At 38.9% G+C, this 118,455-nt stretch overlaps 8 protein-coding genes, 1 long non-coding RNA gene, 7 other non-coding genes and 2 pseudogenes across 21 annotated transcripts; 4 read left to right on the top strand and 14 right to left on the bottom strand.

Moving 5' to 3' along the window:
* Positions 1-8,039: 8,039 nt before the first annotated feature.
* On the bottom strand, positions 8,040-9,297 carry LOC122998545 (annotated as a pseudogene).
* A 19,537-nt stretch (positions 9,298-28,834) lies between these two features.
* LOC122998390 lies at positions 28,835-31,670 on the bottom strand (annotated as a pseudogene).
* Positions 30,405-30,482, bottom strand: LOC122999115. The gene has a single exon (XR_006407636.1). It is a non-coding gene; the product is annotated as a small nucleolar RNA SNORD50 (small nucleolar RNA).
* On the bottom strand, positions 30,997-31,073 carry LOC122999117. The gene has a single exon (XR_006407638.1). It is a non-coding gene; the product is annotated as a small nucleolar RNA SNORD50 (small nucleolar RNA).
* Positions 31,671-35,738: 4,068 nt separating the features above from the next.
* rpl13a (ribosomal protein L13a) lies at positions 35,739-39,784 on the bottom strand. Its single transcript, XM_044374734.1, has 7 exons — positions 39,680-39,784; positions 38,344-38,416; positions 38,012-38,077; positions 37,470-37,571; positions 36,722-36,807; positions 36,445-36,504; positions 35,739-35,987 (listed from the first exon to the last, which is right to left on the bottom strand). The coding sequence occupies exons 1-7, from the start codon at positions 39,767-39,769 to the stop codon at positions 35,778-35,780; spliced, it is 687 nt and encodes a 228-aa protein (XP_044230669.1). The 5' UTR covers positions 39,770-39,784; the 3' UTR covers positions 35,739-35,777.
* On the bottom strand, positions 36,217-36,293 carry LOC122999114. Its single transcript, XR_006407635.1, has one exon. It is a non-coding gene; the product is annotated as a small nucleolar RNA SNORD50 (small nucleolar RNA).
* LOC122999116 lies at positions 36,911-36,987 on the bottom strand. The gene has a single exon (XR_006407637.1). It is a non-coding gene; the product is annotated as a small nucleolar RNA SNORD50 (small nucleolar RNA).
* Positions 37,668-37,748, bottom strand: LOC122999110. Its single transcript, XR_006407632.1, has one exon. It is a non-coding gene; the product is annotated as a small nucleolar RNA Z195/SNORD33/SNORD32 family (small nucleolar RNA).
* LOC122999109 lies at positions 38,145-38,226 on the bottom strand. The gene has a single exon (XR_006407631.1). It is a non-coding gene; the product is annotated as a small nucleolar RNA Z195/SNORD33/SNORD32 family (small nucleolar RNA).
* On the bottom strand, positions 38,986-39,061 carry LOC122999112. The gene has a single exon (XR_006407634.1). It is a non-coding gene; the product is annotated as a small nucleolar RNA SNORD50 (small nucleolar RNA).
* Positions 39,785-41,371: 1,587 nt separating the features above from the next.
* Positions 41,372-42,701, bottom strand: atp5if1b (ATP synthase inhibitory factor subunit 1b). Its single transcript, XM_044374733.1, has 3 exons — positions 42,568-42,701; positions 41,802-41,914; positions 41,372-41,689 (listed from the first exon to the last, which is right to left on the bottom strand). Exons 1-3 carry the CDS (start codon positions 42,634-42,636, stop codon positions 41,548-41,550), a joined length of 324 nt encoding a protein of 107 aa, XP_044230668.1. The 5' UTR covers positions 42,637-42,701; the 3' UTR covers positions 41,372-41,547.
* Positions 42,702-43,758: 1,057 nt separating this feature from the next.
* On the bottom strand, positions 43,759-49,373 carry zmpste24 (zinc metallopeptidase, STE24 homolog). Its single transcript, XM_044374018.1, has 9 exons — positions 48,932-49,373; positions 47,590-47,736; positions 47,103-47,306; positions 46,864-47,016; positions 46,607-46,748; positions 46,301-46,476; positions 45,611-45,715; positions 45,306-45,449; positions 43,759-45,183 (listed from the first exon to the last, which is right to left on the bottom strand). Exons 1-9 carry the CDS (start codon positions 49,037-49,039, stop codon positions 44,959-44,961), a joined length of 1,404 nt encoding a protein of 467 aa, XP_044229953.1. The 5' UTR covers positions 49,040-49,373; the 3' UTR covers positions 43,759-44,958.
* Positions 49,374-51,147: 1,774 nt separating this feature from the next.
* Positions 51,148-67,724, bottom strand: rlf (RLF zinc finger). 2 transcript variants are annotated; one of them, XM_044374017.1, is made up of 9 exons: positions 67,340-67,409; positions 67,202-67,265; positions 64,763-64,917; positions 62,382-62,463; positions 61,259-61,394; positions 60,943-61,145; positions 57,446-57,582; positions 57,091-57,232; positions 51,148-56,453 (listed from the first exon to the last, which is right to left on the bottom strand). In XM_044374017.1, exons 3-9 carry the CDS (start codon positions 64,909-64,911, stop codon positions 51,660-51,662), a joined length of 5,643 nt encoding a protein of 1,880 aa, XP_044229952.1. In that variant the 5' UTR covers positions 64,912-64,917; positions 67,202-67,265; positions 67,340-67,409; the 3' UTR covers positions 51,148-51,659. The 2 variants fall into 2 exon arrangements, with proteins under 2 accessions (XP_044229952.1, XP_044229951.1); XM_044374016.1 differs by lacking the exon at positions 67,202-67,265 and having other exon boundaries at positions 67,340-67,724.
* A 4,281-nt stretch (positions 67,725-72,005) lies between these two features.
* znf593 (zinc finger protein 593) lies at positions 72,006-73,877 on the top strand. Its single transcript, XM_044374703.1, has 4 exons — positions 72,006-72,112; positions 72,424-72,639; positions 73,267-73,329; positions 73,475-73,877. Exons 2-4 carry the CDS (start codon positions 72,440-72,442, stop codon positions 73,599-73,601), a joined length of 390 nt encoding a protein of 129 aa, XP_044230638.1. The 5' UTR covers positions 72,006-72,112; positions 72,424-72,439; the 3' UTR covers positions 73,602-73,877.
* Positions 73,878-75,383: 1,506 nt separating this feature from the next.
* On the top strand, positions 75,384-82,437 carry selenon (selenoprotein N). Its single transcript, XM_044374702.1, has 12 exons — positions 75,384-76,371; positions 77,235-77,352; positions 77,472-77,602; positions 77,788-78,000; positions 78,079-78,203; positions 78,890-79,027; positions 79,117-79,198; positions 79,826-80,014; positions 80,103-80,208; positions 80,374-80,486; positions 80,577-80,678; positions 80,840-82,437. The coding sequence occupies exons 1-12, from the start codon at positions 76,207-76,209 to the stop codon at positions 81,005-81,007; spliced, it is 1,650 nt and encodes a 549-aa protein (XP_044230637.1). The 5' UTR covers positions 75,384-76,206; the 3' UTR covers positions 81,008-82,437.
* A 65-nt stretch (positions 82,438-82,502) lies between these two features.
* si:ch211-15d5.11 (nuclear receptor coactivator 7) lies at positions 82,503-96,262 on the bottom strand. 3 transcript variants are annotated; one of them, XM_044374699.1, is made up of 16 exons: positions 96,121-96,262; positions 95,211-95,431; positions 92,435-92,631; positions 92,097-92,176; positions 90,668-90,814; positions 90,010-90,177; positions 88,300-88,431; positions 88,018-88,202; positions 87,564-87,922; positions 87,306-87,462; positions 86,468-86,663; positions 86,149-86,265; positions 84,302-84,454; positions 84,112-84,207; positions 83,730-83,803; positions 82,503-83,606 (listed from the first exon to the last, which is right to left on the bottom strand). In XM_044374699.1, exons 2-16 carry the CDS (start codon positions 95,309-95,311, stop codon positions 83,471-83,473), a joined length of 2,298 nt encoding a protein of 765 aa, XP_044230634.1. In that variant the 5' UTR covers positions 95,312-95,431; positions 96,121-96,262; the 3' UTR covers positions 82,503-83,470. The 3 variants fall into 3 exon arrangements, with proteins under 3 accessions (XP_044230634.1, XP_044230636.1, XP_044230635.1); XM_044374701.1 differs by having other exon boundaries at positions 90,010-90,174; positions 96,121-96,261; XM_044374700.1 differs by lacking the exon at positions 96,121-96,262 and adding an exon at positions 95,978-96,055.
* On the top strand, positions 86,647-88,088 carry LOC122998090. The gene is made up of 3 exons (XR_006407333.1): positions 86,647-86,735; positions 87,394-87,459; positions 88,003-88,088. It is a non-coding gene; the product is annotated as an uncharacterized LOC122998090 (long non-coding RNA).
* Positions 96,263-98,006: 1,744 nt separating the features above from the next.
* On the top strand, positions 98,007-105,672 carry mtfr1l (mitochondrial fission regulator 1-like). Of its 3 annotated transcripts, none has more exons than XM_044375176.1 (8): positions 98,007-98,299; positions 99,827-99,986; positions 100,127-100,213; positions 100,311-100,420; positions 100,952-101,163; positions 101,760-102,144; positions 103,092-103,253; positions 103,497-105,672. In XM_044375176.1, the coding sequence occupies exons 2-7, from the start codon at positions 99,972-99,974 to the stop codon at positions 103,207-103,209; spliced, it is 927 nt and encodes a 308-aa protein (XP_044231111.1). In that variant the 5' UTR covers positions 98,007-98,299; positions 99,827-99,971; the 3' UTR covers positions 103,210-103,253; positions 103,497-105,672. The 3 variants fall into 3 exon arrangements, with proteins under 3 accessions (XP_044231111.1, XP_044231108.1, XP_044231110.1); XM_044375173.1 differs by having other exon boundaries at positions 98,012-98,299; positions 100,106-100,213; XM_044375175.1 differs by having other exon boundaries at positions 98,012-98,333; positions 100,106-100,213.
* Positions 105,673-118,455: the final 12,783 nt, after the last annotated feature.

Raw genomic sequence — 118,455 nt, 5'->3', positions numbered from 1 at the left:
AAGGGAAGAGAAAGAAATGAATCAAGACATAGCCTCTTTTTTGTCGTCATTTGACGAATTTCATGTTTGTTTGAACAGGTTTATTTCCAAGCAACATTTGGTGGTGTTTGTTGAACATCTCTGATTCATCTTCTCATCATGAAAACTAAAGGATGCTTTTAGCGCAGGTTCAAGTCAGGAGACATTTTATAAACCTGCTTTTGTACCAATTGTGCTGTATGAGTATTTTTTTGTATATTATTGTTATGGTGTCATTTGTTTGGTTTTTGTGTCTATGTTTTTGTTTCTTTCTTTACTTTTTTTGCAGGATTTCCTGTTCTCCGTGCTTAAGGATGTTTAAACTACCATAATTCAGTCAGAGACACTGAAGAATAAACTATTTACTACAATTGGTTCTACAGATTTGGTGGAAAAGGCTCTTGCACTCTGAGGAAACTAAAATCCCAGCAGCATCAACAAGGATTCCGCTGGGAGAAGTAATCCCCTCTAACACATGATGATAACAGAATCAGAGAGAGCTGTAAATGAACATGAACACTGGAGCTTAACGCGACGACAATACCCAAGCTCCATTCACTCAAGGAGAAGGTTTGGGTGTTAGAGCGAGTTGTTACAGCAAGCATTTGTTCAATTTATTCATTTCATTTTGTCATACAACAAAAGGACTTACACGACACAACTTAATAATAATAGTTAGCAATAGTGAGAAGTGACAAATAATAATACACTTGCATGAATGTGATTGGATGTTACTGGTCAGGTGCCAAACAAATTATGCATTTTGTATTTGTCCCAATCATAAATGGGCTCAAAGCAAAAGTCTTTTTTTAAAAAATGAGCTAAAATTGACTGAACTTTTCTTCTCATCACCACCTGTTTCTTGTTCTCTCTTTGTTATTTATAACGAGTGCTGTCCACTTGCAGTCGTAGTAGACTAATGATATTTCTCCTTTAGCTCTTTCCTGGTCAGAGAGAAAGATAAATAAATCCCTCCAGCACAGATAAGTACATTATAAGTTGTTGTCAGTAAGACTTTGTTTTGATTATCCTCTGTGGGTTTGTTTAGGTCACAAAACTCACCAATTAATGAGTTACTGTATCTCTCAGTGCATGTGAGTTCATGTTTACAGCTCTTGGTTTGTTTGCAGAGAGTCTGCTGTGTGTGTGTGTGTGTGTGTGTGTGTGCCGTGCGCGCTCATGCGTGTGCTCACTTGTGTGTGAAGTTCCAGTTTTTAAGGAAACCATTATTTAAAATAACAACATCATCCCTCACCTGTAACAGCTGATGAACCATGACTGACACAAGAAACAAGGGACCAAGAACAAAAGTAAAAATGTAAATAAAACCATATATATCTGGTGTTTTTACATATGGTGATATAGGTCACATAAACAGCAACACAGCTATAGACGCCTGTGGTTCACAGATACTACTACTACTCCAAATTAGTAGTAGTATCTGGCTACTCCAAATTTATTTTACACTCAAAAAAAGATAAAGGCTTTTTGTGTCAAAGCGAAGTCTGTAAAAGGTTGTGTTTGCTCACATAAAAAAGAGGAACATCATAGATTGATTTGTCTCACCAAGACAAAAATGGGAATTACAAACCAAAAAAAAAGAAAATACACTGTGGCAAATTGATGAATCTGCTGCTGTAATTACTACAGTGATCCAACAAAAACAAGGCTCCAAAAATGGTTCAAAATGGGTTTAAATAAACATAATAAGAACACTGCTGGATAAATTGCTGGAGGCTCCGTGAGCTGGGATTTGCTCTCTTATTGCTTGTACACGCAGTCACTGGAAAATGTCCTATGGGTGTTGGAAAGCTTGGCTAAACATTCTCAAGTGTTTTTTTATCCACTCAGGTACCTTCGTAGAAAGTTTTGTTCAGGGGGTCCTGATGCTTTGGGAGGCATAGAGAATAAGAAAGAGCAAATAACTGCAACTTTAAACTGTGTACAATTTGAGACTTTGGTGTCCCCCAGTGGTGGTGTCAAAAAAGGCACTGTGGCAGGCATCGATGCACACCCATACCCCTACACCCCCATCTCCGCCAACCCCACCATTCATCCATCCCCAGGACGCTAAGATAAAGAGGATGAAAGCAGCACACAGACTGCACCATTTTTTTTCTCACCAGGATTGACTAATTTTCTTCCAAACTTTTTAATCACACTTTTTATTTTACACTTAGTGGTTTTAAATGCTAATGAACTGCTCAGTAATAGAGATGACAGTGTGTAAAATGTTTATGCAGAAAATGCAGCTTAAAGGGGACATATTATGCACATTACCAAATCTATATTTATAGTCTGGGGCTCTACTGGAATATTTTTACATGATTTACAGTTCAGAAAAACCCCTTACTTATCTTATGCTGGCCATTTATGCAGCCCCTCAGTTCAGCCTCTGTCTGAAACAGGCTGCTTTAGCTCCTGTCTCTTTAAGACCCCTCCCAACCCCAAGTTTTGGACTTTTGACTATGTTTAACATATACATCTGACATCATAACTGTATAAACATAACAGAAAATCACAAAAAGCCTGATATGTGCCCTTTAAGTTGGTATTTAGATCAAAGCAGCCCTGCATTAAAACAATGCAGGGTCTGTGTTATTGGTGACTTGAACTGGTGAGACATGAAACACAATCCAGGATGTCCAGTTTGAGTTACAGATCTATGAATTTGAAGGCTTATCGGATGCTAAAACACTTCACATTATCTTATAATATATTTTGCATTTACATTTTGTCATTTGGCAGCTTTCATCCAAAGCAACTTACAAGCGAAGCAAGACAATCAAGCGTTAGAGGACAGTGACTACGGAAGAGCTGTGGTACAAACTCTAAAGTAGATAGACAGGATTGTCCAACTGTGAGTTGTTATCACGGCAACAACTATTTTATCTTTTGTCACGTAATCAACCAGGAATATGTTTTTTGCTTGTATTTCATTGGCCACCACTGCGGCTTGCCAGATGACTTCAGCAAAAGTTGAGCATGGTTCAACTTTTTTTTTTGCTGCGTTTTGTTTCCTGGAGCCCTCTGTGTAGTCAGCTGTGACACCAGACTGGCCTCGAATGAATTTTTCATGCAGGGTAAATGTCTGCCTGAACACAGCCATAGTTTAGTGCTTCAAGGCCACATTAACCTTAGTTTCATCAAACTTTCAGTCTCTAGAATAACTCAAAGCTCATTTGTGACTGGACACACTGGATCTGATGTATCATAAGCCTCTCATTTTAACACATATTCAGATATATTATAGGATGAAAAGAGTTAATTAACAATTTTGAATCACAGTTTCACTGAGTAGGCTAATACATGTACAGACAGAAAGCATATTATATATTTAACTCAAATTCAATTTTCTATTCCCCCTTTCTCAAAAGCAAAAGTGCAAAATGGCCATCTGCTGAGTGTGTTCATTAAGATCATGATTGTGTTCATTAAAACTTCTCATTTTTTAATTCTTTTGACTTGTAGAAGTGAAAATAATGAAAATATTCAACACTTACAGTTTTAATCAAGGCAACACACAGTATAATATTTAATACTATTTAAATGTACTGTTCATTAAGTGGTCATTTAATTAACAAACTATTTGGAATATCACAGAGTTAAACATTTTCTGTGTAATTATAGCAGTCAAGTACAGTTCAGTTACCTGGCTTAAAACTCAGCAGACATCACTTACAACCCAGTGACCTTAACTGGTTCAGAGCCATTTACAGCACTGGAATACAAAATGACTATGTTTATATAAATGCAATGAAAATGTCATGGTTCTGCAAAGTCAGTAATGATATATAGAGCAGCTCCAAAATAGGAGCCCTATAGCTCAAATCTTCTCACCTTAAAAATCCCATTTTGCAGCTGGTCTGGAGCTTTTGATTATATCACATGATCTTCATCAGCAGATAAAGTTTGCCTTGTGTCATGGAATTGAAGATGTTCAAATGTCCATTTTTCTAAGTACTTAAGGGACTTCTCATCCGTGTTTTCGCTTAGAAGCTGAGTTTCAAATATTCAGTCTTGACCTTGAAAACAGCAGCTGAAAAAAACAGACAAAGCTCAGACAATCTGAATGACTGATATCTTGTTGATTGAGCCTGTCACACATGACACACGTGTAACCGGGTGTCATTAAAGCCTCCATTCACTCATTCTCCATACATGCTGCTTAGAAAATGTCTGCGCTGGAAATTAAGTCTTGCACTGACAATGGAAAGCTGGAAAAAACTGGCGAAAAACATATCTTTAATCTCAAGCTCCTGCAATATTTCAACGGCAGTCTGCTGCCTGTTGCTTCCCGTTGTGTCTCCTCTTTCATGGTGCAGAAACACCATCCTTTCATATGCTGGGAACATGATTTGCATTTTTAAGACATGCTCATTTCATGATATGTCATGAGCCTGCAGGCAGCCAGGAGCTTTGCAAAGAGGAAGACTTTCAGCCAAGCAAGCTAATTGGATGGAGAGGAAGTCATTTTTGAAAATTCCCATCAAGCTCATATTTTTTCTTTATCTATAAGTCGCAACTGGTTGCAATGCTAACTAATGTACCTGATAGATAGTGAGGCATTATTTCTGCCCATTTTTTACTTTTTTGTGTGTAATACAATTACAGCAGCAGGAAAAACTTTTATTTACTTTGTTTTACTTTTCCTATTACCACATATTTATCTTTTTTTACTTTATTTTATTGGATTTACTGTTACATTTCAAGAAGAGAGGGTATGTATAGGGATGGGGTGTTTAAATGTGGGTAAAATTCAACCTCTTGGTGACTTTTTCCTCTGGCAGCATTGATACAGAAAGCTGTATTTTTTTTTTTCTCGGTATTGTTTTCAACCATCATTTGAATTGTCAGATAGGATATGAGAACACATTTCCTGCAGATGTGTTCTTGTAAGACAAGCTGCTACGCAGGAGGTAGAATGTAACTGTAAAGTGATTCACGGTGGGTGTCCATGTGTCTCTAATATACAGTGCAAGCTGCTCTGTATATCATTTGGCAGACCCGGGTATAAAGTAATCTGTGAAAATAAATGACGGTAAGGTCACAGCTCATGTGTTTCAGGGACATCTCAGTTTAGCAATTCTTTTTTTTTTTTAAATAATATTTTCATGTCAAGTCTATGTGATAAACACAAGGATTCTCAGTCTTCTGCTTACATGCCCAGACTATTGCTTTTCTTACTGTATTTAAAGTACTGCCATTAATGTGTGCTTGTAAATGTTATTAGGTATGATTATTGCTACATGTATAGATTTTTTTGGCCTCTTGGGAGCAGCGTAACAAGCTGTAAACATAACAATGACATATTCTCCCATAATTAAGTTGCAGTGTCAGATGTGTCAAGCAAACTGTTGTGTATTTACAGCAGATACAGAAGAATAAAACCCTTTTAGCTGTTTTGGAAGTCCAACAACTCTTGAGTGAAATATGTGTTTCTTTAGCTGCTAAATGCTCTTCTTTCTCTATCAGTTAGCTGCTATCCTCTTCATAGTACACAGTAGAGGTCTTCATGGGTCCACTCAGTTCTGAGAAACCAAGATTTTTGGATTTTGATTCACAGAAATTAAATAGGTTGGAACATTGTCTTTTGTCTATCCATCACCCAGTTGGCTATGGAGCGTTTTATTGTTGGTACAGGAGGTGGACTTTCAATTATATATATAATTATTTAATTATTTATATATTGTCTTTGAAGCATATAAACAAATTATTTTAGTTTCTATGACTTTACATAAGTTTTTAGGGCATTGTTATTATTATTATATTACTGCTCTTTCCCACCATGGCTACTTGTTAATTTATCGAATTAATTGATAGTGCATCATGCTGCTGTCACACCCTGCCTGGACTTTGTGTGTTTTTGTGGGAGCAGGGCAGGGCAGGGCTAATGAGGCTAACACAGGGCAGGTGTGGGGAAAACAGAGCAGGGCAGGGCTAATGAGTCCAACTGCAGAGCAGGTGTTGAGGAGTACATGAGCACACAGGGGAAACACAGAACAACAGAAAACACAATACTCTAAATACAACCCACACCAAACCATCCAAGAACCACCATGAACCTAAATCCAAGTACACAACACGCCAGGCTAAACAACAAAAGGCAGTCCAAACCCACCACCCAAATATAACAAGAAAAACCAGAATGACCAGTAGGACTAAACAGAAGTGCAAACCAGGAAACCCCAAAGAACACAAAAACACAAAGAGACCAAAAAACAGACAAAGTCCAGGTAGGGTGTGACAGCTGCTGCTGTTGTTAGGGTTAGGGTGTTCTGTTCAGGTTGATGCATTTTGGATCAGATCTATTATGCTCGAGTCTATGTGGGTCAGGTAAGCTACATATAAGTGGATAATGGAACAGCATTTCAATGAAACAACGTAAAACTAGGGGGCACAATCATGAAATCAAAAGAATTAAATATAAATTTTTCCATTTTAGTTTCTGATTTTTTTTCTTAAAGGAGAACACAGGACAAGTGAATTACAGAGCAGATATGAATGTTGTAGTAAACCAAAAAAGGTTTCAGTTGGACTTTAAATCTGTTATCAATATAAAAGTGTGATGATCTTGGCGTACAGTTTCTTACGGGGAAACAAAAGGGGAGAATTTTATGTTAAGGGATAAGAGGTGATGACGAGAGGAGCTGTTGTGATCGCTTGTAGAAACTGTATTCCTTTACTAAAAATGTATTCACCTACAACAGCCTCTTTTGCAGGATTGTACTTGTGCCTCTGGACCCCAAACCTGCAAAAAAATAAATAAATAAATTGTTGGATACATCCCCATGTACCCACTCAAAGTCTGTGCTAGAGATGCACCCACTTTCAATAAATCAATATTCAAAGTGTACTTTTACAAAAAATGATGAGATTTTGTTGCCTTTGTTTGTATGAAAGTGATTCAATTCACACATTTATAGTAGTTTTCTTTACATGCACTCAAAGCCTTGGTTTTTCCCTTTCTTGTAAACTGCTGTTTAATCTCATGCCCAGGCTTGTCTTGCTTCCGGGTATGCTGTTTGTGGTTCAAAACTATCAAAGCTTTTTTTCTTGTTAACACCAGCTGTAGTTTCAGCACCCGCATCTCTATCATTTAAGCCGATGTAGATGACATCCAACATCCTGCCAAGCGAGTGTGTTATTGACAGTGATTTATTGTATTTTGGGGCGAGTCGTTTCTCTACCGAAAGAAACAGATAATCTAGCTCACTGTCACTGCTGCTTTTCAAAACAAATCACATACAGAAGCAAGAAGGAATGAGGAAGACAGTGAGAGACAGAGAGAGAAAGACGGGCACACAGACAAGCGAGAGTGGTGGTAATGAGAATGTCAGAGACAGGAAAGCAATTTGAGATGTTCGCATTACAGACCACAGATGTCACGATTAATGATCTAAATTTGTTTCTTTGTTTCTTTCACCTCATTGTGCCTCTCTCTTAACGCCTCTCTCATCTTGTCTACAGCTCAAATAGTTTCATAAAAACATTTCACCACAAGAGCACCACAACGCATTAGTTCGTCCACCCAACCAGTCCACTCAGATATCTTCTTCTTTCAGCTGGTCCTGTTAGGGGTCACCACAACAAATCATCCGTTTCCATCTCTTCCTGTCCTCTGCATCTTCCTCTGTCATGCCAACACCTGCATGACTTCTCTCACCCTATCCATGAACTTCCTGTTTGGCCTTCCTCTTTTCCTCTTGCCTGACAGCTCCATCTTCAGCATCCTTCTCCCAATATAATCAGCATCTCTCCTCTGCACAAAAAAAACATCTCAATGTTGCCTCTCTCACTTGTCTCCAAACCACCCAACCTGAGCTGTCCCTCTAACATGCTCATTCCTAATCCTGTCCTTCCTCATCACTCCCAACGAAAATCTCAGCATTCTGCTACTTCCAGCTCCGCCTCCTGTGTTTTCGTCAATGCCACCTCCTCCAAACCATACAACACAGCTGGTCTCATTACCCTCTTGTAAACCTTCCCTATTGCTCTTGTTGGTACCCTTCTGTTGCAGATCACTCTTGACACTCTTCTCCACCCTGCCTGTACTCTCTTCTTCTCCTCTCTTCCACACTCTCCGTTACTTTGACCAGTTTGACCAAGTATTTAAACACATCCACCTTCACCACCTCTACTCGTTGTATCCTCACCATTCCGCTGTCCTCCCTCCCATTCAAGCACATGTATTCCGTCTTGCTCCTAATAACTTTCATTCCTCTTCCCTCCAGGGCATACCCCCACCTCTCCAGGCTCTCCTCAACCTGCTCCCTACTCTCACTACAGATCTCAATGTCATCCATAAACATCATAATCCTCGAAGACTCCTGCCTGATCTCGTCCGTCAACCTGTCCGTCACCATTGCAAACAAGAAAGGGCTCCAAGCCGATCCTTGATGTAATCCCACCTCCACCTTGAACCCCTCCATCACTCCAACTGCACACAGCTGTGACTCTAGCCCCATACATATCCCTACACACTCTTACATACTTCCCTGCCACTCCCTACTTCCCCATAGAATACCACACCTCCTCTCTCGGCACCCTGTAATATGCTTTCTCCAGATCCACAAAGACACAATGCAACTCCTTCTGACCATCTCTACACTTCTCCATCAACATTCTCAAAGCAAACATCACATCTGTAGTGCTCTTTCCTGGCATGGAACCACACTGCCGCTCACTCATCATCACCTCTCCTCTTAACCTAGCTTCCACTACTCATTTCCCATCCTCTCATGCTGCGACTGATCAACTTTATACCTCTGTAGTTACTACAGCTCTGCACATCACCCTTATTCTTGAAAATCAGTACCAGTACATTTCTCCACTCCTCAGAACTCCACTGCCATCTCTCCTAAACATCTTCATGTCTCCACAGGTATGTCCTCTGGACCAACTGCCTTTCTACTCTTCATCCTCTTCATAGCAGCCCTCACTTCCTCCTTGCTAATCCACCACACTTCCTGGTTCAATATCGTCACACCATCCAACCTTCTCTATCTCATTTTCTTCATTCATCAGCCCCTCAAAGTACTCCTTCCACCTTCTCAACATGCTTCCCTCGCTAGTCAGCACATTTCCATCTCTATCCTTCATTATCTTAACCTGCAGTACATCCTTCCCAGCTCAGTCCCTCTGTCTAGCCAATTGGTACAAGTCCTTTTCTCCTTCCTTAGTGTCCATCCTCTCATACAATTCATCATACACCTTTTCCTCAGCAATCACCACCTCTCTTTTCTCCTGCTTTTCCTTACTCCTGTCTACTTTCTTCATCTCTTTGGCTATCTCTCTTTTTCTTCTCCACCCTCTTCCTCCATATACTTTCCTGTACTTCCACCAGCAAGTCTCCTCATCTCCCTTCCTCTGTTACAAACCCAGTATCTTCCTAGCTGTCCCCCCACCACTTCTGCAGTAGTTACCCAGCCATCCGCCAACACTTCACTACCACCCAGCGCCTGTCTTAGCTCCTCCCTGAACTCCACACAACAGTCTTGCTTCTTCAACTTCCACCATTTGATCCTTGGCTCTGCTTTCACTCTCTTCCTCTTCTTGAGCTCCAAGGTCATCCTACAGACCACCATCCAATGCTGCCACCACATTGCAGTCTCCAATCGCTTTCAGATTGCACTCCTGCGTAAGACACAGTTCATTTGTGTTCACCATCCCCCACTCTTATATGTCACCCTATGCTCCTCCCTCTTCTTGAAATATGTTCACCACAGCCATTTCCATCCTTCTCGCAAAATCCACCACCGTCTGTCCTCCATATTCCTCTCCTTGACACCATACCTGCCCATCACCTCCTCATCTCCTCGGTTTCCTTCACCAAGATGCCCATTGAAGTCTGCTTCAATCACCACTCTCTCCTCCTTGAGTATACTCTCCACCACTTCATCCAACTCACTCCAGAGTTCTTCTTTCTCCTCCATTTCACACCCATCTTTGCGGTAACAATATTCATCACTCACACCTTCAATTTCCAGCTTCATACTCTTTGTCTGCCAAAGTCAATTTTTTCTCCCTTTAATGCCTTTGAAAACCAAGGATTTCTCTCAAACTCCCTTAAATCCACAAACCAATACTGTAATTATAGTTGGATACTGCACTTAAAGGTTGAGGGTTCAGTTTACCCCCAATTCCCTCTTACTCTTCTGGTTATGCAAGAAGCTTTGGTTTTATTTGTTCAGGTTTGGAGATATCCATCTCTGAGATTTCTGCCACCAACCAAATAACAGTGTTAACAACTTTCAAAGGGACTATTTCTAAATAAGTAGTTCCAATAGAAAACTGTTCACAGTGAGTAATATGGATCATCCAGAGTAAGAGAGATTTTAATTCTAGAAAAAAATTATGCTGCAGCATTTTTTAAGTGTCATTTTCTAATGCTACAAGCATTCATCCACTTCCATTGCATTGGGATGGAGGCAAAAAAGGATATCTCAACCATGAATAAAAGACATAACTGTCTGCCAGATAAAGCTAGAGGTAAGTGACAAAATATGTCTTTTTGTTTATGTGTTTTTGTTTTATCTTCTTTTAATTTAGATTAACTGGTCCTTTAAAATTATCTTCTGTTCTGAAAAGCTGTAACCACATTTAAACTTAAGGCTGTATTCTACATTATTCTTTACAGGTAAAGTAGTACCCATATATGAGTTTCTAGGCCTCATAAACAGCTACACAAATGAATGCTTTACTGTTACTGTCCATTTTTCCTAACTTCAGTAGCTTTAATACATGAAGGCTTGTAAAGACACATCCCCCCAGCGTAAACACACTCAGTAATAATCTATTCGCTAGACTAAAAAAACTCTTTAACTCTATACTATAGCTTTCCAGCCACACTAAAGTCAAAACTTTGAAACAAACATCAATGGATTTTCAGCAATATCCTAAAATGAATGAGATACCACTGTATGAACTAACCAACATTCATTTCTATCATCTACAATGTCTCTCCAGTCCAGAGGCAAAAACCAGCATTCAAAAAAGCCAAACATGGAAACACAAAATCACTTTTCTCCTCCTCTTCCCTAACTACAATTTTCTGGTTGAAAAAGACTGTTGTTATTTTTCTTACCATGAGGGATCTCTCCTCTTTAAATTGACAATGGATTACAGCTTTAAATGGAGCTTGTCTCCTCCAAATACTGTAAAGTAACAAAGCCAAACTGGGTTTATTACATTCATTTTCTTTAATAAGACAATTGTAAGTTGAACTTTTAAGCACTGTGTAGGAACAAACAAGTTATGTAATATTTTCTGCAGAAAATAATGGTTCACTTGTGTGCAGTGTGTCTGGTTTGAAGCTGTCACTCATCAGTGCTCTTGTGCATGTATGGGGCAGATATAGGGAGAGAGAGAGACAAGAGGGTGAAATAAAACCATAAAAGACAGTGTGATTATCTGCACCTGCTGTCTTCTTCTTGTTTGTTTATGCCCAAACCCACCAGAGAGGAACAATAGGTCTATTCAAGGCCCGCCGTGCATTCCTCACCTTGCAGCTGATGATTAAAGTTTCCTCTGATGCCCACAGCAACCTTCTTTCTGTCTTTACCTCCCTCTTCCACACACAATATCACCTCAGATTTATCTCCCACTTCTTCTTCTTTCACCTGAGCATTCGATGTCTTCGGGGGCCTTTGACACACAACTGAAGAAAAAGGAAAGATAAACATCAGTAGTTCCTGTGGATGAAGCAAGAAAGGCTACGACCTGAAGTTCAGTTTGAAGTTACAGTTTCAGGCAAAGGAGGTTATTCGATGTCATGCCGCCAAAAATTCTCCAACTGACAGAGAGGATTTTCAGGGGGAGATTCACTCATGCGAAGGCTGCTTCTGCTGCTGGTTATTCGTGGAAAGTTTATTCAAGTTGAGTTGTGTAACTTATATCACTGAACTCTGGGAGTGTGTAGTGCTGGTCAGCATTTTACACCTTGCAGAGCAATGAATGCTTCAGAAGCAAAAATAAAGAGCAGGACAGAGCCGCTAATGCTATCCTTCAAACTCTGTAGCCATCTCCCACACAGTGGCGGCTCCAGTCCTGAACAGGGCTTTTTCTGATGTAATTTGTAACCCCTCAAAATAATGTAATATTTTCTTAATGATGGCCTCCTTGGCCTTAGAATTGACACTATGTTAGTGATGTAGGTATAGCTAGTTAGAATCAGAATCAGATTTATTCTCTAAGTCGCAAGTACAAGGAATTCAGTTCATGTTTCTTGCTTTTTCAACAGAAAAAGCAAGAAACATGAACATTAAACAATGAACATAAACACAAACATAACAGTGTAAGAAAGGGACAGTAATTTACATTTCTGTGAAGTGGGGGTGCACTATGTGCATGCATACTGACATGATAAAAACTACGTGTGTGCAAAAAAGCAGAATATAAATAGAAGTATAAAGGCTATGTGCATGCATATTGACATGATAAAAAACTGTGTGTGCAAAAAAGCAGAATATAAATAGAAGTGTATTTCTACATGCATGCATAAAGACATGATAAAAAAAACTGTGTGTGCAAAAATGCGGAATACAAATAGAAGTATAAAGGCTATGTGTATGCATATTGACATGCTAAAAACTACGTGTGTGCAAAAAAAAGCAGAATAGAAATAGAAATATGAATACCAGTGATAGAAATATCAATCTGAGTGTAAATAAACTATGTGTGTGTATTAACAGGATATATATATATATACATATATATATATATATATATATATATATATATAATTAAATGCCAGACATGCTAATATTTGCAGCTCATGTTAGAGCAACAAACGCTTCAATCCATTCCTTACACTTTTGCTATTGTGCTTTTGGTTTTAGAGAGGCGATAAAAAAGGCACCATGCTCCAAACTCTCTAAATCCTGAGTATCATTCTGTAGAGACCCATTGACCCAACTTCAATATGTGGAGAAATCCAAAGGTTGAAGGTGACGATCTGCCTGTTTTGAGGAGGGGTGTAGCACACTCAGTTGCACCTGATTTAGGTGTAGGAAAAAACCCTGACAAGCCTGTTGAAGTTTGTTTGTCTGCATGATCTCAGCTATATTATTCAATGACTCAGCCTGCTGATGTGTTTGTGTTGTGCTCAGCTGGCACTGTAGGTCGTACTTTTCAACGCTGCACAAACCGTGATGTTTTCTTTGTTTCTGACCTCAGGCGTCGTTGGCCTACAGGGAGCTTCAGGCAGGCATACTGTTCCTGTTTTGTGCTTGTTAGAGTACAGTATAGGAGTCTCTGAGGAGATCCATATAGACTAGACTGGCAGCACTGTTATAATGACATAATACATGAGAAAAGAGGGATGGACAAAGCATGTATATTTGAATCGTGAGACTTGGAAAAAATGAAACTTAATTGTACATTTCTGTGCATAAATATCCTGCTGCGTTTGTCTGTATGTTTGTGAGAAAGACATTGAACGATATCAGCATACAAATGTGTACTCCTACCTTATATTCACAGATGCAAGCACATCCTCTGCCTATACATCTTTTTCTCACCTGGGCTTTCACTTTTCAGTGGGTTTCCCCAGATTATAAAGACTCCCAAGACATTTCAAGTCATTGTGCTCTCACAGATTCTCCTCAGGTTCTCCTCACACAGTGACTGACATTTAAAAGGGACTAAGTACAGAGCAGAGAGCGGCTGTAAGCTGTGAGAGGAAATGGAAAAGACACAGGGAATTTTAAGTATCTGACAGGTAACAAGTCACACATTGACACAAATCGGATTATTTGCAGCTATCAACCTCTTAAAAAAAACGCACTGCCTCTTCATTTCTGTCTGTCTGTCACCCACAATCTATGTTTAAATAACTGCCAAACTCACAGTCCCCTTGTGGTAATTGGATCCAATGTGGGCAAGGACCAATGAGGTGGTCACACAGATGGTTTTTCACAGACTTAATGATGCATTTCAGATTCCTCCTAATTGGCTACTGGAGGTATATACCATAGGACACCAATGAGTCGAGGAGAGGGGGCTTAGCCCTAGTCGACCACTTTGAACCTTGAACATCCCAGATGGAGTCACTTGAAGGTTTACTGTGACATTAAGCTTTAAAAGGCCCACAAGTTCCCTCTGGCTTTACATACCCTAATGAGAAGGATTTAACAGCAGTGGGACACCCTGATCAGGAGAGACTGTTGTCCTGTTTCATGTGGCAGTTAAAATAAAACAGCTCTGTCTTTGTTCTTGTTCTCTTAACAGGATGTACAACATCTAGGTTCATATGTGTCCATGGCTCAAAGAGAAGTTGCCAGGCGTCCACCTTTAAACATACTGTACTTTTAGTCTGATAGCTAATTCCACCTCCGAGGGAAATAAGTTCTTTCTTTTTCTCTTTCCTGCCCTTTATATCTCCTCCTCGCTCTCTTTCTCTGCCAGCTCCCCCTGCTCTGAGGGAAAACTCCAGAGAAATGAAGGAGGACAGGGGCCAGAGGAGAAAGGTTTCTGGGAAGAAGTGATTTATTCCCAGGCATTTCCAGTGAACATCATGAATAAATTCAGAGTTAGGTAAGCATTGTTTCTTCTTGTCCCTGTGGAGGGAAGAAGGAGGTTGTGACTGTTCATGGTTTGTGCATGTTTTATTCTCAGAGCTTCTCAGAGAGATAACTCCGCAGTATTTTTACAGTATATCTGCCATGAAAAGTATATTGTGCACTGGACATTACTGTTTCATTTTGATTTCTGTAATGATGACAAGGCCTGCTGTAGAAAGAGGTAGGGTGTGCCGTTGATCCGAATCTGTCCCACATTAATCTCTCAGAGTGGTCATATTGAATTCAATGTGGAAGTCAAAGGAGCAAGGGACTACTATGCCAAGATATCTAAGGTTAGAACTCACTTACCTGAAAGGAAATACTGAGGATGGTTTCTTTGGGGCAGCTGTTTTGACAGGCAGACTATTTCCCAAACTGATCTAGTTTAGCCAAAATGGAAGGAACTGAAGATATAAGATTACTAATAAACAAGAGAGGGTCATATAATGCCACTTTATACAATGAATCACTTCGAGTTATGCCTTTATATCAACAGCTCTGTTACAGGGGCAGCCCTGTCTTGTCCCTCTCTGAAGAGGGAAATGGCCGGATTGAACATTATTTGTGTGAATACATGCAAAAGGAGCCCAAGAAATTAAATTTGGGCCAGTCAAATGCTTTTTCTGCATCTAAGATCTACAATTGTGGGTGTACCGTGTTGAAGGTCAATGTAAATTACGTTAAAAAGGTTACAAGTGTTGAAGAAAGAGTGCTTTCCTTGAATAAATCCAATTTGATCAGAGGATACAATGGGTGGAAACACTTTTTCTTGATATTAAGCAAAGGCCTTTTTCCTAGAATCTTCTAATCTCAATTGAGAGGAGAGATTAAGATTCTGAGAATAACTAGTCTTTGTCTTTCTTTGGGTAGGAGATATATAATTTAATTAATATATAATTAAATATATATATAATTTATTTCTTTGTTATACTAAGTTACTCCATTTCTTGAATTGCTGTTCAAAATGACTAATATTATCACACCTTTAAAAGCTATCCAGGAAATGTGAAGATGTGGATGCATTTTAGGTTGTGAAAACTAACAGCATTGACTTGTTCACTAAAAGGTTCAGTTTGTGAAAATACAAATGGTCAAAGTTTAGCATGGTGATAATGGAACAGGAGTAAACACTCACACTTTACAAGATCCAAAGAGGGTCAAACCACACAAACAAATGACTGTTTCCATTTGAATTGTATTTTATAATGGAGCAAAAATATGGTCAGTAAATAGCACCAGTGGGTAGACTTTTTAAATCAAACCATTATAGATTCACTCTTTCTTTTGTGAGGTTGAACTGAACGTCACTTCACTGACCTCAGCTCAGTTCAAATTAAATTGAATTCTTTATTGACCCACTGGGCAAACAATTTTTGGCAAACACGAACATGGAAAACAATGTGCTCTCACCACTCACAGTAAAAGGGGTTATTTGAGGTCATGGCAATAATGAAAACAGCTTAATTTGCAACTTTTAATTTTAACATTAAAAAAACTGCCCCTTCAAGTGAACAGGAGCTAAATAAAACCGAGTCAAAAGGAGGTTATTGACATCAAGAACCTCTGGCTTCCCTGAGGAAGAGACTTTTGTGTTCTTAGTATTTGTACAGTGACAACTGAATCTCATGAAGTTGATGTGGTCATTTTTAATCTTTGAACTTCACTGGCTTCCCAGTTGCCCATATGCTCAGATAGATCACAGCAGACTAAAAATTATATGTCAATTGAACACAATATATGACACAAAACAACTGTAAACAAGACTAATGCAGACCTACTTTAGCCCCAATTCAACTTTTGACGGACCACAAAGCAACAACATCCGACACTGCAGTTGCCAATCAAATACTGTATGTGCAGGCATATTCCTGGTAGATTACTTTGTGAATGCTGTAATTATTGTATTGCAATTTACCTCGCAATCATAGCGATGAAAGATAAAATGATTCACACAGTAATAACTTTCAAGAGTTGTAAAATTCCGCCTTACCATATTATAAACCGTGAAGCAACACACTCCCAGCCTCTTGTGTTGTTTTAATGCAGGACTGTTTTTGGTCTGAACGCCTGCTTACAGCCATGCTAGCAGCTCTGTGAGGCTGTACTTATGCAGAGCAGTGCTGTGGACTAAATACTGATGTCAGCATAACATGCTCACAAACCGTGAAGATAAGCAGAAATGATGTTTACCATGTTTACCATCTTAGTTTAGCATGTTAGCATGCTAACATTTGCGAATTAGCATTAAACACAAAGTACAGCTGAGGTTGATGAGAATTGTTTTGCAGGTATTTGGTCATGAACAAAAGTATTGGACAAATTTAAGTTTTGACTTCTTGATGTAGAGGAATTGATCTCCAGAGTTGTTACAAATCATCCTGAGGGGAACATGACTGTACATGTCTGTACCAAATTTCATGGTGATCCATCCAAAAGTTCTTGAGACATTTCACCCAAACCCACAAATGTCAACCTCATGGTGGCACAAGAGTTAAAGTCAGGGGATCACCAAAGTCATTAGGATAAATGCTATGGGAACAGTGCCTGTACCAAGTTTCCTGACAATACATCAAGTAGTTACTGAAATATATCAGTCTGGACCAAAGTGTACAGTCTGAGAAATTTGGACAAGCACAGTGAGGACCAGAGAACATCTTTACTCTCACAAAATCCACTGAACATTGTCTCTTGATGGTAAACGTGGAAGCAAACTATTAGACAGTTTGATGTGGTGAGGTAATTGGCTTCCTCAATAATTCACTCACTTTTCCTCAATCACAGTAGTCCCAGTTACTTCAGAATTAACACTTCAAATGTGTCTTTGTCTTTGCTTCCCTCTCTCATACACTATCTTTCTGTATGACTCTCCTTGTGACAAGAAAAAGGACAATATTTCTGATTTCTGACAACAGTACTGCTCTATAAATATAGAATACTGGGTTTTAATGAGGTATGAAGTTACCCAAGAACAATTTAGACAGCCCCATCAAAAGATGAAGGGGAAAAGCAAAGTGGGCACAAAGAGAGAGAAATAACGTATTACGTTTGTTTGCTTTTTTGTTTTTATATGAAACAATTCACTTTTCAGTATACATACCCGTCAGAGCTCATGGGTGGTCAAAGCAGTATCTTATCATGGCATAATATTACAGCTTACAGAGTCTAAACATAACCTTATGAAGTTTAAGTTTTAAAACAATTTTTCTTCCACAAAATCCCTATTAGCAGCACTCACTGCCCGCTACATGTATAGTGCATATTGGTTTTGAGAGTTCAGGATGGCCTGCTGTGCAGCATCCCTTAGGCTGTTCAGGGTTCAGTGTCTTGCTTCAGAGTGTTTCAGCTGTGATGGTGTTTACTGTTGATGTAACACCACCCACAGAGTAGACCTTGCTGTTGGTGATGGGATTCAAGAGTTTTTAGTACTTTTGCAATGCTCTGTCAAATTTTAAATGATCATTAAAAACCGAAAAACTTTGACAAAAAAAACCACTACTGGCTCCATCAAGGCCAATGCAGAGCAGGATACTGTATGTAGTAGAGAGCAAAAGGATGAAGTTCTGCCAAAACCAGCTGGTGCACACTACAATGCATTTCTAGGTATTAAATGTACTTACTTACTACTGAGGCATACTTTGTCAAAAGGTTTGTAAAAAAAAAAAAAAAAGCTTTATTAATGGTAATTAAATCATTCACTAATGCTTTATAGATTAGTAAGAACAACTTTTGTTTCCTCATAAGGAGGACTCAGACGTTTCATAGCAACTGATTTACACATTACGAAAGTGTTAACAAGCTAAGATGTTTCGTAAGTTTTATTGGTGCAATCGGATTTAGTAAATCACTAGTTTGAAACTAGCCAGTAGTTTGTAAGAACTTAGGAAGGACCTCACACACATACTTAGTAATGGATTTACGATCAGTGTAACTGTGTAGCCCTGTCCTGATCTCTAAATCACTAGTAAATGATTTATTAACCATTATTAAAATTATTAGTATTAACCTATTATCCTTATAATATATAATATTATAAAGTGTGCCTTATCTGAAAGTGGTACCAAATTGACTTGCTATGTTATAAATCATCTTATTCAACTTATATTTTCAGGCACTTGTTGTTTTACAGTAGCAGTCATGTACACTAGCACTGAGTCAGAGAATTGTTCATTAAAGGACAGCCTGCAGTGCTCTTTCTGTTTCTGTTCAAATTTTAACCCACCAGCACTCTGAAGACACAAACAACATTTCAGCCCCTACTGGATCTTCCTAAGGTCAACGTAAAAGCCCACGCTGTCCTTTGCTTTAATAGTACATGATGAAAAGAGAAGTCATCTTATATAGGCTCTGTCAATTGCTTTATGAAGCTGTAACACAGAAATAACACCTCAGTGCCAAATAGTACATTGCTGTAGGCCTTTTCTCAAAGTTAAGTCATCACATAGAAGTAAAAGTGAGTAAAAGAAAAGGGAAACAATAAGAAAAAAAACTGAATAGGATGAAGAAAAAGTACAAAGAGAACTGAACTGAAGGGAAATGTAGTAGATCTTCAGGGCTGCTGTGAGACAAGCCATGTGCTTATTGGAGAATTGATTAATGGAGGCAACAAGAACATGGAAAAAGCAGAGAGTCCCCTGTGACTACACTGCAGTACACACTGGTGATAGAGACACTTCTTATTCACTCACACAGCCATCAATGACTGTCAAGGAGAAGCTTAAATATGACTGTACACCGTGTTACAGGAGAGAAAATCAATACTCAATGTACAACTGAGTGAGTTTCATTACAGCTTATCATGATCAATTTACGATTCTGGGTGTGCCTCTGCTCCTCCGCTCTTTCTTATCGGTTCTTATGGATATCATGGTCCTACTTGTTAAAAATGAGGAAAAATATGCTGGAAAGTGTACTTTCAAAATATTTTCTCCTGCTTGCAGTGGGTGATCAGGATACACGGCTGTTCTTAGACACACCTGCTTGAAAGCGTCATTTGAAATGTTCATCACTGTGTGGGTTTCTGTATGCAATCATCTCTCTATGTCTCTGACAAGCTTTATCCAGTGAACAGAAATAAAACTAAGTTTGTCTGCGGCTTGAAGTCAGTTAAACTCCTCTCATTAAACTGCAAAAGCCCTGCAAAAGCTCTTGCTGCTTTATTTGGTTTGAAAATGAAATGTGCCTCTTCTCCTCTGGTGCCTCAGCATCTAATCTAATTAAAGCCCCATACAAGTTTTGAATACAGATGCATTCGCAGCCTGCGATACCTTAAATAGTTAGATTACCTTGGCAATCAGTCTTCCTGTTATACTTGTACAGCCTCCTGGCCCCAGTATAAGCTATTAGAATATATGTGAGCTGCATACAGTATTTTCAACACCTGCACACAGTGTTGCAAATAATTTAGCAACGATCTGCTGCCAGGATCCATAACACACTTGGGATGTTATGCAAATTGCATGCTTCAAATGGTGTTGAGCTTTTTAGGGATTGAACTTTCAGGTCCACAGTTTTCATACGGACGGTATAGATTGAAGTCAACACAGAAATATCTGAAGCCCCCAGCCAACCAGTCGACACAGATTTGCGCCGCTTTACATAGCCGAGAAGGGAACAGATGGGTGGAAGTTATGAAGAAGACCATTATATTTAAGCATTTTCTGTGGCTTATCATGATCTCGGTGAAGAGTGAGTGGGGGATTTTTTTACACTCCAGCATGCTCTCTCAGCGGTGGGTAACCAGCGCACTCAGGGGGATTCTTTCCTTGAAAGATTCCTTTTGAGCAATTCCATATCTCGCTCATAGCATTTTATTCCCAGGTGTGCGCATGTATGTTAAGTAGTTGGGGAGTAGGAGGAGATGGGTGCATATTTGTGCTTGTTGTTTATCCCACAAATCTCTCAAGAATGTTTATACAAGGAAAATATACATTACCTGAAAATGTTGTACATGCCAGATTCCTACAAATACAGCATACTGTTAAAATGAAGACTGTTGAACGATGCAATGTTCAGACAGAACATGCTCCAAAAAGAAAGACAAAACAGAGCAGAAGGCTAGATGGACATAGTGTAATGTCCCCATTAGCTGAGTGTTCTGAGCACACCAAGGACACTTTTTGTGCCAGAATATTCTACCCTGTCCTTGATAACATGCTGAGTGAGCCAAATAGATGATTCTCAAAACCAATTTGTGAAATAATGATGGCTATCCAAGCCTTAAATCCTGGAAGTGCTACATTTTGCCAAGAGGAGGCTCTATTTTCATTTGCCTCCTCTTATGAATACAACATAAGACCTCAGACATGAGGTACACCAAATGAAAAGAATCCAAGAGTGGAAAGTGAAATCTGGCATACCCTCTAGCATAGTACATCTCACCACGATCATTGAACCATTTATAGAAGTATTCCATGAGCTCTTCAGAATACGCAAAATTGCCATTGCCATACCTGTGAGTACTGCTGCCTGTGAATGCAGCTTTTCCACACACAGGCTGGGTAAGACCTACTTGGGATCTACGATGGATGATGATAGACTGAATAATCTGGGTTGCTCAGTGTGGAGTCTAGACATGCAAAGTCCCTGGACTTAGATGATTTTGTGAATCGCTTTGCTACAAACCACAATAATCGCAGAATACAGCTGTTGTAAGCTGAATGTGTGACACAATCATGTCATATTTACTGTATATGTTGCAGACAGGTGGATTCAAAAGGGTATATTATTGCCTTTTAGCATCAGTTTGAGAAAGGGGGATCCAAAAGAAAATACATTATTTACCCTGTAATAAGTATAATGTTGGCTTTATAGAGTTTTTGCAGTTACATAATTTGTGTTCTTACAATGAATAATAAGTGAAGTTTACTTTTTCAGTGCTAACTCAGAGTGCCAGGTCAGAGGGTTTTTCAAACAGACCTCAATAAAAGTTGAGACCCACTTGTGCTTACGTCAATGGAAAAGATGATTCAAAATTTGAATTCAGTATGTACACACAGAGGTTTCTATTGTCAGTCTTTTAAGGGCTATTGTGATTTACTTTCAAATGTTTCTGCAGCTTTTTGAGACGTGACTTTTATTCTGAACCAAGAATTCTTGGTTTTATGTACATATATGTTGATTATATTTATTGGTTACATCTTATGTAATCAGACTTTGATTTTTTTTTAAAAAAACAAAACAAAACTCTGTATCAGTCTGTGTCTCTGTATCCCTGGTGATACAGTAATGGAGAATGAGTTCATAGTGCTGCTGAGCATCATAAGCTGAACTGAACATCTGCTCTCAGAACATTAGTAATACTCTGTAGCTTGGGACTCTTGTACTTTGTACCTATAATATAAGCTTCTTTGTTACCTTATCTTCAGGAATAAGAAAAAATATTGGATACACTGAATATTATTTGATCTATTCAATCACTGCCTGACTTACAAATGATGTAGAGTTATGTGTTGTAGGTCCCTAAAGAAAATAAGGGGTTATTTTCTGGTCAGATGCATATGATAGTGATTTCTGTGCCACTCCAAAATGACCACTGGTCTGATCCTGCTCATCCCATTGAAAATTGCCTGGCTCCACCACTGTGCAGGAATTGTACTCTCTGACTTTCTTTGACTTGTCTGTGTGAAAGTTACTTAAACAGTGGCTGTTTTTCAGTGAGTAAGGACATATTTGTTTGAAATGTGGCTCTGACATCAGCCTCATTCTGCAGGCTGTACTCAATAACTGTCTCATTACAGGTAATTTCACACAAGCAAAACTTCTCCAAAACAGTTTATAACAATATAAATAAACAATTAAATAACAATTTATAATTCTACAGATTGCAGACCAGAGTTCAAATTTGATTCATTAGAGATGGAATTGCTCTAGATGAGCTCGATCAGTTGGGGTGGTGTGTGTATGTGTATGCGTGTGTCCTCAGAGGTGGATGGTTGCATCTGAAGCCGTAATGGCACCCATGCTGTGCTGCTGAGAGGTCTGCTATGCAGTAGGAAAGACGCACACCTAAGTATTCGTTCAAATGCCAGTTTTAAAGGCCCGTTGCTGATAGAGACTGAAAAGGCAGCATAAAAGCCTTCCAGATGCCTCTGGCAAAAGCATTAACTCTACATGAAATGCATTTGTTTCACATAGCTCCGGGGTAAATGCCTTCTGATTTGAAGATCAACCTCACTGTTTTACAGCATATACCAGGATATTATTTGTAGGAAACCTATTGAAAATGTCAGATCTTTTAGATGTAATATCATGCATATTGTCCCTGTGTTTTCTATTATATACAGTACGCTGTGAATGCGCAACCGAGAATCAATACACAGCAATTGTTTATTGTTCTTTTAGAGACTAATACTGAAAATAGCTTCTGTCTGTCAACTTTGATAATCCTTCACTGTTACTGCTCTTTATCCTCTTGTGCAAAGTCAGGTTGCATAATCAATGAAGCTGCAGAGCAACTTGTAAGCGTGAAAAAAATCAATGATGCCAAAGATGAGGGAAGAATGCAGAAACTCAGACCTCTTTCTCCTTTTTAGCTAGTAATGATATTGTCGAACTGACAAAAGAATTCCTTGCATTTTCATTTCTTCTCCTCTCATTAATTTTTGTGACTTGCCTTGTCTCGCCTCTTTTTAACAACCCAGAATTGGAACTGCCTCACTGAGAGTGTGTGGGAGTGACAACGAGGTCGACCTTTTTGTACAGCAATAGTGATTTGATATGATCCGGTGTTGGAAGAAGCTTTGGGTCTCTACAAAGTGACCTTAAACAGACATTTTTGTGCTTTCCCCTCTAAACACGTCTTTTTTTCCTCACACATTTATGCAGAGATGGTTAAAGCTGCCCTTGTGGCTCCTTGCAATCTATAATCTTTCCGAGAGTAAAACCACTATTGAATGTAAGGTCAAGCAATTGATCTATTCAAGAAGATTATGTGTGCATTATTAATCATGTACCTCAAAGGTCAAATCTGAGGTTAAAATATCAAGAAAAAGTAAAAACCTCTTTGCATATTGCTGCTCTACTCCTGATGATTTGTAGCTTTGTAGGACATGTTTCATGGGCATTTTTTTTCTAAAATGTGAGGTTCTTAAGTTGAAAATAAAATTTTCATTGTCAGATAGCTTACATTTGAAAAATACAATTTTTTTACTTAACAGTGACGGTGGCAGTCATCTCAAGAAAAAATGCATTGCATGCACAAAAGCCACAACGAACAAGGCAGCTACACGAGTATCACATGGATTTCAATATTGGGTAGCAGAAACAAATAGGAATGACAGTCAACATTATGACTTTACAATATGAGGCAGTTTAATAAATGTCCTTTATGCAGATGCAATACTCAAAAAGCAGAAAAACTGCCTTTAAAATGATAATATTTAAGGGTGAAGAAGAATACTGGGTGCAAGTTGATAGTAGTAGATAAACAGCACAAACTAAAGACTTCAGAAATGACCAGTGAATTTGATCGATAGCTCAACAAAAGATCTTTCATTGCAAACTTCATAAAGCTGTTTTTTATTGGTGGAAGAGACAGTCCCATTAAATGGTAAACAGCATAAAACCTGCAGACCAGAACAATGGAGCAAATGTAATATAGAGTAATACATTACATTTCCAGTTTTTTCACAACTATGATGGGTTTGCATCCAAAGAAAGCCAAAATATGCCCTCAAGCTGGTGGAGGAAGCAATCTTACAGGAGTCAGTCAGTCTGATCACAGTTACATATATACATATAAATAGTAAATATATATATACAGTTTATATACCCACAGATATATGCAAAATAAATGTAATATACAAGTTGTAGTCCAAAAGAAATTAAGGTAGTAGTGGGCGTGTAAAGGTAATAATGTGCATAAGAAGACCAAAAATAACTGAATATTTCAATGTACATTACACAGATGTGGTGCAATATATAGAAGAGGTGCTCTGGGCTCTGCATATACACACCTCATCCCCCCGATGCTCGGCAAATGGGTACCAATGATGTTCTGGGCGGTGTTAATCACCTGCTGCAGAGCCTTCCAGTCCTGGGCTGTGCACATCCCATGCCAGTCCTCTGTAAAAGTTGACAAGAACTTGGCAGGACTTGGGAATTTTGTCTTCTTTAGTCTCCTTAAGAAGTACAGCCATTGCTGAGCCTTCTTTACCAGGGTGGATATATGTGATGTCCATGACAGGTCCTCTGGGATGCTGATTCCCAGGAATCTGAAATTGCTCACCCGCTCCACCTCAGCTCCACTGATGTAGACAGGGATGAGTGTCTTTACCTCCTTTTTCCTGAAATCAATGATTAGCTCCTTGGTTTAGCAGCTTGTTGTTGCAGCTCATGCTTGAAGCTATATGGTGAAATATTCCAACACAAGAATCCATGTTTTGTGCATCATTTGATACACATTTCCCTAAAATTCAGCTTGACATCATCAGTATCTTTGGAAACTTGGGATCTCAACAAGAATTTAAAATTCAGTTCTGAAGGTTTCATCAACGTGTGACTGCACAGCACAAGTTTACAGCACAATAACTGACCTATCAGAGGATAAAAGTGGTCCGAAAAATGGAAATTTAACTTGTTAAATGACGCTGTCCCACTTTAGTCTTGGTGATGCTATTTTCAGGATCACCTATACTCATTCTGACTTTTTGGTTATAAAATTTAAAGAGTTACCTTTCAAATGAGACCAGGGTCTGTGATCAAAAGGGTTGAAGAACAGTTACCTTTTTATTGTGGGTACATTATTTTGGGGCTTTTTCACAAAAATGGGGGTGCCTGGTAAGAGGTTAAACATCCACAATTCCATGATAGCCGGGTAAACTTCATGTTATCATAATGCAATTCGATCAAAAGCTCCAGACCAGGTACTAAGTTGCAACCACCTTTAGCAAAGTGATCACCAGAGACATCGCCCAGTTTGCCCCCAGAGATCATATTAGGTCCATTACCACATCCATATTGATATGTGCACTCTTTACATGAGACATGGCAGCATTCACTAAATCCATGTTTGAATATTTTAAGCACATTGCAAGCAAAGGTCACACAGTCGCAACAACATCAGCCTGCAGACACGAGTACATCTAATCATTACTGCAAACACTCATTGCTTCATGGAAAGCTTAGTTCACTAACATGCAGCAAATTGATTAGTTGATGCATATACCTGTAACTGGTATTGATTGATTGTCATTCAGTAATCTATTTTAGATTTGATGTGTTAAAAAAAAGAGAAACAGATTATGTTTATTGCATTGTCTTAGACAAACTGTGTAATTAGGGATTTGTTTTCCCATTATGCATGTCTGTTTTACAAGAGTAAGTTAGTACTCAGTCTACTTAAGGGTTTATCTTGCTCAAGGACACTTTGGTGAGCATGCACGTCAGCCGTCACAGTGGATAATAACGCAACCTCTCACAAAGTCTTTCTTGACGTTGAGTTATGAGCTTATGTGAACGTGTTTATTGTGCATTTGCATCAGAGGTGCTTCATTATAATGAAGTCGATTAAGGTTTCTTTGATTAGTTGCTCGCTCTTTCCGGATCCCAATTTCTGAATCCAATTTGTGACTCTGCCCGCCTGATAGCAGTCTCTCACAGACGCTCTGCCTCTCTTGTCTGAATTTTACAGCTGCTCTACTCTGTAAATGGAAATAACAACTTCAGCATGACTGAATGAATCGAGTTGTGGTGCTGTCATTCTAAATCATTTCAATTACACTCGGCGGTCACTGAATGTAAACAAGGCACGGACCTGCCCTACTCCATCTCTTGGTTATGAAAATGCATCATGGTGCTGCACACCCAGTGCATACATCAGGTTTCCTGAAAGGTACTTATGACCTGCCATCAACAGCTTTGTGTGTGGATTGAAAAATGTGTGTATATTGTAGCGATAAGCAAGATGTATGCCTATATTTGTGGCTTATAGGGGGTGGTTATTTCTCTGATTTGTGAGGAGGTTAAGTCTGTGAACATCACAACAAAGGAAATATAAGACTCTGCATGTCTTTTCTTCTGTCTGTTTGTCGCTTCATCATCGTCATGTAAGGCTAAAGATGAGAAAATGAGAAAAGGTTCTACCTCAGTGGCCTATGAGAACAATCCTGTCTCTTTCTGTGTAGGAAAGCAGAGCAGGGCATTCAATGTACATCAATAGCATGGATAAATTGTATAGATTTTCAGAGCACAATTCTGAGGAGAAGAATGAAAACAAATCACTTGAGTGTAGTGGCCGGTCGGTCTCTGGACAAATAATAATAATTTATGGATGCCAGCACTTTGCTTCTCAGTCAGGTCTGTTTTTTAGATTTTTCCCAGCGGTATTATACGTTTGACCAAACTCTAGCTCTGTCTCTTTCTCTAGCTCTTTATCTTTTTCTTTCTCCAAGCCAGCCTTTGAGATTTAGAATAAATTTGTCCCCATTCAAGGGTGACATGGACAGAGGCTGGAAAAAAAACTTTATACTAACTGTTCAAAGAAAGAGTTAGCTTGTCTGTTCTGTATAGACTCACAAACCAAAAAATATAGAAAGTTTTCATCAGGAATTAATTAGATAGCCTATGTTATACAAACTGTGCACCCTGAAGTGCCCCTGTGCTTTAATCTGATTTTAAAGCTATCTTTGGTACAATGATGACTCAACAGCATAAGCTTGAAACAGACTCAGTAGAAATGAGACATTACCGAAACATCAAATAACAGCTTAAGAAATCTAATCAACTCATTCTGGCATGTAGGAAAGCCTTTTATCGTTCTCATTACTCACACACTGTGCATCTTGAATGCACACTGTGATGAAACATCAGCTACATCAGATGACTGTAGTATAATCTTTCAGGTGTGTCACGCCAACAAAACTAGCCAAAATAAAGTTTAGTGTGGTTACATAATAATAGAAGTGAGGCTTTAAACCCGCATTAACTGATTTTTGGCCACTTGGGGGCAGCAGAAACAAATTGTCAACACAACATTGACATTGATCCATGACATTGACACATAACCTTTTAAGCTGATATGTTGAACTTGAACTGCTTCTTTGCACATCCACCAGTTACAGACAATATCATTCATTTGGAGTTGTTTTTCTGTCCATCCGATGAATATAGGTCCAATATTCACTCTCTTTTAGCTCTTTTTTTGGTGTCTATCAACTTCTGAGGGAAACATCTGGCTATTTAGCCACTAAATGCTCCACTATGTTCACCAGTTAGTTGCTTACTGTGTCCGTTAGCTGTTTGATGCTGAGCAGGTAGTGTACAGTGGGTTTTTAGAGATTTTTAGAGCGGTGAGAGTGAACCAAAACAGTAAAGTTGTGGTGGACAGCTAAACAATGAGCTGAAAGTCGATATAAAGCTCTGTAAAGCTGAGGGAAGGAGCAGAGTCAGGTGATAATTCTCTGTAGGTTCATCACTACGAGCAACACCTCTGACATTACAGTGTCAGTTGATACATCATTATAAAAAATAACATTTATAGCTGCTTTAATGTGGAATGAAAATGAGCATTTATTTTCAAAATTAGTATATACGTAATTCATGGTGTTTATTATTTGATAAAGCTGTGATATCCAAAAAAAATCTAAACTTTATTTGTTTTGCAGTCAAAAAGCCTCTTACAGTACTGTTTTATAGGGGTGTGAACATTTGGTTCCCACTGACTATGTCGGTACCGATCATTTCATTGGTGCAATGTATTATATACGCTTTTAAACAGTTTATCCTAATATGATAAAAAACTATTTTATCTTCTTTTGAAAAATGGAGAATTGTGCACAATAACTGCAGTATCATAGTTTATGTTTCCTGAAAAAAACGCATGAATTCAAATGTCAGCACGACTTTAAATCTAATCCATTTACAAAAGACCACGTTATATATCTCCCACACAGATGAGCACCCCCTTCCTGCTACTGAACACCAAACAACAGCCACACAGAGGAATAAGAGGAGGAGGATGTCTATAATTGTTGAAGCCCATAATAAGCCAGGCCTGCAGGAGCAGTTTCAGACAATCATGGTCTTTTCAATCTGTCTCAGATGGTGTGATTAGAGAGCGATCTTCTGCAGGCAGCATCATCCAAAAATCTCATTTTTGAAGCAGTTAAAGTGATTTCCCCATCTGTTTGCTGGAGACACAACATCCCTTCTTAATACAGGTAGAGAGGCAGCAGATTAGCCCCCCGCCTGATCCTCAGTGGGCCCACTTTTAGGGGAGCATGTGTGTTTATAGTACATCTATGAGACAGAGACAAACATAGAAAGTATAGGATGTCTTGCCAGCTTTTGGTAATACAAGAAATCCTACATACACCATATGCTTTAATCAAGAAGATAACCAAATCCCATACACACACAACTAATCACTTTAAAACATCACAAGATGCTTGGAGGAGGTGCTAAGGCAGGTGCATGAAGAGGTTGTTGTTAAAAGACATCTTCAACATTCGTCTCAGTATCAGAATCCAACAAACAGCAGCTACATGGTGGGTCTGAAGCTGTCATGCTTGTGTAAATTATATATAAAAAAAATCTTCCCTACACATGGTCCTTAATGCTGAAATGAGATTAGAAATTCCATACAACAAATACAATGCCCATACGCGTGCAACTAATCACTGTAACACATCACAAGGTGCTTGGAGGAAGTGTTGAGGCGGGTACATGAAGAGGTTTTTAAAGGACATCTCCAGCATTTGTCTCAGTATCAGAATCCAACAAACAGCAGGTACATCGTGGGTCTGAAGCTGTCATGCTCTGGTAAATTATAAAAAAAATCTTCCCCACACATGGTCTATAACGCTGAAATAAGATTAGAAAGAAGGCAAGAAGGGAATGAGGAGGCGACCTCAGAATACAGACCAACTTAAAAAGAAGTCAAAGCTAATTTGCACAAGATCCTGTGAGAAGGGTTTATATGAGTCAGCAGATATGCGGAAAACTGCAAAGTGATCTCAACAAGGGTTTACACAATAAAAAACAGATTAAGTTCTATGTTATATTTTCTTTAACATTGGAGCACAGACAGTAAAGCACTTATTGTTGTACAGTAAGTTAAGATCAGTCTGAGGTGATCACGAGATGATTAAAAGGCTAAGAAAAAAAAACCTGAAAAAAAATTGATTGCCCTCTTATATTTTGACTTTTCAACCAATTTTCCTGCTTATTTCTCATGAAATACTAGATTCTTTTCCCTCTTCAGGTCTAGAAAATCATTCAAATAAAACAATGTGAGAAAGACGGAAAGAAAGAAAAAACAAACAAACAAACAAACAAAACCCCACTGAGGTCACAAAAATTGTAATTGATTGTAAAAAAAAAAAAAGAAAAGAAAAAAAAGTCAATACACTTTCTATAAACCTTTATGTATCTTTACTGGCCAGAGGATACCAACTCAGATGAGGACTCCATATTGTTTGAGAACATCTGTATTTTGTAATCTTGTTCTCAATGTGCTTTTCTGCCTGCTTGGTCACCGTCTTTTTCTTGGAGTAGTGAAGCTTAGCCTTCCCCTCTCTCTTCTTCTCAAGGGTGGCTGTGATAGCCTGGTACTTCCAGCCGACCTCGTGTGCCAGACACCCAAGGAGAGCGAACTGAAGGGAAAACAAAATCAAAGTCAGAATGTTTATCATTCAAGTGCAAGCAAATGTAAGACTGAATGGTGTTCAAAAGGTCTTTATAACGAAGAAAACTTCCAATGTACCTTGTCAGAGCTCTCAAAATGTAGTAATTTAGGTCTAAAACCACCTTGGATGTGATTTTATAAAATATATAATTTAAGAATCTTTGTTTTAAGCTTCAACTTAAGGCATAACATGTCCCTGACTCAACTCAGTAGTCAGATCTGTAAAAGCTTGTTTCATCAATAGATGATCAGCTTCGGGATAAAAGAGCTCATCACTGCTGAATAAGAACTGTTGCAGGTAAATTGAAGCATTCTGATTTGAGTTCATTTGAGTTTGCAAACTTCACTGCAATGTCAACATTACAATTCAAGTCAGTAGACGTGTGACACTAAAACCTCATCTAGCCATTAGCACTAAATATATTAGGATGTTCACCTTGTGAGTGGCCTTCAGATGCACAATCTTAAGAGCAGCTGGAACCATGCATTTCCTTTGTAGAAAAATGAAAATGATTGGAAGATTGTCATCATAGACAGCAGAGTTAAAGCCACATGTAGAGGCCATACAGAATGTGGATATAATATGACCCCTGGTTGCTAAACGTCAGTCACCTTGTCGTGGCGTGGGGGGACGAACACCTTCAGCCTCTCCAGAGCAGCCTGGCCTCTCTTGGTTTTGTTGGGCAGCATTCCTGGTTAGATGAGGATTCTTGTAAGTACAATATATATTCAAATAACCACCATCAGCTGTATCAAATGTTCATTTGACCAAGCACAAGCATACATCTTTGACTCAACTCAGTAGTCAGATCCATAAAGTTTGTCTCATCAATGGATGATCAGCTTCGGGATGAAAGAGGTCATCATTGTCAAGCAAGGAACAACTTGTGCTGGGTCAAATGAAAAAGGCAAAGTTCATCCTCTTGTGCAGGACAGCCAGGTATTACACTGTAGAGGGGCACGTGATACAGAATCCATTTATCAAATATTTAAAATGCAGGTATTGGCAAAAAGATTTTAGTATTTAATGCTGATGTCTCAGATGGTAGTGCATGTAATGTCTTCCTTCTCATGGTTATTTAAACCAGTTCTCCTTCCTTGGACCACTTTTTGTAGGGACTGACCACTGCATACTGGGAACACCAAACAAGACCTGACCCAGTCGTCTAGCCATTACAATGTGGCCCTTGTCAAAGTTGCTCAGATCCTTATGCTTGCCCATTTTTCCAGCTTCCAACAGATCAACTTCAAGAACCGACTGTTAACTTGCTGCCTAATATATCCCACCCCTTGACAGGTGCCACTGTAACCAGATAATCAATGTTATTCACTTCACCTGTCAGTGGTTTTAATTTTGTGGCTGATCAGTGCATATTCAGAAAGATCTCACTACATATACATGCACAAAATATTCTAGTTTTTGTCCTTATTCCAAAAAAGACAATATTCCTTCTAAGCTGTTTACATGGCTAATGAAAATGAACATTCCACTAATATTCCCGATTACATGCAGAGGGTTTTCAGGGTTTTCCTCTGCTCCAGTGGGAACAGGAATCAGAAGATCTCCGCAGGCTGTGACATAAACCAGTGAGGTGAAAAACATGGTTGAGCTCCTGATATTTATAAGTGGTATTGATATGACTGATATTATAAATTTATAGTTACAGGCACATCCAGTACCTAGGTTGTCCCATTATGTTTTCTACACTGCTGAGTGTTTTTAGTGTATCACACCAAGTTGTCACCATCAGTCCATGGCTGCATGTCAGGATAATGACCAATCCCCTCCATCACCGTCATGGAGAAGGTGTGCTCTGTTTTTCCAGCCCACCCTGAACAGCTCTCCACTCTCCACTCTCTTCTCATTCCTCTCCTCTGTCTGCCTTCCTGCTCCAGTATATGTCATTTTGCCTGTGCAGGGGTAAACAGGCAAAAGGGCAGTGTGTTGCAAAGTGCAGTAAAATAACCTCAAATGAGATGCAGATTCTGAATGTGCTGTATACATGTCAAAAGAATGCTCCTAAAACCAGAATAATAACGGTATATCCCACGTCTTAATCGGACAATGCTGCTTTGGGAATAAGGCCTAATTCAGAATATCCAAACAAAATATGCTGTTTACATGACCTGTATCAAATTCGGAATATTGTCATATTCAGAATAATAGTGGAATATTAGTGTGCATGTAAGCGTAGTCAGTCTGTTGAGGTCACAGGATGATTAAAAGGATAAAAAGCACTGAAAACACATTTCTCTTCCACCAAATTGATTACCTTTTCTTGTATTTTCTGATTTTCTTGTGAAATATTGGACTCTTTTTCCTTTTTAGGTCTAGAATAGAGAAAAGAGAAAGAAAAATCACTCTGAGATCACAGGCCAGAAAGGTTGGGAGCATAGACTGCATAAAAATAGCCACTGTGAAATCACTCATTGGCTTGTGGATTCTTGTTTTGAAGCCTTGAGTTTCGCATTTTGACCGTCGGAATCTTGGTTTTTTGGAGCCAGAAGTTATGAGAAGTGACCATATTTGGACGAGAGTGTGGCACTGCGGAGGAGCTCCCCAGGTTCAAACTCAAGCAGCAAGCTCTGGGTCTGAAAAGTGAAGCCAATGCGGAAGTGCCTTAAACCTGCATTCTTTTTAATGGCCAGCAGGGGGCAACTCCACTGGCTCCAAAAAGAAGTCCGTCTGTATAGAAGTCCTACATCTCACTTGATTTATTACCTTAGTAAACACTTTCCTTTTCCTTTGCTACCATGGCGTTGCGTGACCCTGCAGTTGGACCCTGGGGAGCTCCTCCCCAGCTCCACGCTCTCATCCAAATATGGTCACTTCTCATCACAAAACAAGATGGCGACGGTCAAAATGCTAAAATCCAGGCTTGAAAACGGGATCCCACAAATCAATGGGTGACGTCATGGTGGCTACGTCCATTATTTTTATACAGTCTATGGCCCAACTACAGCACCTCATGCACTGCTGTGGTAGCAACTTGTCAATCACAAGGTAGCCACACCCTAAAGCATACCCACTTTATTGTCTATTTTAGTCTAAATGGAGCCATGATTTACAAAATGAATGCTGTATTGAAGACTTGAAACTAGTGATCGAGACCATAAGCCCATTAAAAAAGTGATAATTGAGGTAATTAATCAAGTGAGAAGTAGGGTCATTTTCCCATAGACTTCTATACAAACGGACTTCTTTTTGGAAACAGTGGAGTTGCCCCCTGATGGCCATTAGAAAGAATGCAGGTTTAAGACAGTTCCACATTGGCTTCACTTTTCAGACTGGGAGCTACCCACTTGGTTGGGAACCACTGCCCTACACAATTCATGTTTATCCCCTACGCAGTCAATTCAGTGCTTACATTTAAACATATGTTTTATTGTATGCTGCCACAGGGGACAATGCATTTTACCTTGTCAACCATCTCTCACCAGCTCCTTTAAATCCATTTAAAGTAAAAGTCAGATTTTTTTCTACACTGGATCACTGATGATTAATGAAATGAGAACAAGGTTTAAAAAATAAATTAAATCTCACCACTGTTGAAAAGAGGGATTGACTTGGTTGGTAATAACCTCAGAGCCTGTCCTATCTTAAGTACAGCAAACTCAACAAAAGGGCACTGAAGGCAGCCCAGTCCTTCCCAGGAGAGTCGGTCGCTTCAGTACAAAGGTGCAGTGAAGTTGCTGTGATTATTTCGAGCTGCCCAGGATATATTCTACCTCAAAAAGTCCAATAACAAAGTCCTGAACAGTATGATTACTGCCTGAACACTTTGGTGAGAAGCTTAGAAAGTCCATTTCAGCAGTGTTTTATATGTCATTATTCAACTAATTTTCCATCAAATTCAATCTGAATATTCAAAGACTGACATTAATACTGTTGGACTGTCCAGACATTTATTCTGAAACATTTCTGCAAGTTCTTGCAATGTTCTTGCAATGTTGTGCCATATTTAATGGTAAGTATTACACACTAGTACACACTTTAGTACAATACTGACAACTGTAAGACAGGAAGAAAGGAAGAGATTGTTCTTTTTATACCCGTGATAGCCTTTTTTATCTCGACTCTGGTGATCAAACTGAGACATTCAATTAATTTGAAAGCTATTTTTCCCTTTTTTGGTACAGAACACTGGTTTGCTTATCAACAGTTAACTTCTGTTAACTTTATTCTTAATTGATACCTTTAATAATGAGACCTAAATGTTGTTTTGATGATTATTTTGTAGAGAATTTCTACAAATGATCCCACATGAAGTATGACACTGCTCTCTGCTGGTATGAAGGTTGAACTGCAGTAGGGGAAAAACTCACATTTGAAGTTCAACACTGCACCTCGTTTTGATTAATTAATGAGTTCAACAAATAATTAAATTAAGTTGTGTTAAGTTGATATTAGTGAATACCACAGTGGTGCAGTGATAATCTTATCAACTGTCTAGTCATCTTTGATCTGTAAAATAAAGATGTTGAATAAAATACTGCAGCAACTATAGTATTTACTATAGTGGTCAAATAACATTGAAAAAATCCAATCTATTCTCGTCTTTCACTATTGCTGTGGCAGATGGTGACAAATGGAACACTGAAAGGCGCAGATGGCAAATATGAAGAGAAAAAAGATGAAAGAACGTAAATGTGTAAAATGATTTTAAAGCTGTAGTTAATAGTGCCCTTGGTTCCTTCTTCATTCTTTTAAATCCTCTATATACTGCATAACATATTTGTTAGTCCATGTGTGATATCAAACTTCAATTATTCACCTGAGCAAGTGTCACATTTCCAAAATGTTTGGTCTTGAGGCTTGGAATGACTATCTCCATATATTACAGGAGCTTAGAGGCTTTAGAATTCATTGTACTGTTGATATTCATTTAATTTTAAAGAAGAAATATTAAATCCCTTCATGCATGACTAAATTATGTCCTTTGTTCCTCATTTTCTCCTTCTGTAAAGTTACAGAAATGTCTCTAGCTTATATAAACCTGTTATTTCTGTGATCCAGGCAAATTAAGGAGATTCTATTCAGCAGTTTATGCAAATTCACATTTGTCCTTCTGCAGTAGAAATAGCATGTCGCATTTTTCCCCACACACACACACACACACAAGTTACAGAAGGAAAAGCTGTGTGACCAAAGTGCTCCTAGGTCTCAAATGTAATTGTATACATTAGTGCACCTTAACTCAAGAAAACATCAATGTGGTCAGTCATACGTACTTAGCAATTGCATGGTTAAATTTGATTTGAAGTAATAAGCTAGGCTTATGAGAGTCCCCAAGTAGCCTATGATGGTGGTTTGTGAAGTCAATTGTTTGCAGTCCATATTTTGCAGACAGCACCCTGGAGTGCACATCACAGCTGCTGCAAGTGTACTGTCTACGTAACCCCACACTGCAAGATCTGATTTACAGGATATTCATATTGTCAATGTAACTACTGGCATTTCTAAGTAAATAGCTCACTTTATTTAAACCAAAGTGCAATTTCCCAGTAACAAAGAAAGTAAGTCAATACACTTTCTATAAACATTTATGTTTCTTTATTGGCCAGAGGACACCAGCTCAGACAAGGACTCCATATTGTTTGAGAACGTCTGTGTATTTTGCAATCTTGCTCTCGACGTTCTTCTCTGCCTGCTTGGTCAGCTTGGTCACTGTCTTTTTCTTGGAGTAGCGGAGCTTAGCCTTTTCTTTTCTCTTCTCCTCAAGGGTGGCTGTGATAGCCTGGTACTTCCAGCCGACCTCGTGTGCCAGACGCCCAAGGAGAGCGAACTGAAGGGGAAACAAAGTCAGAATGTTTAACAATCAAGTACAAGCAAATGTAAGACTGAACGGTGTTCAAAAGGTCTTTATAATGAAGCAAAATTTGAATGTACTGTATCAGATCTCTCAAAATGTAGTAATTTAGGTCTAAAACCACCTTGGATGTGATTTTATAAAATACATAATTTAAGAATCTTTGTTTTAAGCTTCAACTTGAGGCACAACATGTCCCTGACTCAACTCAGTAGTCAGATCCGTAAAGGTTGTTTCATCAATAGATGATCAGCTTCGGGATAAAAGAGCTCATCACTGCTGAGTAAGAACTGTTGCAGGTAAATTGAAGCATTCTGATTTGAGTTCATTTGAGTTTGCAAACTTCACTGCAATGTCAACATTACAATTCAAGTCAGTAGACGTGACATTAAAACCTCATCTAGCCATTAGCACTAAATATTAGGAGGCTCACCTTGCGAGTGGGCTTCAGACGCACAATCTTAAGAGCAGCTGGGACGACCATGCGCTTCCTCTGTAGAACAAAAGAAACCAATTAGATTCCGAAGAAAACAACCAGTCCAAATCATGGCAGGACCGCATGTCTCAGGTAGTATTTCTTTTCAGTGTCAATATTCAAACAAGGTAGGTAAGGATTGGAAAATGCTCATCATCGACAGCAGTTAAAGCCTAATGTAGAGGCCATACAGAATATGGAAATAATACGGCCCTGGTTGCTAAACGTCAGTCACCTTGTCGTAGGGTGGGGGGATACCGTCGAACACCTTCAGCCTCTCCAGAGCAGCCTGGCCTCTCTTGGTTTTGTGGGGCAGCATTCCTGGTTAGATGAGGATTCTTGTAAGTTCGATATATATTCAAATAACCACCATCAGCTGTATCAAATGTTCATTTGACCAAGCACAAGCATACATCCTTGACTCAACTCAGTAGTCAGATCCGTAAAGTTTGTCTCATCAATGGATGATCAGCTTCGGGATAAAAGAGCTCATCACTGTCAAGCAAGGAACAACTTGTGCTGGGTCAAATGAAAAAAGGCAACAGGAATATAAACATCCCACTTAAGATGTCAACTTTTTCAATACAACAGAGGAATCATGCACATTAACCATTTACACATTTTGAACTTTGTTTAGGTCTTATGATTCAGTTTGAGAACCACTACTAGAACAGAGCACCTCAGCAACATTTAAGTAAACACTTAACACAAGTATTGTACGCCTCAGTTGAGGTCAATCAGATCAATGCTTTACATGCAGCTTACACTTATGAAGAGCTGAACCGAGTTCAGCAAATTATACTCTAGAACAATCTAGACTACTTAAGTGACAGTCAACTTCTCAACTACGGTGAGGCTCTACATCAACTGAATTCACTGTAAAGTAATGCATTGTTCATTTGAGCTCAGGGGATAATCTTGCGGTATCCTCGGTGTAAGGACATCTTGTTTTGTGCATGTGTAGAATTGTGCTAAATTCTCACCTCTGACCGTCCTCCAGAAGATCCTGCTGGGAGCTCTGAAATGGTACGGTCCACGAGAGGGGTTGGTGTTCATCCTCTTGCGCAGGAAAGCCAGGTACTTCACTGTAGAAGGGGCACATGATACAGAAACCATTTTAAGTGAAGTTGCAAATACTTAAAAACGCAGGTATTGGCAAAAAGATTTTAGTATGTAATGCTGATGTCTCAGATGGTAGTGCATGTAAGGTATTCTCATGGTCATTTAAACTCGAATACTAGGGTTGAAGCATCACTGACAACAAGCACATCACAAAAGGAAAATGGAAATAAATTCAAGATCCTCATACCCACCCACACAGGTGTTTTCACTTATCCTGGCTAATCAGACCTCTGCTCAGATACAAGTCAGGCAGAACTATGCTGGAGTTACATGTCAAATGTCATGAACCAATAATTATGAATGTATAATTTCTCTTACCCAAATAGGTGCAAAATAAGTGAAAACACCTGTGTGGATGAACTAATGGGGTACAGGGGCTTTAAGATGGACAGATTCTACTCACGCTTGTTGCGGTAGAAGTTGCCGGAAATGTTGATGCCCTCACATCTCACCACCACCACTTTGTGTCCTTAAAACAAAAAAAACAGCAATTTAGCAATAGAAACAAAAAAAGTTATATTAGCAATAGTCAGTATCCCGTCTCAGATGGTAGTGCATGTGAGTTTTCTCATGGTCGTTAAACTCAATCAAGGCAGATAATTAATCATCATGGACAGTTTGAAGCAATACTACTGCTTCACACTCTAAAATGTGCTGTTTGGTAGCTATAGACAGCGTTGGCATGGCCTCAGCACATTCACATTTACACAAACCATTCCTTAATTTAAAACATACCCAGCAAAACTTGTTTGGCCACGATGGCAGCGAGCCGGCCAAGAAGATGGCCCCTGCCATCAAGCAGCAGAACCTGCAGGATTAAGAAGAAAAAGGAATATTGTTAATATATTTGACCAGAAATCAGGATAATGTCGGCTTTCCTGAAAGGAACAGTAATGTTGATAAACTTAAGACTGGTGCTTCAAATTTTGGTCAGTAACTGGCACCTTTTGATGTGGCTATGTCAAGTCTTAAGGTGAAATTGCATGGGCTAACAGTTATATATTTCAAGCTTTCACTGTTACTGAAAAAGGCTTACTGAAAACTTTGAGAAATGCAATGCTGCCTCTATGAACCTGTTAAATTATGATGTCAATGCATGCTCACACGTTAACTTTACTTACAACTAAGTTACATATAAAAAGGTGGGTGGCCATATATGCACAATAGAGGTGTATAAAAAACACGTTTTTAATGTATAATCATCTTAAATTATCGTGGGTTTGTCTGTTACCCAAAATGTACACATGACCGGGCCTCGACTTTGTGCTATCTAGCGCCAGAAGCTCCCAAAATGGAGGCATGTCCAACAGAGAATGAGATTTTACAATTTAAGAATCTTTGTCTTAAGCTTCAGCTTGCGCAACACGTTCTTGACTCAACTCAGTAGTCAGATCCGTAAAGGTTGTTTCATCAATAGATGATCAGCTTCGGGATAAAGTGCTCATCACTGCTGAGCAAGAACTGTTGCAGCTATACTGAAGCATTCTGGTTTGACTTCATGTTTGCAAACTTTACAATATAAACATTACAATTCAAGTGTGACCTTAAAACTTCATCGAGTCTGCCACTGACACTAAAAATTAAAGTATAGGCTCATGGTAACAAGCACATGGCAACTTACCGGTTTTGTTATAGCGTTAGCTATCAACGTCAAAGCATGCGGACACGTTAACTGAGTTTACGACTACATATAAAACGCTGCGTGGCCATTTAAGTATGACACGTCTGTCTAAAAGATATGTAGTAAATATATACGCATCCAACAAATTATCGTAGGTTTGTCTCCTATACATAATGTACCCATGATCGAGAATCAAGTGCAAGTTAGCTAGCTAGCTCGCTAACGCCGCTGCCTTATTAGAGAAGCTGCCATGATGAAGGCATGTCCACTGAGCTACGGCTAGCTGTATCTAAAAAGCATTAAAAATTAGTCCAAACGCAAAGACAAAGCAAAACAACGACCATACGAAGTAACCTTTTAGTAACCCACAGCAGGTTAACGACAAAACACTGATTTTTAGTCCACCAAAACGCATCAAAAACACATAATGACTCCGCAGCAGCTACACACCTTATTGAACCGGTCCGCCATGATGTGCGAAAAGAAAGATACACGGGGCTGCCCGTGGTAAAAGGCAGGGGCAGGCGGAAATGACGACATTAATGTCTCTTTCTCGCTGGATGTGAAATGTTCAAAAATGCTCCATCGCCACCAGTGGGAGAAGGGAATTAAATGTGATTGTTCTTACATTTCTAATACATTTTCCAACAAGTAAATAATTTTAGGGAGATTTTCTTCTCGTTTACAACGACGTCAAACCAGCGTCCTCTACAAGCAGTCCATAAGTTCATGGATCCGTGTCCCGCTCTTCAGCAGATCATTATGCACTCTGTTGTGAGATTTAAACTTGGAGCTTTCTGTTAAAGCATTGTTTTCCTTACCAATATTGAGTTAATATCAATATAATTATTACATATTTTCTACTGAATGCACCATTCTGCCATATAACGTTAGCTGCTTATAAGACAGTTTTCATTTCATTTATTTTGACTCAAGACAATGATCACATATGGAGCACAAACAATATACAATGATAAAATAATGGCTCAAGTACAACAAATGCTACTTAAACAAAGGAAGGACATTCTTCAAAAAGGCATATAATATTAATTTACAAATAATATTTGGCTTATCTTATTGTAATTATGAAATTAATTCAAACATTGATGGGCAGTTTAAATTAAATAACACTTTGGCAAGTACCTTTCTCTAATTCATTGTGCTTACATTCTTAGATTCAAACAAAATGGGGGGGGGGATTAATAGAAGTATCACCTTTCTGTCAATGTCAACAAAAACCAAAAACATATAAACTCTGTAAAAGTAGAATTTATGACAGAGCTGTTGTATTGGACTGCATTAGATTGCATAGGTGTTCTTAATAGGGTGCTCAGTGAATGTATATTATGGTTAACATACCTTCATAAAATGCCATTCTTTATATAGGTTCATGTCTTTAAGCTGATACTGCACATTTGAGTTGTAATTTTGCATGGAAGTCTACTGCATGTGACCTTTATTTATGTTTATGGGTGAACTTGTGAACGCGATTTATTTTTAGCAATCAGTTGTGTTGTTTGGACAGCCAAGTTCCCTCTCAGATCATATTTTCACCTTTTCATATAAAAAAAATGTAGAGCTGCCTGCCACTAAGAAGTATTTGCTTTATCAATTAATCTGTCAATTATTTTCAAAATTGATCAATTGTTTTGTTTATGAAATGTCAGAAAAAAAGTGAAAAATGTCCATCAGAAGTTCCAAGAGTCCAAGAGGTGATGTCTTCAAATTGCACCAACAGTTCAAAACCCAAAGATATTAATTTGGCACAGGTAAATGAAACAAAACAAAACACACAAACAAACAAACAAACAAAACAGCTGCAAATCCTCATATTGGGAACTGAGATGTTTGATATTTTTCATTGATAAGTGACTTGGATAATTAATCAATTATCAAATTGTTGGAGATAAATTTTCTGTCAGTCGAGTATTGTCCCAGAACCTACAGATAAAGCTACCACATAACATTTATTTAAACATCAGAAGATGTGTTGATTTTGCCATATGAAGCATTAAAGATAAGTTGTTTTTTTTTCCACATTTGCCTTTTGCCTGCAATTTAAAGCACACTGTACTGTAACTGTACACAAACAGTTGAATGAAAAAGTACAACTTATGTAACAGTATGCCATGAAAACAACAATCATTTCATGAACAGTTTAATTACTTTCAAGCTTTTACAGAACAATCATCCACACACCCATGACTGGCCTGGTGACACAGTGCATGCAGCAATCTGAGTGATTACTAATGTGTTTGGCTGTGACGGTGAGAAAACTGGAACTCTTTTTTTTTTTTTTTTTTTTGGGAAGGTTTCACTCAGTCGTCATGCTTCAGCTTCCTGATCTTCCCCTTGTGGCGATCGATCTCACGCTGCAGGCGTTCAATCTCCTTCTTGTGGTGGTCAATTTCCTCCTGGTGGTGTTGCTTCAACGCAGCCAGCTGCTCCTGCTCCTTACGTCTTACATGCAGATGGATAGATAGGGGTGATGGAGACATGGTAGAGGAAAATTATAAATAGAACTAATACTTTGAATCCACAATTAAGTGCTGTAAAAGAAAGTTATACATACTTGAAGTACATTTCCTCCTCAGCAGCCTGCTTTTTCCCCATGGATCCACCTGCCTCTCGGATGGACCCTCCACCTCCACCACCTTTTCCTGCGCCTTTACCCAGCTCACCCAACTAAGATGGGGCGGGGGGAAAGTCCAAAAGGTAAAATGTCTAGTATATACATTCAGCCACAAATAAGCACCTTGTTAGGGCTTCACTCTTAAGGCTTTTCTTCAAGAGACATTTGCTTAAAGTTACAAATTCAAAAGGTAATTTCTCTCTTCTGTTATCAAGACTTGGTCATGTGATATTAAGGCTGCAAAATGTAGATGATGGAAGAGAAAACCAACCTACTCTGAAGGTTAAGATTGTGTTTATTACACAAAAGAGGGGCTTCTTTGTTTGCCAGGTTATAATAGAGGTATTTGGAACAAACTAGAAACTGATTGTGTAACAACAAAGCGACCACAACAAACCTCGGAGGGCAAACCAATTCATATAGCTGAAATATTTTCTGAGTTAAGTGGTTTGGCAGGTGACTGTTGAAATTATCACCTCTGCTAATTTATCCTGGACATTGTTGTAAATCCGCTCGCCCTAAAGATGCATCATTTCTCCGACCTATAATCACGCCAGTAACACTTGTTTACCTCTCTGTCATACAGGCTTTCAGTTACCCAAAATAATTGGGCAGTTTCCTCTGAAATTATTCACACAAAAACAGCATGGCGGTTAGAATAAACGGCGTTTTGACCGGTACATGGGCCCACAGGACAGATTTTTACCTGATCAGACGACATTCTCAGCTGTGAGGTGACAAAACTCCTGATGTTAGGCCTCAAAAATCTCGCCATGTTTGGTACCCATATACACAAACAGCACTGACAGCGAGACTTGCCCTTGTCCTCGAAAATATGCCACAGGACGGCGCCATTACGAGCCTGACGGGGGTGACTACATCATTCATGGACTACACCAGCATCATTTTGGTCTAAAGAGGAACGTGATTAAATTTCAGTACATGTAATGATACGTTATTGCATCATGTTGCTAAATACGATGTTATATGTCTAACATGTAATTAAATAGACTGTAAGTCAAAAACACAATTTCACCTTTCCCGTAATGGTATGGTCTCAAACTGGACAGCGTGATGATACCGCACGTTGTCTACGTGCTGTTGCTGCCATGGTTACCTCACGTTGACATCAGACGTTCAGATTTTGATTTATAAACACCAACATTGTAATTACCGAAATATATTTAATGAAATTCCCTGAGGTCAAATTATTTGCCCTTTTATAATGTCTGTACTTATTTTTAACTTATTTGAATATTTGTCTCTCATTGCATTGCATTGATTTGTCTGAACCAATAACTTCCTGCTTCCTCTTTTTGTCTAAATGACTGTTCAAATAATTTTTATGGACCAGGCTGTTTAAATTTTATTCTTATAATTTTTTTTCAAGTTTTGTTTTAGGGCCATCAACTAAATAATATAAAGTCGTGTGAAGAAACATCCTAAAAGGCAACAAATAAGATTTTTTAAAATCTTTATATATATATATATATATATATATATATATATATATATATATATATGTGTGTGTGTGTGTGTGTGTGTGTGTGTGTGTGCATGTTACAATTGAATCCACATATTATAAAGCATTATGAGGATTATAAATTGCATGTTCAAGTCCATAGATGTAAACCATATTTCTATGGCTGTAAAGTCTTTTGCAACAAGGAGAACAAATGCATCCATGCATAGTATGTGTCATCCATTAATAATAATAATGAATACATGTAATACCTTTTATTGCATTACTGCTGGCATTAACCTAAAACTCATCACAATGTTTCACTGAAAGTCATCACATTAAGATCTAAATAAAGCATGAAACTTTGTCATGCTTAGAAATTCAACTTATTTAATAAGTATATTTAAAAAATTAAAAACACCACAATATGAGGAATGCTTTGAAGGATTTTATTCAACGCTGCAAAGAAAGTATATGCTCCCCTCTTTGAACAAACCAAACACTGGCTTATGTGGTGAAAGGAACCTCACAGACCCCCTCCTTCCAAGTCCCCTATATATATATACTTTGCTTGCCAGGAAACTCTGGGCTCATTCCAGCCCAAAATCAAGAGAAGAAACTAAGATAAACACCATATCAACTTAAAATTTCAAACCACATTCAACATTTTTCACAATTCACTTCATACGCCATTACTCTACTCGTCAAAGTTACATATGTACAGGTACAGTTGGACCCTTCTCAGCAAGCAAGTGCATTAGAAGTAGTAAAACAAGATGCCCCCCGGTGCGTGTAAAAAATGAAAATCACAAGTCTAACCTAATTTCAAATGAAAATTTCTGCACTGCTCTCTTCATAATGGTGTCAATGTTCAGAATAAAGACAAAGATAATTTGAGGCACTCACATTTTGTCACTGTGATAAAGCATCTACATAGTTCCTCTTTGCTGTACACTCTTGACCTTGTCTGGACATATTGCTAAATAAGCAACGGTTGCACTTGAGGAACATACCATATTCTGGCCTGTGTGCCTGCAGAAAGCATTGTCATGAATAAGGGTGATCCGCCCAACTTCTTCCTCTTTTTTGACATTTACAACCAAAAATTTTAAAGTAGTTCATAAGCTGTTCTTTAAAAAAAATACTCTTATGCTCTTAGTAGTTGGATGTTTTCTTTGCAATTTTCCTTTTAAGAATCACACAGAAGAACAAAGTTACACTTAAATTGTGCAGAAATTAAATAATTTCAAAAACTAAACTATCAGGCCAATCTGCAAAATGTGACCTGTGCGCTGACAATAGCTTTTGTTAAACACACATTGCCCAGATGGATTGCTCTCAGCAAATGCATAATTAGGTGTCTCTACTTAAAGAAACAGCAGAAAATTTAATTCAGGAAAGATTTTTTTAGGCTGCCTTGTGCTGATATGTTTTGGTTTTGTGTAAAACAAAGTTTCAAAGGGAACAAAACAGAAAGTATGGCATGTAAAGAAATTACTAAAAGAAGATAAAACAAGATGGGGGGGGGGGGGGGGCAGATGGGTAGAAAAAGACCGGGGTGCATCACAGGTCCAAGAGCGGTCTGCGGAGGCCCTTTGGAGGAGGCAGTGGTCGTCGCTCCCCCTTCCAGCCCCGTCAGTCCTGCTTGATGCTGCCCAGTGCTCTGAGGCGCTCCAGGAGGGGAGGGTGTGAATAGTGCCACATGGAGAACAACCAGTCAGCCACTGGGAAGCCCAGGTTGTCCTTATTGAGCTTGATGAGAGCAGAGTAGAGCTCTGAGGCTTTGCCCATGCCGCGTGCAAAGGCATCTGCCTGGAACTCAAACCTGCGACTCAGGACTGTCAGACAGAAGGACAGGAGCTGCAAAGACAAAATAAAACATAAAAGTCTACATTTATTCTGTAAATTATGATGGAGTGAAATGAGGGAAATAGTAAAACCTCAAAAACACTGATACAATGCTAATGGAATCCCATAGTCACCTCATTGTAAGGGGAAAAGATGAACTGGAAGATAATCATCAAGCCTATTAATGTAGGTTGGCTGTCATTGAAGCCAAAAGCTACAAACAGCTCCTTGCGTCCAATCAGAACAGCAAACAGGGAGAAGCACAAAAAGGAATTCATCTGCAGAGAGAACAGAGTCAGCGGATGTTATTTGCATGTGAGCAAAACATCTCAATGTCTGCATGTGATCAGTTGTAATCAGGCCAACTTGTTGCTTTGTTTTAAAGGAAAAGTCAGTTAGACTGTCAGGAAAATAATTCTCAATGGATTGAATTCATCACCTGACTGATGACGATATTCTTGACAGTATGGCCAAGCTTCCAGTGGCCCAGCTCATGACCCAGGACTGCAAGGATCTCGGGGTTGTTGCATCCTTGTTTCTTGTTCTATGAAAGTATTGAAGAGAACAACACTGTTGGATTACGCAGTAAGACAACACAAAACCAATCATATAATAGAGTCATAGGGATCCCTACAATCACTACAAGGTGGTTTTGACAGAAAAATTGATTGGTGACCAAAAGTATCCTCCAAACTCTCTGGCCAGTTGTTCTAGTGATCCTCAAGATAAACAGTTTATTTATTTATTTATATATTTATATATATATATGCATTTAATACTATTGCAATTTCAGATTCTGACACATTAAATGACTTTAAATTCTAGGACTTTTAACTTATAAAATCACTTTCAAGGCATTATTTCAGGTTGAATTCAAGCAGAAAAAATGTGCAAAATTTGGGGGAAAGTATGGTCAACAAAATTAGATGTTACAGAGGCCAACACCAAATGCATTTGGGTGTAGTAGAATCAAGGAAAACCTTTAATTCGTAAAACTTACAGTGTTTGTTTCTTATGGCCACAAACTTTGAAACCTGTTCAATGTCAGTGGGGAACCCTGGTTTACAGTATATCAGTACGATGAGAACTTTTCTGATTAAAGTTTGAATAAATTTTGTGGTTTTGTGACCTTGGGCTTGGCTTTTGGTTCACTGGGCGTCTCGTCACTCTCTGGCTGCTCAGGCTGTGGCTCTCCAGCCTTATTGAGAGGGGAATAGTCTTCCAGCAGTGTGTCGAACAGCACAATGCGTTTGTTCTTGAAGAACCCATAGAAGTACGCGTTGCTGTGCGATGAACGCTTGGAACCTGGAAACACGGAAAACTTTTTTTTAAAAATAGTAATAATAATGACACCTAAAACAGAAACATGAAACAACAATGAAAAAGGCATGTAGCTCAAGGAAAGAGTAGACTTTATTTGTGATTATTACTTTACCTTCAACTACATAAACTTTAGTGAGGGGGAAACTTATACTTCTGGCCATTGCCTCAATATCTGTCTTGAGTTCCCCTTCTGGTAAAGGAGTGAATTTGTCAAACAGGGGAGCAATGTAATCGGCGTAGATGGTCACAAGTACCTGAGAAGAGGGAGATGCATCATGAGCGACTGGAAGTACCAAACAACTAACCACAGCATGATTATTGAGCGACCAACAGATCTATTAAAGCTGGCAAGGTGAATGCAGCACTCACTAGAGAAACAGCCAGGGTAAAGAGCCAGGCATAGATGAAGAAGTAGTCTCCACCGATCTTGATGATGTACAAGAGCAGTGAGGTCACAGGCAACAGGATACACTGGGTCACAGCAAACTTCTTTACAGCATCTTTGAGGAAGAACCCCAACGTCTAAGAGGAAGACCAGACATGAATATAAAGAAAGAAGACAAACAGAATTGAGAAAGCACAGAGTGAGCGCCGGTCAGCCTGTGTACCTGCTGATTAAAGCCATGCTTCTCCTCAATGACAAACGTGTTGTACAAACTCCAGGGAAGTCCAGTAAAGGCACTGAACAGGGTGGCAAGCGTGAGAAACACGAGGGATTGTGTGATCTCGTACTCTGGCCCGAATCCAAAGCGAGCTGTCAAAGAGCCGGCGACGCCCCACAGAAATGGAATTCCACCAAGGAGCAGGATCAGCTACGAGGTGTAAAAGAAGTGGTTTTCAGAATTAACATTTAAAATATGTAGCATAAAAACAAGAATGACACTGACACTTAGCAACATTAACAATACCCCTTTTACACAAGAAAACGAGGTCCTTCTTATTCTATATCCATTAAACACAATGTAAGACAAGTTCAGCCTTGACCCTCTAATTGGACAACCCACTTACATCATTACACCCTCAATAACTAGACTGATGGTAAAAGGGGTGTAAGGAGAAAGTTTTCTATGTGTGTCAGTCTAGTGAGTATCTTACCGTTCCTTCACTTTCAGAATAGAGTCCAGACCAAAAGCTGAAGTTGCTTTTATCCAGCTGATAAAGACGTGACTTCTCAAATGTTTCAGAATCCATGATCTTCCCCAGCTCTTGTGGCACATTTGTTATCGATCTGTATATCCTCCGCTGCAGAGAGGAAAAAGATCAGCACAAATGTTAAATCTAAATTCATTTATCACAGATAATAATGGACATCTAAGAGATTATTCACTTGAGTCAAACACTATCAGATATTAGTCAAATAAAATCAATAAACTACCTCACAAATCTAGATCTATGTCAATCCTTTTCAGGATTTAGCTCTTAATTCTAACTTTGCAAGATCTGACCATCACATAAAACCACATGTATGTTGTTACTTAACTTCCTTTCAATATCTTAATTTGTTTTCGGGCTTTTAATAGATATAAAAGCAACTTTGGAAATGTACTTAATTTAACAAAATGCTCCAAAACATTTACAGTGACTTTCGTTCTTTCTCTTTACTGAAACATCCTCTCTGTTTGTCCCACCACTACATTTATATCACACTCATTTAAACTTTTCACTCATTATTTATACCACATTTATTCCAGCATTATTTGCACTACCAATACTACAACACTGTATGTACAATAGCAACAAACTTGACTTGATTACGGATAGTTTGTTGTCTTGCCCATTTATACTTGTACGTCTAAATTTGCTCATATTTGTTTAATTGATCTGTATTTTGTACCCTCCAGTGAATGTGATGGCTCTGTGCCTAAATACACCAAAAACTACTGAGAATTAGATTCCTCCAATGTGTCAACATACTCGACCAATAAATTAGATTTTGATACTGATTTTTGACTATTCTGCATTTTGTGGTGTCTCAATTCCTGTTTCTAGAGGAAATGCACCCAACTTAAAAACAAAGAAGCCATTTGTACAGTGCAGAAAGTACAAATCTGTATATTTGTTTCTACTATTTATAATTTATTAGAAGGTGCAACATACATGTCTGCCAACTTCAAACTCTGATTTAATATAAACTGATGTGAAAATTAACCAAACATAGGCTATTCCTCAAAAAACTCAATACACATTTATAACAATATTAAATATGTTCAAGGTCATAAGTCAACTGTTATATAAATACTTTCATTCTACATGTATAGAGAACAAATACGCTACATGTCATGTCTTGCAAAAACCTATAAATTGCACAAAAATCACACGTTTTAGGTAGCCTATCTTTAGCTTCTTACACGGATTCGTTTTCGTATTTTCCTCGAATATAACACATTTAAAAAGTATACATTTTGAGTTTGATGCTCGCTAATAATGGTTAACTTACCTGTCTGTAAGCAAGGTATGCCTCCCATAAATATACTGTCCACGAAAATCCCAGCACAGCATAAAATATCTGCTTTTCCACCGGGAGCTCAAATATAGTCTCAATCATCTCTGCTGTGTTTTTGGAGCAGATTTGACTAGCTCGACAGTATCGGAAATGTTAACGTTAACTAGCCTGACTGGTAGATTTTGGGCTAGCAGCGAGCTAACTAACTTAGCCTCCGCTCTACACACACACAAAAACAAACAGACACGTTAAAGTTGAATAAAGGGAGAAACTCTCCCGGCGTTAAATCAACAGGTACCGACTAAAAATGCGAACTCGGAAATCTTTACATCCAGTTTCCATTCCTAAGTCAAGGCTTCTACAGCTAATATCTTTCCATTCATGTGAGCGAGCCTGTCGGTAAAGTGTGGCGACTAATTCTGCCCCCACTGAAACAACCACTGTAACAATGGTTCCGCGTCTCAGGTATTTTAATTGTGAGGAACTCATTGAAGTCGTTTAAAACAAATACATTGACACGCTTTAATACGAACTTTTATGAGCAAATGCCCTCGCAGGTATATTGTAAATTTCAGTCACATATGACATTGCTGACTTTGACTTTTGTTTTATTGAAACAAACGTGAGAAGAATTGATTCAACTCTAAGTGTTCGACTTATAAAATCAGGTCAAATAAATTCAACAAGAGCAGCGTCAACACTGATATTTACTCGCAATGCACGTATTGGTGACGGTCGTACAATGTTCCTCAATGAATGAGCCACCAAGTAAACATCTGGTTGGTGTTTTGGTGAGAACAGATGCAGAAGTAGAGAAGGTAGTAGGTGAAAAAGTCTCCTCATCATCCTCGGAAAGATGATTCAGTTTTGAGAGGCAGTGGAAGCTCTTCATAACCACAAACAATAATATAGCAAAATATATTTTTCCAACGAAATTTAAGGCCTGTAAGGGGCGCTAAGACACCCACTTTTGTGGAGAAATTGTACCATATGGCATACCTGTCAAACATCTGTATGGTGACCTAAAGTTCACACGTTTCTTATCTATGTCTGTGGCTTAGCGTTTTTCTCATGAGAAGGGAAAAAAAGTGTCGCAGCCACAATAAACACCCTAATAACACCTGTTCCTCCAACTTTCAGTGCTCTGTTCAGTATTTCTACATGGCGTTTATCTAATGAACAACACATTTGTTTAAGAATATGCCATATAAGCACAAAATTAGATGAAATATTGTTTCAAAACTATATATTGACACAGTGGTCCTCTTCAAATAGTTGATACCATGTTTAAATAGTATATACTGCTTGGGGCAGGCTAGCCTTGACTTAAGAGTTAACATGTAGAGTGCAAAACATTTTTTTTGGATAACACACAGCATATGACTTCCCGAGTAATTTGTACACTCCAGGAATACAAACCAAATAAATCAATGATCATCACTCGAAAGGTGTTTTTAAAGTCATAAGGACAGAAATTATTTTTTTTATATACTTAACCAGTTTTCGATAACGGTACCTCATTGTTGTGTGCCTGAGAGCGTGAATAACATATTCCTGTGAGAGGAATTATATATTAAAGACACCATAGTAATAATATAATATAATAAAATATAAGCTGCCCCTCCGTTCATCACATCAAAAAGCATAGGTATTACACTTTTAATTGAAAAAGCAAAAAAAAAGCTAGATAGTGTGCACATACTGCCCTAGTTGGATACAGGTGCATTACAAAACAGAAACAAAGGAAAATGAGAGGATGTCTGTGCACAGAAATTTGCAAACTCCTGAGTTTTTATTAATGTAATGTTTTGACCTGCAAGGTCACACTCATTGCATTAATAAAAATTGAGGGGCTTGCAAGTTTCAGTATGTGGTCAGCCTCTCCCTTTCCTCTTTTAATAGAGTCTTCCCAGCATTACATTTGGTGCCATGCCATTGGTCCAGAGGCCCATTATTCCAAAACCCCAATATTTCAAAAAACTTCCCTTTGGACCAAAAGCCCATTAGTCCGACAGCCTGTTATCCTGAAAACAAGAGCCCGGAATAATGGGCCTTTGGACCAATGGGCAGTCCCCTTACATTCTGCATCAATATCCTGTTTCTAGAGGAAATACACCCAACTTGCTGCAGCAAACTGCTCCAAAGATACCATTTACTTGTGACTTTACCAAACTTGGTGAGAAAAGAAGTCAATTACACAATTCAGGAAGTAAAGAGCTTTACATTCATTTCCACATTTATTTTATTAGAAAGTGTTACATACATGTCTGCCAACCTCTGTCCACTGCATCCCAACACTGATGTAATATAAACTGAGGTGAAAAATATCCACACATATTCCTTAAGGAAATGTTTTTCAGTCACATTTTCACACAAGTGAAAAGGACTGGCAATACGCTACTGACCACTTCTAACAATCTGAAAATCTGTACATATATCTCAGAGAACTACAGTATATACACTTGTGATCATGAGTTAACATAATAGGTGTTATCTGAATGTTTTCGTAACATGTCTAAAAACAGTCATCATGGATCTGATGTGCACTGTTTAAGCTTGTTTTTATCTTAATGCTAATTTCTAGAAGTCTTCAGTTTGGCAACTTAAAAAACAAACAAAAACATAATACTATCATTTTGAGTGAAAGAAAATACTGGTACACAGTTTGTGAAAATAGAAATTAATTAGCCATAGCCATGTTAAAAAAGGTACTCTGTTAAACTTAACTTCCAAGAAGCAGTTTGCTGCTGTTGGTGTCTGATGGGAAGAGGTCAGGCAGGGTGGTGCACACAGGTCTCCCCAGGACCACTACAGGTCTGAGGTACTGAAGCTGCTTAATGGCCAGGTCCCCACACCCAGCCAGGGCTTTGTCCAGGATGGACTTCAAGTTTTGGACTGATGTGAAGTCCCTAGTCATAGCATGGGGCTTCAGCAGTGGGGAATGAGTGCGTCTGCTGCGAGTGTGAGAGATTCCCAGCTGGTTGTTCTCCTTGACTGAACAACTGCGTCTGAATGAGTCTCGTCGTTTCACTGACAATGCGTTTTTGTCTTTAGGTGTGGTCTCTTGGATGAATTTCAGGAATGAGGATTCAAAGCCCATGGGCTTATATGTGCCGATGTCAAAAGGGCGTGGAGAAGGGCTACAAGACTGAGTGTCTTTCAAGTTTGACGGCTGTTCAGACAGTTCGTTTTTCCGTTTTAGCGGCTGCCGAACAGGAGGAGTGGGCAACAGAGCGGACTTGTTCAACATTTTACCATCTTTGTTGCTTGATGCGTCTTGGAAGCCCTCCTCAGGAGTAAAGCGCAGTGAGCATGGTGGTGAGAGGTCAACAGTGACAGTACGAAGGAGAGGTTTGATTTTATCCAAGCTGAACTTCTCCTCCTGTTTGTGACTGTTCTGTGTTGTTGCAGCTGAGTCTTCGGTGTGCCCACCGGTGCTTGGTTCACCGTACAGCACATCATCTGCACCAACAAGGACACCATTTCTCTCAACAGGAGGCGGTTCCTTCTCCTCCTCCTCCTCCTCAGGGAATCCCAGTGGATCATGATGATCCTCATCTTGTGTGTCTGCCTTGATGGAGTGCAGGCTCATGGGTGCAGGCTGCCCCCCTTTGTTTTCTGGTTCTGCCTGATACTCCATTTTGCGAACCCCATTAGGGCTACTCACTCCTGTAACAGTTGGCCTGGCTGACGTCCTCTGAATCAGTTCCTCCAGCTGCTCGGCATTCAAAACAAGCTTATCTTCATTCTTCACGATATCGTCTCGACGCATACGGTGAACCTTCAGGTAGTGACGGTGCAAGCTCCGTATGTATGTGACAACAGAGTCACAGTTCTGAACCATGCATGGGTAGGCCACACGCAGACAACGGTCTTGGCACATTTGTAAAGCTTCTTCATGAGATCTGAAGACATAGCGGTTGAAAGAATTTCTTTTCTCCTTTTTGACTCTTGGTACCTTCTTCTCCTCCTCACCAACCTGCTCACCCACTTCCTCTGACTGGGCGGTCACTTCAGGCTTGGGACTCGATATTACAGCCTGTGTGTTGGGTGAACCAGGTTCTTCTTTTTGAGGACTCTGTGGAGTGACTATAAGCTTCTTTTGGCATCCAGTAATCGACTTTTTGTGAGTGCTCTGCAGACGTACCACCAGTGAGTCATAGTACTCACAGTGACTATAAAGTGTATGTTTTTTAAGTGCATCATCATGGCTGAACACTCTTGTACAGCCCTCATACTTGCACCTTATTAGCTCTGGTGGCTGGGAGTGATAGTCACGAGTGTGACGAACCAGGCTGCTTTTAAGGTGGTAGGAGGCACCACAGTTGGCAAAGTGACATTTGTATTGAGGTGGTGGTTGAGAGTGACAGTCACGGGTGTGACGTACCAGGCTGCTTTTAAGGTGGTAGGAGGAGACACAGTTGGCAAAGTGACATTTGTATTGGGGTTGAGGTTCATCTGAGTTTGAGAGAGGCCTTTTCTTGGCAGGCTCTTTCTTCACTTCTGGACTGTGATGCACATCAAAATCTTTTTCCAACAAAAGCTGAGAGCGATTGTAATGGTGTATTAACTGCAGGTGGCGCACAAGGCCTCCCTGGGTGGAAAAAGCTGCATCACAGTTTTTTGCTACACAATGAAAGGGTTTACTAAATTTATCCAAAATATAGCAGAGATTGCTTTTGGCCACCAAACGTCTTGTAGTTCTGACCTGTTGTGTGGTCCCAACCTCACTTTCTCCCTTCTGCTCATTGTCTTCCTCTCTACTGTCTTCCTCTCTACTGTCTTCCTCTCTACTGTCTTCCTCTCTACTCTCTGCTTCGTCCTCTCCTTCCTCTTCAGATGGAGACTGATTGTCAAAGTTTTGTCCAGTTTCACTTATCGTGGTTACTTTTTTTTTCTCCTGTTGGCGATGCAACCGTGGGATGTCCATCTTCCTCACTTTTAGAGCATGGTTTGTCAAGTGCTGAGATGTATGCTTTGCGGGGTTAGTGGCTTTGCTTCCCTCATACCGCACAGATGCATAGCTTATTTTGTTCACCAAAGTCTCACTCAGGTTATGTACCTGGATATAGTGGGCCTTCAACACATGTTTTTCTCTGTGACTCTTGGAACAAAGCTGGCACACATAGGGCTTAAAAGATGTGTTTTTCAAAGAGGTCAACCTTTTGGCCTGTTCGACCGTACGGCCATGTTTGGTGTTATAGTGGCGCAGTAAGCTATAACTCTGTGCAGTCCTGAAGCCACAACCTTTCACCTCACAGGTGTACGGCTTAGCAGTGGCTAATGATTCAACACTGCCTTCTTTTTCATCAGTTGCAGATGCTTGCTCAGATTTTACCGGCGTCTTTTCCTCGGGTGGAGGAGATCTTTTTGGAAGTGATACAACAGGTGGTTTTGCTGTGATTGTCTGATGAAGGGACATTTGTGCTGCATTTGATTCTGACTGAGGGGGGTCATTTGGCACACTGTGAGGGGATGAGGAATTGAGGTCCAGTTTACTGAGACCAATAAGAATTTCTTTCAGAGTGTCATTTTTTGCTTGAAGGCTTGAAGAGTTTGCTTCATTGTTTTTGGGATGAGTGGCTGTTTTTCTTTCTTTCCCAGTCTCCACAGGTTGAAATGGAGTCGAGGGTTCATTTTTTCCCTTTTGCTCAGGCTCTGGCTCCGGCTCCATTTCAGTCTTTATGCCTTTGGACTTTGAGCCTCGCTCCTTATCATGTTTGTGTTCTTTGTTCTCCAGTTTAAGGTGTTCTGGATGGGCACATTTCAGATGTCTTTGGACGTCTCTGGCTCTGGAGAAAGTCATGCCACACTTCTCAAAACCACAGGTGAACTTACTCCCATCGAAACACACGGCCACCAAGGTCATTGTTCCTTTGGGCTCCTTGTTGTCAGATGCTTGCAAAGAGGAGGCACAACTTACTGAGGAAGAGTTTAGGACATCACCATTTACAATCTCTTCTGAATCACTTGACTTATTAAGGCGTGCTTCAGAAACAGTCTTAAGAAATTTCCGCTTTGCCTTCCTCTGAGCCTCAAAGTCGTCTTCAGAGAAGGTAATATTATGTGTGGATAAATGCTCTAGAAATTCCTTTTTGGATAAATAGTATTTTGTACATTCAGGACTAGAGCAGGTAAAAGCTGCATCTCTGAAATGCTGTGCCTCATGGTGATAGATTTGTCCCAAGTCGGAGTACGTGACGTAACAGCCTGTAAGCTCACACTGGTAGTTGAGCTGATAGCCATGGGTCTGTTTGTGCGTAACAAGTTCATTGGAAGATCTAAATTTGGCGCCACAACCGATGACCACACATGTGTATGGGTGATCACCATAGTGAACTCTTCTATGTTTGCGGTGATGGTAAGCTGAGACAAAATGGCGTCTACAAAAGACACACTTCTCTCGCTTGTCTCTCATCTGATGAAAATGTTTCACATTCTCATCACCTTTATGCTCTGACTTTAAGTGAACGTATAAGTACTTGGAATGTTTAAAAGTCCTGGTACATCCAGTTCCTGGACAGGGATACTCATCTCTGTTCTGCAGTTTGAAGTGTTGCTCGATGTAATCGAATGTTACATGCTCGTCATCCTCCACTTGCTTCTCTTTGACAGTTTTAGCTTGCTGCACAATGTGGTGCAGCACATCTGGATCATGTGTGGATTTGTAATACAGCATTAAGGAGGGGTCAATGGTGATTTCACCTGGTTCAATGTCATCATCCTCATCCATCTGTTTCTGCATATCTTCGTTCTTTATGTTATTTTTGTTAAGTTGTGTTTCACTCAAAATGTGTTGTTTCATGTGAGGAACGAGTTCCTTCCGGCTCTTGAACTTCTCCAAGCAAACAGGGCAGGGGTTGCTGTTGTCCTCTGCATGTCTTTTGGAGTGGTGGACGATTTGGGTGTCAGTGACTGACTTCTTACAAATCAAACAGCAGAACTTGTGTTTCTTTGTATCTGATTCTTCTTGAACTTCTGTTGAGTTAGAAGGCTTCTTCTCATCCTGCTGTTCATCACCATCAAGACTACCATTTAAACTCTGTTGGTGCTCAGATTCTACTTTCACTGCGTTTTCCTGTGACTCATGTTCTTTATCTCTCTCTTGTTTGACTACCACCTCTTCTTCTTCCCCTTCTGACTCTGGCGTTAACCCTAGAAGGGAGATGCAGTGATACTTGAGAGTTTTCCAGTCCCAGAATTCCGGGTCAAAAGGCCAATATGATTTCAGTGCCAGTAGCAACTCGCAGCGTAGTGAGTTGGGAATAACTTCATTTTCCTGATCATACTTCTGGTCTGGGCGCAAGTACAGCTCCTCAAGGCAGCTAAAGCTCTCCTGGCTGGGGCCAAGCAGGAATTCTGTGAGTAGGCAGGCACGCAAAACTTCAAGGTCATCTGGAAGAAGGCAGGACACTGTCTTACAGACAGAGATCCTTGTTTCTGAGTCATCCTGCTTTGGAAGTTGGAGGGCTTTGACGCAAAGTTCTACTGACGCAGCTATCCCCAGTTCCTGCGCCTGAAAAGATAGAAATACATTATTACCAGTAAGCACTGCCCCAAACAGTAGGTAAATGTCATTGTAATTCCAATGGAAAATGATTTAATTTAGTAAAATACAAATTACCCAAAGTAGCAAATTTGCTCCTTTAAATCTGAACACAATAGATCACTATGGCAATAATGTTTAAATTGACCAGAAAATGGCCTGTGACAATTAATTGTGTTCACACTTTGTGTTAAACTTCAAATTAAATGAGCTTTCAATTATGTCAAAATAATTAAAAAAAGTTTTGTGAGACATGAAAGGGGGTAACATCAGTTCTCTTATGAAACAACTACACAGAACGAGGACTGTGGATTTTGTCTGTCATCTCTTACATTGAAATTACTTTAAACGAGAATCTCTTTTTGGCCAGTAAGAACAATTACAGCCAACAAAAACTCTTTCAAATGTACATATGGGCATGTAAATATAGTTTTATAGACTTGGAAAAAATGTGTACATATCCTTTAAAGTTCCTGCTTAGCTCCCAAATTTAGTTCCTGTGGCTCCTTAGTACCAATAACTATTTGGCTGAAGAGTTTCATTATATAACCAATGAACCAATTCCAATTTACCTACAAAAATGGACAGTATGGCTGTTCAGGCTTACCTCTGTCTGAATAACACGGACCAGGTAAAGCAAATGGTGGACCGTTTTGGCAATGGCACCCAACTGAAGGCATCGTTCAAGAAGAGACATCAACGAGGGGCCGATCCTCCTCTGAAGCTTACTCCACAGGAGAGTCAGCTCCCTTTGGGTTTAAAAAATAAATAAATAAAAGACAAGAAAATTAAGTGATTTCCTCTTTCTGAAAACCACAAACACATATTTGATTGAATGACCACAAACAACTTATCTGATCTAAGATTTGCAGTCTAGAAATCTAGTCTGATTTTCAAAAGATCGTTAAAATTTACATTTGACTGCAGTCATATATGCAGTGCATCCAACAGGAACGACTCACCAGGAGCAGTAAAGGCTCTGCTGCTGAAGCTGCTGTGTCAGGAACGTTGTGCACAAGATGAAGCCTGTATTCTCCTCCCCTTCTGTCTCCAGGTTACATGTGATCTCCAGCACATCCTTACAATCAAGTCTGGATATCTATTCAGGAAGTAAATACAACGTTGACTGCTTAGGATTTTATGGCACAGAGTGTGAGCCAGCATTTCTCAGCAAATATCATATAACCATAGCCACGTTTCAACTGCAGGAACTTTACTCAAGGACTAAGAACCTTTTGAGGAACTCAATTCCTCTACCTGTTTCCACCAGGGGAAACAGGGTCTAAATGAAGTTTCAGGGAGATTGTTTTACCGCCAAAAAGTCCCTGCTTGGGGGTGTTGTACTTTCTAAATGTACAGGAACTTTGGGGGCGGGGTTTGCAGGGATGACTGTTACAGATTGTCAAACACAGACACTGCAGCTGCTTTAACTTGTGTGCAGATTCATTCATAAAACAAGGAAGTGCTCCAGTATTGATTTAGGACAAGGGGAGAACATTTCTCTGTTTTTTAAGATTAAAATAATTTTGAGTTAGCAAAAGAGAGAGAGCAGCAGTGGTGAAGCAATCTAAAGAGTGAATGAGAGAAATGAAACGTTATTTTCTGATTGTTTCATGGGTTACATTCCAAAGCACAAATAAATAACCATCAAACACTCAGCTGATGATTTACTGTGGAGACAGATGCTCTTAGTTTCAATTTAATTTTCCTCCTCTGCCTTTCTCCTTTTCGTTCATTCATTCATTACATCCAACTGCAACAGTAAATACAAATAACAGGACAAATCTGTGTTTTTTCCTCATGCATGAATACGGCATCTCAAGCGCTGCTGTCATTTTTCAATTTGTCATGGGTCTAACGCATGATCTACCTGGTTCCTCAAATGCGGTGGAAAAGCAAAAAGGATTGCACAACAGGGACTTTTAGTTCCAAGTTCAGTCCTCAGATTAGTTCCTCTGGTTCAAAAGTTCCTGGAACATTTGGTCGTCGTAGGGCTCATGATGTCACCAGTTTGATTACCGATTACTGACACCACATGTCACACTCTACTGTTAACTCTTTAATGAAAGCCAACATCAGCAGCAAAATAATTAAAAACCAAAGCACCAAAATATCTCGAATATAATGTGTAACTATATGACACAAATCAAAAAGGAAAATTTTGTATCTCCAGAATTTTTGATTAGACGCCAATGCCAGGATAATGTGGCAAAATACAGTACAGATGACAATAGCTCAAGTATTTGTCAACATTACTCCGGATTCTTCATATTAAGAGTCAAGCTGTTGTACCTTGGTACATGCTAATGAGTCCCAAAACACAGTACAAGTATTTCAGATGGGGCTTGGGAAGTTTAGGAGATTTTGAGATTAGTTTGTTCTACTAGCCGGACTCAGCAAATTAATACAAATGTTGTAAACAAGTATTAAAATCAATACACAAATTTAAAATACAAGATATAATATTTAACTCTTTATACCCAAATATATTGGTTTGTTATATATCACATGAAGTATTTACAAGCGTATTACTTGCACATACAGGCTATAAATGTTTAATTTGAACCAGCAGACCTCAAACCCCTTTATCCTGAATTCATCACTTTGACCTCTTCAATTTTGCCTTTTTCAGCCCAAAGCCGTAACAAAAGAAAGATGAGATGTGTGAGCAAGGCAAGAGGAGAGCAACCAAGATACAGAGTGTATTTTAATCGTTACATTACATCAAGGCCATCAGTGCAACAAATGCATGTAAACTGATGTGAATGAATATGCTTCCCTTTTATGCTCAACATAGATGCATGTTATGCCTTTGTTTTGCTTTTCTATGATGTAAACTTATGAAGAACTAAGAAAACAGCCTTATTTTAGCTGAATAACAATTTATGTTGGAGGGTTTTATGACCCTGAGAGGGTAGGTTCTTCTTAGCCCACAGCAGTGATTCAGCTCTGAAAGCATGATCATTTAAAACTGGACAACCTAACAAGAGAAGGTGGGGGAATGGAGACAGGCAGCACTACTACATAGGCAGGACCAAACAATTAGCTACACAAGAAGCAGTGGTTTAAAAAGAAAAAACAAAATCACTGTCTTTATGCTCAAAAAAGCCAGGTGTGAAAGGACATTACAGACACCATAACTGCATCATGTGTGTCCATGTGACATGGTGCAAATCCAAACTGCTGAGTAAAGACAGCTTATATATAATATATATATATATATATATATATATATCCATCCACCCACACAATATTAAAAATAGGCCAGAAAAATACAAAAATTCTCTATTTTGCATAAGTTGAAGGTTTTCTGAGTCTTCAAACTGAATGCCAGTAAGCTCAATCTGCAAGTGAATTTGGGGTTCTATTTTTGGAGAAGGTGCAGAAAAACATTTATAAATAGGCACCTTTGTTATATTCATTGTAAAAAGGATTGACGTGCTAATGTAACCCCATTTTTAATCATCATTAATTTCAATTATATATTGCCTGGACAGAGAGAATCGCTGATTGTGTTCAAGTCAGTATGCTGAGAATAGAGCTGGTTTTATCTGGACTAAGGGTCAGTTTTTGTCAATCAGAACCGGTTTGTACGCTGTGTTGTCAGATATTAAAAGTGTCTATTGCTGTTTTGAAAGGCCATACTAAAAGGCAAAGTGAAAAGCGGACTGTCACAGAGAGGTGGGAGGTGCGATGTTGTTTAAATGTGGGGATAACAGCGTATATCTTCTTCATAGATTTGCTCCCGATTGCTCACATAAAAAGTCACAGAAATATTTGTGTCAAGAATAAAAAGAAAAAAAAAAAGAGAGACCTAGAGAGAGAAGTTGAAATTCTGGCTCCTTTCTCATGTCCACACAACTGACAAACCATGATGCAAAGAGGGTGTGAATGTTAAATTGTCGGTTTCAGAGTGTTACAGAAATCGCCCTTCAAAGCTCCTCTAATTCGGTGTCAGAAAGGTGTGAGGGTAGGATGTTTCTGAAGCTATTCAATCACCTGACAAAAACTCCTGACAGAGTATACTGGCCCCTTCAGACTGATGGCTCAGGGAGATTACAGCCTACCGTCACCCCTCACTACATCCTGTCAGTACCATCTGTCTCCTACTATAGCAACAGGGTGTTTTAAAGTGTATAAAGACTGTAGTCATCCTTTTTCTGTAGTAAAGTCCTTGAACATCACAATTATTTCAGTGAAAACAAAATTTAACACTTTGAATTTTTCTTTTAGAAAATCCTGCAAGTTAGTTCAGGAAGTCTGCACTTCTATGCTCTCCTTCACAGTTGTTAACAACAAGTCCTAAACAGTGCCACGGAAATCAGGCCAACTACCTGTGAGATGATGTTATGTAACATTTCATCCCAGTTTGAATGTACTGAAAGGGGATCGTGTCTACAGCTTAAGATCTACTGAAAGTGTTCCCACCCTTATTCACAAACACAAAGTGTTATAATACCTCCATGATGGCTTCTTCATTGGGCAGCAGGTGACAAAGCAGGGTGACATACACTTGACGAAAGGTAGCTTGGTTGGAGACGAAACTGCATTCAGTGCAAGCTTTGGCCAACACCACTGCTTTGGCCAATTCGCCCATCTTCTCCAGGTGCTTCACTCGCATCTCCATGAAGCCCTCGCCCTCCAAGCTGATGTATGCATCAACTATAGACAGGATTCAAACACAATCTCATTAGCAAACAACCATGACACAGCCAATGTGACAGCAAACATTCAAGTTGAACAGCCTATATCAGCTACTGTGGCTAGGTTCCAACCTTCTTCTTTGTTGGTGGGCTGGCCGGTGAGGAGGGAGGTGAGGACTGGGTTGCTCCATGCTCCCCCTTCTCCTGTGATCTGGAGTAAAGCTTGGAGGTCTGTGCTCCCATACTGTAGCAGGGTATCATGGGCAATCTGCAAAGAACACACAAAAAATATCTAAATTCAAAACACCGGTCAGCACTTTCTTAAAAACATTTACAACAAACAACCAAATAACTTAAGCTTAATTAAAGCATTGATGAAAAGTACTTAATATTACTATTTAAATTACTTTAATTTGTGGGCCACATTTAACAATATATTTTCTCAACACAAAGCATGTCTTTTGAACATCACTGTTCATGTCTGTAATTGAAACATGATGATAGTTGTGCTCAAGGTGCCCATTTTTAAAATGACTTTTCTTTTGCTGCCAACTCCTGCTGATAAAAATTATAACAGTTTCATGCTTGAACAACATCAAACAATTAAATTCTAGTGAAAATCCAGGTGAATATGAACACATTGTGCTTTACATGTCACAGTGACACAGCTGGGCCCAACTGACAGCAAAGGAATGATTGAACTTTTTTTTTCTTAACCAATATAAAGTTACACAGCAACTGCACTGTGGAAATAAGTTCCCATGACTCTTATCTCACTTTTCTCTCAGTTTGGGCATGTTTGGACAGACATTTCAGGGTCTACCATTAACCCTTCAGTGAAAATGTGGTTCAAGTCTTAACTGTACAGTCATACTATTATTATTATTATTATATTATATTTTAATATTAATTCATATATTTGTATCATTTCAAGGTACACAATTGACAGCAGATGATAAGTTCTGGTGATAGTAATCTGGCAACAAGAATTTTAGCACAGTGTTCGTTCTGTGTACTAAATGATACCATGCTTTAGACTCAGCAAGGTGCAAAAAGAACAACAGTGCAATCTAAACCAGCTAGGTACATAGTTTCTCAGGCGTCTATCAATAGGCTTTTGAAAACAGCCCGAAAAACAAATAATTCATTCAGTGTCTTTTTTGGGGATTTTTTTTTGTTGTTGCCTTAATTCATCAACACCTTATTTTCTCTGTCATTCAACCATGACACAGTGTTTTGAAACATGGTCCTCTACCTGAACGGAGTGGTGGAATTGAAGCCAGGCTTCATATGGGATTTCATTTTCAGGTACTGACAGCAACAGTTCAAAACAGCTCCTGCAAGAGAGAAAAAAAAAACAAAAAAAACAAGAGAACGCTGAAATTCATCAATTATGATAACTCAGGACTGTTATGTTACCTAAAATCCAATGTATGACATTAGGGTTTGTGCTATACTAAACTTATTGTGGCTCTGCATTAATGTTTCAGAAGAGTCAAGAGTGGAGGAATTATTTTCTTGTGTAAATAGACAAGACAGTGTCATCACAGGGACAATATACAGGATAGTTAATCATTTAAGACTCAAGAGAAGTTTAATGCTCATAACATTTGATTATTAAAGGCCACAGGCCCTCTATTTTATTTTTAGGGAAGTTTTAACACTATTATACCTTTTGACCTCACTAATGATGTCATTTAGGGAGAAGCTTTACTGGAAGTGACATTGGGGAGGAGCTTATAAGAAAATCTTGGAAATAATGGTGGGAAATTCCAGGATTTTGTAAAATGAGGAGGAACCCTAGAAAATCAGGTAAGATACGTTCCACAGTGGGAGCAGCTGAACTGGATATATCAGATGGTGTTTTTGGTCTTACATTCAGGTTTTTGCTCAAAGGACCAAGCCTCAGTTTACTTGTATTGCACCTGATTCACAGTAAATCTTATTTCATTGAACTCTGCCAGTTTCAGTGTATTTCTCTGAGTTGTTGTGGGACACCTGAAGATTCACTGGCCCACTGAAAGGATTTTACCACGACATCATCCTTAAATCTTCATACATTTAAGTTCAAAAAGGCTTATTTGAAAAAAGATTGAACAGTTTTGAGATAGGCGATACCACAACAAAGATCATTCTTGTAAGAATTTCTGACAACCTCTGTCCCCCCCACGTAAGATTAGCTCAAAACTTTGCTGATGGACAGTGTGTGATTGGAGCTGTCGTGTGTGTGGGCTAAGACTAGCAATTAACAGAAACAAAACGGACACAATGAATCTCTAACCGACTTAATTTAAGTCTGTTCTGTAAATTCCTTCAGACAGGCTGTCATTTATGGTCTACTCTGTTAATGCACTTGAAAGTACGACAAGAATCAGATCTAACTCAAAGTAACAACCAATCACTGTCAGTCAGCGTGTGCTTGTGTCTTTTGTGTGGGTTCATTCAGTTAGTAGAGTTGGCGTTGTTCCACCTAGCAGTTTTAAGATGTAATTAACTATGAGTGCCTGGTCTGACAACCCAAATGATGGAGAAATCGCAGCTGGGGCCAACGGAGGAGGAAGAACTGATTAGGTCATCTGGACAATTTTGGCTTTAGTCAACATGATCCAGAACACATTGGAGTCTAATGTAAATAATGTCTGAAAAACATTAATGTTATGGCTTTGAAAGGAAACATAAGCAACGTGTGCCAACAATGAATTGTGATACTGATTTCAGGTGATGTCGCCCGTCCACTCTACTATACTTTTTAAACATTTTTAACCAAAATCTGTGGCCAACAAAAACTCTTAAAATCAGAGATGATGACACTATTCGTAATGTGAAAGGCAATATCTTAAATCTAGTTTTTTATTTTACTTTAGTATTTCGAGTTCAAGCCTTACAGCAACTGAACACAACCTGATTCTTGTCGAAGCAATCAGCAGATTGTGGAAAGGGTTTAAAGGATGATGTTACTTGCTGTCTGTCCAACCTCTTAAATCTTGTGATCAAACAACTAGACAGATACAGATAAACAATACAGATAAAAAATGAAGCATAATTAGGAAACTGCATGGCTTAATCCTTAATCCTCAAATTTATTCAGAAACCCAATTTGGTGGATAGTTTTGGAGAAACCCCATATTTCCAAATTTTTTAAATCAGAGGAAAAGACAAATGACAACCCTATTTGTGTCTTTCCCCAGTCATGAATAGGAAGGATGCAAGGTGATGTCTGAAGGAAAGAAATGTCGAACTGTAAGTTTGCTCTACAACACATATGAAATGAATTCTGTCCCAAGTAAATGCCTATTAGGCCTTGCAGACCATATTATGCGAAACAGAAATTGTAAGCCTATATTTCCAGACAATTAAGAACTTAATAAATAACAAAAGCAGATGAGCTTTTCATCTCAAATCTATGTAGCATCTCACAAAAGAGCTCCACAACACAAACTGCAAGGAGTCAATTCAAGACATACTCACTTAATTGCAAACTCAAACATATGCATGGACCACAGACAAGGTCTCATTTTTACTTTGTTTTTTTTTTTCTGTGACAGACGCTTGCACTTGTGTGTACAGGTAGTGAGAATGACTCAGAGAGAACATACAAACTACATATTTTTTATTGGAATATTTGTTAGTACTCACAAAGCTAGTCTTTTCAAAACAAGGGCAACTCTGTCGGACTCTGCTGTGAGGTGGGATCGGGCCGCAGCAAAGCAGTTTATGGACAGGCAGTAGACCTCCAGAAGAGGCAGACCATGATCCATGGAGTTCCTGCTCCCAGCATAGTGCATCAGCGCCTGTACACACATACACACACACACACACACCACAAAAACAAACAAAAAGAAAAAGCAGTTATAGAAACAGACTTAAAATACTTTGAGATCAGATGAGAGAGATGAAATGAGATTTGTTTGGATGATCGGGGGCTTTCAACCTGGGGGAGATACTAGTCTATACTTGATTGATCCCAGCTGACACTCTCATCTGTTGTGAAGAGTTCCTGATTGGGCCTGCGGGGACTTAATTGTACAGCATATGTCACTCTGTACCTTCAATAGGGAGCAAAGATGCACTACAAAAACAAAAAAAAAAGACTTGAGGGACAAATATACTATGACATATTTTGATGATAACGCCTTTTAACACCTCTATTTTTAATATCTGACTAGTAAAAGGGTGCTTTTCAAATATATTCCTGTAATGAATGAGATCCCTCAAAACATGACATTAGATTATTCTCATAAAATAAAAAACAAACTGAAAATAAGACTATTCTGTATCTAATTTCCTTGACTTTTAAAGAAAGCACATTGCCGTTTACAGTAAATATTGTCTTAACTTTCAACTGTCTATCCTCAGACATACAGGAGTCAACATCAGTTTGTCAAAAATATGTCACCTATATCTAGCTGGCTATTAGTCACATTAATTCATCATAGCACTATCAACATCCCAAGAGTCTCATTTACCAGACAGCAGGAACTTTTCTGGTTGGTGCCAGTGTCTACAGCGGCGCTAAATTAATTCCCCTCAGTCTAAATATACGGTACTCTCTCAAAAGGGAGCTAAGAATAAGGTCTCAACCCTGGAGACCCATATCAGTGTACTAATTACATCTAGATTACTTCCGACTGAAACAGAAAGTCAACACCAAAACAAATTTTTGTTTAATATCAACCCCAAAAAATATGAAGTTTACCCATTTTTTTTCCAAGTCAGCCCTGAATCAGTAGTTACATGCTCATATACACAATGAAAAAGTTATTAGCCGCTGTAATCATCCCTCCTCTCTATACTTACTGTAAAGAGATCCCTTCTGAGCGTGACTCCAATGTAAAAGATGGAACAAACAAAAGCCACAGCCCTCATTTCATTTAAAAATGTATGATGATAACTTTGGAAGGAAGAGGAAGAAGAACATACCGTTTTTAAAACTGAGTCTTTTTTTAAAAAGTGAATGTAAACTTTAAAAGCTGCCACCATCAAGATACAGTATCATGATCATGTGATTAGTCGATAGAAAATTAATTGCTAACTATTTTCATGATCAATTATTCATTTTGAGTCTTTATTCTTTTTTTAGAAAAAATGCTGACATTCACTGGTTACAGCTTCTTAATTATGAGTATTTTCTGGTTTCCTCTGTCTTCTGTAATAGTTAACTGAATATCTTTATGTTGTGTATATCATCTCTGCGACTGTTGATCAGGACAAAACAAGACATTTCAGTTTGCATCTTGGGCCTTTTGGACACAGTGATCGACAGTTTTCTGACATTTTATAGGCCAAACAACGAATCGATTAATCGAGGAAATAACTGTCAGATCAATAAAATCATCCTTAGTTGCAGCCCTATATCAGAGTGAGCTGACTTCTGAATTACTCTTCTGTGATCCAACTTTGGCTGGTAACCAAGTTTTACTAGAAGCTCCTCTGTGATTGACTCAAGCGGCAAAAATGAAAATGAAAGTGATATCTGATCTGTGGGTTTTCTTTTTTAAAACCAGGCACTCTGGAAAGTGGACACCACGGTAATATCTCCTTCTGTCCCCCCGATGCAAGCACTATACGTTTGTTTACATTGTTTCTTACTCCCAAATTAAATGATAGGGGGACCATAAAAACAACAAAAGTGCTTGATGAGACTGCGAGCAAAGCTAAAGAATACATTTGAGCAATACAAGATATGTGCAACGTCTGAAAATGACCAGAAAGGCTTTTCACTGTCACTACACCCACCCACCCCCCCTCCCAAAATAGCAAGAAAATGTGTATCAACACACCGCCCCGCCCCATACACTTGCATTATGTTCTGCATGATTTACAAACTGTGGCAGTATCATGGCTATGCAAAAACCTTACAAAAATTTCCTGATTTGCATGCATGTCTCAAAATAAGACGAAGCTAACGACGATCTTTCTGTAACAACTTGAAGCAGCAAAAAATATCACCCAGCTGCCAATGTATAAACACAAGTTGTCATTACTGCAACGGCTGCGAAAAAAGGTGTTTTCACGTAAAAATTATACGTGGACGTGAATGTGAGTAAAAATACACACTGTGGCATATCCACCCACCCTAAACTTGTCCAGGTAGGTGGGAAGCTAGCGGGCCAGCAACCGTCGCAGATTAGCTTGCAGGCTGCGAGAAAAACAATCCTGGGTGAGCTAACAGTGGAGGCTAACGGTAGCTTCGATGTTGCATGTACACATTACCTGACAGAAGTTGTCGCAGTACTCCGTGGAGGATGCTATGGATATTTCTTGTTGCCTGAGGACGTCCTCGAAGGCTCTTAATGTGGCCAGCAGGGTTTCCATTGCAACCAGGGTGTCCTCGACCGTGTCCAGGGCCCGGTCGCTCCATTCGTGCTCTGGTTCGACATTACTCTCCGCCATCTTCGCTCTCCGCCACGGCGCGTATGCAGTGCAGTCTGACGCCGCCTTCAAGTGCTGTCGGAATATTTAAACATGTCAGAGGAACTTCACCTGAATAACTCGAAAACAGAGAGGGCAACTTATAGATGTGATGTCAGCATTTGTCGGTATTATGTTGCTAGGTTGTTGTTGTTGGTGTGACTAGCTGTTATGTTAACAAACCCTTTTTTTTTCTTTTTTTTTTTATTTAAAGCCTTGGCCCGTAAGTTAGTGTGAACTAGGGCGGCAAGTAACGATTATTTTCTCGATTAAGTGATAAATTGTTTGGTCCAGAAAATGGTGAAAAATGTCGATCACTGTTTCCCAAAGCCCAAGATGCGACCTAAAATGTCTTGTTTTTTCCCGACCGTTTGAGAAGCTGGAATCAGAGAGGTTGGACTTCCTTTTCTCAAAAATGACTCAAAACGTTTATTAGATTATCAAAATAGTTGTAGATTCATTTAATTTTATAGTTGGCAACTAATTGATTAATTGATTGAATAGTCTTATGTGTGAAAGGTGCAACAAAAATGTTGCAGAATATGTCTTGCCAATACAGTGGCATTTGTTAGTAGCATTAGAAAATCTATATTTCTTATATACAGTGGGGTCTAAAAGTCTGAGACCACATTGGAAATCTTTCACCTAAACCTGGCAATAATCAGAAAGTCTGAGGATTCAGAAACATTTAAACACACATGAAGTAATGACATGTGAAATGAAGAAGAAATATTTAAGATTCTACACTATTTCTTGGTCAGTAATCAAATTTATGCAAATTTGTGGCATTGACAAACTTAACTCCTTTGTACAGAAGGTCAGATTTCCTTGAGTTGTGTCCCTTCCATTGAAGCATGTGTTCAGATGACACCCAGGTGGATATGATCTACTCACTAGAGGCTTGTTCAATTAACTCAACTTGCAGGCAGTGTTCACCTGTTATAACTATGGCTGTGCTTCAAGTTTACAGTAGATCATTGCTAACTAAGTAGCATTGTCATAGTGGGAAACATGGTATCAGTACTAAGTGAAAGTGTCAGAAGTCAAATTGTTATTCTGAGGAAAGACGGGCTTTCTCAATGTAAAATCATGGCTAAACTAAAAGTTTCTAAGAGAGCAGTGCATGGAACTTTAAAACACTTTGCAGAATCTGAATCAGTTGTAACCAAAGCACGATCAGGCAGACCAAAAGTAACCGCACCATCAGAAGATAAATATATCAAGCTTAGTTTCCTGATAGATAGAAAAGCAACTTCATCACAGATACAGAATTTGCTAAATAAAGAATGCAAGACTCCAATCAACAAAAGTACTGTCAAAAGGAGGCTGTGTTGTAGTGGTCTCAGAGGACGAGTAGCAGTTTCTAAACCATTTCTCAGGAGAGGAAATAAGGCCAAATGCTTGGGGTGCGCAAAGAAATACCAGCATTTCACACTGGATGACTGCAAAAAAGTCCTATTTACTGATGAATCCAAGCTTGAGATTGATGGCAGTAACAGAAGGGTGTATGCCAGGAGATGAACAGGAAAGAGATTGATACTGCAGTGTATCAAACTGACAGTGAAACATGGTAGTGGGCATATTCAAGTCTAGGGGTGTTTTGCTTACTCTGGAGTTGGAAACCTGCACCAAAGTGACGACACCCTGACCAAGGAGAAGTACCACTCCATTCTTCAGAGACATGCTGTACCCTCTGGATTGCATTTTTGTGGAGAGGGATACTGCAGCAGGATAATGACCTCAAACACAACTCAAAGTTTTGCAAGAACTACTTAAAGACCAAAGAAGACCAAGAAGTCCTGACTGTCATAGACTTTCCTCCACAGTCGCCTGACGTCAACCCCATTGAACATTTATGGGGGCACTTGAATCATTAATTGACTGACTGTTGCAGCTCTAGCACCAAGTCTTATGTGTGAAAGGTGCAACAAACATGTTTGAAAATATTATACATATTATTTTAGTTTAAAATACAAATTGTGCGATACATTTCATTCGTTCCTGTATATTTGAACATTCGGTATATGTACATAACCACCCATTATATGTATATAAAGTAACTTGTCACTTGTCAACCGTCCAATATTTATGTCAGCAATCTGTGCACTCTTCACACCTTTGCACTTCTGTATCCTGTTTACATTTCACAGAAGTGGTTTCACCTGTATATCAACATTTCTTTTGTATCTTTCGGAAGATTGTTGTGTGTAAGTACATTGAGAGCCTCTAAACCGGAGTGAAATTCCTTGTATGCATAAACATACTTGGCCCGTAAAGATGATTCTGATATGTCTTTCCAATAACGGTGGCATTTGAAAGTAGTATTAGAAAATCTACAGTATATTTTATACATATGTATATATCCCTATGTTGTTGGGGAATTCACACTACTGGGGCTTATCATTACTGCATGGCTTCTTAACACAGTGGCGCCTAATGCCTAAATTTGCAAGTATTATTTTGATAGTTTATTGTTATTGGTGTTACTTGCTGTTATGTTAATAAATTGTATTTTGAATTTAATGCAAGCCTTGGCCCGTAAATTACTGTGAACTAGGGCTGCAACTAATGATTATTTTCATTATCAATGAATCTGTCGATTATTTTCTCGATTAATTAATTAGTTGTCTGGTCTTTAAAATGTAAGAAAATGGTGAAAAATGTCGATCACGGTTTCCCAAAGCTCAAGGTGATGTCCTCAAATATCTTGTTTTGTTCTGACCAACACTCCATGACCCAAAGATACTCAGATTACTGTCATAGAAGACTAAAGAAACCTGAAAATATTCACATTTAAGAAACTGGAATTAGAGGATTTGGTCATTTTCTTGTTAAAAAATGACTCAGAACGACTGATCAATTATAAAAATAGCTGGCAATTCATGTAATAGTTGGCAACTAATCAATTAATTGACTAATCACCGCAGCTCTAGTGTGAACATCAATTAAGTGTCTCATCATATGTACATATATACAGCTTATAAAAAAGACAACCATAAATACACTTCTGTTATGGTTTTCATTTTCTTATTATTTCTGACCAAAACACCTCAATGACATTGAAATTGGGAAATTATGCAGAGTATGGAAGGTAACATGTCATGTACTTGATCACCTGATTATGCCACCTAAAAATGAATTTGCAGAAAGGAATCTTAATTGTCTTTTTTGTCTTTAGCAGCATTTAAAATCCTACTTAAGTGAAAGTATTACCAATTAAATATACTTAAAGTACTAAAGTAAAAGTAAAATTGGGCTGCATGTTAAATACATTTAACAGTCAATGCATTAACAGCATTTTATTGTTTTGAGTTGGAGCTAGTTTGAACTGAGTTTGAAGGATCACAAAATAAATCTGAGGGGTCATGAGATGATAGATTGGGTAGGAAAGAAGAAAAAACATAGTTCTGCATAAATTTGGATTATTTTTTTCAACTTTTCTTTAATCTTTGAGTTTTTGTGAAATATTGGAAAGTTTAACCTCTTTGGGCCCGAAACAGCTACTTCATTTGAAACTATGTGAGGGGAAATTTAGAGGGGAAATGTCTCTGGTGGAACTGCTAACAACTGGGACATCTGAAGCATGACAAGTAGACATAACTACACTGTCATTTCCTGTAAGGGGCCAAAAGCCAAAGCATTTAGCAACCACTGGTTTAATCTTAAACAACACAGAGTAATTTATAAGATGATCATTATTTTATTTTGTTTTTTTAATCTCGATAGTAACTAAAACTGTAAAATAAATGTAGTGGAGTAAAAAGTACAATATTTCCCTTTGAAATGTGGTGGAGAGAACGTATAAAGTAATACTCAAGTATTACTCAAGTAAAATACAAGTACTGTACCTTAAAACTTGAGTAAATGTACTTAGTTACATTATGTAAGGTTACATACAGTTGTGCAGAAAGGCCTGTTTTAGCAAGAGCTTTGTTTCTCCTGCCATACTTTAAATAAGTAACCTCCTCTTAAATTACAAGAAGTCCAGTCTTTGGTGTGCAAAGTGTCAGCCCATGTCTTTGTCTCTGTTGTGTGATCCCTGTGATTAAGTGTCCCTGTAATCCTTACTTGTTTGTGTTTGTATGCACCTACTGTGGTAAAGAATTTCCTCCTTGAGGACAAATGAACTAGATCTATATCTGCTCCACCACTGGTCTCGAGTACTGTTCAACATGAAGGAAAACTTATAATGTGAAATGTGCCATAAAGGTTTGTAATTGAATTTTGCACAATAAAAAATAAGTAAATGTAACTAAATACAACTAATTAAAACAACAAAGCAAACTTAATTCAGTCCACATGTTCAAACAAACACTCTCTGAAAACACCTTTTTTTCTCATACATTATGTCTGAGTGAGCGTTTGATGAATTAAAATGTTACTTTTTGTATGTTTTGATTTCATTTTTAGCATTAATGATAATTATCAAACACTATAATGATTACAACATGCATGTTGTAGTCTTTTTTTGCCCCGTATAGTAGTGTTTGGTGCCCTCTACAGGTGAGCAGGTACATTTGTTTTATTTTCTTGACCCGGAAATAGATTCGTCCCTGTCGGCCACACGTGTGAAAGGTAAGCAAATCTAAACCGGACAAACGAAGGGTTTTAAAAGCAAATCTGCTGCTTAAGTTATTGAGCTTAGACATTTGGTTCATCATCATCATTTTGTTTAGCCCGTTAGATCAGAGCTGGTGGCACAAAACAGCCTAAACGTCAAGCTGACATCTGGAGTCTGTTCTTCACTTGCTAAACACTCAAGTAGAAAGTTATTTATCGCTGCTTATCGACAGTTCCGATCATCAATAAAAAGCAGAACCCAGTTTGCTTCTGATATTTACCTACATACAACTTTACCACACGTGTATTTGTGTTGATCCTCGCAGTCCAGCCGGCTCCATCATGGGAAAGTCCAAACAAACAGGAAACCACAAGAGCGACAAGAAGAAGAACATAGCGAAGACATGGAAGACAAAGCGCAGGACTAAAGACCTGGACCAGATTCACTCAGACATGAAGCCTGAAACAGCAGCCAAACTGCTGCACCAGGAGGTGGACTACGATGTCACAGGATGTGCACAACACTACTGCTTACACTGCGCGTAAGTACATCACTGTTTGTCCCGATGGAGCTCATGGACAAGATGAATAGACTCAAGTGACTCAATTCAGGCTTTCCATGCGTATCAAACCATTGCATTAAGTGTTATCTGTGAAAGAGGCAACAACAAATTGACTTACCAATAAAAGTGGTGGCATTTGAAAGTAGTAGAGCTGCAGTGATTAGTCAATTACTCAGTTAGTTGCCAACTATTTTGATAATCGGTTAATCGTTTTGAATCATGTTTTTGAGAAGAAAATTTCCAAATTCTCTGATTCCAGCTTCTCAAATGTGAATATTTTCTGGTTTCTTTAATTCTCTATGACAGTAAACTGAATAACTTTTGGGTTGTGGACAAAACTAGACATTTGAGAATTTGGGAAATGATGATCGACATTTTTCACCATTTTATAGACCAGACAACTGATTGATTAATCAAGAAAATGATTGACAGATTAATCGATGATGAAAATAAGTGTTAGCTGCAGCCCTAGAGAGCAGCATTAGAAAATCTAGACGACTTGAATTGACTGCTCGTGTATAGTTTTGTAAAGTCTCCCTATGTTGTTGGTGAATTTATTGATTTACTGTATAGCTTCTTGACACAGTGGCTCTTCATGTCTTGCAGGAGGTATTTTGTGGATATGAAATCCTTAAAAGAGCACTTCAAGACTAAAGTGCATAAAAAACGGTAAGGCACCAGCGTCTCAAACTATGTCACTCTATCTGCATTTGTATGTTTTGACTTAAAAAAAAAACAACTCATCGCTCCCATTTCTTCTTGCTCAAATTCTGTCTGTGTGAGTTTAAGAGCTTACCTCTCTTTCTCCATCCAGGTTGAAACAGCTGAGAGAAGAGCCCTACACCCAGGCAGAGGCAGAGAGAGCAGCAGGTATGGGCTCCTACATCCCTCCTAAAAAAGTTGAAGTGAAGACACAGTCTGTTGAAGAGGACATGGACTGAGAACTGCCCACTTTCACCTTTTGGACTGAATTTGCAGAAGCATTAATAAACATCTATAATGCTTCTGTTATCTCTTGCTGCCACAAATGCATGGTTAAATGTTTTATTTGTGACACATAACATTTGTTTTTGCAACCACCTGTTATATAATCTGTTATCACCAGATTCAGGAAAGCTTTACCTTATACTGGGTAATGTAACGCAACATGTACCTATGTAAATATTGAGTGTTTGCGCAGCTGTGTGGAATGCTAATAAACTATATAAAAGAGTGGATTCAGTCAGATTGTATTCATACCAGGCAACAGTATGGTTAAATCTGAGTTTCCCATTCTGAGGTTGGGACCCAGCAAGAGTTCCCGAGACAATAAAGTAAAAAGTAGAATAAAGTAATTATTTTATTTCAAACTCCTCTCCGATTTTTTTTTTTTTTGTTCTTGTGAAATACTGAATACTTTTACCCAGCCTGATGATAAAAATCGACTCATTTACGATTTAGTTTTTTACTTCTTTTGAAGTGGGGAAATTGTTGGATGTAGATGGTATTTCAGTCGTCTGGAAAAAGCGTTACCACTTTGGGCCTCTTAAAAATGTAAAATGGAAAAAATCTGAGAAAGAAAAATCCACTGTTTGGATGAACTGCATAAAACTCCTACGCACACTAAGGTCATAACCTGAGTGGTCACACTTAGACCTGGATTCATTTTAAGGAGTCACAAAGCACAAGGAAAAGTTTAGTTTGAGGCTTGGGTACATGACTCATTGTTGCTCATAACCAAATTCATGGAGATGTTGATACAAAGATTTCTCTCACATAAAACATACCTGCAACATTGTCAGTCTGAATCTAACTGGGGACTTTTATTGCACATCAGTCCCCGGTTTTTTCGTTTTTGCCCATTTTTTTACTTGTCTCTCAAGTGAACTATTCAATGAAAAATAAACAATAGAACGGATAATATTATTGTCAGATTTTTGTGATTTTAAGTAGTCTAACCATAAGTTTATTACATGGCCTCACCACTGCATTTCGTTATTGCAGTATCTGTACTCTGTGCAATGACAATAAAGTTTAATCTAATCTAATATTAAGGATGTAAAATCCTAAAGAGCAGTCCAGCAGTTACAAAGTCTTCACTGCACTTAGAGAGTAGAGTTGAAGTTGCAAAAAATGTAATAATACACCCCTTTGGCAGGCAAATTGAAGCTTGTAAGCAGACATTCCTGGGTTAAAATGACAACCCTGCCCCTTTAACTGTAACAGCAGTGCCAGCGCCAACTGTCTGCCAAGTTAGAAAAAATGTACAAGAGAACTTCCGGTCTTCAATTTCTAAATAAAGCACTTAATGGTAAAATGGCTTCATAGGTTTAGGCACATTTGTGACCTCAGTATTCATTCAGTCACGTTTTTTTTGTCTGTCATCCATTATTGGGTTTTATCTTGATACCACAGATATCTGCTGTTTGCCCCAGAACGAAATATTGGTTTTAAACTTTTTTTTTGGATCCGAAAAAATGTTTTTGTTTTTTTATGGCAGAAAGTACATCACCAAATGATGACTTTATCTTTCAAGGGGCAACTCTCTGCTGATAAAGAGGTAAATGTAAAAATATTTTGGTATTTCCCTTAATGTTGTTGGGAACGTTATTTGGCCAAATCACATAAAAAGCCTCTTTCACACATATTTCCCAGTAAATCACTGGGATAACCTTTCAGGCACTACTAGTGCTTTTCACTATTCACACTTGCAGCTACATTCAGGAACATTTCCGTCGTGTGCCTTTTCACACATGCCATGGTAATGCTGGTACAAATGGGGCAAAGGACCGTCCATCAAATGGCAGAAATGCAACAATTATAGATGCCAACCGCCATAAAACTAAACAGAAGATGCACGTTGTACGCCGCAGAAGACGTCTTATTATTTTCAGGAACATGGCGGACGAGGAGCAGTTTTTGTCCACTGCAAATGTTCTCGTAATGTATTTTTAAAAGGAGCTTGTTTGCAAACAAAATAACTTCTGTCGCTTGTTGGTTATCAAATCTTGCGCAAAAGCACCGACAACAAGCAACAAGTCAACCGTTAACAAGTCGCGGATTCAAATACGTCATCAGCAGAGTCTTGTGATTGGTTCGCCCGCTCTGCGTGAAAACGTCTTTCGTCAGACGGACGTAAGCCTTTATGTGATTGTCCTTGCAATGCATTCACAACACAGCCGTACCGGCATTTTCCCTGAAATATTACTAGACGAACAGCAGCGCTTTAATTTTGAGCCCACAAACGCCGCATATCCGGTTTCGTCCTGTCTTTTATCCGGTCGCTTGACGCATCTTAACCGCATCCATATGGTTGTACATTAGATGTGGGAAATAAGAAATCTGTGCTGCTAGCTAGCCACCGTTTAAATACGATCCAGCTGCTGCCAGCGAGCGTCAACGGCCGGAAAAGAGGCGCGATCCCCGGTGTACAGGATAACAGAAGTGTCGGTGGATTCTTGACACTTTAAGAAGGAAGTTTACACCGCAGGAGTACTGCTGGTAGCCGTTTTTGGACGCTATCCGACGGTCATGTCTTCGTGTAAATAGCCGTGGTGGAGGTCGAGGATGGCCGCGGACGTGGATAAAACAACCCCCGAGAATGGACACCAGACCCCGGGCTCTGGATCCTGGATCACCAGAGGGATGTGGACGCTGCTCATGGTCACTGCTGTCCCTCTTCTCGCGTTTGGGATCAAGTATTACCAAGATGCCCAGCTCCTCAAACGTCATGTGAGTTCAATATTTGTAATAATACTGACACACGTCTCATCATTTAGGAGAAATCAGCTTGGGCTGTTTTTAATTTGACAATGTTTAAAGAAATTACATTTCGTTTAATTGTAACTTGTCTAATTGTCTAATATAATTATACTCAGTTTACGGTGTGTGTATTATTTAAGATGCTTGTCAAATGCAAATAAAGCACTAATTAAGTAACGATCTCTAGTTGTGATTGTAAAGAGTTTGCAGTGATCTTTTAGCACATCGTGACCTTACGTACAGTATTACTGTGATATCATATTTGATCACTAATCTCTCTGAAAGGTGCGCTTACAGTAAATATTTGTCAGACAGCAGTCGCCCTAAAACACCACATCTGCAGTTTTTCCACCCCTTGGTGTTTTATTAGGTGGGGGTGGGTCTTTGTCCCAGCTGGTAAAACTCAACCTCTTGTTAAAATCCACTGTTGTTTGGCTTCAGAGGGTCTCCAAGTTTTTTTTTGTATCTCCCTGCCCCCTTTTCCCTCCATTGTACAAGAGCTGCTAGGCACGCATCTGTCTCATAAAGGGTCTGACTGAAACACATGCTCGGAATCTGTCGCCTCTGGGCTGATCTTTATCCAGACGGAGCTGCTGCTGAGGTCGAATGAATGACCAGACACCAGGGACACAATACTGGTTATGTTAATACATCAAAACATATTTTATGTCTTAAGGTCAAAGTATTGTGCATCTACAACAGTGTTTTTGTCATCTACCACATCCTGGTGTGTCGTAAGACGTCTCAGTGTCCCCGTTTTGATTTGATGCGGCACATGACATTGAAAATCACTGAAGTATGTGAAATGACAATAATACACGTTTCTCCATTAGGAAGAGAGTGTTCGAACTCTGGGTGCCGAGGGACTCTTTCTCTTCTCCTCCTTAGACACCAACCATGACCTCTATCTAAGTCCGGAGGAGTTTAAACCTATTGCAGAGAAACTCACAGGTACATCACACATCATTCTCTTCTTGTATGTGCATTTTTTCCCTGCTGTCTCTGCCGTTTATTCATTACCTTCTACACTGACTGTGTACGTGTACTGTGTGTCTACGGCTTCCTCACAGGGATTACACCCCCGGCAGATTTTGAAGAGGAAGTGATCCATGACCCTAATGGAGAAACTTTGACCTTGGAGGCCAAAATGCAGCCCCTGCTGCTTGACTCCATGACAAAAAGCAAGGATGGCTTCCTTGGGGTAAGACAACACCTAGAGATGAGTGTATTTAAGTAAATTATTATTGCGTTTCATTCAAAAGGTGTAATTGATTACATTGTACCAGACTTTTTTTTTTTGAAGAGGAAATCCCTTGACTTTTGAAGAAGTGTGTGTGAGTTGGTGACACTGATCGTATGTTCATTCCAGCTCTTGTTTTCTTGCAGGTTTCTCACAGCTCTCTGGCTGGCCTGCGCTCATGGAAGAGCCCGGCAGTGCCTTCCTCTTCCTTCTCTGCCAGCCAGTTCAGGGTCTTCTTGCCCCCAAAGAACAAGGTGGAAGTGGGAGACACATGGTGGGTGATTCCCAGCGAGCTCAACATCTTCACTGGGTACCTGCCCAATAATCGTTATCACCCTCCCACACCAAAGGGCAAAGAGGTATTTTTAAAAATTCATCACTTTTTAGTCTGTAATTAGGCTGTGACTGCATTAATGACTGTTCTTGTCCTGCTGCAGGTTCTCATCCACTCTTTGCTGAGTATGTTTCACCCCCGGCCCTTCATCAAATCACGCTTTGCTCCTCAGGGCGCAGTCGCCTGCATTCGTGCCAGCAATGACTTTTATTATGACATCGTTTTCAGGTGAGATGACGTATGAGACTATAGCAGTGCATTTTCAGATTCTGTATACTTTGCATTAGTGCTGACTAATGTCCAGAACATACCCTGAACTTTTAGATTAATGTCCTTCCTGGCAGGCAGCCATTGGTTTCATTTTAAAATCAGCATGTAGAGTCTAAATTACCCTAAGGGAGTATTTAGATTTTTAAGGGGGTCAAAAGTACATCATTTTTGCATGGTAATGCATTTGCAAGCAGTACCTGTTTTGAAAATTATTCTTTGGTTATATAGAAATTTGCTTACAACACGTCTTCTCACAGTTTCCTTTAAGAGTTTTAACAACAATCCACACTCACAACTGTATTTCCTTGTAATAATAATGTAACTTGAACAAAAAATGGAATATCTAAAGCAAACAAGTTTCACTTCACAGGAATTTGGTTTACTTTACTAGAATAAGGAGACGACTGTCAGGAAGGTTGAGAATAAAATCACAACTTATGGTTTGCTTTGGAAATTGCTCAGCAGTGATGTCAAGTCTACACAATTTGTAATTAATTGCCTAAAACACAAAACCATTCGTACAGTCCTTTAAATGGCTTCACTGCTTTCCTGTTACATGCTTTTAAACTCAACACAACTTTTATATGTAGCATTTAAAACACAATAAAATTGACCTAAAGTGCTTATTCTGTTCACTTCCGCAGGATTCATGCAGAGTTCCAGCTCAACGATGTTCCAGACTTTCCCTTCTGGTTCACACCAGGGCAAATGACCGGCAACATAGTTCTCTCTAAAGATGCTTCTCATGTCCGTCACTTCCACCTCTATGTCCCCAATGACAGGTAAAGCCCCTGAACACACTGTCACGTGCGTTCACACAGTCCCCTCTCAGTACTGTAGTTCCAGTGTGACATGATCTGCTGTGTCCCAGGTCTCTAAATGTGGACATGGAGTGGCTGTACGGAGCTAGCGAGAGCAGCAACATGGAGGTGGACATCGGATACCTGCCACAGGTGCAGCTGCAGTGATGCATTTATATTTTACTTGGTAGAAGGGAAAGGATAGTGACTGTAAATGTCATTTTTATTTATTTATTATTTATTATAACATTTAGTATTGCATCTTGTGTTCCACACAGTGAAAACTCTTATCTCATAACCACATGATTGTCCTTGTGATAATTTTTCAAAGTAACATTAAACTAATTCAGTCAAATTTACATCCAATTAGTTTTGTTGTTTTAGGATTTTTGTTTTTTTACTGTTACTGTTCTCATTGTTGCATGGCCCCAACTTGACCTGATTTAGTCAATAAGCATGTGAAGTAACATCAGTTTTAGGTAATTTTCCCTTTGAAGTGGGAATTTTAAAACTGTGGGTAAATTTGAACTTTAGGAAAAAAAGATGTTTATTTTTTCATTTCCATGTTGTCATCAAACTATATTAAACTCTTGCTAATCCCCTGTTTTTACCTCAGTTGGTCCTTTACATATTAAAATATATTTGCCTAAAATGGTTAAAATGTGACCAGTTACTACGTTGCAGAAATAAGTTAAAGATAATAATATGAAAGTAAAAGCAAAGAGTATGTGATACTTTCTTTATTGTCTTGTATTTAAAAAGTTGTTCCTGTGTTCACAGTTAGAGCTGCAGTCCACGGGCCCATCCACTCCCTCCATCATCACTGACGAGAAAGGCAACATCATCGACAGTCGAACCGGCAGCGCTGAGCCGATCCAGTTTGTCTTTGAGGACATCCACTGGACCTCAGAGATCAGTCAGGAAGAGGCCACTCGCCGTTTGGAGGTCACCCTCTACCCGTTCAAGAAGGTAAAAACACCCTTGTCATCATTGTTTCCCCTGAATTGGACATGAAGCGGTGATTGTTTCAATGTTTTCACGTTGTGCTTCTTCACAGGTGTCCTACCTGCCCTTTTCTGAGGCCTTTGAGCGAGCTGAAGCGGATAAAAAATTGGTGCATTCCATTCTGCTTTGGGGAGCATTAGACGACCAGTCCTGCTGAGGTGAAGTCATTAACATGTAGCTGATTTCACAGTGTTATACACTGCTACTGACATGTCTATTTAAAACCATTTAGTCCTTGAAATAAACCTTTCTGAATTAGAAACTCTGGTGTATTTATTACACTTAAATTTCTACATCTCTGTCTCCTCTGCACACCTCCGCAGGTTCGGGGCGAACTCTCCGGGAGACAGTCCTGGAAAGTTCGCCCGTCCTGGCCCTGCTCAACCAGAGCTTCATCAGCAGCTGGTCTCTGGTCAAAGAACTGGAAGACATGCAGGTGAGCGGCCATGACCATACAACAGCTGACTGAATAAATGGTTTGTTGTCATTCTGCTGTAACTGACACACAGTTTCCTCACTTAACCAGGCTGACGAGCAGAACCCTGCGTTGAGTCAAAAGGCTCGCTTACATCTGGAGAAGTACAACTTCCCTGTGGAGATGATGGTTGCACTGCCTAATGGAACTATTGTAAATAGCTTGCTCTTTTATTATCCTACAACTTCAACAAATCACATGGAAGGAACTCATGTTGATACCAGTATCAAGTCAAGAAATTCAAGTTTTAAATGTATTAAAAGCTTAAAATTGTTCCCCACTTTGTTTCTTTTATCTCTTCTATGTATCTTTAGGTCCATCACATCAATGCAAACTTCTTCCTGGACCAGACGGCCATGAAACCAGAGGAAGAAGGAGCAACTTTCAGCTTCTCTGGGGGATTTGAGGACCCCTCCACTTCCACTTATATCAGTTTCCTGAAAGAGGGGTTGGAAAAAGCCAAGCAGTACCTGGCACAGTAAAGTGTGTATGTGTGTGTGTGTGTGTGTGAGTGACAGAGCCTTGGAGACTAAATCTAAGTGGAGGAAATGATCATCATTCCTCTGGGTAATGAACCAAGATAATGAAAACCCTCCAACAATTAGAGAGAAGCTTTCTCATCTGTGTTGGCAGCTGACAAATCTTTCTTGCCTTCTCTCCTCTTTTCTTACTATTTATTTGGGCGTGGTCAGAAATGAAGTTTTATACTTTGATTTGAAATATACCCGTATTTGTATTGTGACTAACAGCACATATTAATGACCTACAGGGAAATATTGCTTCTCAAACCTGTAAATGTAGTATATTTTAATGAAATACAAAAGGCCTTGCACACTGAGCAGTTAGAAATATTTAAACCCATTTAGATCTGCTTTCTCTGCTTGTAGCTGCTGATTAAAGCCCATACCTTTCCTACTGCATCATAACACACTGAAACATTTAATATTTCTTCTTTTGTATCATGGTTTTGCATGTGCAATATTTAAAGACTGAATAGTAGAAGTGTTTCTCTCCCTGCTTTTTGAGTTTTTTTTCACCCAGAGACAGGGCTGGTGCAGATGTTGCCTCCAGTTGTATTTCAGCAGTTTGTGAAGGTTTTGCCTGAAAGCTCTCTCTGAGCTGGGCATCGCCTGATGTTTATAGCTGAGGCTGCTGGAGGGAACACCCTTTCTCTGTCTCTGGGGGACAAAAGCAGCAGGAAAAACTAAACTGGACTGTGGTACATAAAATGATGAACTTGTTGTATTTTCAGTTTGAAACCAAATGTTTAAAATGTTTAGCAGTTTTTCTGTTTTGGTGGATGATGTGACCACACCAAAGAACATTGTTTTCGTTATATATACAGTAGTTGGCTTGTAGTCCTAGAGCAGCTGTCGCCAATAAATCCAACAAGTTGCCTGCCACTTGGTTCGTATTTATGTAACTCAGTGGAACCAAATGGTCATAATCTTTGCAAAATTGTTAGCTTCTTGAACGGAAAGGCACACGATACCATGTACTGTTGTTATCCTGCCTGAGGCTCAAGTTTCATGTCTTTACCCAGACAGGAAGAGCTATTTAAGAAAAAAGATGACAATCTGGACCTACTGTTAGCTATTATTCCTCTTTTTACTACACATTAAGTCAGTTTTCATCTTTTCCAAATGTACAGAAAGAAACGATTTCCCCTTCAGGTCCTTGTCTCTGTTTTTTAGTGTGAAACAGAAAAACCCAGAAATCAAGAAAACTCATTTGAATTAGTAGCTGTGCAGTTTGATAAATGAGAATTAATATGAAGTCAGACTTACAAGGTCTTGTCCCTGTGAAATATCTGTCTGCTTGGATCCTTTGAGGGGAAAAACCCTGTTATTCTGTAACATACTGGTGCCATTTTTTTTCACAAGGTGAAATAAAAGTTGTTTTTTTTTACAAATTGAATTGTGCTTTTTTTTTGCAACACACCGTACAGCGTAATACTCTATACAAACATTTTCAGCGTTTACATGTTCACATTGTGCTGATTTTTATTAACTAATCTACAGTACTGTACAACATAGTATACTGGTTTATCAGAGGCTTGTCAGAGCACATTACAGATACATTTGAATGACAAAATTGCATTAATTCAAAGTTAATTCTTGAGCTTTTCCTTTCATGATCAGAAACCACAGTGATGTATGAGTCAGCATTTCAAATGAAAAGACGTCTGAATAGTGATGACGCTCTAAGATCGTACAGATGTACTTCAAGTGAGAAGCTTTTGCCAAAGTGGAGTCCCAAGTGTTCTTATATGATTCATTTTAGTATTAATTTATGCCGTCTATGACACTCACTGATGAAAACCTTTAAAAATGAACAGAGTGTGAGAAGAGGGAGTCTCATATTTGCAGTGCAGGCACAGTTTGTTCTTCAATAGAGAGATCTATTCATAAGAAGAATGACGTGCGTTTCTCTACAAACTTCCAGCATTAACTGAACACAGTTCTATGACAGCGGGGACATGCATTACTTATGAAGATGTGTACCATCATGTTCACATGATAAATGATGAGATATCGCAGCGTCACTATTGTTGATTCACATTAAAGAGCAAAGTGCAAAGTCTCTGAGACTTGTAACCCATTCCATCCAAACATGAGGATTCAAAGAATCCAGTTTGTTAACAGTTCAGCTTGACTCAAGTTTAGCAGTTTAGTCGCCAAACCCACAGAAATGAGTCAACCGTGAAACAGTCCAACATTAGAACCCACACTGGGACTGCAAGCAGTCCAAGATCAGCTTTGTGCGGTTCATTTAAGTTCATTAGAATCCACAGCACTTAATCACATGGATAAATCCAACAGTTTGTGGTTGATTTTTGACATTTAAGCCGCATGTATTTTGCTTAGAGATAAATGCTGTCTTGATAAAGCTGATCAGCAGCGACAAGGTGAGTCAAAGAGAAACTTGGAGGTCTTCCAGTCTCCTCAGCTGAATGTCCACACCTCCAGCTCCATGACTCGGAAGTCATCAGTTTCCGAGAGGCAGCAGTTATTGAAAGTGTAGCAGGGGCTGCTGCGGCCCAGATACAAATTCTCATCCAGCCACAGACCAAAGTGACCACTGGGGGGAAAAGAAAGAAAGAAAAACAGCCTATTTTCCTCAACTTGGTTTGACTGAAACATTTTTTTACATAACATACAAGTATAAATTGTATGCGAGAAGAAGTGGAGAGGAAAACGTTACCTGCCGCCACCAATGGCAAATGAGTCCAAGTCTCCTTTAATGAAAAAGGAGTTCTCTCCAGTCCACCTGAAGCTCTGCAGAGAGAGATGGCACAACAGTGTTTTAAATCTCAAATTCACAATCAGAAACTTCATTTTTAGTGCCATCACTTCAGGATTTTCTTCAGTAAAGGTCAAAATATCTGTTTTAACAGGGATCACATGCAACTTTTGCATCCTTGAGTGATTAAATTTGTGCAATTCATGGAATTTATTTATGACTTTATTGAATTTTGACCTTATAGAAAATGCAGCATTTTTGACAGTTTGCAGATATTTTACTCATAGCCTGAACCATATAGACAGATAAAGCACTCTGGGGGGATGGTTGTTATCTGCTTTACCTTGAAGCGAGGATGCAGCATGAAGAGAAATGTTTCTCCTGTGCCGTAGAACGTCTCGCTGGGCCTCAGTGGGTGTGAGAGGAACGCCCCAAATATCTGATGAAGAAAAGTCACAATAAACCAAGACAATTCAAAAAGACATTATAACACCTCTTACAGAAATGAGACATACAGCACAGTGTGATTTTACCTCATCAAGTGCATCCTTGATGACGATAAGCACAGGGGAGTCTGTGGCACTGAGTTTTCGGTAGAGGGACTTGAGGCTGGCGCCATGACGAGATGTGCTGTAAGCCAGCTGCCAGGTATGGCCGACTGTCCTGGGGGGCAGCTCCTTACAAAGCTGGGAAAAGATAAAAGATGAGAAAAGAAAATTAAAGTGAAGGAGGAAGGAAGGGGTATTAAAGGAAACAGAGTCAAATGCTAAGTGGTGAAGGGTATTTTAATGCTCTCAGGACATCATATTGATCCACACAGCGGTCAGACTACTCTTCCTCTCTGGCTCTGGAGCCAGTGGCAACAGCTCTTCTGTATTTCAAACCTGGTCTAGCGATGACAAAGCTAAATTCAAAACAGACTCCAGCTCACAAACTGGTTCTTGTGTGCAGATCAGCTGATAAATATTTATACCTACTAAAAGCCAGGCTGAACTGTTGATGAACTGAGAAAATCGGTTTGCTTATATAAGACACCTTTACAGTGAAAAGTATAAGAGGTAATATGGAATATAGTTCAGTCCATTTTATTTATAGTAGAGGCTATGGCCAAAAATCACAATCTCCATCACAAATTTTCCTTGTCTTGTCAATCTGTCCAGCATAAAACTCCTTCATTCCATAGACCTTCAGTTCTGACAAGGAAAAACAAAAACACTGTACGGGGGGGAAAAAAGGAGGAAATCTTAAAATGGTCGACATATCTGATTGAAACATGATTGATATTCTGTTAATAAAACAGTTGCAGTTGCTTGTCCATCTTTGGCTGATTGTATGTTAACAAAAGAAGAAGAAAAAAAAAAGAGAAAACAGCCGATGTAAGAGTGAGATGTACAACTGTTAAAATTTGACCTACCTACAGTTTTGACAGAACTGTCAAAAATTAATTAATTAATTAATTTAAAAAAAAACAGTTGCAGGCTTCACTCTCAATCTATGACAAAACAGTGTCAAAAATAAACTTAATGAACCAACATGGTCACAGATTTTTTTCTAGAAATGCCCCAAATGTTAAAGCAAGTGTGAAGATTTAGTTATGCCATTATTATCATATTAGAATTGATAAAATGACACAAAATACCTTAAATCACAAAACAATATGTCAATAACTAAATTGATCAAAAAGAACTAAATAATTACATATTTCTCTGTAACTCTAAACTGCATAAATATCACTTTTGGTTGTTTAACATGTCGCTTGTCCACTAAAACAGAGTGTGCCGTGGGGTCCCCAGCAAAAAGGGAATAATTTATTTTCACTATAATTCTGTCCATAACTAACACAATGACAGAATATGTGACTATTTTCATACACTTTCTGTAATAAAACATCTAAAAAGCAAGTAAGTGTCTTATCAGATGGGGGTCCCTGGGGGTCCATGGTCTAATTTGTGTCAGTTTAGGGGTCCTTGACATGAAAAAGTTTGAGTACCACTGCTTTAGATACAGAGGTGATTGTTTGTGGAATTCAAACTTGCATATTGTCCATCACTCATCATCTTTGTTTACTTTTAAACATCTTAAACACTGATGATTTGATTGTTCGACAACTGGAATGAAAATATTTGTCATATATATTTTATATTCATATTTTTTTCCTCTTCTTCTTTTCTTCTTTATTTTGTACAAGTCATTCCCTCATTATTCTTATTTAATGTAATTCTGTTTATATTGTCTTGTTTTTAGGAGAGGTCTTTGCACGAGTGTTTGTCAACTCTGAATCCATGTCTACCTGAGTATATGTCAGTAAAAGTGTGTTTTTATAATATGTGGATGTTTTTGTGTATGATGATGTGCTTCATACTGTCTGTGTGTCACTCACCTCTCTGACATGTGAGGGTTCCAATATGTGGCTGTTCTCCACAATATTATTAAGTCCTTCAGGGTCCCTGTCTATGACCAGGGTGGGCTTGTCCCCGCTCTCCTCCATCAACACCATCTGCATAAAAACAAAAACACATGCATGAAAAGTCAGTTTGTTCTAGATTGTCTTCATCAGGAATCAAACATGTTCAGTCTTTAGTGGCTCTTACCATAAGGCAACTGTGTTCACAAACAAACACACCTGTTGCTGTTTTTCTTCAATATTCCTTGTTTGTTAGTTTGCTTCTTTCCCACAAGACTCAAATGAACCCACTCACCTCCCAGTCGTCCCCTGAGCTGCGGTGCCTCTGTAACAATTCATCCTCCTCTTCCTCCTCCTCCTCCTCCTCATCTTTATCCTCAATTAGTACAAACTCCTCTTCGTCACGGTCTGCCTCTCCCTCCTCCTCCGCTCCCTCTAGTATACACAGGTCTGGTCGACAGTGTGTAAGGTAGGCATGCAGCTCGTCAGAGCTACAGGGGGAAACGAACGCAGTTGTTCAGAACGGTTGAGATGACAATAACCCCAACAGCTGCGTCAACATGGTGAGAAACAAGATACTGCAGGAACAGACTGAGCTGCTTTTCAAAGCAACTCTTACTGTATATAATATGTTCTCAAATCAGTGAGTCCCCTTTTATTTTTATTAGAAGCTTTATATTCTATTTGAGTTTCTTGAACCTTGTTAACCCTGATAAAGCAGCTTTCTTTAAGAGTGTTTTCTTTTAAAGAAAAAGTAGTCTCCAATTTTGAGAGTATCACTGAATTGAATACAGACTGGTTGTTGAGGTGTAATATTGAAATGACTAGAGTTTGGATGTCATGTTGGCTGTTTTATAGTGACCATATGTAATCTGATAAACAAACTTATTTGTATATATACACATATATAAATATGGGCGGGTGCTTCTACTGGGTGTTGAGTTGCATTATGGGAAATGAAGGATCTGGTGATTTTGGAGTTTGACCCATCCAAGTGACTAAAAGTCAGAATATCTCAGCCTCTGCTGCTTTGATTTTTCTAATCTCTCTCTTGTGAGTTTCTCCACTTTACTGTTGTGCGACACTAATTCACTGGAGAACCCCTTTAAAATCTCTGCCATTAGTTAGTGTACCTCTCTTGTGAAAGAGCAAGCCAGGCATCCCTTCTGTGTAACGTTTTGGCTATCCCCAGGTGAAGTCCTCCACTCTTTTTCTTTCCAGCAGACGACTGAACCCGCAGCCGCACAAACATCAGACTCCCGGCACTACCTGATGATGACCTCCGAGGTACTGGAAAATAAAGAGAGGACATGAATCCGCTTATTGTAAATTCAAAAACACATGTGTTGAAATGATGAGAAGATCACACTAAACATTATTCACATTCGTACCTGCAGTCTGACTTTTCACAGAAGACTTCTCTGCTTCATCAGTGTGCAGCAGCTCCGTCTTTACGTTACTCGCCGCCTCTTGACCTCCACAGCAGAAGGCCACTCCCAGAGCTCCTACAGACGCCTCTGACAACACCTCCAGCGGGCTGCTGTCAAGCTCCCGCTCTGCCTCCGCCATGTCCCTGCTCTCTGCCTCCTCATTCTCAGAAACCTCCTTGGTCAGGCTCAGAGCCAGACTGGACAGATCTGATGGAGCTGCAGACACCAGAGCCGGGACCGACTCCCCCTTGTGGTCTGGGAAGCTACCTCCTCGGCTTTTGGCAGTTTTCAACTTCTGGAAAATTTTCTTTCCTTTTCTCCTGAAAAAGGTGAAGAACAAAAAAGCTTGTACTGACTTTTCATGTAATCTCTGTGTCTCTGTATGTGTGTTTTGGAACAGTGAATCTCTGCTGACCTCTGCTGGGAGGAGTTGAAGTGAACATGTGAGATGTCGGAGAAGAAGGAGACAGATGCCAGATTGTCAACGGAGCAAGACAGGAGATACTCCTCGCAGCCGTGTTCCTTCACAAGAGGATGTGTCTTACATGGATCAAAGAAGATTTTATTGGATGTCACCAGCAGGATACCTGAAACTACACCCTGATGGAGAGAGACAGAGAGGAAATGTTGATGTTAGCCTACAAATGTCTACTGATGCAGAAAACTGAGATCAGATGTAAACATTCTTCACACTCACTTTGCGATCAGTGATGTAGCGGCAGAACAACTTGAGGTACGGCATGGCCTCTGGCCCCTCCCCCTGACAGCATTCAGGTGGGAGAGCCAACAAGCAGAGCTGTCCATCAGGCATCGGTACCGCCTCCACATCCTGTTAACAACACGTTGTGTCAGTGTTAACAAAAACAGTGCAAAGTATTATGCTAAGTAGTTCATTGATCAATTAGTCAATCGACAGAAAATGAATATATTATTTACATCATTTTTTTAAAGGAAAATTCAGGAAATTCTCTGGTCTCTATGATAGTAAACTGAATATATTTGGGTTTTGGATGGATGAACAAAACAAGCCATTTCAAAGAGTCAACTTGGGCTTTTGGAAATTATAATGGATATATTTTTTTTACTATTAGTTAGTTTCAGCCCTATATATTGCATTATACAAATGAATCTAGTAATCCAACGGCAGCACAAAAAAATTAAAGATATCAAATTTTACCAAATGTTGAGTGATTTTTGTTGGTACAGAATTTGCTTCTTAGGTCCATACACATGTGCAGAAAAGTTTTGTCAAACTCAGTATATTTCTTTGAATGTAGTGCTTCCCTTTACTTTAAGTCCACCTATTAATCATTTATAAACAGTATATAAACACTTAATAAAAGAGTTATAACACATTATAATGTGGTTGTAAGCAGATTTATGTGTTTATTCATGTATTTGTCAAAAACTAAAACTGCTCCTGTGGGCACCCATAACTGGAGGCTGGTGTATAAACAGATCATGAATGACAGTATGGTAAAACACAGTTGTAATAATATAAAATGTGTCTTCATTGGAGAAATTATAATTGTGAATGAGTACTGTATATTAGTGTATATTTATAAACACATACAAATGAAAAAAAAAATCTGCTTACAATTACATTATAGTGTGTTATAAATCATTCATTAAATGTTTATATCCTGCTTCTAAATGCTAAATAAAGGGACTGTTACCAAGTTAAGTGTTACCTATGTTTAGATTTTTTAGTCCTGAGCAAAGTGTTTTTTCTATGAGATTTCTGTGTTGTATTTTTCTCCAGTCTTCCTAAATTCATTCTGTACTCAGTACTGTGATGTTTTTATTGCTGTATTGTGTTTAGTTGCTTGTTTCCACGGCAACATGTTCTGTTCATTTGATCCATTATAAAAACCTCCATGGCTCATTTCTCCTCACCACAGCTCATACTGTTTAATTACTGGGAAAAAGAGTCAGCCAGTTTGTGATCAAATCTGTTCAATTACAAAGATACTGTGTCTCTGTTTCTTTGCCTTTCATTCCCTCCTTTTCATTTACTAAATCAACTTATTGAAAAAGAATCGCCTGCACCACCTTTATCACCCCCTGAGTCATCAAACTGTTACTACTGATACTCATTTACTTTCACTTTCAGTAGGGATTACTTGTGCTTAACTGAAGCGTCAAACATCAAAATAAAAACCTGTACCCTGAAACTTTGGCAGTTTCTGTTTATTTCCTTCCACACACTAAAGATTGTGCTCAAATTTCTGTTGCATGATGTTTTAAAATGGCTGTTTTGAAGTTATACTTTGACCTGTTTGACATTAAAAGGTCTTATGTAACTGAAAACACAGAAATGCTTCTTTCTTTAAAACATAACTTGACATGAACATATACACATTTTTTCAATCTCAGAACATAAAGAAAGTTACATTGTTCTGCTTACCAGCAGTTTGTCATATTCTGCCTCTGGGGAGGGGGACTGAGGTTGAGCAGGGAGCGTATCGGAAGAGTCCGGATCAGTCTCCTCTTCAGGTTTAGGATCGGAGTCCAGTTCTGGTTGAGTCGATCCCGGAGTGGTTCGAGTTTTTTTTCCCTTCAGGGCGACCAGCTGCTTCAAAATGGAAGCCATGATAAGAATAGATCTGACATTGAAATAGATACAAGCCAAGGAGTGACTACTTCCTCTTTCTACTGGCCTGCATTTCTCCACTGGTCTTTGTTTGTAGTCATATCTTAGTTCTACTTCACATGACACAGGAGGGTGTTGGATGTGGGTTTGAAAGCAGTTCTAGAGCTACAATAAACCAATTTATGACATCAAAATGACTAATAGAATATTTTATATATCATCAGTCTGAGTTTTCTCATCAAGCTAAGTTTTGGGGTGACTGCTTGAGTAGGTTGAGCGTCAAGCAGCACACTTCCTGCTGAGCAGCTGAGGTTATAAGGCAGACAGGAGAAGGCTCTTGTTTTGCATTTCAAATCCAGTCAACAACAGCGTCACGTCCTCTTTTTTTAATTGGCTAATATACATGCGTAATGTGTGTGTTACATGTCAGGGAGACATCACTCTCTCTCATGTGGTTACAGTTGACTCTCACCTCTCTGGGGATGAGGGTAGCAGATGAGGAGGACAGTTCTGAGGAGGAATGGGAGGGACGGTGACCCACTTTCCCCTCTTCTGCTAAAGGTGTAGCACCGCTGTTGAACTGAGATGAGACGCTGAACACGGTGTCACCAGGGAGACCCTACGAGCAAAAAACACAAACATAAGAAAATCAAGTTTAAAGTTCACACACCAGCTCTCGAGAAGTTTTTTTTTTTTTTTCTGCGCGATATAAAGGATTTTATAAAGCAGTGTCTCTGGTTTTTAACATGAATGAAATGTTAATGTTTTGTGTCCAGTGCAGTTCAACAGCAACTTGTCCTGCACCTGAGGGACTCTAAACATTTTAATTATCCCCACAGCCCCTGCTTGTGGAGCACTCATGACGTGCTTCCACTCAAAATCAGGTTGTCAGGTCAAAATAATCAGTGAATGAAACATACAATTGTTTGCAAGTAAGATCATCCAGTTTAAGCTGAAACTGCGTAGGCAAGCATCAGTTCCACAACTGTCATTCACTGACAGATGGATCCATTGACCTAAATTAGATTACTGCTGCCTAGCAGATTACGCGACCACAGGAAAACTGTGTGCGTTTGTGTGGGTGTGAGTGAGTGGAATGTGTCTTTGGATTGTGTGTGTGCTTGCGTAGGAAAAAAACAGTGTGTGTGTGTGTGTGTTTGTGTTTGTATATGTGCTGCTTATCTTTTTTAGTAAAAAATGTACTCCTGACACCAGAAACGATAGCGGCTCAAGAGAAAAACAATAAGAGGATATGCAGCTAAAAATATTCATACCTATTTTTACAGTATATCAACATAGAGTCTGAGAGGTGTTTTTTAATATTTGGTCTACCTTAAAAAGCATCAAAATGTGAAATATATGTTACTAAAATGGTTAAAATCTTGTCTTTTCTAAAAGAAAAAAGAAAAGTGATGAAAGATAATATGGTAAATTTCCATGCATAGGTCAAACATCAGTCTAGAACACCCTTGTCAGATGCATGATCATACAACAATCAGACAATTTTCCAACTCCTATTTAACAACTCTACAGCAAAATTAAAAACACAACTGATAAATACCTTGGAATAAAAGTCTGAATATACATTCCTCCGGCTGTATTTGTTGTAGAGGCTCTGAAACACACTCAGTCTTCCCATTGTGTCGGAAAAACGGCTGCGAGAGCTCCGAGACTCAGATACAACTCATCTCTGAACCTTGAACGCTCCTTATCAAACTCTTTCAAGACCATAAATTGTGAAACCAATTACCAATTGCACAACGCTCACATTAGTAAAGAGATTACATAACGGGAATAAATCTGTCACTTCCCAACTTCCTCTTTTTTTTTTTTGCCCTCACCTGTTCCCATATCTGAAGTATACTATAAAGTCAAAGAAAGACAAAAAACATGTGACTGACCCTGCTGCGTGTGTTGTCATCTGACGGTCCACTCAGTTGCTCTTGTTTCACTGCGGTGTTGTTTAAATCCCATGAAGTTCCTGTGAGGAGGAAAAAAAATCAATTTCGGTCATGACAAAACATCTTGAGCACAGCAGAAGTATGAGGAAGCAGTGCAGCTCCTATGAAATGAAAAAGTAAAAGCTACTATTATATGACTGCCAGGTATGAAAATGACTTCATGCAAAGACCTAAAATTGCAAACACATATTGTAAAATGTAAATTCCAGCTGCCGCTCTCTCTGCTTGGTGCAAACAGTTGGCGCTCTGCCTGCTGATATCAAATAAAGCCAGCGTACCGTGCAGGTAGTACTGCCGCAGTTTGGGGTTTCTGATGTGGGGGATGTGGTTGAGGGGACGGCCCGCAGTGGGTTGGTGCTGACGCTGGTTGCTGGGCGTAGGCTCCTGCATCACTCGGGCCTGAGGCTCAGTTTCCCACGACCGCTTGGTGAACTGAGAGGGCTGAGAGACACCAGCAGGCAGTTTGGAGCCCAACCTGAGAGAAGAAGCAGGAAAGAACTTCATTAACCTGTGTGTTTAGCTGACTTTATTTCCCGTAGACCCCACTACTGTATATGTAAAATACTAACATTAATTAATAATTGATGTGGGAACCCCTTTCCTTTGGCACAAACTGGATTTGCACATTTAATGAAGTTGAGAAAATACAGAAATGAGCATAAAGAACCATTACTACACCAAATAAGGACATATTTTATGTTTTTCATGTTTCATACGTTCTAAGGGATATGGATGAACAATATATTCATTCTATTTGCCAAAAATTAATTCACTTATGTTTAAGGTCAGTCAGACTCTGGAGAGGTCAAACCTCTCTTAGTAACAAATTGTTATAAAACTCCAATAACAGAAAAAGAAATAGACTTAAACCAATCACAGATATACTAAAGCTAATGAAAATTCAGTGTATTTAACCTCATTTTACAGCTGGACCTCAGATTACAACTAACATGACATTTTCTGTAGCGGACTTCTAAAACATGTTCATGTTTATCAGCAATTCTCATAAAATTAGTAATTAGTAATTAGTAAAGTAATAAAACAATGGTAAATATGTTTTTTGAGTGTTAACACACACTCACAGTCTGACTTTTCTCTAAACGACACACTGAAAGCTAACATGCACGGTCCCAACAGTGCGGAAAGGTAAAAAAAATCACTTTAAAACATTATTTACATTAAGGCTGTAACTAACATTTATTTACATCATCAATTAGTCTGTTTTAGTCTAGTCTATTTTTTCATTGATTGATCAAATAGTCTATAAAAGTGATATATTCAGATTGTTTGTTTTGTCCGACCAAATGTTCAATACACAAAGATAATAGATTTACGGTGCCGTAAATCAGAAAAGCAACACATCTGCACACCTGAGAAACTGGAAGTGGAGGGAAGGAGGAATAATTGCTGATACATTTTCTGCCAATGGACTAATCATTTGAGCATTAATTCACATTGTGTTATTATAATAATTTTGGGTAGTAAAATCAAACTGTCTACAAACACAAACAAATGCCTCTCTAAGCAGGAAATCACCAAATCAAGACCTACTGCTCTGATATACTTTGATATTTCTTAAAGATATTCAATTATACATCTCTTTTTACCTTCATAATGACAAATCTATTTTACATGACTGCCTAAATGACATGAATGAATGTCTGATCATTTTTTGCAGCTTAAAGCTGATTAAAACAGAGGTGTGGGGGAAAGCCTTGTTCCCTTCTCCTCATCTGTTAAATCCACACTCAGAAAGTTGGGTGTCACTTTAGACCAGGCATTATCTCATGACGAGCATGTGAGGCATTTGATTCGTTCTTGTTGTTCCATCTGAGGAACACTGCTAAACTTAGACCCGCTGCATGTCAAGCTGAGATGGAAATGATGATTCATGCTTTTATTTCATCCCCTCTACTCTTTTGTATTTCCCTCTTCAGCTTTTTTTTTTTTTTTTTTACCAAAACATCCTCAGACTGTTTATAAGTAATCCAGAAGCTCTTTGACGGATCATCAGAAAGGTCTCATGTAACTCTGATCTTGATCTTTTTACACTATTGATTCAAAATCCAATTCATGATCCATATGATTACTTTTAGAGCTCATATTACAGATCTCCTGCAGCCTTATATCCTCAGTAAGTCCCTAAGGTCCTCTGATCAGGGCGTACTGCCTGTTTAAAATTGCCTTTGCTTAGTTTTATTTATTGCTCTCTATTTTATTTATCACTTTTACATTCTGTATATATGCACGTCCTTCTTATTATGAGGCAGTTTGATCTAGAAAGGTGCTAAATAAATGAACTTCATTACAAATTAATTAACATTTTGTAGCCATATTCAGTGAATCAAAGAATTTTCTTAGAGATATTCCCTGCAAATAAGTTTTATTGACCATTGTGAATCATGAAATGTCCTCTTATTTCAATAAAATGTGTTTTACTGGAATCACATGGTGATAGTATCACAGGATGTATTGCTTTATTCACCAACTATAAAGCAGCTATTAGATTTTTCTCTCGATGACATGATCTCCAGAATTTCTGCTGCTCAGTTTGAGGAAAAACAGGTTTAAATATACAAATTAATAACACAAATTCTGGGTTGGATTTTCCCTTTAAAAACAGGGATTCATTGTTTAGAGTATTAGAGGTGTGAATAACAGTATTGAGCAGTGTTCAGAGTCAGAGTGGAGTTATTTATAGGGGAGTGGGATCTGTCTGAGCGATGGCTAGGGAAGTGAGTTCCTGGCAAGACGTTGCAGCTCTCACCCACATAATGCTCTGTGACAGAGCGCGAAGTCCTTCAATGACAGCGGGTGAAAAAAAGGTGGATTTCTGTGCTAAAAAACATTCATATTTGTATTGTAGTCTGGCATCCTTTGTGCCAATCTTAAACCACGTCGCCTTCTCGTGACTTTAAACGAGAATAATGAAAGACTTGAATTGTGGCAAACTTAAACCTGAGATGAAAATGCCAGCCAAATTTGTCACATGCCTGAGTGGAGTTTTTTCTCCTTTGTTTTTTTTCGAGTAATCCACATATTCATGAGCCTGACCTGGTCTTAACATTGCCAAAGTAGCTGGTCCTGGTCTTGTCCCTCTGGGGCTTGTGGTCCATGGCTCCTAGAGTCTCCGTCCTCCTCACAGACTGAGCCATTCTGTCTTTCTTAGTCTGACACTGGCAGCGATGGAAGTCAGAGAGGGATGATGAAGCTCAGCTGACATCCTTCCTCTTCCTTTTAGTCCCCATGCCTACCTTTTGCAACAGTTACAGCACCTGCACCACAACACAGTAACTAAGTCATAAAATGTTGGCTGAATTTACATACATCCAAGCATAGGGTGGAAAAAACAAATGGTAGTGTAAAAGACACATGCAGACAAATGACTCCATAAGGAAGTGAGCTAGACATTTAGTAGAGTAATGGAGCCAGGTTTCCAATTCAATTAAGCTGTCAATCAATCCATATAATGAGTGTGCTTGCAATCAACGTGTCCGTGTCTTGCTGAACCTCTAAACTAGATCAGACTCCTCATTTCCTGGCTCTTAGCAGTGCACAACTGTATACAGACATAACTTATTCTCATATCATAGCATAGGAATGCATCTGGCTTCCTGTAAAAGCCTAATTTCTGCAACTCATCCGGCTCGCATCCCTTTGGGTGGAGATATGTGTGTCATCTCTTCAATAACATGGACAGCAGGTTTAGCCCAGCTATGTGCTGCATCATTCTAGAGCTCCGAAATTACTCAAGTTATATGGTTTTTTAAAAAAAATTATAACAATTTGCTTCCTCTAAGTGCTGTGCGTGCAGTCATCACCATGGAGGAAGTAAAGCATTTTTGACGACATTACAGGATGATCGAGATAGCTGCAATGGCCGGAAAACTATTACATCAGCAGATCAACTAGAGATGACGAATTGATGTGAGCGGCAGGTAGACTGAGCAGTATCTTTACTGACCTGTCACTTGCCCAGGGATGGAGATGGGTGGCGGTCATATGAGCACGTCTTCATATTGCAGTGTTATGATATCACTGCAGACAACAGAAACAAGTTCAATAGTCAAGCGCCGCCCACTGCTTAAAGAGCAACCGCGCTAAATCAGAAGTATCCGTCAAGATAGTTCCTCCCCGGCCGGCCGACACGAAGCGAAGGCGGAAGTAGAAGGGAGTGATTCATCTTGTGTTTTCAAAGTATTTTCTCATCCCCTGGACTCATTTTCCCTTGTATTTTAAGATAAGGTATTTATTTATTTTTACTATTAATGATGTATTATCCTTTGGTCAGTCGAGAGAAAAATATAATCGGCAACTATTTTAATAATCGATTAATCGCCTTAGTCGTTTTTTAAGCAAAAATGCCCCATTGCTGTGTTCAGCTTCTCAAATGTGATGATTTAATGCTTTTCTTAGTTAAACATCAGCAAACTAAATGTATTTGTTTTTTGGACTGTTTATCATACAATACTGGACATGTGAAGACGTCACCTTTGACTCTGGAAATTTTTAATGGCCATCTTCACTATTTTCTGACATTCTATAGACCAACCAATTAATTGATTAATCAAGGAAATAATTGGCAGATGAATCAATAATGAAATTAATCATTAATTGCGGCCCTCATGTTATTTCTGTCAGATGTTTACAGTTTTTTCTTTTCTCTAATGTTTGTTAATGAATCTTTTGGCAATTCAAAAAAGAAAAAAAGTCCAAAGAAGATGAGGAATTTAGGCCTTGCCAATACAAACAGAGTTATGTTCAGAATCTTATATTTGGTGCTGAGGGATCAAAAAAAATCCCTCTCGCCACCTCCACCAGCTTAAATGTTTTATACTATTCATAAAATATGGTGATATTTAAACAGATTTTTTTAAATGTAGTGTAGCTTCCCCTGTATTTCTAAACGAGCTGTAATTAATATTTATTAGTTTCTTTATCATGTCTTTACCTTTTGAATTCATTTTTCAAGAATCTTTATTGATGCAGATGTAACAATTACACAGCAAAAAGCCAGCAATTTAACAGAGCTGGACATAAACATGCCAGGGGGAATACAATAGAAGAAAACCTTGTAAAGCCTACAGGTTTTATAAGTTTAAACAGCTTTTGTTTGTTGATACATTAAGCTATAGGTAGAAATGTATTATTTTATTTGTCAAGTCAGAAGAGTTTGGCTTCTTGCATGTAAATTTTCATTTTTGATTATAAAATATGGCCACAATAACAAATAATACAAGCTGTAAGCGAGAATTCCTGTGAAATTCAGGAACTTTTCCAAAAATATTATAAATTTAGGGTAGATATTATCCGCAGTAAATCGTGACAGCTCACCTCTCAGAAGCTGTGTGTCACTGATCATCTTGTATTCAGCAATGATAATCTCCACCTCTTGGGGGCGCTCTTATACAGGTTCTGATAAAGGCAGCTCATGCGACTCCAACCAAAACGATGTGCTTAATTTATTTTTTCAGTTGATATGAATAACTTTTATGCATCTCATAACAATCTCCATAATAGAAATGCACAAAAAACTGGCTCAACACCTAAACAAACACACATATAAACAAGCACATTTAATTTATCTATGTATTTATTTATTTCTATCATTAGTTATGTGATCTATCTTGTTATATTGTCCCTTATAATTATAATTTGACTATGTGAAGTGTGTTTGTCAATTTCCTGTCCTGTCTGACTTATAAATAAAGATGTAAAAAAAAAAAAAAAAAAGACTCCAGCCAATCAGATCGTGTCTAGATAGTAACCCGAGATTTACAAAATTCTCGCGAGCCGCTTCCAAATATTCTTGTTTAGCTGTTTTATGAGTGACGACGCTGTGTCAGGTTTTAGGCCCAAAAACCACTCGGTTAGGGTTAGGGAAATATCATGGTTTGGGTTAAAATGACCACTTGAAACGTGATGTAGGTTAAAACTACTACTTCCTTACAAATCTCGCGAGAGTTTTCGAAAATCTAGGGTTACAGGCTAGTCGCAACCAGCCAATCAGATCACAGGAAAGGAGACACAGGTTTCCTAGCCTCATGAACGACAACAACTCAAGTCTGAAAGACGAAGAGGAGAAGAAGCTTCTCCTAACGATTTTAATGATTTATGTTTCCAAGATACAGCCTCAGTCTGCCGTAAGTTGCACTAATGAAGCGTTCAATGCACTTTGTGAGTATAAGCGAGACACATTTAGAAATGGTGGTCTAGTGTACAGTTGGGGGTCAACCAGGGGGCCGTTGCTTGTGCTGCTAAAGCTAACTGTCTGTTTGTGTTGTAATACCTTTAGCTACCGGCTAATTAAATAGCCGTGATCGGTGTACTAAAACTATCTTTCTAACGGTCATCATTTTGTTTCAACGACGGTGACGGTTCTTTTAAAAAGCTTATCGGTAACGTAATTAACCCAGCTAGCATGTTAAAATTTGAGACGTAGCTCGCATTGAGCGTTTTTAAACCTATCGGTGCTCTTTGATATGTTGATCATGTCACAGTTTATCAACATGAACATGATCTAATTAACTCGATCAATGTATTAATTAATGTTACGTTCGATCTTTTAGCTCGTTAAGTCTAGACCTTTATCTTTTATAGGCATCTCTGTGTTTGTTTCTGATGCTTTTCTATGTGTTGGAGTGTGTAACTAGCTATGTTTTGTTGTGTATTTTTTTTCTGCCGTTCTCAAGTCTCTCTTAGAAAGAAGATCTTGATTGCACAGTAACCTAATTAAATATAGATAATATTATAGGCTACTGCAAGCTGCTAGCAGTTCCCAAAGCTATAATGTTACTCAGATCAGTAACGTCATATTTTTAATTCCACAAAATATCGAAAACACAGATAATATTAAAATCTTTAGAAGCAGTATCCCAAGTGATACTTTTTCAAGTCTGCCTTAAAACAACAGTCAGGTTCCTAGATGAATACTGAAAGAGGTTTTTCTTGCCTTAATCATTCCTCCTATTCATACTGACTATCAGAAGATCCCTTCATAATGCACTTAGAATGTAAGTGATGGGGGACAAAATCCACAAGCCTCCTTCTGTGCTAAAATGTCTTTTAGAAGTTTATCTGAAGCTAATTTGATTCTTCAGCTGTGCAAATGAATCAAATCAGGTAGATATCTTTAGTCTTTTTATTAGTCTTTTTAGGGCCAAAGACCCTCTTTTTGTTAATATACTTTCACCGCAGCTCAACAGGGAAACACTGTCTGAGGAAACACAAAGAGGGACTTTGATGCTAAAAAGACTGTAAATGTGGCAGATATCCTCTTTATATGACTAACTCAGACTGCTGAAGCCTCATAAGCTTCAGATAAACGTTTAAATGCATTTTTGCACAAAATAACTGTGTGGACACACTGTGGATTTCGACCCTTTGAAGGGGATCTTTTAATAGCCAGTATGAACAAGAGGAATAATTACAGCAAGGAAGACCCCTTTCAGGGTTCATATGGGCACTTGACTCTTGTTTTAAGATGGACTTGAAACACTGTGAACCTATCCTTTAACAACAACTAACTTAACTTGTTGACCAGATATCAAAATTAGGTTTGTAGTCACTCGCGTGTCACCCAACTAATCATTTCTTAACAGCTTTGTTTTAAGTTAATGGATGAAATGATGATGTGTGTAAGTTATCCCTCTGTTTGTTTCTCTCAACAGATGCTCTAATTAATCACTAATTTATATCCAAGAGTTTGCAGTCAGACTAACGTGGCATCTGTTCACTGAACTGCTCTGTCTTCAGCCACTGCTAGCACCAGGCATTGGTGTGCGACTTTCCAGCGGATGAGACTGACCCATCACAATGGAAACAGAAACAGTAAGTTTGCCGTCTATCCATTCTCCCACATTGTGTAGAAAGTGTGCACCAAGCACTGGGATGGATGTATTATATTTTGTGCAGAGACTATCGGTGTATTTTTAAAATATGTTTTGCAGGATGTTATTCCTATCTGGCAGAACAAGCCTCACGGATCCACCCGTAGCGTTGTGAGAAGAATAGGTTCTACTCTTCCACTCAAAGCTCCACAAAGGGCATGTTTCCAGGTACATATCATATCCCATAGGTCCTGCATGTCACCTTTTTATCTACATTTCCTTAATATTTGTGTTTACAACATTAACTTGTGTCCTTATGCATTAGGAACTGCCAGGCTTGTCCTCTCTTCGTCGTACGGATGGCCCAATGGTTCCTACCTTGGCAGACATAGCCTGGATTGTTGCAGATGAAGAAGAGACATATGCCAGAGTGCGGTAAGTATTCAGTCATTTAGTGGAGTAATGGAGCCAGACACTAAAGAGACAGACACTTAAGTTATGGAATAGTGCCAAGTCACTACTCTCTAAGTGCATTATACCAGACTCAGTTTCCAACCCATTAGGTAAACATTTGCATACTTAAAAGAATCCAACAGCAACAGTCCTGCAATAAATCCTGGTTTTGTTAAGTTCTGCTTTTGTTGATACTGGCTCAGAGAGGCTATAGGGATTTTTGTAGCTTTAGTTTGCACTGAAAGTTAGACACTATAAACTTCACAAAGATAGGATTTATTGTAGTGCTACTGTACTGGATTGCATTATACTGAACTGTTCCTAAAATATTTTTCTACTAAATATAGATAATAGTACTTGGACTTTTTCTTGGCGTTGGGTAGAAGGAAAAAGAGCCATATAATGGCATGCAGCATAAGCCAAAAGCTGGACTCCACCCCATCAAGATTTAAAAGATAAAAGCTGCTTTTTTAATTGTTTAATGACACTGATCATCACCTCTTCTATTTGCAGGAGTGACACTCGGCCTCTGAAACACGAGTGGCGGCCTACGCCTCTCTTGGTGCTCCACAGGAACTCGTCTGTGCCCAACTTCCGCCGTGAGGGTAAAAGGGTAGAGGGGCTAAGGAAGCCTGGGGTGACGGCGCTGAACCGCACCACTGCCCTGCAGGATGAGCTGAGCAGACTCCGCGCACAGATTGCAAAGATCGTGGCAAATGATTCTGGTAAGTAACCCAAGCAAGAATCAATGTACATGCGTCATCTGGAGATCTTTTGAAATGGGGAGGATAGTGATAAAACCACAGGCACATGAGAACTGCTGCACTGTTCTTATTTATACTGATTAACTCAGCTGCTTTGAGCAGCTCAAATGTAGGATTGCTCCAAGCATCGAGTGTGTTTCACCACAAAGTGACTTTCTTCGTGTGACTGTGATCCTTTTGTTGCCAAGTCAGATGCCCTGATTCTCCTAAAGCTCTTTGGTACTAAGATGTCGTGGCGTCAGTTTGTAGGTCAGTGACTTAAGATAATCTGTGCTGTGCAGTGGTGAGTTGGCCTCAGTTGTTAAACATTTCAACCAGGATGTCGTGAGAAAGTGCCACATATTCACATGTACTTTATTCCCATTCATTTTAAGGAAGCATGGCAGTAGCCTGCCCACAGTCATGCTTTGAATTCACAATAAGATAAAAATAGAAATGGCATTTGCACTCTGTTCTCTTTTGATATGTTAAGCTGCCCGGTTTGTCTCACTGTCCCACTCAAACTTTACTAAATAATAATTAGAGACTCACTCACTTCTTTGCTCGTTTCATTTCAGGCTCCAACCCCCTGACTCCTGATCTGCTCTCCCCCGATGACACAAGCATGAGCTTTTCCATGGCGCCTTTCGAGGCGGCGCCTTACCAGCCAGCCGCCTCGGCTGCTGCCTCCTTTGTCATCAGTGATGTCACAGAGGAGGAAGAGGAGGAGGAGGAGGAGGAAGAGGAAGATGAGAAGGACGTAGTCTCTGTGGTGTCAGAGCTGGTCCCCGACCCTCTTCCGCCTGTGTCGATGACGGCGTCGGCGACCTTTGACCTGGACAGGCCCAGCATGGACTTCCGGGAGGCAGAGGAGGATACGGTGTCGCTATCAAAGTCCACCAGCTTTGCTGACGTTATGGACATCCTGAAGGACATGAACCGCATGAAGATGAGCAAAGACAGGTACATACAAAAAAGCTTACCTTGCGAGGTAGCTGGATTTGTGAGATCATGACATAACACGATCACACGAGAATCCATCTTGTCAGGCTTAAAGTTATGCACTTGTGTCCGAACCACCAATCCAGCTGCCTCACAAGTTAAGACGGTGATAGACGGTAATAGACAGATGGTTCATCCAATAACCTGCCAGGTATTTTTTTGAAAGTGCCTGCTCTTTTCCAAACAGTTTCCAAGGACGACCTTTCAGATGGTTCTGTGTAACAAACCATCTGGCACACAAGTAGCACATTCATTCTTTTACAAAGGAAAAGTTGAAACCACAATCAATATTTCTCCTCCTTAATTAATTAAATACACTGAGAGATTTTGCTGCTACAGCCTTATTTGATCTGGTATGACCAATAGCTTATGGTGGCTAATGTTCACAAATTTAGATAGATATTGCTATTGATTTGATTTGATTTATTGGTTGGGACAGTGTGCAGTTTTAAACATTAAAGATGCATCGCACCGGAGTTAGCTCGAAGCTAATTTGCATCCGTAGTCCCCCACAATCAAAACATACAATAACACAACAACAAACAGTACAAAGCAAAAAAAACCAAAAAACACACACTATGTAACCAACATTGTGTTAATTCGCTGTCTTTATGACTCTTCTCTACTTGTGCTATTGTTACACTATATTTGAGTATTTTCCATTATTTTGTAATTGCTACTTGTGACCAAAGTTGCTGCTGTTTAGAAAAAGTTACATTAGGATCACTTTAAAAGTCTTTCTCATTATGTGCTTCTGCAGGGACATTTGTGTAAGAAATCAACATGGCATTTCAGTCCCTCTGTTATATGATTGGATTCTTATATGTATTTAAAATAGTGTTAGGACCACCTTGAATAATCCCTACGCCATGTAGAGAAAGGTTGTATTTATGTATTTGTTATTGCAGGTACAACAGAGGCTGTATGTCCTTGAGAGAGGAAGACTCCGCCACTCTAATTTCAGAAGCTCTGAGGAAAAAGTTTGTCTTGAAGGAAGAAGATACTGCTGCTGTGAAACGGAAGTAGCCCGATCATGTGTTTATCATCAATACCCGATCCTGCTGCTCCATGTAAGTCAGGATGGCTGGTAGAATTATTTTAAGTAGTGTAACCTGTATTCAGCCAGTTCATGCGTTTACATTTTTTAATGCTTTAAGTTTTTTTTTTTTTGTATAACGAGAATGTCTCTAAAGTAGGGGAGTTTAAAAAATGTAAGCATGTTTTCATTGGTAATGTATTCTGTGATAAAATGTTTCAGCTTACTTGTGAGTTCTTAGTTGTTTATTTTTTTTTCTCTCCCTCATTATTTTTAGGCCTTTGCCTGTGGAATATGTACCCATGGACCACAACCTTGCTCCTCAGACCCAAGGCAATAGCTGTCTGCCAGAGTTAGAATAAAAAAACACTTTGTCCCAGACATCCAAAACTAAAAGCGAACTTCACAGTGCTGGTGCAGCGTGAGGGGGGGGGGGACAGCCAGCTCTTCATAACAATAATCAGTTTCAGCACTGCATCGCATATTGCATTCAGTCTGTTTCTCTTTGAAAAAGGCATTTGTGTTTAAATTTATTTTGATTAATGACTCAAGAGACTGGTCCCACTGCTGTCCAGGAGCTTGATCTGTGCCTGGGGTGCTATGATTAAAGATACATTATTCATTGTGTTATAGCACGGCGCCGGAGGGGCTGACATCTAAACCATCATAACAAAGTTTTGGACTTAAATTAAGGAGCATTTTATTCATCCTGCTATGAAAATAATCCCACCTGAGTCTTTTTTTTTTTTTTAATTTTCCAGAAGAGATGCAAGTAAACATTTTTTGTTGGTTTTTTCAGTTGGATAAAGTTCTCTAACATACTTGAAAATATATTATGTACAACTGAAAAATGATCTAGTGTACATGCAGAGAGAGTACTGTAACTTATCACAGTGTGTGTATGGGGAAAAATAACTATTAAGATTTGCATTACAGTACTGAGTTTGCAAACATGCAAAGCATCATGTATGTTGCTTGCTCCACCTTACCTGTCAAAGCTGATGTTATAGCTGTCCTCTTGTTTGTTATTAACATACAGATTGACAGTCACTGAATTACAGGATGCAGATTTTTGAAACAAAGTGTAAAAGATGTCTAAAAGGAGCATGGACATGATGATGATATAGTTTAAAGACTGAAGTGTGTGGTGTATAAATCTCTGGAAATACTTTTTTGACAAAGTGAGAATACTTTCTGAAGTGTGTGAGTGAAATCTGCACCCAAATTTTTTTTGTTTTTCTAGTTAAGGCAACAACAGATACAAGCTTGTGGAGGTCAAGTAGCATGAGCAGCTTTTGAAGACTGATAGATTGCTGATTTTTAGTCAAGGCAAAGACGACTGAGCTATGTGTAAGAGTGCTTTTACGTGATGCTGTATACAGAGTTTTCTGGGTAAAATGCTTGTGTGAGTCATGATGATGAATATTCTTGTTGACGCCTTACCACAGATCTATTGCCTGCTCAAATGCCTGATTTTATTCCCTTATTAGTTCCAAGTGCCACGGGTTTGTTTTAATTGACCCACCCCTTGTTGCCTGCCCTCTTGTTTTTTTTTCCTGAATGTGCCCTCTATTCTCAATTTAACATTTTTTTAGCACGAACATACAATTGATGACTATGTTAAGAACCAGTTATGTGTGTGGTATTGCTGAATGTTTGTTCAAAACAACCCCTCACAAAAAAAAAGGTCTTTCACGTCCACTCATGTCACTCCCACTCTGTTTTTCATCTGTAATGTTGACGGGGAATCCTTTAGTGTAGTTTTACGGTGTGAAAAGTTACTATTAAGTTGTGTTTGGATTGAACAAGAATGTGCCCATCTATGTGTCCCTGTATGCGGTGGAGTTGATGTTTTGTCGTGCTAGGATTTGCCCTCAACAAGTCTTTGGTCATTTTCTCAATAATTAATTTCCTCATGTAAACAGAACTCTCAAGTATAAGCAGCTGAGAAAAATACTATACGCACGGTTAAATATATTCATTGTATGTCTGTACTAAAGATATCAAACCTTACACAGCATACAATACCAACTGCATCACTAGTCCTGATAATAGTGTAAAATTTAGCTGATGAGGATTTTCCACAGAGAATTTCTTATCTTTGTTTTGATTTTTTTTACTCTTGTCTAGTTTGAACGTTTCTCACCCTTGAATCTCCATGTATGGTTGAGCCCACCACCATGCACACCATCTGTGTGGAGAGGGGTCTATCTGCAGTCTTGCAGACTACATGAGACACTTCACTACACAATTCCCCCCTGATATTCTTACCCTAACCCCCTCACTCCTCATGCCTAAACCTCACCAACACAGGACGGCTGCTCTGTGAAGTGGGTGTGTCATGTAGTAGGCTGTCGTGTAGTACTGTGCATCTGCAGATGGACCTACTTGCCTGTATGTTTAGTTTGTGTCATGTAAGGACTTGTAAATAAAGATGGGCTGGTGTTTTGAAACCTTGTCTTTGGTGTCATACAATTTGCATTGAAAACAGCATGCAGTGCCAAATATCACCACAAGGGGGCAGTGCAGGCAAACAAAACTAATGAGTTGTTTTATCTGTTTATTTCTGCGTTATGAAGTAGCATGCACCTTGCACTTTTATTAGTTACACCTAACTAAAACCAATGCTGTGTAATAAAACAGCCCTGCAATGAATCCTACCTTTTATGATGGCTATAATAATCAGTTTTCCTTGAAACTATTTTAGAGTTCATTCACTTTGGTATTTATGGTCACTTTATAGGTTTTGTGGTGTTAATGAGTTGTGATTGAGATACACTGAGCAGCGTGTTAGTGTGGCTCTGTCTAATTCTTGAAAACATACATTTAAGCCATAAAGTATAAGCATCAGTTGACACGTGCTTCAATAAAACTCTGTAATATGCTCTTTGTTTGAACCATTTACTAAAAACCTTCATCTTTGAAAAAAAGGAAAATATGAAACATGGCAACAAAACGCATTAAACATGCGAGACACAACAAGCAGTAGTGTGCTCTCCAGGCTCCATCTTCATCTAAATTACACAAACAAGCACAGACAACTTGCTCTACATTTCAACCAATCAGAAACAGGAGCTGACTGTGGTCTTTATTGGCCATTATGAAGCATTCTACAATTAAACTACAGGACTCATTATCCTTGAGGTGAATAATACAGAATACCTATTATTCACAAATATTTCACCATTACAGGGCTTTAACACAGTGTTTCTGAAAGTTGGTCTATCCCATTTATGTTAATGAGAATAGACTAAATATTAGAAACACCTCTGAGTATACCAATGAAATCCAGCTGCACCACAAATTACAGCCTCCAGAATGACCATAAAGTTGAATCCAAACCTGTTAAAACTAAACATTATCACACCCAAGAAGGTGAGATTTACTGCAGGGCTGCTGTATTAGACTGCGTTAGTTTTAGTTTGGTAACTGTTATTTCACCTCCAAAACTCTCTGAAATTAAAGTAGTGAGGTGTTTGAATTTTTAGGAGTTATGAAGAATGTGGGATGGGGTGTTATAGGCTTACTTTCGTGTTAGATTTAAAACAGACATTCAGTATTTAACTTTTTAAGTCTGGCCCTCATATAGGCCAGATGTTGCTAGTTTATGCATCTGGAATATCAACAGACAGACATAATATGTGATACCTCTTCGCTTGATCACACAGGGGGGCGGGCTGCACTCCTCTGCCTGTAATTTCAAGGATTATTGTTAACCCACATTCTTTCCCATTTCCTGTTCTTTCCCAGGACGATTCGGCCCCTCAGTGAGTCACAGTCTATTTTCTGTAAGAGTCCTTGGCCTACTTTGTCCCCGATTCACCTCCACGATGGACATCCTACCTATTTTAGATACAGGGAGATGTCTGTGGAGAGCTCAATTAATAGGACTCTGTGTCAAAATTAGGCTCTTTTAAACCTATAAATATAGACCTTTAGTTCAAAGTGACATTGACACATTTTCGTCATTACGAGACTTGTGTAAAAGATTTTCAAATAGATGTTTGAATGAACAGTTTCTTAAGGTTCCCTGGAGCTGCTGGGAGGCCTCACTGCTGTATTTTTGTTCTGTGAAAGTAGAGTAAAATGAAATAAAATGATTCAGCTGTGTGATGTGAGGTGTGGGCTTTAGTCACTGGACTTGGACTCAACTAAAGTCATGACTTGACAGATCAGCCTGATTTTGACTTCCATGACTTGGGTCTTCACTTGGAATGATTGATATCCTCTCTAAGACCAAACATTAAAAAATAATGTTTTTAAAAGTGTGCTGCAAAATCTCCTCTTCATTTTCCTGACAATCTGATATCAATCTGACAGCAGCCAAGGCAGGGCAGAGGAGAAGACATAACAAATGCCTCAAATGATCACACTCAGATGTAAAAAGTCTGCTGCGATCTACAAAAAACTGACAAAAACATGCAAAAACTTTGGCTTAGAAATTCCAAATGAAGGAATAATACTTGGCATGTACACCTGAAGATCATTGTGCTTAAATGTCACAAAGCTTAGTTGAAAGCAGATTTTAAAAAATAATGTCTGTAAATTGTATTAGAAATGAGAAATTCTAATTTCTGTCTGTTTCTATGTTTAACTGTCTACATGTTAGCAGCTCTGTTAGGCTGCATTTAGGCATAATGTTAACATTAGCATGCTAACATGCTCACAATGACAATGCAAAAATTACTGATGTTAGGAAGCGTAATGTTACCACCATGTTAGCCATCTTAGTTAAAATACTTAAAACAGCTCTGGTTATGATAATTAGCACTAAACACAGAGTACAGTTTGAAGCTAAGAATTTCATTAGTTTCGCATTCAGTCATAAACCAAAATATTGGACAAATTAAACCTTAATGATGTTCGGGGCTCGCCAAAGTTATTACAATTTATCCTGCGGGGGACATGAGCTTATGAACAAAATTTAATGGAAATCTGACACAATAGTTATTGAAATATTTCACTTTAAGTCACAAAATGGCAACCTCACAATCACCAAAGTCAGTAGGATTCATCCTCTGGGGACCATGAATATCTGTACCACCTTCCGATAAGGCACCTTTTGTAAAGGGTTTACAAACTGCAATCATGACTTTATTAATGGTTAATAATCATTTATTTATGCTTTGTAGATCACTTATGAACCATTAATAAGAACAACTTTTAGGTTTCCAGGCTGTGGGAAATCCTTCCTCAGCACGAAACTTGTTCGTCTTTTCAGTTAGCTATTTAATTCATTAGGGAGACCCCTTCATTGGACTGCTTGACCACCTGCCTCCTAGAAACCGGCTGCAGAGGACTGCAGGAGGATCTGGACCAAAATCCATTTATATACAGCTCATTTATTATTAGATTTATTAACCATTAATGAAGCCAATAATTACAGCTTATAAACCCTCTATGAAGGGTGCCTTATCAGAAAGTGGTACCAATATTTCATGGCAATCTGTTCAGCTTAGTTGATACATAGCCATCCACAGAGCTATGCAGCTCATAGAGCTAGAAAGAGTTACTATACAAATTGTCACTATCTTTAAAAGATTTAAATGGCATTAAATTTGATGAAAGGCATATAGTGATTGTGTTGAAACACAAAGTTTAGGATTTGGACAAGATTTTGGTCATGTTGGTGTTGACTTGAGACTTGACTCACCAGTATTTGAGAATTCCTTGTGACTTGCAAAACAACAACTTTTTCCTTTCTGGTGATGTGTCTCTTCCGCAGTGCCTCTGTAGTTTGCCCATATCCAACCCCTCTACACAGGGCAGTAACTCCAGCCAGGTTCCCCCTCTGTGATAAGTGGCAGTGGAGCAGCAAACATGCCAACAGGTAGAGCATCTGTCATACTGTCTGGTCAGCATTGGCATCTCCCTGAGCCTCAAAGCTTTTTATCACTGTCTGGTTACGTTGCTGGAAGCTCTTCATTGGAAACAGAAACACCTCTCCAACGTCCTAGATGTTTTCTCATGCTGCCCAGAAGCTGTCAACTTTCAAGCTCATTTGTTACTTTTGACTTTTCCCACATGAACAATATGATCAAAGGAATTGCTTTTGGTTTCCCTTCACAGAGTGCAGATTGTCTTATGCTGTAAAAGTGGATGAAGTTTCACTTTTGGATAGAAACTTTGTTAGGGCTTTTGGTTTTGATTAATCTCTCTGACAAATGTGTCAAGCACTGCCACAGCAGGGAGGGTAATTCTGAGCTACAGCTGAGCTGAAGCAAAACCAAGGAAAGATAGATCACTCCAGCAGCTATCACTCTCATAGAGCAGGTGTTACAAAAAAACATCTCACAGTTGATATTATTTATTGGTACATTTACACCTTTCTGCGTGTGACAAAAATGTTGTTCATGGTTCACATCTCAAAATGCTGCATTTGCATTCAAAAGAGGTAAGTGCTGACGCTGTTTAACAAAAGTGAAGCTGTACCTAGTCACGCAGTTTTTTAGACTAACTGGCCTTCCAGTTTGGAAATACCAGAGGAAATACCAGAGCAGAGTGCACTGAGTGTCATGATGATCAAAACAGCTCCCAAACTCTGTCCTCCTCATTATCCACAGATGAGATGAGAAGAGACAACCCGAGAGCACAGTGGGAACATAATCACCTACTGTCTCATTGTTACATTTTTATTTGATAGACAAAGCCATTATGAGAAACACAGCACAGGTAAGAAATATGTGATAGCATATGTTAACCATGGCACTTTGCATGTGCAGAGTGAACCGATCCTGGTTTGACTCTACACCAACTGGATGTGGGTAAGATCTTTAAATTGTGCCTGAAATAGAAACGATTTCCCAGAATGTGTAAAAAAAAAAACATAACAGCTTTTGTGTGTTTGTCTCCATGTTTAGTGCAAGTGTCATCTCCCTTGTTGTATCGTAGCAACAACCAGCTGAATGAAGCCGACACTGAGTGGATGACAATGGTCTGGGGGAACACAAGCGTTACATCTACTGCGCCCACCCGCCCACCGTCCCCTATGTCACCCACACATCCACACACGTCATCAAGACACAAAACTAACACTTATGATTCACAACAGGAACAGCTCCATGAGAGCGGCTGCGGCTCCATTGAATTCACACAGTTGTTTCTATTTTTGGACCCTTCTAGTGTTTTTGCCTTATTAGTGGGTTTGCCCTCTAAAAATGATTGCTTTGTGATGCAAAGTAAATTGCGTCCATAAGTGGAACTGTTGATAGCACTCAAGTGCAGTGATGCTCTGTGTCTCTCACTGTAACACTAAGGTGAACCTGTTGCAGCTTTTTTGAAAATATATTTAAGCTCAACATTCTCCCTGTTAAGAAGATTAAAATGTAAATCTATCAAAAATCTATCAGACATTAAATTAATAACTGAATCTTGCTTATTATCCCATTGATTTTGTGCTAAATTCCAAGTGGCAACTACCATGACTTCAGGCTGAAGCCAATGCGGAAGTAAAGTGCAATGCCACTGACGACCGATAGATATGTCAACTTCTCACTAGAAATATTTATGATGTATAGTAGCTTTGGTGTCTGCTGTGTGGGCGTTGATTGACAGCTGTGATTGACAGTTGGCTCACCTGCTGCTCTCCCCGGCTCCTGGACTCGCATTGAGTCGGACTATTGTGGCAATTGTGGCAGGTTAATGTTACTTGCTTACAATACCTGCCCTGTTAGCACAATTTAGTTAAAGTAGCCCAAGTGTACACCGCTTGGTGTTCCCAGTAAGCTAGTGTTCTCCTTTGTCCAAGGTGGCGGGGCATGTTTCCAGAGCATGAAAGGCAACACCCCGTACTCCTTATTTTCCTTAATTCCTCTTTGCTAATGTTGTGCCTAAAAGTAGTTTGACATTTTGCTAAATACGCTTATCGCTTTCTTGCTGAGGTGAGAAGATATTACTCTCGTGTAAGTATATGAAACTACAGCCAGCAACCAGTTAGCTTAGCACAAAGACTGGAAACAGCTAACCTAGGTCTGTCCAAAATAAAAAAATCCACCTAGCAGCACCTCTAGAGTTCACAGGTTTCATCTCATTTGTTTAATCTGTACAAAAATGTGTAAAAACATGTTCAAAAAAGTGAAAAAAAGACAAGTTTGGATTTTAGGAGTTGTTGTGTGTGTGACTATTTCTTGGCCGGGTGCAGTGACTTGTTTCGCCCTGTTTCCAGTCTTTATGCTGTGCTAAACTAACTGGCTGCTGTCTGTAACCATATATTTACCGAAAAATGTGGGCGTGGTATTGATCTTCTCACCTAACTCCTGACAAGAAAGCAAATGAGCATATTTCCCAAAATTTAAACACATTAAAACACATCTGTGGCCTCCAAAATGTGCAAGTAGGATAGAATAAGTGGTTTGGAAAAAAGGACAGACAGAAAAGGAAGTGGTGTGATGAGGACGGATCACAGATGAGGCTGATGGGATCTGTAATAGGACAGCACAGCACCCAGATATCTGTGGTTGGTTCATATCCATCATTTTGCACCGTTAATTGGAGCAAGTCATCATCATGGCCTTGTTTTAGCCTGCTAGCTCTGCATGTCTGACAACTGGTATTCATCAGCTATGTAGCAAAATGTCTCGAAAGCTTATTAGGGAAAGGGTCAACTTTTTTCCTGATGGTCAGCTCAAAATGAGGTCTTTAAGGTTCCAAGAAAAACAAAAACAATTCCAGGTTAGGAGTGTTTTAAGAAATTCAATTAAGAAGATAGATAGAAAGAAAAGATTGTAATTTCTCTTCTCTTTCTCTCTCATTTTCTGTTTCCCTCAGCTCAGAGTCACATTTTTGATAATACATTAATAAGAGTCAGTTTGTAAGTCCCAGATGGTCTCCTAGTATCATGGCCTATGTGGCAGCCATTCATAAATGATTCAGTTTCTGTAGAAAAAATATAATCACACAAGCCAACATGCTTTCAAAGTACTGTACATGAATGAGTATACTACATGTGAGTCCATAATGGTTGAATTACATGGTGGATTTTCAGAATGCTGTTTTGATAAGACACAATGCATAAAAGGGGACAGATTTTGATCAAAACAGAAATATCTGATTACATTTGAGCTATTTTCTTTTCAGGGATAGTTTGAAAGTGAATAAGTTTACAGGAGCCTGTGTCTAAAATTGTTTTTATTTCTGTTGTACAACAACATGGCTGATGATTTTTAAGCTGATAAGCTCTCTACCTACAGTTTAGTCAAACATCCATATATTCCAATTCAACCGGTTTAGGGGGCCTACTAATGGGCGCCAGGGAAAAAATGACACAAAATTTGTTTAAAATTGAAAATTTATGCATCATATAATCCAAATATCAACCAAAATTTAAGGGTATTAAAACCATTGTTTGACACAAGGCCACTCTACAAAACTCAAGATGATATAAACAATTCAGAGGCCACCTTAAGGACTTCATTATTCAGTTTTTAGTGTGCTTATAAGTGAATATAACAAATTTGTAGTTAATCAAATTACCACAATTGGTAATCTCATCTTCAGTGTCTAAACTCAAATAAACCATGTTAAAATTTGGCATAATTCATATTTGTAGTTTCCCATCATGTACATCAATCCTCAGCATCTCTAACTTCATGAGTAAATCTAAATGTGATGCTTGCATGGCTACAACCAGAGATGAATCAATTGGTGCAAAATTAAAACAAACATGTAATTAAAGGCAGACTACCAGAATGCAGTGAAATAATATGGTGTATGCTGTCATTATTTGCACATTTCATTTTAAAGAGAACTAGCTCCCTTGTTACCACAAAAATTGGCATGGCAACCAATGAAGCCCAGCTAGCCATGTTTTCTGAGGATTAGCAGCACGGTTGGAAACCATCTTTAATAAATCAGATTACTTGGCTGAACTGACCCATGGTATAAATAAAACATCTCACTTCGGGCCAACTGTGTGAATAAAAGGCTGGTGATTCCACATGAAGTGCATGTTTGATGAAGTGTGTTCAGCCAGTTATCACATTTTAGTCAGAGGATGACTACTGGTCCATTATTCTTCATGTATAGTGATTGAAATGTTCTTCTCTGCAACTGCCATGAAGCCAGAACATGTCTTTGAGGGTATCAATAACGTTTGACTCCTGTACTGTAATATTCACACTTTATTTGTTCATCAACAGTAGGTAAATTCTGGACAGACATTATCTCTGAGACTCACTATTATGTCTTTTATAACACTGGTAATATTCTATATTGTTATTATTGTCAACAAATCCCATGAAAAGACCAAAACCAACAATAAACTGATCATGATGTTGAGATGCGATGCTCTCAGTGTGGCAGAGGATCAGCTGCTGTTCTGTGCTGTTTTTAGCCTCCGCTGTCTCATTAGGCCCAACTGGCACACATCGAGATTCAGAAATGACCAGCTGGAGACCAGTTACATGGTCACAGGGGATCAGCAGTACGTCACTGTATCAAATACAGTGATGAGAGAATGATGCTTTAGTCTGAATAGCAGCATAATCACCAGTACAGTGCCCAGAGAAGGAAACTGACAGTGTTCAACGTATATAAAAAAGCTGAGTTTTACACCTTTAAAGTATGAAATTCTGAAATTGCTGAAGACTGATGAATCAGGAATGAGAGACTGATGCAAAGTTGGTGTTTTAGAAACTTTCAGTTAATATTAACCGGCCATGTTCATAAAAACATATATGTGTGCAGGAATATTTTCAGAAATGTATGTTTTTTGGAATAAACAAATGTGTTAATTTGTGAGTTTAAGAGGTGTTTGAAGGCAGATTTTTAAACTGTGGACTGAGCCAGGCTAACTGTTTCCCCCTACTTCCAGTCTTTTTGCTAAGCTAAGCTAATTGCTAGCTGGCTGTAGATTCATAGTTATCATACAAACATGCAAGTTGTTTCAGTCTTCTCATCTAATTATTGTCAAGAATGCGAATAAGCATGTTTCCCAAAATTTCAAACCTTTCCTTTAAAAGTGCCGTTGTTGATCCACTATAAAGAATGTGCTGTCATTTTGATTGAAAAAAGAGTAAATTGACTTTAAAGCAGCTATAATTGATATTTTTCTGTAATTAAAATGTATCAAATGACAATTTGTACTGTGAGAAGTGTTGCACGTGATGAACCTCCAAAGAATTATCACCTGGCTGCAGCTCCTCTTGGCTTCAGTGAGCTTTACAGTGAGTTTCAGCCCCTTGTTTAGCTGTTTAACTTTACTGTTTTGATTCACTCTCAGCACCTTCATAGCATCATTTTCGGACACAGCAGGCAGCTGTTTTCAGAGAAAAAGCTCTAAAAACCCACTGTACACTACCTGCTCAGCACCAAACAAACACAGTTAGCAACTAGCTGATGAACACAGCAGAGAATTTAGCAGCTAAAGAGTCAGATATTTCCCTCAGGAGTTGATAGACCAAAACCAGAGCTAATGCAAAGGGAATATTAGGCTTACATTCATAAGGTGGACCGACACATGACTCCAAATATATGATAATGTTGCTCCGTAACTGCTGGATGTGCAAAGAAGGAACTGTTTGCTAGCAAGTTCAACACATCATCTTAAAAGGTGACATGTCAGTGTTGTGTTGTTCCTGCTGCAAAAAATCAATTAATGCAGGTTTCAAAAACAGCTAGACTCTATTTGAGAGCTGATAGTGTAGATGAGGACAGGAAATATGAGGAGAGAGAAAGAGAATACATGCAACAAAGATCCCTGGCTGGAATTCAACCATGTGTTGTTGTTAAATACTCAAAAACCATCATTTGTCATTGTCAGTTATATAAACATCATTATACATTTATTAATTAGAAAGTTACATTTCTCCAAAGTGAAATCTCTTTCTCACACACACAGACACACACTCATAAATATACCTCTATCTCTCATTACTTTCTCATGTGCCCTGCAGAGATTACTCCTAGGATGGCTCATAATAAGATAGCCTAATTAGCCTGGGTTCTTAGGGAATCCATTTGTGCATTACTGTAACACATGCTGGGACATACGTGTGTATGTGTGTGCGTGTTGTATAATGTCAGGCTGGGTCACTGATAATTGCTAACATTCTCAGTTTTGCTTTGAGCTCTGACCACAGAATAAATTGATGGTGTACACTTTTAGATGACAGGCGTTTAAGGGCCTTTTGAACCATTTAATATCATCTGATACTCTATATGCCTCCATTCATTTGCAGTGAATGCCTGTCAAATTTTTATTTACTGATCATTATGCTTCCCATATTTGCGGTTTGCACTGAAATTGTTCCATCTACAGTTCTCGACAGAAAAGCTTTGCAAAGCCTTATGATCCGTATAAATTATAGAACCGCTGCAGTGTTAAATTAGAAAGCACTCATGGTGGAGACTGGTGAAACAATGATAATAATAATTTTATCCAGAACAAAGTCACCTTCCCATCAATTTTCCAGTGTTTTTAAAATGTCACAGTTGTAATAAATCTAGAGGAGAGTAGTAATGATAAAAAATAGATGGATAATTATTTACGATAACTACAACCATACGTTAGCTCTGTCAGCCCTTTTCTGCCCCAAATGTGATAAGACTGATGACAGGATTCAACGCCGTCTTCAATGTCTTCTCTTGGCACCAGAAAGTGATGCACGTACTATGTGCGTGAGCAGGAAACTACACTCCTAGAATAGCTGATATGTTGAGTCTCCCAGAGGAGCTGAGAACCCACCAGAGAGGCAAAATGTAGAGTTTTGCACATGCAAGTGTGACAAAGTTTTAGGGGGGATTTCATAACCCCCTGGTGTTCAAGATGAGCAGAAATGTTATTGATGTGTCCATCAAAATGTGCGATAACAAGCAAAGGTAACCTTTTTTAAGCCATGTGATCTGCTTACAGGCAGTTCAGCATGCAGAAATGAACAATAAATCTGAGTTCAGCATAAAATTATATAGAATTTGGCTTGAATTTTGGAAATACCGATCACAAAATTCACAAAAGATCATGTTTTTTTTCTAAATTCTTGTGTAATTGCAGGAATATTAGAGCTTCACTGTCAGGGCTGTATCTACCATTTAGGATAGTAAAGTTATGTTTTCAGTGTTTTGGGAGATGTAGAACATTTTGCACTTTTTGTCACTAGTGTAACTTTCAATTGTGTTTGGTTTGGTGTTGAAATATTTACCAGGATAATAATTAGTGACTTTTATCAATTTCTCTTCTGAAATTTCTGTATTTCTGTAATTGGCTCCAGTATGTCATATTGATATTGAATGATATGAATTTGATATTATATAACAATATTAACACAAATTTCCTGGTGTGGTTGAAAGAAAATGGTCACAGATACCATATATTTAATTAAACACATTACTTAAACACACGACTTACTCATGTATTTCTAAAATCCTTGTTTTAGCTCTGTCCATACTGTGTACGAATAATATTAGCTTAACTTTGAAATAAAGAGTTAGATTTCACTTAGTTAGTCTTGTTTAGATGTTAGATGGAGTATGCTGAATCTCCACAGGCTCATTAAGTTTAATCAGCAATTAACAGTTTAGACATCTGGAGATCTTTTTAATCTTCCAAAGGCAGAAATTAGTTACAATGGCGTGTATTTTTTTTTTAAACCAGTACAACACATTTATGTGTGAAATCATTAAATATGCAGTGAGGTACTCAAACAGTGTAACAACCTCTGTAGTAGCAACCTGCAGACAGTTAGTGAAACACAGTTACAACAGAGCATTATTCACACATACACACACACACACACACGTCCCAAAATACACAACTCCATCAACAAGTCTGCCACACACATGTAAATCCAAGTACTGTATGATCCTGACAAAGTAATGGTTTACTGTAGGAAACAGGCTTCATACTCCCTCTATTATGTACATTTTGACATTGCTGATCATCAGCTTCAGCTTCTGCGTAAGTATGAAAACAAAAATAAGCTTCAGCTGAAGAATCTGAAGAAATCCAGTCATATTAAAGTCCAATTTGTGTGACATTTCTGCTGTAGAAATCAACCTGAAGATTCGAAGTATCATGTGACTTTTAACCTGATCTGCAGGTTTTTTTTTGTGTTGAATCATCATGTTCTCTGAGGTGGTGAACAGGTTTTTAAAGGAATGAGTAAAAAATGACTAAAGCAGGTTGTAAAAACAAAACAGATAACTGTTTCGGGAAAGTCTGACCACAAGCCACCAGACGGAAATATCTGCATGGGTGGAATGTGCTTTCTGATAGAATCTGCTAAACAATTTAATGTCTTTTTTACTGGCTGTCTCATCTGGTGGCAGGTAAACAGAAAGAGTCACGCGGGTTGCTTTAATAGTCATGTAACACATCTTTTAAAGACAAGAAGCCTTCATTGTTTAAAAACAGGAATAATAATGTAAGAAAGAAGGAGAGAAATCCCTAAAAAAAGAATCAGTGACTATGAGCCATGAAATTACCCAACTTGGCTCCTGATGTTGCCTTGATGAAACCTTTCATTTGGAATAATTAACCCCTATCGCTCCAGTCCTCTGTTCTATCCTCCTCCATCGCTCTGTCTTCCTCTCTCATCTTTTCACGCCCTCCTTCCACTGCAAAGGTCCAGCAGCTGAGAGAGGAAATTATAATGTTCTTTCTCTGTCTCTCCTTTCCCTCTTTCACACTTGGCTCTCTCCTCTTGCTTCCTGGCACAACTGGTCATGCGTTTGGCTTTTTGAGCTCACATGATTCACAGTAATCACACACACACACACACACGCATGCCACATGGACAGTACATGCACCAATGCAACACTGACTCATGGTCTGGTTGTCTTGCTTGCTGACTAATTTGGGGGATGGTCGTGTGCGCTCCGGAGGTGGTGGTTTGTTGTGTAAAAGTGTACAACCTCGACTCATCTTTGTTCTCAAATGAGTTGAAGTTTCATCTCACCAACACTGTGACTGTGCTGTGAAAATGCAAAAAGTAGGCTGTGATAAATTAGTTAAATTACTATAGAGGACAGAATCTATAAAACTTGTTGGAATAACATTTCACCAGATAGGAGCTTTCAACCTTATCACAAAGTCTTCATCAGTGGATGGAGTTTGCGCAGTTGTCAAGGAGGTTGATGTGTTGACATGATTCTTTATGATGACTTTAAAGGGGACATATCATGCTTTTTGTGATTTTCTGTTATTTTTATATTGTTATGATGTCGGATGTCTGTGTTAAACATGGTCAAAGTTACAAAACATGAGGTGAACATATGTAAACATGCTCCCTGAAAGTCAAACT

This window comes from Thunnus albacares, chromosome 15 (genome assembly GCF_914725855.1).
Source record: "Thunnus albacares chromosome 15, fThuAlb1.1, whole genome shotgun sequence".
Lineage (NCBI taxonomy): Eukaryota > Metazoa > Chordata > Actinopteri > Scombriformes > Scombridae > Thunnus > Thunnus albacares.
The sequence above is the reverse complement of the archived record's forward strand: the minus strand, read 5'-3'. Positions and strand labels throughout refer to the sequence as shown.

What these genes read in the sequence shown, in the direction of transcription:
- rpl13a (XM_044374734.1), bottom strand. Translation starts at nt 39,769, where the DNA reads ATGTCGTCATTTCCGCCTGCCCCTGCCTTTTACCACGGGCAGCCCCGT. An exon ending in TCCCCCCACCCTACGACAAG is followed by an intron (nt 36,505 to 36,721) that starts GTGACTGACGTT and finishes TTTGTTCTACAG; the next exon opens with AGGAAGCGCATGGTCGTCCC. An exon ending in GTCTGAAGCCCACTCGCAAG is followed by an intron (nt 35,988 to 36,444) that starts GTGAGCCTCCTA and finishes TTTCCCCTTCAG; the next exon opens with TTCGCTCTCCTTGGGCGTCT.
- atp5if1b (XM_044374733.1), bottom strand. Translation starts at nt 42,636, where the DNA reads ATGGCGAGATTTTTGAGGCCTAACATCAGGAGTTTTGTCACCTCACAG. An exon ending in TGAGAATGTCGTCTGATCAG is followed by an intron (nt 41,915 to 42,567) that starts GTAAAAATCTGT and finishes GCCCCATCTTAG; the next exon opens with TTGGGTGAGCTGGGTAAAGG. An exon ending in GAGGAGGAAATGTACTTCAA is followed by an intron (nt 41,690 to 41,801) that starts GTATGTATAACT and finishes TCTGCATGTAAG; the next exon opens with ACGTAAGGAGCAGGAGCAGC.
- zmpste24 (XM_044374018.1), bottom strand. Translation starts at nt 49,039, where the DNA reads ATGATTGAGACTATATTTGAGCTCCCGGTGGAAAAGCAGATATTTTAT. An exon ending in AGCATGGCTTTAATCAGCAG is followed by an intron (nt 47,017 to 47,102) that starts GTACACAGGCTG and finishes TCTTCCTCTTAG; the next exon opens with ACGTTGGGGTTCTTCCTCAA. An exon ending in TTACCCTGGCTGTTTCTCTA is followed by an intron (nt 46,749 to 46,863) that starts GTGAGTGCTGCA and finishes CCCTCTTCTCAG; the next exon opens with GTACTTGTGACCATCTACGC.
- rlf (XM_044374016.1), bottom strand. Translation starts at nt 67,519, where the DNA reads ATGGCGGAGAGTAATGTCGAACCAGAGCACGAATGGAGCGACCGGGCC. An exon ending in GTTTTGAAAAGACTAGCTTT is followed by an intron (nt 62,464 to 64,762) that starts GTGAGTACTAAC and finishes TCTCTCTTGCAG; the next exon opens with GAGCTGTTTTGAACTGTTGC. An exon ending in TCCGTGTTATTCAGACAGAG is followed by an intron (nt 56,454 to 57,090) that starts GTAAGCCTGAAC and finishes CTATCTTTTCAG; the next exon opens with GCGCAGGAACTGGGGATAGC.
- znf593 (XM_044374703.1), top strand. Translation starts at nt 72,440, where the DNA reads ATGGGAAAGTCCAAACAAACAGGAAACCACAAGAGCGACAAGAAGAAG. An exon ending in CACTACTGCTTACACTGCGC is followed by an intron (nt 72,640 to 73,266) that starts GTAAGTACATCA and finishes CATGTCTTGCAG; the next exon opens with GAGGTATTTTGTGGATATGA. An exon ending in ACTAAAGTGCATAAAAAACG is followed by an intron (nt 73,330 to 73,474) that starts GTAAGGCACCAG and finishes TTCTCCATCCAG; the next exon opens with GTTGAAACAGCTGAGAGAAG.
- si:ch211-15d5.11 (XM_044374699.1), bottom strand. Translation starts at nt 95,311, where the DNA reads ATGGCTCAGTCTGTGAGGAGGACGGAGACTCTAGGAGCCATGGACCAC. An exon ending in CTACCCTCATCCCCAGAGAG is followed by an intron (nt 90,178 to 90,667) that starts GTGAGAGTCAAC and finishes TCCATTTTGAAG; the next exon opens with CAGCTGGTCGCCCTGAAGGG. An exon ending in AACCCTCACATGTCAGAGAG is followed by an intron (nt 84,455 to 86,148) that starts GTGAGTGACACA and finishes ATCTTTTCCCAG; the next exon opens with CTTTGTAAGGAGCTGCCCCC.
- mtfr1l (XM_044375173.1), top strand. An exon ending in CACAAAGGGCATGTTTCCAG is followed by an intron (nt 100,214 to 100,310) that starts GTACATATCATA and finishes CTTATGCATTAG; the next exon opens with GAACTGCCAGGCTTGTCCTC. An exon ending in GAGACATATGCCAGAGTGCG is followed by an intron (nt 100,421 to 100,951) that starts GTAAGTATTCAG and finishes TTCTATTTGCAG; the next exon opens with GAGTGACACTCGGCCTCTGA.